The 143,636-nt window shown below is 43.6% G+C and overlaps 2 protein-coding genes, 2 long non-coding RNA genes and 1 pseudogene across 39 annotated transcripts; 4 read left to right on the top strand and 1 right to left on the bottom strand.

Moving 5' to 3' along the window:
• The first annotated feature begins 55,516 nt into the window (after nucleotides 1–55,516).
• Nucleotides 55,517–84,272, top strand: TPM1 (tropomyosin 1). 32 transcript variants are annotated; one of them, XM_074327615.1, is made up of 10 exons: nucleotides 55,517–55,776; nucleotides 56,862–56,987; nucleotides 68,720–68,853; nucleotides 70,892–71,009; nucleotides 72,250–72,320; nucleotides 73,096–73,171; nucleotides 73,622–73,684; nucleotides 73,986–74,055; nucleotides 75,509–75,587; nucleotides 77,053–77,328. In XM_074327615.1, the coding sequence occupies exons 1-10, from the start codon at nucleotides 55,663–55,665 to the stop codon at nucleotides 77,054–77,056; spliced, it is 855 nt and encodes a 284-aa protein (XP_074183716.1). In that variant the 5' UTR covers nucleotides 55,517–55,662; the 3' UTR covers nucleotides 77,057–77,328. The 32 variants fall into 32 exon arrangements, with proteins under 32 accessions (XP_074183716.1, XP_074183724.1, XP_074183728.1 ...); XM_074327629.1 differs by lacking the exons at nucleotides 73,096–73,171; nucleotides 77,053–77,328 and adding exons at nucleotides 56,548–56,673; nucleotides 72,577–72,652 and having other exon boundaries at nucleotides 55,535–55,776; nucleotides 75,509–75,591; XM_074327628.1 differs by lacking the exons at nucleotides 75,509–75,587; nucleotides 77,053–77,328 and adding exons at nucleotides 56,548–56,673; nucleotides 82,892–84,263 and having other exon boundaries at nucleotides 55,540–55,776.
• Nucleotides 84,273–87,705: 3,433 nt separating this feature from the next.
• Nucleotides 87,706–92,036, bottom strand: LOC141570578 (uncharacterized). The gene is made up of 3 exons (XR_012494731.1): nucleotides 91,933–92,036; nucleotides 88,438–88,479; nucleotides 87,706–87,812 (listed from the first exon to the last, which is right to left on the bottom strand). It is a non-coding gene; the product is annotated as an uncharacterized LOC141570578 (long non-coding RNA).
• A 6,560-nt stretch (nucleotides 92,037–98,596) lies between these two features.
• LOC141570576 (uncharacterized) lies at nucleotides 98,597–123,214 on the top strand. 2 transcript variants are annotated; one of them, XR_012494727.1, is made up of 4 exons: nucleotides 98,597–98,935; nucleotides 111,865–112,042; nucleotides 114,206–114,333; nucleotides 122,171–123,214. It is a non-coding gene; the product is annotated as an uncharacterized LOC141570576 (long non-coding RNA). The 2 variants fall into 2 exon arrangements; XR_012494728.1 differs by lacking the exon at nucleotides 111,865–112,042 and having other exon boundaries at nucleotides 98,620–98,935.
• LOC109460198 (ATP-dependent zinc metalloprotease YME1L1) lies at nucleotides 106,710–111,855 on the top strand (annotated as a pseudogene).
• A 2,112-nt stretch (nucleotides 123,215–125,326) lies between the features above and the next one.
• LACTB (lactamase beta) lies at nucleotides 125,327–138,909 on the top strand. 4 transcript variants are annotated; one of them, XR_012494726.1, is made up of 6 exons: nucleotides 125,327–125,845; nucleotides 126,275–126,341; nucleotides 127,798–127,988; nucleotides 128,726–129,077; nucleotides 130,303–130,464; nucleotides 135,801–135,933. XR_012494726.1 is itself a non-coding variant. In XM_074327611.1 (6 exons), the coding sequence occupies exons 1-6, from the start codon at nucleotides 125,483–125,485 to the stop codon at nucleotides 138,453–138,455; spliced, it is 1,587 nt and encodes a 528-aa protein (XP_074183712.1). In that variant the 5' UTR covers nucleotides 125,333–125,482; the 3' UTR covers nucleotides 138,456–138,909. The 4 variants fall into 4 exon arrangements, 2 of the variants coding, with proteins under 2 accessions (XP_074183712.1, XP_019610929.2); XR_012494725.1 differs by lacking the exon at nucleotides 135,801–135,933 and adding an exon at nucleotides 137,924–138,061 and having other exon boundaries at nucleotides 125,328–125,845; XM_074327611.1 differs by lacking the exon at nucleotides 135,801–135,933 and adding an exon at nucleotides 137,924–138,909 and having other exon boundaries at nucleotides 125,333–125,845; nucleotides 128,726–128,993; nucleotides 130,299–130,464.
• The last annotated feature ends 4,727 nt before the right edge of the window (nucleotides 138,910–143,636 follow it).

The following is a 143,636-nucleotide window of genomic DNA, read 5'->3' as shown; positions in this document are numbered from 1 at the left end:
TCTTCTCTGCAACATAAGGATAAAAATAATTATTCAGCTTACTTCCCAAATTTACAAGAAGGTTAAAAATTTAATTCAGGTACTTTGAAAGTTCTTTGAAGAAGTAAAAAGTATTTAACTTCTTTTTCCTGAAGTACCAAGACCAGAATTTCTTTGAATTAAGCAAGATTTGCACTGTGGCCTTTGATTAACCAAAGTAGACCATGAGACTAACTCATTAGAGCCAAGGCTTACTTCCATAGCTTTAATGCTCACTACACATACATGACTGAATCCGATCCTGTACTGACAGAAGATTTGATTAGAGCAGAGAAGAGAGTGACCACAGGAGTATCTGTGGGCTCAAAATGTGCTTCACAGACGGGCACCTGAGAACACCAGAAACACTTTGCCCGACTCATCCACTGCCTTTCAGCTGGTCTGGACACACACAGTTGTTCTAACCCCTGTGCTGTGTTGTCCTCTCTTAGGACCAGCTGCCTCCATCATTTATAAGTGGGGAGGCAAGGGCTGGTTATTCTAAGGTATCTCATTTCAGAAACAAGTGTTATTGCTACAGATACGCCAGCAACAGGCTGCCTGGGGCCTCCAGTCTACCCAAATCCAGGCGAGTATTCTGCCAATCTCCAGGCGTCTACCTCTCCACGCTGCTCTACAAACCCATGGTGAAAGTTCAAGAAGCTGCTGGTGGTCACAGCAGCGTGATCTGCACCCTCTGGGCCTGTCAGATCTCGCTGGCCCAGGAGACCCACAACAACAATTCCCACCTCGTGTCATCAGGTCCAGGTGAGGAGCTCAAAGAATGCCCCAGCGTGAGCCAGGAATGTCTTTGTCTGGCTTGGCAAGCGGCTTCCCTGCCCTACAGTGGCCAGGACGTGGGGGTGGAAAATTATTTTTGTTTCCTTCTGGAAATGATGACCATGGCACAAATCCTTTGACTGCCCTGAGGGAAATTTGCCTCCTTTCAGGGGATGGACGGAGACTTGGCCAACCTTGTTTGAGAAAACCAAGTGTCTCTTAGGAGCCACATTCGATCCTGAGCCAAAAATGAAGCCAAAGGGGCCTATTGGATGAGAATGGGTCTTACACTAGAACCTTCATGCGACCTGTCCTCAGATGTCCCAGGAGCCCCTGTTGTTGTCTCTGCCGCCATGTTGTTGTTGGCCTACTTTCCCACTGGTGCTCCTTCCATTCATTCAGGTGCTGCTGTGTACCTGGCCCACTGTGTGCCAGGCCCACTGTGTGCCAGGTGCTGCGTTCCCGGAGTGGGGGGGGTCTGTGGGAGGAGCCCATATCCTCCAGTTTCACTTCCCCTTGGTATGAGGAGGTGGGAGGGGGAAAGGGAGATTGCTACTGTCATTGGCTCCAGGGAAATAGTTCAACTCCCACTGGAAACACTTCTCAGTTTCCTCTGCAGAGATGAAACTGGTAGAAACCTAAAGGGTTTTTATTAAACTCTAAGAGTCCAGTGAGGGAGGGGAGGAGGAATAGAACTACTGTTTATTCAATGACTATTTGAACCAGTATTATGTGCCAGGTACTGTGATGGCAATGGGGAAACAGGTGTGAAAGAGCCAACCCCTGACTTTTGGGGGTTTTATAAGCGCAGGTGCTGAATTTGTGTTCGGCTGGTTCCCCTGGAGCAGCTCCCCCTCCCCACCCCACCAGTTCCTCCCACCACTAGTCATTTTATTAAAAAATGAAAGCCTAACATAATTTGCTCTCCCATGTGAGCTATGAGGACCTAAACTCCCACAGGCTTGAAGTCCACACTAAGAGGCATGATTAATTAGTAGTTATTATGGAAATAGAATGTCATTAATTATACAATTTGAAACCATTCAAGTCCACTTCCACCAAAATTACATCCTGGAACTGTGGCATCAGAAAGCCTCCATACTCATATCTGAGTCATACGTGACACGTACATACTAAATATTATCTACAAAACAACCAGTGTTATCAGAGTGTGTGTGTGTATGTGTGTGTGTGTATGTGTGTGTGTGAGTAATATGGGATAGGAGAGGTTGTGCTGCACACACTGTATGTCTAAGCATGTGTCCATCATTCATATTAAACACACTATTGGTCCATCCATCTTGAAGTGCTGTTGCTTCCAGACTGTTGTCTAGTGGATAAAGCCCCATAAAGTATACAAGGTGCTCGCACTAGTTGTCTATTGTTGCATGACACATGGCAGCTTAAAACAATAATAATCATTTACTATTTCTCACCATTTCTGTGGGTTGGGAATTTGGGAACAGCTCAGTTGAAGGTTCTGGCTCAGTCTCTCATGAAGTTTCAATCCAGTGTCAGCTGGGGCTGCGCCTGAAGGCTTGACTGGGGCTAAGAGGACCCATATCCAAAGTGGCTCACTCATATGACTGGCAAGTTGGTGCTGGTGATTGGCCAGGGGCCTGTTTCTCTCCAGGTGGGCCTTTCTATCAGGCCTTCTGAGTGTCTGGAAGATAGAGCAGCTCGCTTCCTCCAGGGTGAGCAAGACAAGAGACCGATGCTGAAGTGGCCACGCCATTTAAGACCTAGCCTTGGTCTCAATTGTCATCTTTACAATATTTTAATGGTCACACAGGCAGCCCTGATGCAATGTGGGAAGGGCTTATACCAAGAGATTTAGATTATTGGGGGCCATGTTGGATGCTGTCTACCACTCGTATTCTTCGTCCCTTCAGGCCAAGCGCTCTGCTCTGCAACGTACTGTGTTTCCCCATTAATAAGAAAGATGCATTAGAGCTGAGGGTCCGGCTAGGTCTTGTTTTTGGGGAAACACGGTAGTCAGGCAATAAGATATCCCCATTCATGAAATCTCTGCCTATTTGAGTGAAGCTATATGTAAATGGACACATTTTAGAGAATTTTGTAGCAATCAAATAGACAATACCAAAACTCCATCAAACATCCTCTGGGTTGTTTTTGAACATTCAGAGGCCTTTTGATTCCACTACCCACAGATAACCACTGTTAACATTTTGGCATATGTCCTTCCAGCTCTTTTCTATGTCTTTTCCACTGGCTACCCTCCTAACAGCATTTAAAGGTGTTTCTGTCTGCCCTGTCTTAACAACCTTCCCTTATCCTCTGTTTTCCTTCAGCTGTCATCTCGCTTAACTTCTTCACAGCCAAGCTTCTTAAACAACTTGGCTAGACTCCTCAATTCCCAGTTGTTCCTCAAACCACTTGATCTGGCTTCAGTCCCTACTATTCCATGGACACTGTCCCTGCCAAAATCATCAATGACCACCTTGTTGCTAAAGCCATTGGACTTAAGTTCTTTTCATACCTGACCTCTTCGACCCATCTAATGCTATTGACCACAAATTTCCCTTCCCTGGTTTTTCTCTAACTTCTCTAACCACGCCTTTTCAGTCTCCTTCTGGGATCCTAGTCTTCTATCTACCCCTTAAATGTTGGGGTTCCTCAAGCCTCTGTGTTAGATCCACTCTACACATCTTGCCAGGGCAATCTTGTCCATTTCCATGTCTTCGCACCAGGTATCAGCTAGTGCTTTTAAAATCCATGTCTCTAGGGCCAGCCTGGTGGCTCAGGCGATTAGAGCTCCACGCTCCTAACTCCGAAGGCTGCCGGTTCAATTCCCACAAGGGCCAGTGGGCTCTCAACCACAAGGTTGCCAGTTCAATTCCTCGAGTCCCGCAAGGGATGGTGGGCAGCGCCCACTGCAACTAAGATTGAACACGGCACCTTGAGCTGAGCTGCCGCTGGGCTCCCGGATGACTCAGTTGGTTGGAGCACATCCTCTCAACCACAAGGTTGCCAGTTCGACTCCCGCAAGGAATGGTGGGCTGCGCCCTCTGCAACTAGCAATGGCAACTGGACCTGGAGCTGAGCTGCGCCCTCCACGACTAAGACTGAAAGGACAACAACTTGAAGCTGAACAGCACCCTCCACAACTAAGATTGAAAGGACAACAACTTGACCTGGAAAAAAAAAAAGTCCTGGAAGTACACACTGTTCCCCTTCCCCAGTAAAATCTTAAAAAAAAAAAAAATCCATGTCTCTAGCTCAGATGTCTCTCCTGAGCTTCAGACCCATGTAACCAACTGTGTGATGAATATCTTGAGTCAGGTCTCTAACTCAACTTATTGAAAACCGGATTTATCATATCTCCACATCTTAGTAAATGGCAACTTTGTCCATTCAGTTGCCCAAGCCAGAAACCCAGGCATTAATCATCCTTGACATCACCCTGTCCTTCATTTCTCATCTCCATCAGTCACCATGTCCTAGGAATTCTCCAATATATCTCTAGAATCCATCCACTTTTCTCCATTCTGCTGTCAGCCTTCTAATACCATTCACTATCGTTACCTCAGCAGCTCTTAACTGATCTCCCTGCCCCTAGTCTTGCCCATAATTTATTTAATCACTCTTATCATGGGATGATTAGATTTTTATACATGATTATACTTTTAAAAAAGATTTTGTTTGTTTGTTTACTTCAGTTCTTTGTTAGATTAGATTTTTATTTCATGACGTTAATATATTTGACTCGAAGCTATGCTCTACAAATAAAGATTCAGGAATAATCATCTGAGCCCCTTCTATGCAGACCAAATCTACCTCCAAAGATCTGTGTGGTCTAGATTCCAGGGGAATGGATTCCAGTGTGTTCCTGTGAGTGCACACACCATCCCTCAGTCTGATAAAGCCCTCCATAACCGGGTCCTACCACATCCAGCCAGCCTCATTCCCACGCACACACCAGTACTTATCCACTCACTCTTTCGTTCTCTGATGCCTCTGGTTATTTCTCCATTGAGTATTTATTCAGTACTGACTACATATAAGGCATTATGCTAAGGAATAACCTCACTTTAACAGGTCTGTACCTTACGGCGTGCTCCATCCCACCTCCCAACTGGATTTCTGATTCTGGATCTTTGCTTACCACCACCCTGCCCCGCTGGAACGTCCTCTTTCATCCCCTTCAAAAGCCAAGTCTTCTCTACCCTTTGATGTAAGTGCACCTTCACTGACTGTCAGTCCATAATGACCCGTACACCTTTCTTATCTCTGCTCTCATTTCAAAATGTAATCACCCTACCTGGTCTTGCTATTTATTTCTCCCATCTATAGTTCTAACTTAGCTATCCTCAGTTATATCCGTATTGTCTCCCCATGTAGACTAAACCCCTGGAGAATTAGAATCATATTCTACATTTTCCCCTTTCTGAGGAATTACTTAAGTACATCATTAGCTTGTTAATAGCTGGTTTATTAACTAGTTAATTATTTTACTTCTGTAAGCCTCAAACTCTTCATATCTAGGACTGGATAATAATTCCAACACTATAGGGTGGTTGTGAAAATTTAAATATGATAACAGATGAAAAATTCATCATACTATGCCTGGCATATCGAAGGTGCCCATTAAATGTTAGCTCTTATCTCCCCAGTGTCTAATCCTAAACTGAAAACACAGTAACTGCGAAATAATTCTTTGCAAAATGAATGAATGAATGAATGAATGAATGAGTAAATGAATAACAAAAGACTGGAACAATGCATTCTGAACACTCCAGAGCGACCTTTTCAAAGAAATAAAGGGCCTTTCCTTGACTGGACTGGGGAGAGCATGCTGCCAGAGAGAAGTCTGTGGAGGGGATATTTTCTGCTCGGCTCCAAGTTCATGAAACATTAATTAATGGGAAATCAAGTCTCATTTGGGTATTTCTGCTGCAGCCAGTAGTTTGTAAGTTTGACTGAGTTTGTGATCTGTCAAGATTCCAAGAAGAAGGTAGCAGGCTCATGTTTCTTATAAACTGAAAAGAAATTCTTATGTAAATTAATTTGCATTGGCATAGGTCTGGCTTGGGGCTCTGTAAGAAATGAGAATATGTTGGTCTCAGAGCCCAGGTTATAAATATTTATTCCCACACTGTCACTGGTATTTATAGAAACTCCTTTTTACTAATGGGCATTCATTCCATTTGTTTAGAAAAAGACATAAAACTGTCCAAAAAGCACTGAAGGTCATGACATAAAAGGCCTTTGGGGAGGAGAGGACAAACAGGAGGGAGTGTCATTTCCAGACGCAGACGATTTAGTTTTCTAGTGTATACATTGCGTTCGTGGTATTCACTTTGCATTCTTTGTGGAGGGAATGACTTTGTGGTCGGCTGCGGTCATTAGTCACAATGAACCCCTCTCCTCCTGTGTTCACCACAGGAAGTGACAGAGGTGACAGAGATTTCTCCAGTATTCCTCTGATCCCCTTCTGCATTCTCCACTCCTCTCTCCTCTTCCCGTTCCTAAGAGACCTCGCCATCACCCCACACCATGTCTCCTCCACGACATGGGGTATTCTAGAAGAAGGGGGATCACCGTCAGGAGCTTCAGTCTTGGCACCCTGATACTTCATAAGTACATGAGGAAATTCGAGAAATTTATTTTACGTGGTCATAATATGGCAAACCTGGAAGAGACTTCACAGATCACCTAGTTCTGGGGTTCCTCACAGGGTCCATGGAACTCCAAGGAATCTGTCGATAGAATTCAAGGAGTCCATGAATTGGGATGGAAAAAGATTATGTCTTTATTTTCACTACTAACTGAAAACTAGCATTTCCTTCCATTATGAATGAAGGCAACAGACCACAGTAGTGTTGGCAGGATCTGTGGCTTTTTCACCAAAGAAATCATACTCATTTTTATATCATTATAGCTATTACAAAGTTTTCAAAATGTCATTTACTGTCAACACGACTCCAAAATTACGGTAAAATTATAACATTATAAGTAAAAAGTTACCTGCCACCAGATCTTGTTATTTGGTGTGTTAATAAGTCAGCATATCTATTATTATGTTGAACATGTATTCTTTTTTCAATTATGTTGAAAGGTATACAACATAATTGGTTTCTTTTCTAATCCTTGGTATTTTGTTGAGGGAAACCTATAGGTTTCAGCAGACTGCCCAAGGAGTCACAGCACGAAAAAGGTTAAGGACTCAGATCTGGTCCCTGGAAGAACGCGATTTATTTCACACATATTCCAGGATCTCTGAGATGGATAGTGACGACACCTCAGAGTGCAGTGGGAAAGAATGTGTGACGGACTGATTAGCAGTATCTGTCCAGGGTTCCATACGGAGAAGAACGGTAGAAGGGAATCATGTCCTTTCTGATCTAGGGCAGTGCAGCAATGGTGGAAATGTTCTATCTGCACTGTCCCATATGGTGACCACTAGCCAAGTGGCTTTTGAACACTTGAAATGTGGCTAGTGCAACTGAAAATGTGAAATTTCACTTACTCTTATTAATTTTAATTGGTTTACATTTAAATAATCACATGTGGTTAGTGGCTACCAGATTGGACAACAGAGCTCTACACTAATCCCACCCACACCCACCACAGTCACCTCCCGTCCCACCCCACCCCACCCCCCATCACGGAGCAGAACCTTGACCCAGAGAGAGATGGCCTTTGCCAAAGGTCATCGGACCCATTTGTGACAACCCAGACCAACATCCCAGATGTCTCTCCCTCCCAGTTCCAAGTTTTCTCACTGATGCAGCATTCCTAAATTATCATTTAGCAGAATGCTTGTTCCCTGAACAATACACGGGTATGACATGAGAACAGAAATAGTTCAAGGTTACATATGTGTTCTTAGTAAAGCAAGATAAGATGCTCTCTCTTCATTTTAGCAAGGTCTGATTTTACGATTTCCTTTTTGTTTGTGTTGGATATGTCAGTTTGAAGGGGAAGGGGTGGAAGTAGCAATTATTTTGCTTTTTTGTTCTGCTAATTTGTTGTAAGAAAATGTTCACAGGTGTGCAGGCTAAAAACATCGTTGCTCTTTTGCAGTCTCCAAACATTTAAAAAACCTGCTCTGAGCCAGTCTGCTTCTGGGGATGGTTCATGCCCCAAAGCGGGGTCCCCATTTTGACTCCGAGTTAGAGAACCCCGTCGGTAACAGGTCTACTCTCAGTTTGCCGGAGGGGCCTCTGTTAAGGAAGAATTTGTGGTGGAAAGTCCTGGCCTGAGGAGGGGATGTTTCTGATGAGGTCATGGCTGGGATGCCTGCCTCAGCAGAGGTGGAAGCCTGGACCGCTGCCAGGAATGCGGTCTGGGAAAGCGCAGGCTCTCAGATGGAGGGAAAGGAATCCTGCACTTGCCCTGCCATTAGAAATCTTTGGGGGTCTCAACCAGTTGCTTCATAGTTTCACCCTCCTGTAGGCTCAAGCCCCAGGAAAAAAACTAACAACGGGCTTTTATCCTCTCCTGGCTAGAAGAGCACTTAATCTTGAGTTAACTTTTTTAAATTGGGAATTAGAATCTTTTTTCGCTAAATGCTTCTAATTTGAATTATTGATTTGGAAAACATATCCTGCATCTAGCTATTATCTTATGTTCTCGGAATAATTCCAATACTTTTTCAATTGATTCTCTCCTTTTCCTGGAAAGATAATTATATCATCTGCAAATAATAATTTTATCTTTTACTTTGTATGTATAATATTACTTCATGAATCACTATACAACTTCAAGAGCCATGTTAAATAATATCAATAAAATCAATGATCTTGTGTTAATTTACCATGGATTATTTTTATCCCATTAAGGAGCTATTTTCCTAATGTTAGTTTTTAGACTTTAAAATCAGGAATCAATATTGAAACTTACCAGATAAATTTTCATTATCTGTTGAGATGATCATATTTTTTTCTTATTTTACCTGTTAATGTTAGAAATTATCTTCATCATTTCCTAATACTACATTGTCTTTACATTTATGGAGTCAAATCTATTTTTTCCTGGTGAAATTTTTAAATGTACTATTGAATTTGACTCATTAATGTTGTGTTTAGGATTTTCCCAACTGCTATATACACAAGTGAGATTAGTTTACAGCAGCATGTCCCAACATGTATGGAACACTATTGCTTCAAGTTATGCTACCAAAAAAGGGGAGGGAAAAGAAGGGGAAAGGAGCGGAGGGGACGGGAAGGAAGCTCTGTGTTGAAACTGGTTTGGGGAATACTACAGCTCCCTCTTGGAGATTCATAAGGTACGTTGCCATTTTAAAGATTCTGAGACAAGCTAGATTTTTAAAAAAGAAAAAGAAAAGAAAGAAAGAAATGGAGACATTTGTGCTGAAATTTGTATAATCCAGCATTTCCCAAAATGATCTCCTATAGAGCTGTATTGTACATAATTCCTGTTAGCATCCCGCAGACCTCACGTCTGAGGCATGCACTTTGGGAACACTGTCTTTGTCAGTGTGGGGATCAGAATTACACTGGTTTCACTAGAAAGCCTGACGTTTTAATAAAAAGGTTTATAATCAGTTGAACTCTGTTTCTGCTGCCTGACACAGTAAGATACTTAATTGTTTTCTGTAGCCATCTGCCAATCAAAGTTTATGCCTTTCAGTTTTATGATTCTAAGATATTGTCTCAGAGTCCACTGGGTTCCTTTGGGATCTCAAGAATGCAGAAAAACTCTGAACTTTCAAGTGGATCTAATGTAGGGTTGTCTTCATGTAACTTGTCCCCCATACTTGAGTGTATCTTCCCCAATCTTCTCCCCATTTCATGGGGCTGTATAACCTTGGCCCTCCACCTATGATGTCTTCATTCCAAAGCAGACTGACTCAACTCAAAGTGCACTTGTGGGGCCAGGTAACTTTTCCACTATCCCTTGCCCTGCATTCTAAAACCATCTGCTCCCCCTCCCCAGCCCCTTTGCTCACTTGTCTCCTCCCAATTCCAAAATCCCCCTTTTTCTATAAATAAATCCCCAATACATAGTCACTCAAGCTTCAGAAACACAGAAGTGACGTTCTCTTTGTTGCTGAAAAAGTTTCCAGAAGCAAAACCCTCTAAACATTGTGTGTGGGGGGTGGGGCGGGGGGCGGAGGGCGTATATTGATTTACCTTCCAGCCTCCGCTCTTACTAGGAAGCTATGATTCTCACGCACTAGACAAATAAGCATCAAATGGTTGCAGTAAATCTTTTGGCCCAGTGATTGGCAGATGAAGAGCTCAGTCGCCATTGACTAACGTCACACTGAATATGGAATGATAAGTGCTACAATAGGGTTGTGTGTACAGTGTGTGGTTCATCTTCTGAAGAATTCTAGAGGAGTGATATTTGAACGGGGTTTTAAAGGATGAATAGGAGCTCATTCCTCAGAGCAAAGGGGCAGTGCAATAATTCACAGCTGAATCAGACTTTACAAAACCCTTTCAGATACCAACCCCACTTGTTCTCTACAACAGTGAAAGACAGACTTCATTGTTGCTAAACCCATTTTACTATTGAGGAAGCTAAGGGTCACTTGCAGCAATGAGCTTTCTTGACTCAAAAGATTTTAGTGAGTAGCTGTCAGTACTCTGCCACCAAACAGTCATTCTTACTAGGTGCTGACGTCCCCAAAAACAAAACAGGTGTGGTCCTGCCCTCAGGGAGCTTACAGCTAGAATCACAGAATTTTAGGGTTGCAAATGCTCCCTGTGTAGAGGTCTTTACCAATTAGTGAGATAGCTAAAGAAATAGCTTTTTCCAGACTGAGGAAGGGCCCACATTTAGCACAGGAGTAAATGATGCACCAGCCAGAATGGGAGACATGCGCCCTCAAGGTGGTAGGACTCAACCCTGACTTACATCTGAACTACCTGGGGAGCCATAAAAAGTTCTGGTTCCAGGCCTGCACCAGACCACTGAAGGAAGAATATGGGTTTTGGTGCGAGGGAGCAGTCATGGGTACTTTTTTGTAAAATGTCCACCTGATTCTAATGTGCAACCGAAGTTGTACCCAGTATTCTGATGGAAAGATTGGGACACAGCTGTGACATTCTAATTCTGCTTCTTTACCTCTTCTTCCTCTGCTTCCCGTCCTCTATCCCTGAAACTCCCCTCTTCTGGTGCCATTCTGACCACATCTGTCCTGGGTTCATCACCACCAAGGGCTTACTTCTTACTGTCACATCCCAAAGCTGCGTTTAGAAAGGGCCTTCAAAGAAGGACTTAACAGTGACAAATAAGGCATAGTGAGAGCCAAGGGGCAATGGGCCTGTAGGGATTCTGTTCAGTCACAGAAGAGCAGCCGCCGCCTGCTGGGCTGAGTTGTAGGGCTGGGCGTGGTACACGGAGGCAGGCCAGCTCTCACTGGTGGGACCACCCCGCCTCTCTCCTCACTGCCTCAGAGCTCGCAGGAGAGTTAGGAGAGCTTCATATCTTGCTTCCTGCCTATGGCCACAGGGGTCCCAGGTGCACAGCCCAAGGGAGACCAGGGCCTGGCTCAGAGCAAGTGCCAACCCATCTGGGGAGCTCATTCAGCCATAACCAGCATTCCCACCTCTCACCCCATCCCACCCCCACGCAGGCATTTTCACAGTGACTCAGAGAAAAAACAGCAGTGCCTACAATCTTTTGAAACTCTGCTCAGACACATGGTGTTATAGGCCTTTGTGGAGGTCAGCCCCAAGTTCTTGATGCTTTCCTACAGAGGAGGCAATGCGTTCCAGCCAGCAGCAACTGGAACATGTTCTAGAATTCATCTAGATTCACCAGGAAACGTGAGAGGAAGTGGGCAGGGGCATGGACTGGAGGTCCCAGAGCAGTGCAGTCCAGCTAAGCTGATGCTGCCTGATCAAGCCATTGAGAGTGAGGTGTCATGGCAACGGAAGCCAGCTTTAGGCTGCCACCCTATTGGTTGGTTATGACTTCTGTTACCCGATTTACGTATTTCCGTAAGTGCTTTATCGCACTAGATCCCTGTAGCCCTAAGTCAATGGTGTAATGTGAAAAGGGACCCCAGATGAAACCCTGCTTGTGGGTGCACAGCAATAGACTGCAGGTTTCCCAGCCATCAGCCACGTGGAGGTGGGCACCCCAATGCTGTCTGACTATTGATCCTTCTTGGCCTCATGTCTTGAGCTGCAGAATGAAGAGAACTGCTGACCTCAGAGCTGCTCTCCCTGAGACGTTGTAAAAAGTGCATGAGTTATTGCTGGCAGAGAACTGGCAATCTCTGACTGAAGAGGCTAATGAGTCAAATAGTCCCCTCATGTCTGTTTCAGATTTCTCCTTTCAATGAATGTTTACTCACCACCTACAGCATGTAGCAGCATGCGCCTGCTCCAGTAATGCTAATCTTCTGAGTGTCAACAGGTTAAGAGCATAAACTCAGGACCCAGACTGGTTAGGTTTTAATCCCAGCTCTCTGCTTCCCAGCTGGGTAACTTTACATCTCTGTGCCTCAGTTTCCTCGTCTGTTAAGTGAAGGTAATAATAGTACCTACCTCACAGAGCAGTTACAGAGAACAAGTGAGTTAATATAAAAATGGCTTAAAATTGTGCAAAGCACATAGTAAGGGCTCCATAAATTTTCACTATAAGATAATAATAACTGCATAGCACTCTCCCATAATGAGCTCACAGAAGCTTATTTGATTGATTGATTTGGCACCTAAACTCTAACATAGTGTCTCTCTAACTTGCCAGATGATTTTTTTTTAACAGCCAAAGGCACTTGTTAAAAACACAGATTCTGGGCCCCAGCCCTGAAAATCCAGATTCAGTACAGGCAGACCTCAGAGATACTGCAGGTTCAGATCCAGACCCCCCACAATAAAGCAAGTCGTAATCTTTTTGCCGGTAGAGGGTTTTGCCTTCAATTTGTAAAAAATGCAACATTTGTGAAGCGCAGTAAAGCAAAGCACATTAAAATGAGTGGAGCCCAGGAGCTGTGTTTAACAAATGGCCCTGGTGGTCCTAATGAGGAGCATAGGAAAACGCTGCTCTAATGGGACTAAGAGGCATAAACCCTGACTCTGCAGTTAACTGGAAATGCCAGGGAGGGAAATGCTGTTTGATGGTGGAGCTTTGGAAAAGCTCACATTGTTTCCCCCATCCATTTAATCAAGAGAGGCTTCCTAGAAGTGGTGGGGAGGATTTCCATAAGGACTGGAAGAAAGACAGAGACCCAGACTCACACACAAGAATGTGGTGAGTTGTTGCAGGACTGGGGACAGTGGGAGAGGAAGTGGCCATGAAAGGGTGAGCCAGGGGTGCCCAGAAGTCACACATGGCCCAATACTGGCCCTTCCCTGAGAATCACACATGTTCAGAGTCCTGGGCTACATGGCATCTGGCCAGTCTGTCCAGGCATCTGACCTTTTCTATACTCAGGATAAAATCCGGAGCTGCCCATAAACTGCAGGCCCATTTCGCACAAATTCTGACCCAGTTATTGACTCATGTGTTCATTGATTCAACTGTGTCTCCTGATCACTCACCAGGCGTTGGGAACAAAACATTGAGTATAAGTCTATGACAGAGGTGCTCTCCAGGTGTGATACAGAGCCTATCTCTGTGGAGAAGCTCAGACGCCTGGTTTCATGTGAACAGATATTAGCAATGCAAAGTGACAAGTGTGTGCTCGTGGTATGCACAAAGGGCCATGGGAGCGCTCCTAGGGAGCGGAAGTGTTGCAAATCTTGACAGCTACCCAAAGGAGTTGAGTCTGCCCTTGAAGGATAAGAAAGTGCAATCAAACTGCCAGAGCAAGAAAAGTACAAAAAAATAATAATAATAACTCGTTGGAGGAAAGACACCAAGGAGTAAAAGGGCACAGGTGTGGCTGGAATACAGAGGGCTGGGCACGGGGCTGGGAAGATAGATGGACATGACTCCCCAAGATCCCTGGGTTCTGCGCCAGGAGCCTGGGCTTCACCCTGCAGGGGATGGAAGCCACCGAAGGACTTGGGACTTTGGTTAATGGTACCCATTAACCAGAAGAGCAAAAGACAGAAGGATTAGGGGTAAACAGTCTGAATTTGATTCAAGACAAGTTGAATTTGAGTCACCAGAAGGGCCTCCACATGAAGACAGATGTCCAGGAGGCTCTTGGATGTAACAGTCTGGGCTCCAGCGAGAGGCGCAGGCTGCGAGTAGAGACTGGGAATCCTTATCATGCAGGTGAGAGCTGATGCTGGGGCAGAAAAGGGAGCCTCCCTTCCTTCCTAAGGAGAATAGCAGAGATGAGAAAGCCATAGCATAGCTTCTGTCACCAGCAAAGCCCTTCACTTCCGTGGGACCTCCAGCCCCTCCCTCATCCAGTAACAGGAGGCACATACAGTGTAACTGAGCCTTCTGGGGGGCTTGCCTGACCCCCTATCAAGTCCAGGCCCAATCTCTGCTGGATGCCAAATTAGGCCCTGGTGTTATCTAGGGAGTGTGGCTTCATGGTCATTTTGTAACTTCCGGGATGTGTGTTTAAAGCTTTAGAACAACAAACAGGGACGATCTGCCTTCAGATTGCTATGAAGGAAAGAGTAAATTAGAGCTATTATCCTAGAATTTAATTAGGGGAGGCAGGCAGAGGCAGGGCACTCTGAAATGGACCTTTGCTCCCCCCCACCCCAAGATTCTTCCACCCACCTGTCATGATGCTTTAAATTACCCCGCCACACACACACACACACACACACACACACACACACACTGTGAGTCACACTTACAACCCTAGAGAAGTGGGCAGGGCTATGTTACCTTGGGTTGGTAATTCAGTAGCTATTTATTGGAGCTCCTGTTCTCTGCTCCTTCCTCATGTCTCTAGCTTTCCATCTGTCACCTCTTTAGATAACTGCAACAGTTGCCTGACCACCAAGCCTCTTAGCTGCTCCAGTATTTCCGATTGCCAGCAGGACATTTATGACTGAGATAATATCTTTGTTGTTAAGAGCTCTGGAGTCTGTCTGAGTTTGGAACCAATTTCCACCGCTTACTACCTGTGTGACCCTAAACTTTCTTTGCCTCGATTCTTTTATTTGTAAAATGGGAATAGGAAAGTGCTTACCTCATAGGGCTGTGGTGAAAAGAAAAGGAGCTCATACAAATAAATCTACAACAGTGCCTGGCACGCAGCAAGCGCACAATAAAAATTAGCGACAGTTATCTCCTTTTAGAAGTCCTGCTCTCACTTCAAACACATATGTCCAAAACGGAGACCGAGTTCTGGCCTAGTTCCTCCATTAAGAAGCTCTAGAGGCTTCTGTTTAACAGACAAGGAAATAGTGCCCAGGGCGGTGAGGTGACTTGCTCAAGGTCACACAGCAAGCCAAAGAGAAAGATGGGGCTCAGGACTTCCAGTCACTTCCTCACACCAGCCCTGTACCTTGCAGGAAGCTTTGAGCACCTGCAGAAAGCCCTTGAAGACATTTAGACTCAGCACCAAAATAATCTGGGCCGCTTATTGAAAACACAGATCTCTGGGGTCCCCTATTGGATTCTGATTCAGTAGGTTTAGAGTGGAACCCCAATTAGTCTTCCAACAAGCATGCTTGTTCCCCTTCCCACAGCCAGGTAATTCTGAGTCAGGTAGTCCACACCTTGAAAAATGCCTCTCAAGAGCCAGTGTCCCTCATGTGGCTCTACTGGAGATGAAATCCTGAGCAGGGCTCGGTAAGGCCCTTGTGCCAGCCCTGGGCTGCACGCTCCGGAAACTGCCAGAGCAGTGACTGGGCATGGCTGCAGACCCTGAGTGGTATTTCGGAAATCCGGTCACATTCTTTCATACTCTCATCCTGAAAAGGAACACCACCTTTTCAGACAAAGATACACCTGTACCCCTGCAAAATGAGTGGGACATTCAACACCAGGATTATCATTCCACTGGGCATTGTTTACTGCAATAGGAACTCTGGGAGCTAGAGGGCTTGTGGGTAATCTCATTCATTGCACCTGACTCCTCCATGGCTGACCTCATCAAAGGCTCACTGCATGTTAATACTGCCTCGGAAGCTTTTGTCCTTCCTTTCCTCCAACAGTGGCTGTGTGGCCCTACATCTCTGCCTCTCACTAATCTGGGTCCTCCGTCCCCTTCCAGAGGAAGGAAATCAAAGCAGAGCAACCTGTTTGAAGAAAGAACAAACATTTGGAGAGCAGTGTGTAGCAATAGTGGCAAGACCTACAGTTCTTTGTGTCTGGTTTTGAAGGGCCTCTGGCTGCTGGGAAAAAAGAAAGCACACCCCAAGATAGTAAGTGGTCAGCTCTGAAAAGTCATTTTAAAAAGTTGCCAAGAGTCATCCAGCTTGTGGAGGATTTCATTTTTAGAGGGTTTTAAGCTTTTGACTTTCTCTTGCTCGGAACTTTTACCCAGGCCTGTGTTCTTTCATTTCATTTCTGAGTTATCACTGGGACCCGGAGATAACAAGGTCTGCTGATCAGAATATGGCTGTGGGGACTATGAAACACCGTGATAACCGTCCTTCAGCAATTTGAGGTTGGGCTTTGTCAGCTGAGTGGCCTGCAATGGGAAGGATCTAGCTTTCAAGATCACCCCTGGGTTCTAATCCCAGACCTGCTGGTCACTGGCTGTGGGGACTTGAACAGGTTACCTCGCTCTGAGTCTTAATAATCCTATCTTTAAAATGGGGCTACTCATAGTGAATTTACGGAGCTTTTGTGCTGAGCAAAGGACATAGTGAATGACTAGCATGAGGCCCATCACAGGATGCTCAGTAAATAGTTTTTACTATTTTTTCCTCTATTTTCTTCTTGGTAACTCAGAGATAGGAAGTGACATGGAAAGAAATCACTTTCAAGCTAGTAGAAAGGGAAACGTAATAAAGCATATTTAAACCCGTCTAGTAGTAGGCCATAAAGCAGAAAAAAAAAAGAAAACAAAACAGGTAATAGTTAAAAAACAAAAAAGTGGTATAAGTCAGTGAAATATATCCGCAATCACAACAAATATAGAGATTAAACTCATCTGCTAATCCAATTTAATTTTTTCCTATTCATTCACTCCTTTAAGAAATAATTACTAAGCACCTACTGTGTTCTAGGCACTAGCCTAGGCGTTGGAATTTAGCTAAAAGCTATTCACAAAAGACATTTCTAAAACCAAAGACAGAAAAAGACTGAATGCAAAAGATTAGCAGCAAATATACTAGTTAAGTATTAACTAAAAGAAAGCTGATTTAGCAATATGAATATGAAACAAAATAGGACTGAAGGCAGAAACTTAGCAATATAGAAGATCTTGATAAAGGGAACAGTTTACCAAAAAATAAATAATAAAATAAATAAAATAAAAAAACATATATAGATATAAAACTATCCTGAATCTGTATGCATCTTACAACATAGCTTCAAAATATTATATATAAAGCAAAAACTGACAATATTATAAGGAGATACTGGCAATCCACAATCATAGTGGTGTATTTTAATCACTTCTCTTAGAAAGTGTTCAAACAGATGCACAAAAAACTGTGAAGGATATAGCAGATTTGAATCACAGTTATTTATGGACGCTTGCATCTCGTAAATACAAAACAAATAGTTCTTATTTGTGATTGACTCAGTTTACCCTTGGCTCCCAAAGCATCTCTTTTCTAGAGCACTTTTTGGTTACAAGTAATTATCAGTGTACGTGGTTCTCCTTTACTGGCTATAAGGCCATATCCTTGTCATTTTCACCTACATAGAGCTACACACAGTAGGCACTCAGTAAGTCTTTGTTGAAAGACCTTTGAATCTTCATCTCTACCTATGTCTTTGATTAGCTGGCACACCTCCTCCCTGGTTTGCAGCGGTGTTCCACAAAAGCTGCCACCATGTCTGTGCCAGTGAGAGCCAGAGAGCCACAATGCTACCAGGTAGGGGCCTCCCTGAAACCACAGCTAAACGCAATGCCGCCCTGAAAAAGGCTACTTTCAGCGCGAGCCCAGGATTTTTCACAGACTTCATTTCCAATCTGCCCCCCTGGATGTCTGCAAATTTTAACAGTTAGCCCAAATACTGCCTAGAAATTGCTGTTCACCTGCTTTTGCAGAAAGAAGTATGGTTTCACTCTGGGCAAGGAAAAAATAAAGACTCATTTATCTTCCTGGGGAGCCGTTTGCCTGACTGGAACTGAATCTTAAAATGTAAATTCTTTCTTGGGGAGTGAGCATGGCAGCTGATGTTGCAACGTCGCTCAGAATAATTTGAGAGCAATTCTTTTATTATCGTGATCATCATTATTATTTCAAACCTAGCAATTAGGTTACTATGATTAAATCAGCATTTCAGCAAATTGTTATAGCATGAAGTGCATGTGGGGTGGGGGGAAGAATTACAACTGTCATCATTTCTTTCCTGTTTTAGGGGTTAATAATTTAACCACAAATATGTGCTCTGGGCTGAATCTGAGTGAGAGGGAGCCAGAGAGAAAGGGGGCTCCTAATCACACCTTTTTTATTATTACTATGAATGTAATCACCATGAGGCTATACTTATAAAGTATAGCCTCATGAGTCCCCAGTAGTTCACATGTGTGCACATCAGCATCTCAGCATCTCCCGTGGATGGATCCTGGCTCTCTCCATGGCTCAGCATTGGCTGAGCAAGGCTAAGATGAACTTGACTTAAGCAAACGGAAGCAGCACTTGTTGTTTGTATCCCGGAAGCCACTGCTTGATTTATTAGCACATCCCCAATTACCCAGCACTTTAACAGACCTGGTAAAGCAGGGGAGGGAGTGAAGAGCATTCGATTCCTTCCATGGAGAGTCAGGGCAGCATCACTGAAAGAGGCGGAGTGTTGGAATTAGCCAGACATGAGTGTGAATCCTAGCTGTGTGACCTTGCACAAGTTACTTAACTTCTCTGAATCTGCTTCCTCAGCCACAAAATGAGGGCCATAATCCTCTCTCCTAGGGTGGTTATGAGCGTTAAATGGGATAAAATTCATATAATATATCACTGTATGCACAGGCATTGTAGGCACTCAGAAAAGAATAGGTATTTTGTTGTTATAGTTATTCTGTTCTTAATAATTCATGTCATCTCAATGCTTATTTTCTAGCTCCCACATTGCCCAGCTCAGTGCCTGTCTCAGGGCTCCCTTGGTACTTGCTGACCAGGGCCTTCAGAATCTTGATAGCCAAGGGGACTGTCCTGAAGACATTCAGCAGGAGGCACCCCACCCCTAGGGATTCTCTCCACTCTCTCCCCCTGGCCCTGGGCAGTAATTTGAGATGGTAGACTGGGCAGTTCTCTTAAAGGACAATGTGTTTCAAGCACTGCCAGGGCAGTGGGGTGCAGGCAGTCATGGAAGGCTCCGGGACTGTGATTGGGCCTGCCTTTCCTGGGGACTCCCTGTCGATCTGTAGTGTTCCTCCGTAGGCACTCATTTGACATGCTCTGACATGCGTGTGCCATGTGCACGCTCACACACAGACACACACAACTTAATGCGTCATCTTTTTTGAAGACTGGTTTGGACTGAATGACTTGAGGCAGTATCCCTGTCCAGAGAGTGGATATAAAAGATACATAAATAATCTTATCAATGGTTTAATCCCCTCACCCTTAAACTTACTTCTTAAAACTTGGAAGTAATGAAGAGGTACACAATAGAGGGGAAAATACTATCTGTAGTCCCACTCCCTGAAAGCCTTTGCTAACATTTAGCAATATCTCTTGCAAATCTTTGTTTTATGCACGTTATATTTTAAATAGTAATGTTCACCCATTCATATTTAATAGCCATTGTGAATGTCCTACTTTCACTTAATTTTATAGAATAAGCATCATTTTAGTGGCTGTGTAACATTTTATAAAGAAGGATACACCATGATTTATTTATCTCAATCACTAGAATCTTAGATTACTGCTAAAACATTTGCTATTGTACGTGGAATTATGAAATAAATCAGGGATTTTCTGCTTTGGGGGTTATTACCTCAGGACTTATTTTCTAGAAATATTCGGCTGGTGCAAAAGTAATTGTGGTTTTTGCAATTTTTTTTAACCTTTTAAACCACAATTACTTTTGTGCCAACATAATATAAGGTTACATGTTATAAGGCTCTTAATACATATTGCCAAACTGATTTCCAAAAGAGTTATATCAATGTATAAGCCCCCAAAATTTTGCCTCTGATCTTCACTGATATGACCATCCCCAAAATTTTCCAGCATCCTTCGAGGAAGCCTCAGGTGGGTGTCAGAACGTTGGCTACACACTAAGTCACTGCTCACCAAATGCAGCTCCCGTACCACTGAGGCCAGGGGAGGACATTAGGGTATCAATGAACAAACTTTACATACATATTAGAAAAACTATGGAACACAAAATCCATGTTTCTGTAAATATCATTGTTTAGAGCTTGGTTAAAGTATGTGTTTAAGTTTTGTTTTGTTTTCTTTTCTTTTTAAGTGTGTTGAGTAAAAGAAAAAACTACTGTGTAACTTCAGACTATACACTATTACGATAAAAGCTGTAATAGTGGAGCAGGAATCTCTGCCTGGTCAATTAGGTGGAGCTCAGCCGTGCCCTTAGAAGGAACTGGGGGCAAAGAAACTTAAACGGAGTGAGTGGAGAAAGTCATTCTCCACACACATAGAACCACATGCTAATAAAAATGCAGAGACCTTTGGAGGGTTGGGGCTGAAGTGAGGGCAGCATTTTCTGCTGTTATCAGACGTTGTTACCTAAACCACCAACCATCTCAGTTTACAGAGGCAGAAACCGAGTCCCGAGAGGGCAATCACTGTCCACCCACAGAAAGGGAGCAGCTCTAAGGGGCCGGAACCCAGGTCCCTGACCCCCATCCAGGGCTCCTCCCTCACTTTGGGGGATCCTCCAAGTCTTTGGTAAACGCCTTCACATCTAGGTTAGGGCCAGAGCAAGGCCCATTTAGACAGGGCCGCTTACCCCAATGTGGCTGTATCCTCCCCAGAGAGCACTCAGTGAGTGAAACCCCTTTTTCTGATAATGACTTTCTGCTCAGTTCTTGGTAAGAGCTCTGACTGGTTCCTCATCTTGAGACTGGTGAGTTTGCTTGTCAGTTGGCAGGAGAGGAAATGCCACCAAGCTCCCTCCCCCTGCTGAAACCAATAGGCAAGAAGTTAACCCCCAAGACCTTACTGACCAATAGAAACATGGTAGGTGCTTCATGAGAAATGAAAAATAAACTTTAAATAACATGTGATAAATAGCTGTTGAATTAATAAATGTTGTTGGATAAATCCGCCCAGGTATTCCTTTAGCAGGCACAGAGCTTTCTATTCTGCATGTAAATATTGCTTCCATTTGTTGAGCACCTACTATGGGCCAGGTTCTATGCTAAGTTTATTGGTCAGGCCCCGCAGGAAGCAGGTTGAACACTCAAATCACTCAAACAAGTTGTCTGAGGAGGGTTGACTAAAGGGGCGATCTACAAAACTGTGGGCAGAGTGTGGGGAATGCACACAGGAGGATGCAGAACGTCAGGGTGCAAAGCATGGAGCCATTACCACCTGGGGTGAAGGATCAGAGGTGGGAGACAGAGAGAGCTGTGTGCAAAGGGCAGCGTGACAGGAGCTGTGACATGGGGATGAGGGACACCACCTGCTGATGGTACCCAGAAGGGAGGGAACCAGCCCCAGCCTCCTTATTCTGTACTGGATCCAGAGGGCAAAGGAAGGTTTATGTCATTTAATTTTCACGATAACCCTATGAGGCAGGCACTCCTATTACCAGCCCATTTCAGAGAGGAGGAAATAAAAGTTCAAAGAAGAAACAAATTTGGGTCATTGGTGGGCAGGAGTTTGAAGTCAGATCTCTCTGACTCCACAGACCACAGAGTTCTTTGGTTCTCATGTGTTGTGCCATAATTTGCCATGAAATCAGAAAAATTTATTTTTTTAAAGGTAACTTCATAAAACTGGCTTATCTCTTCAGTTTAGGTTTTTAAATCAAATACATAATTTTCTTTGTTGTTTCGGGATAGGAAGACTAATTCCTAAGGTAGCGGGTGAGTAATATAAAAAGGTACTTAATCATTGAACTATGAGGATCTGACTGTTCTGTGTGGGTGTTCAGAGAGCGGAGAGCTGGAGAAAAGATGAAATAAAATGTGGGCTGTGGGCACCAGAAGGGATCTGCAAGGTTAGCAGGCCCATCCCCCTCACTGCCCAGGAAAGAACAGAGAGGGCAAGTGAGTCGGCCAGGGACGTTGGGTATGACGTGCAGTAGGTCTCCTTGGAGATGAGCCAGGAAAGGCCCCAGCCTCATCGTCCAGCTCTCCCCAGGTGCACACCATGCTCTCACCACATGGATCGGCCTGCCCGTTCTTGAACACGCCTGTCTCAGCTCTGGGCTTCACTCCTGCTATTCCCTCTGCTTGAAATACCTGGAAAGAACACATGCTAACATTGCTCCCAGCGCTGCACACACATCTAATTTCATCTTTAAAACAATCTGTTAGATAGGTCCTGTTATTATCCTCAGTTTATAGCTGTGGATAGAGGCACAGAGCAGTTAAGTAACCTATCCGAAATCACACAACTTCTACATAATATTTTCATGTGTGTTTTACTTTTAAAACAATGTTTCTAACTGCCATCAAGTGAACTGATGCTCTAGAGAGAAGCACCAGGCTTATCGTCTGGCTTCACTCACCGCATCACACAAGCCCCACATCCCCCAGAAATCTGAAGTCCCTCTTAGTTCAAGCACCACTTCCTCAGGAAAACCTTCCCTGACTCCACCCCACCAGGCTGAGTTAGAGCCTATGTTCGCCAAGCATTCAGCATGTACCTCTTATTTCCAGAACTGTCAACTCTCCCATCTTCTAAGATAGGGACACAGTCTTTCCTTGAGTAATTGAGGCACCTGCCTCTCATAAGGCCTGTTTGCTCTAACAGGCTCCCGGCAGAGCGGGCAAGAAACCCTACAAAATGACATGAGGATGTTGGACAAGTGCAGAGCCAACTGAAGAAACGGCCTTTTCTCAAGTGTAGGGCAGGTAACAGTTTATCAACCAGCTCTGGGTCGGGGGAGTGGAGCCCTGCCTTATGGTGTTTGCCAATTTCTATGGTGTAAATACTCTCATCATGGCTGACGTCAGGCTATCAACATGATGTCACTGAACGCAGAGTTGGATAGAGGCGTGCAGTAGTACACGTATGCTGTTCCACCGTATAGACATAATAAATGTAAATAACTTCAAGAATGCAAAGACCAATACAGTGTTGTAAAACAGAAAGTAATGAATTTTTAGTATTTATTAAATTTGTTTTAATGTAATATATTTAATTATAAGTTTATATAATTTCCTATTTAATAATGGTCATGTTTAACAACTGGCTTGCAAAGTTCCTGAAAGTGTTATCATTCACCTCTTGCAAACCAATATTGGCTAGCTCTAGCACACCACTGAACAGCTGAATTTCTCTTGTGTGGCTTAAATAGTACTATCGCCCCAAATTAATTACTGTTTGGGGAAGAAGAGTATATAATTTAATGGCACTATTGGATCATAGGACGCACATGCGTGCAGCTCACACGGATGGGACTATTGTGAAGAAATGCGTGCAGCTCACACGGATGGGACTATTGTGAAGAAATCCAGAGAGAAAGATTCATAGTCGCCATTGACCATGAAATGCAGGACTTAGAACTTACTCCTCCTTGGTTCCTGCTGGTCCCTAGGATTTGAGTGGCCATGAGAGAGATTGGAGAGGAGAGGGTGGTGGAGGTTTGGAAAACTAGACCCTTGCTAAAGTGTAGGAGAAGCTCAGGGTTGGTTGCACTTGGTTCAGAGAATGTCATTGGGACCCCTGTTGGTGATAGCTTTCATTTTAAGTGCTTTTCCTTTAAGATTCAGGGCAAAGTCCAAATTAACAAGAAAATCTGACTTTTCTTCTCCTATATGATAATTCCAAAGTGGCTGTGACCTCTTCAGTAGAGAACTCAGCTTGTGCCTATTCAGCCTGGCGTGGCTGTTTTAGGAAGCTCAACAAGATGGAGCAGCAAAGGAGCACTCATCTACTCACTGGCCTCTGAGAAGAGGGACCAGTAGCTTCTCAAGCGTCCAATGTGCCTGGGTTCCAGGAGGCAGACCCCCAATACTAGGGGAGGCCCTGAGAGGACAGGCAGATCACCCAACCTTCTGCTCACCCCTGTAGATTAGAAAACACTGCTCTGCAAGGAGGAGGGAGGGTCCCCTACATCTGGTGTCATCCCTGATTCCTGATTCTACTTAGCACTCAATGATGTCACTGTTGCTTCACTTATCTGCTTCCTCCTTTAGATCCAACACTCTTTGAAGAGAGAAGAAGATGTCCTCCCTAGCACAGGGCCTGGTATGCAGTAGATGCTCAATAAATGTTTGGGGCTGCGAATGCGATCCCAGAAGGAGTGCCTTCAGACTTCCCATGAGAAGAAAGCTCAGAGCGGCTCACCGGAATCAGCCCTGATACAGCAATGAGCAAGTGAGAGACCCTGGCCCAGGAGCATCCGACAAATTTCACTACTCGATGAACCAATGTCACGTGTGGTTCCTAATGAGCTCAAGGCACTGAATTGGGTACCGGGAGGAGATACAGAAGGAGAGAATTAACCCTGGCCTTCAAAGAGTTTCCTGAGGTCAGGAGCTATGTATTCCTGAGATCAAACAAGTCCAAGGTGAGTTCATGGGCTCCTCTGTGAGGGTGGGTGATTCGTCTAAGGTCCCTGTATCAAGATGAGGATGCTATGCTGTCCAGGTTTCGTGCTCCTTCGCCAATGCCAGCGGCTCCCCTCCTTCCTGGACCAGGCAGAAGTGCTGAGGAAAGGAAAATTGGCGGGATCACTTCCAACTGAGGAGACTTCAGACACATGGGATTGTCACAGGGCTTCCCAGGGGTGGTGGAGATGACCAGTGGGGAGAAATGGGGGAAGGGGATATGAGGCAGCCCAGGATAAAAGACAATTTATCCCTGGGAAAAAGCATCGCGGGTCTGGATGGTGCCGGGGGTTAGATGGGAGAGTCACGTGGGACAAAGGCAAGGCTTGGTAGTGCAGAACCTGAGTGTCCAGCTAAGAAAGTGGCCCTTTCACAAATCAGTTTCTTCTCCTGTGTTGGGGAAGGAGGGAGTTAACATTTATTTGTGTCGTTATTTAATTAATGTCTATCTCCCATACCAAAATGTAAGCTCCATGAGGGAGGGGGTGACTGTGCCTGGTTTTGCTCACCAATGCACCCCCTTCACATGGGGAAGTGCCTGGCATGGAGCAGGCTCTTAAAAAGTGTTCACTGAACAAAGTATCAGGGATTTTCAGCGTGTATTTTTGGTGTTAGATTCCAAGGCAGCTTCAGGAGCCAGAGAGGCCCAGCCAAGAGGCTCCAAACCTTGTAGCTCCTCTTCCTCCAGTCTTCTGCGTGCAGTGGGGTAGCTTTAGTAGCTTATTTGAAGCAAGAGTTCCTTAACTAAAATAATAAATAAGTTTGGGAATCACTGGAGCACATATCCTCTGAGACCCTCACTGATCAGTCATTCTGGGCATTGCCTAGTGGCCGTCACCCAGAGGTCTGTGCATGCATGAGCCAGGCCCTAGTTCTCTGGGTCAATCTGTCTGCACTGCTGCTGGTTGTACCAGGATGTTTGCCCACTTTGGAGGGCACCTTTGTCTAAGTTCAGGGCCTGATCACCAAACAAGGCCTTTCCTTTCCCGATACCTGTGTCCCCAGGAGAATGACTCGGCAGATAGGCCATCTCAGTCCCTGCTCTGCCCCTACAGGCCCAGTGTGCTCTCTGCCTGGAGCTAGCCGATGCCCTGATCTCGCTGAAGGGTCACCCCCAGCCATGCCAGCTCCCTCCAGCTCCCCGGGTTTTTCAGACCTAGACTCAGAGAGGCTAAGTCAGTTGAAAAGAAAAGAATGTGTATACCCTCACTCCACGCTGAGACTCCTCACACTTGAGCTGGGAAAGTGCCAACAAAAAAGCATGATGTCATCCCGGCCTGATCCTGTTAATCCCTTTTCTGCCGAATATTGGCTCTTGGTTTTTATTTAAAAGCGATTTTATTGTCAGGGGCGGGTTAAAAGCCTCTAGAGCTGTGCTGGGAAACCTGGTGGTGTCTTTGATGTGCAGAGTGATACAGGGCCCTCCGCTGCTGCCTGAGCCCCAACGAGGAAAGAAATGGGATTTGCAGAAGGCTGGGAAGCCGGAGGAATTCTGTTTTAGTGCGCTTTACCACGGCATCTGGTTTTGCGTTTTGTGGCCAGCGCACCTCTGCAAAAAGTCCCCTGAGAGGATTTCTCAGCCTCTATGGGGCCTGTGAGGGACACCCCAGTCCCAGTCTGTCTGAACCACTGCCTTTCCTGCCTCCATCATCACTAGGGAACACTCTCCCCTCTGCTGGGGTGCTCTGCCCCCACCACCCCATCACCAAGTATCCACATCCTAACCTAGTCTAGAAGGGCTGCCTTCAAGAGGGGAGGTAGAGTTGGAGCCAGGAGAATGGGTTTGAGGCTCCCCTTTGGATAACCTGGAAAAACCACTTAACCTCTTTGCCTTATCCATAAGACGGAAGCACGAATCCCTGCCCTGCTACCTGCCCTACATTCTCTGTGACCACCCAAGTGTTCAAAAGAAATCATGTATCTTCAGAAGCTCCACAAACACAAGGGCTCTGTGCTAGGCCTCAGCGTTGCTGCAAGGAGGGTCAAGCAGTAGGAGGAGTGGAGAAGCAAGGGAGCTGGAGGTACGTGCAAGGGAAGGCGTCCAATGCAGGACTATAGAACCTGAGACAGAATGGGGGGTGATGCCAGGAGGACAGCGATGGATAGTGAGGAAGAACTGGGCTCCATGGTCTGGGTTCCTGATGAGATCAAAGAGTTGCTGTAGGGAACCTGAGGAAGTAAAGCTGGGAGGACAGGAGACGATGGCCAGGGAGGGAGACGTTAGTGTGTGGGACTTGGGAGCTTATGCTTTTTGGTGATGGGGATGGAGGGGGTAGCTGGAGTACAAAAGTGTTCTTGGCAATGAGGTCAAGATTGGGATCCTGGAAAAGTTATCCTCACGGGTGATGAAGAGCCAGAAATGATTAGGAAGTTGCAGGAGAAGGGCCTTCCAGGAGCCAGCATCCAAGGTGGTCAGGGAGTGAGGGGCTTGACCAGAAGGCCTGGCAGAGCATCAAGGGTGCAGAGTGAGCGGCACAGGCTGAGTCTACAGGAGCAGGGGTTTTCACAAGATGAAGGGGAGTGTAGGGGTGGCCTGGGGGGCCAGGAAGATTGCAGACTCATCCCCTGACCCTGGGGCATGGGGGGTGGTGAGACTAGCAGCCCCCACCTGAGAACACAGGGAGCAGAGAGAAGGGAATGTTGAGGGTCCAGAGGCGTTTGCTGTCGTGGAGCAGTGACGGGATGAAGGCGAATGTGGGAGGTGGGGCTGACAGCAACAGAGCAGTGGGGTGGGGTGTGGGAGCCATGAGTACATACAGAGGCCAGGCTCCTGGTGAGACTGAGGAGAATGGGGTGCAGATGATGGATTTCTACCCTGTGGTCTCTAGCAGTGGGGTGAGGACGTGCAGCCGAAGGCTTCACGCAACGACTTGGCCACAGAGTAGATCTGGGCAGGCAGACCTCAAGCTGGTGGTCACCTAAGGGCTGCTTCCATAGACTTCAATTACTTCATGGTGGGTCTTCAGACAACTGCTCAAACAGGGCTCGTGAGGAGAGACGGTGGCTCCACAGGCGGGAGGGGAGGGCAGAGCTGGACCTAGATGAGGCCTGCGGTTTATCCTATTCCTTCCATTCTATGGTCACATACTTCAAAGTGGTCCCAAGCACTGGCCCCAGCTCTAAGCTTGAGACTATTCTGGTTGCTTAGTTTCTAAGGTCGGCCAGCTATAACAGGTATGCAAGGGCCTTGACCATCAGATGCTAAGAAAGGAATCAGGCATCCCCAGCCTACCCCAGAGCCTGAGCACAACCACCCAGTGCCCCCCTCAGAGGGAATCAGGAGGAGTCTGAGCTGATGGAGGAGGGGGGAGGGTGCAAAGCCCCTTGTTCTCAGGGCTCAGGGAAGATTGTGGAATCAGAGATCTCAAAGCTGGAGGTGAGATTGCTATTTCTGAGGTGATTGCTATTTCTGAGATTGCTGTTTGGAGGTGAGATTGCTGCTAATAATGGTAGCTAACATTTATTGTCCCTTTCTGTGTGTTAGGCATAGGACATGACCTAGCTCATTGATTCCTCATATCAGCCTTAAGAGGGAGGTGGTTGGTGCTCTTACCCTCACTTGCACAGGTGAGGGCACTGAAGTCCACAGAGCTGAAGGAACCGGCTGAATGGTAGGGACTGGACCCTCATGCCACACTGACCCGAGTTCAGAAGCCTTTCTTATCCATGGTGTCGTGCAGAGACTCATGCGGGGTCTCAGCTCCCGCTCCCCACATAAGAACGCAGGATATGGTCAGGCCAGAAAGGAACACCCACGGAGCCATAGGTAGGGAAGCCATACCACTATACTCTTGCTGGTGGCTGGGTTAGAGACACAGGAAGCAGGAGCCATACTACCCACAACCTGCCATCCACTTCTCTGCCAACCAACCTCACTTGCTAACTGCAATCCGCCTCTCTGCAATCCGTGCTTGCTAGCTCAGCCACCATCTTCTTGCTAGCCCCCCATTTTTCCTGCTAGCGTAGCCACAGCAGTTATATTAGTGGCCAATGGCTCACTGGTTACAGAAAACAGCCAACTAGCCACAGCTGATGGCCAGCCAATCACAGTTGATGACCATTTACTACCCGAGTGAGCATCTTTCCATGTGAGGGAGAGAGCCTGGAAACTGCACTCCTGGCTCTGTCCCCACACATAGTTAGGAAAACAGGAGCTCCAACAGAGCATGTGACTCATTCAAGGACTCAGGAGGTTCAGGCGCAGAGTCAGGACGGACACGCAGGTACACTAACTGCCAACCCACAGTTTTATCCATCCCACCATGCAGAGACCAGTAAGAACATCCCTCTCTTTCACTGTACAAAGGACATTTTCTAGCAATCACAAGAATGCTTATTTGGCATGAGATGCATGGTATCCAGCCTCTAAAGGAGCCCTCAATGATTCTTGCCTCTAGGTATTCACCCTGGGTGTAGTACCCACCCATCCCGCCCCCGCCCACTGGGTAGCCAATAGGTTGTTACAGAGATGATGGTGTTCTTTTTCTCAGGGAAGCCAGCTGCCATGTTGTAGCAACACTCAAGGAACCCATGGAAAGGCCCACCTGGGGTGGGACTGAAGCCACCTGTCAACAGCCAGGACTGACTTGGCGACCGTGTTAGAGACGATGAAAATGGAAAACAACTTCCCCCAGCTCAAAGAAGGGGTAGGAGAAAACAGAGCTCCTGCTGAGCAGAGCATCTCACAGTGTTGCTTTCCATCTAGCATCTCACAGTGTTGCTTTCCATCTAGTATGTGTCTCTAGCAGCTTCGAGGCTCCATCAGGCAGAGGGCCACGGTCAAAGGTCTGGCTGAAGTAGTCAAAGGTCAATGGGGCTTGAAGTAGCATGTCCGTCTTGGCTGCTCTAGGCCCTCAAGGCAGGTGACAAAGAGTTCCATTTGCAAACATTACAGATAGGAATGGGGGTGTCTCTTAATCAGGCTCCAGATCAGTCCCTGGGGGACTCGTAGCAAGTTCTTTATTGGAAGAGTCTGTTCTATGCCACAAGTAGGGCCAGCTTTGAGAACTCTAATGAGCAGTTATGGAGCATCCAGGCCATTCAGGGTAATCCAAAAGCCCTGTCATCAGATGGGAGTAATTGTGTCTCTTTAAGAAACCCTGAGAGGGATTCACATAAAGGGGAAACACAGCACAAGTCCATAATTGTCATCATCACCATTATCGCTTGTTATATAAGAGCAGCCATTAAGCACCTACTATGCGTCAGGCCTAGTGCCATGTACTAATCCTCACAGCAGTCTTGCAAGCTACATGTTACTTTCCTCCTTTTACAGGTGAAGCAACTTGTTGCATTAAAGTGGCAGGACTGGGATTCAAGGCTAGGTCTGTCTGACTCTGAAGTCTATGTTCTACTTTGGCAACTGTTTCCACAACAGCAGCCGAGATGTAGGTGGTTTTGGTACCAAGTGAGCTTCCTCTCAGTGTAACTGCTGGAGATGCAAGACCATCCAGGATTCCTGGTTGCAAGCAACAGAAACTAAATAGCTAATTTAAACAACAAAGGGGTTTATTGAAGAGACATCAGGCAAATCAAATACAGTGGTACCTCGGTTTTCGACGGCTCCGTTGACTAACATTTTGGTTTATGAATGCCGTAAACCCGGAAGTAAATGATTCGGTTTTCAAACACGACTCAGAAGTCGAACATGTCACACAGCTTCTCCTGAGTGCAAGACCCTGAGGCCTAGCTGTTGGCTGTTTTCGAATGTTTCAGAACTCGTGGATTACATTCGAAAACTGAGGTATCACTGTATTGACAGAAAGACTGAAGAATCAGGTAGGAACTTGGCCCCACCAAGCCTCACACAATGAGAAATTCCCTAGGAAGGTATTCAAATTCTGGGAAGCTAAAGCAGAATAACGAAATGTTTACTACAGACTGCTAGGAAGAGCAGATCATCAAAGACAGTGGGATAGGAACCCCATTAATGAGGATTTGTGGTCAAATGTAGCTAAAAATCACAACCATTGGTCCCTAAGCCTTGGTATCTTCAAGACTGAGGGCCTGGAAAAACAAATCACCTATACAGATTTGAGCAAACAAGTGCCCTTCCTCACACAACAGCCAAACGTAAGTGGTGGGCTTTCATAGTGACTATTCCCAGTGTGCCTCTAACCTCAGGACCCACTCATTTATGCAACTTCCAAGATGGCCCCCAGTGATCCTGTCTCTGGGTTTTCTTGCTCTTGTATAGTCTCTCCCACGTTGAATGGGAACTGACCTGTGTGAACAATAGAATACAGTGGATGTGATGACATGGGACTTCCAGAGCTAGGTCCTAGAAGCATTGCAGCTCCTCCCTTGGTGTCCTGGATAGATACCAGTCGCCGTGTTGTGAGAACACCCAAGGAGCCTCATGGAGAGATTCGTGTGGAGAGGAACAAACTTGCCAGCCATGTGAGTGAGCCTTTGAGTTTTAGAGTAATTTGCTACACAACAATAATTGGAGATGAGAAAAAAGGAGGTAATATGTGTGAAAGCAATAACCACTGGAGCAGTGCCTGGTACATACCCTTCTCAGGGCTGAAAGGGATCTTCTAGCAGGTGTGGCCATTTCCTCAGTAACGTGTTCTTTTTTTAAAATTAAAGTTTATTGGGGTGACAATTGTTAGTCAAGTTACATAGATTTCAGGTGGACAATTCTGTATTACATCATCTATAAATCACATTGTGTGTTCACCACCCAGAGTCAGTTCTCCTTCCATCACCATATATTTGATCCCCTTTACCCTCATCTGCTACCCCCTTCCCCCTTTCAGTAACATCTTCGACAGGTGCCCAGACTGTCAGCAAACCTGGAGCTCCCTCAGCTATTCTTTACATGTAGTTGTGTTTGCCGGAGATGCTGAATATCTTGGCCTCCTCAGGCCAGAGTGAGGCAATGGTGGGGCCCTGGGCAAGGCAGTTCAGGAATAACCTCCCCTCTATAGAAAGTGTCCTTCTGCCCTCTGAGCGTCTGGCCACAGACGACCTTCCTGTATTTGTTTTCCCTTTGTGTAAACCAAGGATTAACACATTATGGCCCATGAATCATTCCCTGCTTTTGTAAATAAAGCTTTATTAGAACTCAGCCATGCTCATTGATTTGTGCATTAGCTAATGATGTTTTTGTGCTACAAGGGCAGAGTGGAGGAGTTGTAACAGATACTGTATGTGGCCTGCAAAGCCTAACATACTTACTATGTGGCCTCCTAAGGAAAAGGGTGCTGACTCCTGGTAGAAACAGTGAAAGCATTGTTGGCTAGCACAACTGAGAGCCAAAGAGGCAGCATCAGTTGTCTACTCTCTGTTCCCAGCTCTACAGGGGACAGAGAGGCACGGTGGCTTCTCTCTTGCTCTTTCTCAAGATGAAGGACTTTCCAACAGGGCAGAAAGTAAAAATGTCCAGGGGAAGTTCATCAATCCTGACACATGAGCCAATAGCTGTCTACCTTCCAGCATTAGTTATCTATTGCTGTGAACCAAATTACTCCAAACTTTGGTGCCTTAAAACAATAAACAATCTCTCACAGTTTCTGTGGGTCAGGAATCTAGGAGTGACTGAGGTTGGTGTTTCTGGCTTGTTGTCTTTAATTAGGGTAAGATGTTGGCTGGGGCTACAGTTACCTAAAAACTTGACTGGGGCTGGACGATGTGATTTCAGTGTGGCTCACCCACGTGACTGCCAAGTCTGTGCTGGTTGTGGAGAGGTGTCTTCAGGCCCACCCCAGCAGGAGCTCTGTTTTCTCTCATCCCTTCTTTGAATTTGTTCCGTGGTGTTCCTTTTCTAAGGTTTACCCCTGAGCCGAGGGTGATGTGATTTGTAGATCTCATTCCAGGCTGCCGTAAGAATTGCACTCTCATCCCAGTCTGTGCAAGAGTCTGACACTCCTCCTCCACCCCCCACCCCCCACCCCACCCTCACCCCAATTCGTGGCTGTTGGGTGGTGGCACCTATGCTGGTTGTGTGAGCACTGCAGATAAACGGGAACTGCAAGGTCAGGGGACCATCCTAACAAGGCAACACACCTCACTTGTTCTGAGATGCCCTTTTTGAACATCCCAGTCAACTCTACGGGGCCTTCCTTTGCCCTGCAAAGCATTACTTTGACACTTAGTGCATACATTTATTACGTTCACAGCTGAGTAGCATCCATATTTTTTCCCAACTAGAATGTAAGCTGCAGAGTGAAGAACCTTCTTCCTCTCTTCCTGTCCCTGCACACCTGGCCCAGTGCCGAGAGAGGACTCAGAGCTTACGTGTTTGTCAAGTGGCTGCTGCATTGATGGTATAGAACACAGACTGCAGACCCTGCCTTCCAAGGCCCAAAGGAGCGAATATGGTGGCCAATGGGACAATGGAAAGCAGAGGAAGCTCTCGGCCAGGCTGAGTAAGAAAGTCTGCTGACAAACAGGAACACACGAGCCCATGGCAGCCTGTGCATTTTTTCAGGTTGCAGAAACAGGACATGTCCTGTACCTGATAAGCAGGGCATAGCCAGCCCAGAGGCAGAGCCAAGCCCCAGCAAGTCTGCTCCTCAGAAAGCTGGTGCTGTCGCAGCTGAGATTTTAGGCCTGCTGGGCGATGTCTCAGGTTACATCCCATCTCTGGCTCCTCAGCTTTTGAAGAGAGCTGCTTCTAAGACAGCCATCACCACCACCCCATTAGTACAGGAAATGTTTGCTGAGAGTGTCACCCTCCAGGGAATGACAACTGAAGATCAACATTTCATTTGTTCCGGGACTCGTTTAGTGTAGATGGATTCCTTAATTCTTCCTTCCTCCCAGTCGGCTCAAAGGTGTGCAGACCTTCTGCACACTCAGTGATCCTTTCAAGTTTAGGAATTGGCCTAACAATAATACCTCCTTGCAACATCCTTGCAAGTGCCCTCGTGTACACTGCCTAGTGTACCTGTGTGTCAACGCTGTGAGGCAGGAAAAAGAGAGGCTTTGGGTGGGATAGCTGATGAGTCATTAATAACAGAATAACTACAGCAGCTAACATTGTGCTAAATATTTTACAAATACTATCATAAGTAAGCCTCAGAACAACCACATGGGGGGGGATGTCATCATCCTTATTTTCGGAGAAGTAAACTGAGGCTTAGATGTTTTAAGAAACCTCCAAATTCACCCAGCTGGGAAGTGGTGAGACCAGGATACAAATTCAGGAGAAACTCCAAAGCACAGGCTCTTAACACTCTGTCTATTTCTGCCCACATGCCTGTGATGGATCAGTCGTTGTCCTAGAAACAGGACAGTAAAGATACCGACTTGACTCTCACGTTTTCAACCTCGCCAGGGAAATAAATATTAACATCGTTTTCAAATTATAGATTACCATGTGATATTTGTAATAATAAAAAATACGTATAGGAGTAGTTCCAAGCATGGTGATTAATTCTGTCTATAGGAAGGAAGAGACATTAGGAAAAATGCACAAAGGCACACTCAAAATGTAGAACTTTCTTTACCTATGGTTCAACTTCTTTTCTACTTTGAAATCTGTAGCCGTCATTCATCCAGACAGGCATCTACTGACTGAGTCATCCATCATCCAGGCAAGACCCAGGCAAAAGGGGCCCCTTCTCTGAGCCCTTGCTTTACGAGGTGTCACATATCACTAACACAAAATAAGTTAAGGTATTAAAGAACACGACAGTGCTTCTGTTGCTCAGGATCCAGAGCTCAGTGTCGTCACAGCACAGCCCATAACCCTAACCATCCACTCGCATGATAACACCATTTAAGCCCCCAGGAAACACTTCTCCACATCTCTTGCCCTGTATCTATAAATCAAAAGGAAACTGTCCAAATGCCATGAAGGTTTGTGGGTTATGCTGATGCCAATATTGGAGACGGACTCCTTCCTTCAGAGGGTGGGCAGGATTTCAGCAGCAGACGCACTTAGATAAGAGTAAAGGCAGAATAATTAACTTACTGTATTCTTCCTCTCACACTTGAATGCCACAGATTCATGCAAAGTGAAGTAGCCTTTCCTGGTAGTGCTGAATGTCTGTTTTTTGCTTCTATCTTCCAATGTCTGGTTCTAGAGGCACTCAAAAAGTAATGCAGTATTCACAACAGTTACACATGATGGCTAGGGGATATTTTACAATAGTACACAAATCACTGTACTTTGTAATGTGTATATTTGCCGGCCAATCCATAACCTACAGGAAGCACGATACTAATTCTTTAGGTTGACCACAGGCAGACATTGAAAGCTGGAATTGTACATAGGTTTGTCTCTGTAAAAATATTTGTAAAGACTTAGTGACATGTTCAAAGGATTAAATAATTTTTATCTAAGTCATGTTGATTTTTAAAGTTGATAGGAATTTGTGATTTCTATTTTGGCTTATTTCAATAGATTGTTTTGCTTATTTATTTGCTTAAGTATTCAGTCATACAAAAAACATTAAACGGATTAGCTCGTCGCTCCAGCCACACTCACTTATCTCCCATGACCCTTCCTGAGCAAACAGTGGGTCGGCCACGGTTTGGAGCCTGGCAGCGGCACCTAGCTCAGCAGGAGGCCTGGAAAAGGCTGCCTGGCTGGGGCAGGAGCGACCTCCGTGACAAGCTCCTTCAGCCGCTGTTACGTATGCTGCTCAGTGCCTCACTCTGTCTCACTTTGACCTTGGCTTTCTGACTGTCTCCTGGTACGTCATTATTCACCTGGCTTCCTCGTCTGCCTCAACTGATAACTTCAGCCACTATCCTCCTGGGCCTGGGCCTTGTCAACTTAGCTTCGATGGTCACAACTCCAGCTTCTTCCCCAATAAGGATCCCTTGACCCGCCATGATACAATCCATTCATACGAAAATATGCTTTAAAAAGAAAGCCTCTTTCCCCATGATCCCCCTGGAACATGCAGAGAATGGCCATCTTTATCACTTGCTTTATGCCAATTATTGTACAAACCACTCTGATCCTGGCCTCACCTTGCCGCCTTTCAGGGTGACTCATATAAATCATTAAACCTGGAAAGGAGATGATCCAGCTCATCACACTGTGTTTATAATTGAGGAATTTGAGGAACGAGGAGAGGAAATGACTTGCCCGTGATCACCTAGCGAGAAAACTGAGACTAGAGCCAACTCTCCAGGTTCCAAGTCTGGCATCCACTCACCACCCCACCGCCTATTTGGATAATTGTGTGGCGCTCAAGCAGGGCCCCCACCCCAATAACTCTCTCCATGACATCCCAAAGAACAGTTACTGTAAATTGTGGAGGCCAGAAATATGATGCTTGGCGTGCAAAGGAAAGGCAAGGGAGGTTAAATGACACAATGGCATCCTCCAAAATTGGGTGGCAGGGATTCTGCTGCCCTGACAGTCTGCACGTCTTTCTGGAGACTAAACAGTTTCACAGTTCCTTTGGCCCCAGGGTTATTTTTTTCCTGGAAAAATGGAAAATCCCCCTTACAGATGGTAAGAAAAATAACTTCAGCTAGGCTAATCCAGAGACAAAGATTCTTCTGAAACTGAAAAAACAATAGAGGAGTCAGGGGGAGAAAATGTTATTTTAAATAAATGCAGAATTTTTCTTCTGGGTTCCTTTATATTCGTTCATACCTAAGAATTCCCAACTGGCTCATTAGAGAGAGGCTGGGTCGCATGGGTCATAGGAGGAGCTGGATGGTCATGAGCCAAGCTTACTGGGGTCCCCTGCCTGGCCAAGGCAGTTAGGAACTGTACCCCACAAACCCTGGAATGAGAAGGAGACGTATTTCCTGGGGGCAGCCTCCCCCACTCAGATGAGCCCTTCCATAGAGATGGGATTATCAATATATATTTATGTTGATAATTATTACTTATCATCAAAATGTACCTCTTCCTAATGAATTACTGCTTTTGGCCCTGAAAATTTTCTCGGTGCAATTTGTTTCCTGATAACAGAATAATTTATGTGCATCTCATTGATTTCATAATCTATTAATTTTTTATCTGAATTATTTCAGTTGTTTAATTAAAGAAAAATGTAAGGAAAAAGCCAAGTTAGTATCTGTATTTAAAATATCCCCCCATGAGACAAATCTTAAAAGAAAAAATGTGACTGTTGAAAAACACTGAAAATGTCAACAACTTCAGGTAATATGAAAGTGAGATTCAGGAAATCAGCTGGACATGCCACCTGTTCTGAGAACCAACTGATGTTTTTACAGAATGCTTGCAGCTGCATTGTCATGAGTGATGGGAATGTTGTTGAACAGCAGGTTACCATCTTCTAGAATTTGTTTCAGTTTGTTGAATGAAGTCACAGATAAATGGTTTACACTTGCCAAAATATTTGGAATTGCCTTAGAAGGGCCCATGCAAGTGAGAGGCCTTACGTGTCACTAGCTTCACAGTAAATCTGCCCTGTAAACCATAAAAGGTAGTTGGCCCAGCCTCCCAAGGGTCATTTCACCTCCACTTCCAGATACCCAACTCAGAGCCAATGGGCATGGACAAAGCTTGGTGAAGTGGGGTCACAACATGATCGTGTTATGACTAGACCATGGGGGAAGGAGCATCAGATTCAGGGCTGAGTAACTTTGGGCAATGCTTTAAATACCTGAAATCAAGTCGTGTTAATAATACTATCAATACTTCTGTAAACTGGTGTTAATAATACTAGCCCTATCTACCTCACAGAGGTGAAAATGAAATTGTGTAAAGTCTGAAAAAGTACTTTACAAAGTACCTCCTGAGAGTAATGCATATTGTTCACTCCATCATGCATTTACTTCCATCATGCATTCAATGTTTATTGAGTACCTACTATATGCTAGGCACTGTTCCAACATTGGCAATAAAGCATTAAACAAATATTATCTTTCTAATATACAAAATTGATTTTCCTCCTGGCCTTTAAGCTGAATGGTTCTTTGGTGTGGTACTCAGTCTCCAATATAGTACCCAATAGTCCTCACCTCCTATTATCTGTACCCTTAAATTGTTCCTACCACATTGAATTTGACCTGTATGACCAACAGGATATGGTAGAAGTGATAGTCTGTGAGTTCCAAGGTTAGGTCATAAAAGATTGCTGCTTCTTCCTTGGTCTCATGGATTACTCGCTCTAGAGGAAGCCAGCCACCATGTCATGGGGACACTTACGAAGCCATGTAAAGGCTTGTAGGGAGAAATGTAGTGTTCTCTCAGCACCCAGCACGACATTGCCAGACATGCGTTACTTTGTAAGTTTACTTTGTAAGTAAATCCCTCGCTCAATCAAACCTTCAGATAACTATAGACATCTTGACTACAATCTCATGAGAAGGTCCAGTTTCCTAGCTAAACCTGACCCATAGAAAATGTGAGGTAATAAATATTTATTTTTGTTTTAAGCCACTTAATTTTTGAGGTAATTTGTTACGCAGTGCTAGATAACTAATACATTTGATCAAATAACTCTTCCAAAAGGGTAAATGAAGATAATTTCACATTTGGTCTCATGTTCCTACAAACTGATGTTCGTTGCTTCTCAATCATCACTTACTTGAGGAAAATTGCTCCCATAGCAGCAACCATAGAGTCTGTGCTCCATAAAGAATTACTTGTTGGTTGTTGGATTAACAATGTTGGAACCCCTGAGCACAGCTATGGCTTAGAGGGCAGGGGATCGGTCACGCAAGGTTGGCCAAGACACAGAGAGACCCACCAAGGTGGGGCAGGTGGTTGAGGACGTTCTCAGCAACAGGTGAGCCTAGAAGTGCAGAGAGGCGACTGACCTAAGAGAATTTAGAAGGTAACCAGTGGACACCCTAATGGTTACTGAAAGCATGACATTCAGGCAGATCCAGGCTGGAGGGTCTGGATTGGAGAGAAGGAAGCATTGGACAAGTATAATTTGAGAGAAGGGCAAAGGACAGGTACTGAGTCAAGGGCAAGACTTCAGACCAGGAGATGACTACAGCATGGAGCATGGAGGGGAGGGCAGGATAGAGGAACCTGGTCTCAGAGGTTTAGGGAATCAAGGCAGCAATGGTAAGCAAACTCAGGCCCAGGTGGAGCTGAGGAGTGCAGCATGGCCACAGAAGGACCAGCTGCCAGGGTGATTCAATGGGTGTCTGCAGAACTGCAGCTCCTAGTTCCTGCCATTTCTTCTAAGATCTAGCCTGATCTTGGAGCCCAGAACACATTGTAGGGTGCAGAGGAGACAGCTAAAGAGGCCACTTTCCAGTGAAGTAGAGGGAGCAATGGGCAGAACTCAGATCCATCTGTAACTTAGGAGAGGGCTCTGGCTGGTGTGTACTGTTGGATCTCTTTCCCCAGAGTAGAGATAGGCAAGGAGACATAAACCAAACCATGAATTGAAGTGCTTGCTGATTTCAACCTCTGATATTCCATCAAAACTGTTCTTCTGTTATTGTTCCTGGTTGGTGGCCAAATGGACTCTTGTTGTTTCTCTGTGTCTTTCTCCCTGGCCACGTTGGGGTGAAGGGTCAGGCAGGTAGGCCTGAGAGTCATAGCAGAGTCTAGACAGCAGACAGACAAGAAAGAAGGTAAGTCCCGCAGATTCTCAAGGGTGAGTGTTCAGCCCAGCTGGACCCTTAAGATCAGCACTCTTCTCTGCGGAGTGACCCAACCACAGGGAGTCAAGGATGCCCTCGCACCTGATTCCCTTCCCAGACCTGGTCTCGACTCCTCAGCCTAACCTCTTTCCCCAACTCCGCCCTTACTTTTCTGCTCCTCACCTCTTCTATCTTAGCCACCTTTTGCATTTGACTGCTGTGGGCCCTTGGTTGCAGTTTTGATCTCCTCCCCACTGTGAGTCTTCATCCTCAACCTGTCAAGGCCTCCTTGCACTGCTGCCCTAAGGAACACCCTTCCCCCTCACCCCACACTTGGACCGTCTTAGATAGGCACCCCATCCACCGATAAGCTCCGACCAGACTCATCTCAAAGATTTCTGATTCCATCCCCTTGGTTTGGGATGGGAGTGCTATCCCACAATCCTTCTTATCAAAATCTTAGGGGAAGCCGTCTCTCCTTAACCATACCTTCACAGTTTTCCCTTTTGTGGTCCCTGGACTTCTGGGAAAATAAACATCCCTAGAACAGCTGACAATGAAAATCTACCAATGACACCAAATTGTGAAATTCCAACAGGGAGTCAAGGCAGGACACTTCTTGAAAAAAGAACTTAGCACAGGAACTCTGGGGATAAGCAAATGGAAACAAAATACAGAATGACCAAAATAAGGCCCTCACTTCCCAAAATATCCTTGCCTTCTCCTAAAGCTGATGCCCTAACCATAAAAGTATGATACAGTGTGAAATAACCAGCTCAAATCCAAATTCCCTCTTAACACAACAGAGACTACCTATGGTTTTGTAGCATCTTCTAGTTTTTCAAATATATCAAAGACACAAATTTTCCAGGCATTCATCCCAAAAATTAATTCTCCAAAACAAGTTTGTCACCCAAAGATTATGGAAATTGGCACTGAGCTCTTCTTTCACGTCAACCTCTGCCCTCTCCACCCTCAACCCACAATGTTCACGTTCTGGGAGAGTTTTTCCACAGCAATTTCTCTACATAGCATTCACCATTGTTAGCCAAATTGGCATGAATCTTTGTGCCCCTCTTGAGCTGTAAGAATTGTTGCTATTGGAGATGTTTCCAAATTCAATCAAATCGGGCTCCAGTTCCTCGCAGAACAATCTCAGCATGTAGTCCCATGTTGGTCATTTTTTGTGGCTTTCTTGCCCTCTCCCTGGGGCTTTCATGAGCAATGAGAAAATAGAGGAGAGTCCTCTAGTTGTAATCCTCCATAGTCACTCTTGGGCTCCCTGGTCCAAACTTGTAGAGTCCATTCAAAGGCGAACTGCTCCACAAACATATCCATGACCACCATGCCAGGCTCAGCCGGGACAGCAGCCAAAGCTCCATCGCAATAGTGTTTGTGCCATGGTCCTTAAGCACATAGGCAGCCATCCCACCCTGGGTCCTGCCACCCTCAAGAGTGAAGGTCTCCTATCCTCTCCCCCTCCCAAGTCCCAAGCTCCTGATCCCTTCTCCTCTAGGGCAATCAAGCTTTCCTTCTAGCTGGGCCTGGACCTTCCAAAAAAAGCCCGAATGCTTTTTCTCTTACTACTGGAATCACAGACACAAACTAGATGTTCATTACCAGCCCTCCACCCCACCTCACCCCCCAGGGCAAGGCATGCAAGACTCAAGAACTGGAGGGCTGGCTGCCCTCTCCAGTGAGACTCAGGGGAGAATTAACCCTATTCTGCTGATGCACCTGCAACAGCAGGAAGAACAAGACCCTCATGTTTTGATAACTGGGTTGTTAAGCTCATCCATTTGTGATCACCTAAGCGCATTTCATGTTCTTGATTCTGAAATAATCTACTTCCTTAGAGCAGAAGGGCCAGTGCACCAGAACTCACTCGTGGCCAGGCATACGACCGGGATTGTATAAAACCCTCTCAGCTCTGCGAGATCTGGCTCATTACGATTTCAGGAACTGAGGCGAGGCTCAACAAAAACTACACCCAGGGCCATGCAAATATACCTTACTAAGAATTTGTCTATTTTGTTTGTTGAAACAATTGGTTACAACAATATGAAACAATTGGTTACAACAATAGGGTTTGTTTGGCATGATCAGAGATTTAAAGAAATGGATGGCATGGCCTCTATTCCTAAAGACTTTTATTTTCTAGTTGGGAAGGTATGTAGCCATGAGAAGGTTTAAGTTTAATAACAGTATAAAATAACAATGAAAGTAACATCGCAAGACACTTGGGCATATCTCATTGGATTTCTGCTGCAATCCTGAGTGGTAGATATTATGATCTCCCATTCTGTAGATGAGGAAACAGGATCAGTGAAGAGATGTTGTCCTCCCATAAGCCATGCCTCTGGAGGTAGAAACGAACATGGGGCCAGAGGAAGCCATACCCAGCTGTCACTCCCTGGCTGGCTTGCTCCCTACCTTCCCTGACCTGCAAACTTCCCAACACACAGACTACGGTCTGTCTCTACCTCATGGGGCAACTGACTCTGTAATAGTCTATAAAAGTTTTATTGTTCCTTCTTTTAGAAGGTTGTTAGATCGCTCCGGAACTTGTAAATAATAAGGCACTCCAACTCTTGCCCCCACCCTGGCCCTAACTACAGGCACGCAGTGAAGCTGAGGAAACTCAGGGGATTCTGAGGTCACAGGCTCTCCACCTGTGGGTTGTCGAACCACTGTCCCATCTGCCCCAACCTGTCAAGGAGACAATGACCGTGGCCCAGGTGACAGGCACCCTGGTTTTCCAGCCTCATCTCCTACTCTGCCCACCAATCTCCCCAATACATCAAAGACTTCCCAGTATTTCCTTAATTCTGCCTTCCCAGGGTTTGGCTCCTGTCGAGCCTTTCTGGAATTCCCTTTGCTCAAATTACGCTTGTCCAATATTGCCCACTTACAAGAACTAGGTCGAAATATCACCTCCTCCTTCAGTCCTTCCTCGATTTCTTCCATCTGTACATGAGCTCACCAGTCTCTGAAATAGCACAGGATTTCACCTACATCATCTAACGGCAGTCTTCACCAACGGCTGCTTATTACAGTTATTTGTGGGTTTGCCTTAGTGGATTGGAGTCAGAGTTCTGAGTCTATGTCCAGCCTCTGCAACTTATGACGGATGCAAAATCGGGAAACTGAGCTATAGAAGCTCATCTGTAAAAAGGGGTAAATGAGGTAAAAAGGAGGAACTTAGATAAGGAGACACTTTATAAACGATTGTGGGCTTTATTTGTGTTATACTTAACCACCTTCTGCCTCAGTTTGCACCTCCATTAAAAGGAGGAGGAGTAATAGTGTCTGCCTCTTGCCTTTGCAGTGAGGGTTAAATGGGCTCTCAGATGTAAAGCACACTAAGTAAGCACAGTCCCCTGCCTCCCTCTCTGCCCCATGGCGTATAAGGAGAGGTAGGACAGTAGATCCAGCATTATGCTCTTCACTCTGACCACGATTTTATGCAGGATTCAGGATGCCATTGCAAACACTCCTTCACGTGGGTGACTTTTGGACTCTGGGCAGGAATTCCAATGCTCTGCAATAATAATAACCATCATAAACAGTTGGTGGTCCCTGCATCCAGGAAATTAGTTTTCAAGGGCCAGGTCTGTGCTGTGGTGGAACACACCCCTCCCTCAGAGGGAGAAACTGCAGAGTATGTGTGTCTATAAAATCACAGCTGATTCTCAGAGCCAGATGAAGGAGCCGCCATTCAACCCGGCTGCATGAGAGTTGGAAATGCCCCTCAAATGGTAGTTTGGGGAACATTGGCCCTAGCCCTGCATGAGCCATGTTATCTAATGACCAGTTCAAATTTAGTGCAGAGGGTGAATAGATCAATTTATACTTTGGGTCAAGAATCTGAATCTGAGAAGAAAAAGAAATCATTGAGCTGGAAGGTGCCAGTGTGGACCATGGTCCTTGCTGAGAATCTCAAGCTAGGCCCCTCCCCCTTCATTCCTCCTTTTCCGGGTGGGAGTTGGGGGGTGCACAGCTTTCTAGCATTATGTGTCCTTAACCCTCCAGCCACAGTTGACACAACCAAGAGTGGACCAAGCCAGTCAAATACTCTCTCCTGGAATTCTGGAATCAGAAATCACATACACTGGTGGGTTTCTGATGGGATCTTTACCTAGAAGACTCACTTTTATGGATAAGATAGAGTGAAAACCAGATACAAAAGTATGAGAAACTTGGAGAGAAACAGCTAGAGGAGGTGGCTCCACATGAGGAAGATTGCAAAAACCACTCAAGACACTGAACTTATTTTGTGCCATTGCTTTAATTAATCAACACAATGCCTTGCATGTAGCTGCCGCTGAGCAAAAGTTTGTTGACACTTGAATGAATAATCAAAAACAGATGGAGACCTATCACGGTGTAGATTTGGGGGAGAAACAAATATGCAATGAGCTGCTCAAAATCAGGGACCAGATTTATAGAAAGTTCACAAACAGGAAGCAATCAGGGTAGTGGTTACCCTTAGGGAGATCATATGTGGAAGGGGGCACAAGGGGATTCTAGAATGTTCTGATTCCCAGTCTGGGTGCTGATTGCACGGGTATGTTGATTTTTCGTGAAAAGCCCTTGAGTCCTATACGTATGATATATGTACATCTCTGTATGTGTGGTACATGTCAATAAAACGTTTAAAAATAAAACAAACAGGGGTCAGGTTTTGACTTGCCCCCAGAGCCCATGTGATACAGTTCTGGCAGGGCTTCAAGGTCCCACCTCCCTAGCATTTTCAAACAAAAGATATCTGGCTAAAATAAATAACCAAAGTACCCGGAAGAGAATAGGAATCAGGGGGCCAAGTCACAGAAGAGCAGCCTTGTTCTGAGAAGAGTGTGGGGTGGAGAAGAGCTCATTGCCCAGCAGACAACCCCAAATGGTGCTACTGTTTTATACACAGTCCCACAAACACACACGTGCGTGTGTACCTATTCACATGCTTTGGACTTTTTGGTAAATTTGTAATAATTTAAAGGTAATATTTATTGAAACTTTCTACATGGCAGGCACTGTGGTTTACATTCATGAACTAGTTCGATTTTCACAACAACCTGATGAAGTGGGTACTACTATTTATTTATCCTCATTTTTTTAGATGAGGAAACTGAGGCACAGAGAGGTTTAGTGACTTGGATAATGTCACACAGCTAATAAATGACAAAATCAGGTTGGTCTAACTTCAAAGCCTGTGCTTTTAAAATAGCACTGTCCAGCTCCTCACAAAGGTACACACAGAAGTGTGTATCCTTGATTCCTGTGTGTGAAATCTGACAAGAAATGTTCAGTTTCATTCTTCAATGGATTATACTGAAGACATGGCCGGTAGCAAGACAAGTGAGCTTGTTTGTTTCAATGGGTAAATAAGAGATAATTAATTTGGTGATCATTTTCCCAACTGTGAAGTGTTGGAGGGGAAGTGACAGACACAGAGGTTCTGTTATCACACTTGATCCTCCTAACAATTTTATGAGGTGGGTATTCTTATCTCTAGTTTGCAGAAAGAGAAACTGAGGCAGGGAGAGATTAAGGGCCTTCATCCCTATTCAGACTCTAGCCTGGGTGACACCAAAACCCAAGAAGGCATTATTCTCCCCCAAACAAGGCAATCTGGTGTTGACTTCTGAAACGGGACTCACTCGCCTGTTGGCTTGGACAGGAGGGCTGGACTACGGCCTGGCTCTGCACTGGATCAGGTGTGCTCAGTGCCTGGGCTGTTCCTTCTCAGGGCTTCTGTTTGTCTCTGGCAATACCAAGGCACCCAGGGCCACCCACTTGGCAAGCGGCAAAACGAAATGATGACAGTGAGGAGCCAACCCACACTGGGGTCCCTATAATGGAGGAACCCGGGAACCCAGAGAGCAAATGCCTGCAATCGTGCCTTGGAGGAGTTTGGCTGATGCCTGAGAAGTCACCAGCTTCCCCAGGAGAGAGAAGGACATGAATAACAGCTTCACCGCTGACCTCATACTTGGGGGAAACACATCATTTCCAGCTGGGAGCTCAGATTTCAAGACTGACAGAGAGAGAGTGGAGGTAAAATTAGGCTAGAGTGACTTTTGCTTTCTCTCATATCTTAGCTGAGAAGATACTGGCTGCTAGCTTTTCTATTGCAATTAATGACGTGTAACTACAAGATATATAGTTTTTAAAATGTTAATGCACACGTGAAACATCTGTTTACTCAATAAACATGTGCTGTGGGTCTACTCCCATCAAGCACTGGGAAGGGTGATATGTCTAGTGGTTGAGAAGGTGAACTCTGGTGTCTGTCTTAATTGGGTCCAACTCCTAGCTTTGTTCCAGTCTAATGAGAGTCCACTGCTGTTGTTACTTGTGTTATTACTCAGTGGAAGTCCTAAGCTGGGTGCTGGCTGGGAGAGGGGTAGTTCGTGCTGGGAGAGGCATTAAGACAAGTACACAAATAACCCATGATTGTGAAATAGGAAACATGCAGACTATGACAAGTAACCTAACAGGTAATTCAGAGTCATCAGCCTGTCCCTTTCAAAATTGTCCCTTTAGGAGGCCTCATATTTACATTGTTGCTGTTAGTTAAAGGAGTTCTTGAACACTTATTGATTTATTATTATAAAAGTAAAACATTTTTGAAACTATGGAAAGTATAAAAAGTATTTCAAAAATTTCTCCTAATTCCATCATCTAAGAAACTGTAGTCAATATTTTGCTGTGTGTTCTTTTATTTGTATTTTTTCCAAAAGTATTTTTGAGCTCCACACTTGGCACCTCCCTTCCCTTAGACTCTGAAGCTCATTCTTTTGATTTTGTCTCGTGAGTTCAATCTTTATCCTTTGAAAGTAGGTTGGCATTTTGGAAATATCCATTAGTCGTTAGGAAACAGGTGCAGCAAATTTGATAAGTGATTGAGCTGGGGACATGTTGCTTTGGGTCCAAACACAGGATGGTAAAGTAATGAAACTAATTTTATTGGGTGGCTTGTAAAATAGCACTAATGGCAGTTCCAGTGGGTAACTTAAAATTCTGAGTTTGCCACAAACAGTGACTTAGAAATAAAGGATCTCATGGAAGGCCAAAATGCTGGGTTGCTTGTTTTTAAATGTCTGGTGCCCAGTGTTATGCCCGACAAATAATAGGTGCTTTAAAACCGTTAAGTGCCCTGGAGATCAACCACTTTATTTTTAATTGATTTTAATTGCAGTGTGGCTTTGGGTACTATACATGCCAAAGTGGATTTCCCTTCCTCTGAGAGACTCGGGCAATTATAAGCCCTCCAGAATTTTCTGTAAGATAGGAATCTAGTTTTCAATGACAGTAAAGAAAAATAAGAGATGGTTGACATTGTAATTATATAATTCATAAAATTCGACCTACACAAATTAAACCTTAATGATATGGCTATACTCCTTTTTGACCACCATATTCAATCCTATTCCGTCTCCTGCCTCCTCAGAGGAAGTAAATTCAATTATCAGATTGATGTGCAACTTTCCAAAATTTTTTGTTTGTGTGTATACATATATACACACAATTAATTTTGCGAACTCATCCCAGAAAAAAGTGCTACATACCTCATTGTTGAATATCACTACGGTCACCTTCAAAGTACTCCCCTTGGGAAGCTATGCACTGATGCCAGCGCCTAGTCCATCCTTCAAAGCAATTTTGGAACTCTTTTTCTGTAATGATCATCAGAGCTGTCATCGTATTACCCTGATGTCCAGAATGTCATCAAAATGTCTTCCTTTCAATATTTCCTTTATCTTCGAGTAAAGAACAAAGACATTGGGGGCCAGATCAGGTGAGTAGGGAGGGGTTCCAATGCAGTTGTTTGTTTACTGGCTAAACATTCCCTCACAGACAGCGCCGTGTGAGCTGGTGCATTGTCGTGATGCAAGAGCCATGAGTTGTTGGCGAAAAATTCAGGTCGTTTTCGTCTAACTTTTTCACGCAGGCTTTCCAGCACTTCCAAATAGTAAACTTGGTTAACTGTTTATCCAGTTGGTACAAATTCATAATGAATAATCCCTCTGATATCAAAAAAGGATAACAACATCATTGCTACCAGTTTGGAAACTTAATTGTCAGACCTGCGCAGGTGCGTGTGTGTGTCTGATACATATTATATATCATACATATAATTTTTTTATTATATCACTGTATGTATGATTCCCTGCTTGTATTTTTCACTCAACTAAATGAAAATTGACCACTTTAAAGGGGATAAAACTCATTTTAATATTTAAGTTCTGGTTTACTTCCTTTTGAAATAAACTCTTGACTTTATAACCAGGCCTTCCATGGCATTTTCGAGAATGTACAGTAGCCAGAGAAACCAGCAGAGGCCCATAAGACCTTTCACACTGGGCGAGCCCTAGAATTTATCAGCCCAGTCTTGTACATCTGACAGTGGCACCAAGGAATGCGGTGGATAGTATGGGCTGATGTCAAACTCCAAGATTAGAGACATCGGAAGACATTCTCATTATCCTTCATGACCCATGATGCATCTGTCCTCCACAAATGTATCAGGCTTCTTGAGAACATATTTCTATTTCCAGCTTGTCCCATCTTTAGGGGATAAGAGTTCAATGAGTTTTATCAATGAGAAAGATGTTTGCATCCCCATTACGATTATCTGATCCAGAACAGTCACTGGACTTTGTCTCTCCTCTTCACATGTTTTCATGTATATCAAACGAGAAGTTTTTTTCTCCAGGAAAATATGTATAGACATTCCCTCTTTTTTTTTTAATTTTTAAAAATGTATTTTTCAATTACCGTTGACATACAATAGTATACTCGTTTCAGGCATATAGAACAACATAGTGATTAGACATTGATATACCTCACAATGTGATCACCCCAATAAGTGTGTAATACTTTCTTGTCCCTTCCATCTGGCAGGAGCAGCAGAGGGAAAGATTGAAGTTGGGGGCCAAGAGAAGAATCATTATAACGAAACTGTCTGGCATCGAGAGACAGAGATCCCGTGGTTTTCTCCAACCTCTTCCCAAGGCAGGTGTCACACATCTCACTCAGGATCTGTAACAGGTCCCCGGTTTGGGGAGGAACAAGGGACAGAGCTAGTAATGAAATGGCTCCTGCAAGAAAAGCCTCCCTTGGGTGGTATTTTAGGACATTAGCTCAGGCTGCCTTCTCCTTAGTCATGTCACTGGCATTTAAGTAGCCCCTTGGGTTACAGATCATGGCAGGTGCTGGTAAGTGAAGAAGGCCATGCTAAAAATACCCAGCCTCTTCTGGCACTCTGCCGGCAGCCTGGAGCTCCCTCCTTCAGCAGCAGGACCTCAGGAAAAGAAAGTTTCCTCTGCCTCGAGCGGCTAGAAAGGTCTGGCTCCCTTCTTCATTGAATTTACTGAGGTAGAAATAGTCCTCTGAAAAAAACATACCCAAAGAAGCATTTCTATTGAGAAAGAGCAATTTCTCCTAAATCAAGAAAATAGTAGATACAGACAAGAGAATGGTGGTTACCGGAGGGGAAAGCGGGTGGGTGAGAGCAAAGTGGGTAAAGTGGGTACAAATATATGGTGACGGAAGAAAAGTAGACTCTGGGTGGTGAGCACGCAGTAGAGTACACAGATGTCAAATTATAATGTTACACACCTGAAAATTACATGTTATTAACCAATGTTACCCCAGTAAATTTAATCATTAAGAAAAAGAAAACAGGCTCTCTTAAGTAGAAGCAAGGGTCCCAGGAGAACATAATTGGGGTTCTGCTAGTCAGCCAAAACAGGGTCTTTACAAAAACAAGGAAGCCCACCGCCTATTTTCAGTAACCTGGACCCACCCATAGTCCTCCAAACCAAATAATATGAACTAAAGATGAAGCTTTGGGCAGTGGGTGTGGCATAGGCACAGGAACAACATTTCAGAAATCCCAATTTTGAATTTCCCTCACATAGCGGCCCTCCTAGAGACTGGATGCATGGTAGGCAGACGTCAGTTAGAACAGGAAACACCAGGGTCGTCCACATCCATAGGCGTTTTTGCATCAGGTTTCAGAGTCTGCGGAGTAAGAGTGGAACTCTGCTTGCCACTCAGGAGGCTGCAAACGTCACGTTCACATATGTTCCTGTTAAGGACATCAGTGGAAACTTGAGAACCAAGTATAAAAATATAAAAATGAACAGGTGGCATCCAATATAAAAAGAATGCGAGATTTGCAGGGAAGTAATGATTAAAACCATTCCAAAGTTCCGATGTGGCCCCTGAGGCTGGCTCGGGTCTCTGGACTGCCGAGCCTAGGGAAGCTTTCTTTTCTGCACAAGATGAGGCTTGAGGAGGCACTAGGTGCTCTCCTGACCACCTCATTTGTCTTCATTTCCCCCAAAATGTACTACGGCCTAGATGGATTGGTGGCTCATTCCTTTACTGACCCAAGGATTTTTAGAGAAGCAGGTGTGGGTGTCTAACGATTACAGTGGTGCCTCGGTTTTCGAACATAATCCACAAGCTCTGAAACATTCAAAAACAGCCGACAGCTAGGCCTCAGGATCTTGCACTCAGGGGAAGCTGTGTGACATATTCGACTTCTGAGTCGTGTTTGAAAACCGAAGCATATACTTCCGGTTTACGGCGTTCATAAACCAAAATGTCCGTCAACAGAGATGTTCGAAAACAGAGGTACTACTGTACCTCAAACTCTCCCACGGAAACTACTAAGAACAAAATTAACACACCTGCCTTTCTGTCTTTGTGAAGATGTCCTTTTTGTCCCACCTTGGGCCGTAAACACAAGAGTTGGAAAGGTTTCCTTGGCCTAATACACTTTCTCACCAGGTTCTCCCATTAGCCGAGTATAGGGGTGGGTCGAGGAGCCTGGGATGCAGTACCCAGCTGGCCCACACAGGACAACACAAACTTTTAGTCCCAACCTCATTATTATCACCTTTTAACCATGTTCATGGAAAAGACCTCTGGCAGCCCCCTCTCTATGTTACGCGTTGCTTTTAAATATGAACTCAAACAGGCTGGGGAATGGTTAATGGAAAGAGGACCATTGCTGGGAGCTGGGACATCCACATTCTGGTCCCTGCACTGCCACCTCCCTGCTGGGTGATTGTGAGCCGGTCGCTACCCGTGATTTTCTAATCTATAGAGTGGAAATAAGAGCCCTCCTCCTGATGCTGTCATAAGAAGTTGTGAGGAGATAATGAACTTGAAAATGATTTTTAAACTTTACATGCATAGGGAACATTGCCATTCTTGAGACAGCTAAATACTACTGCAAGTCAGCTCGATTAAATCTCTATGTAGTTGCTGCTGTTGAAAGACAAAAGATGTACGGCAGGAAAATGCAGTGCCTCTGTTTGAACTGGGAGAACCATTTTGCCTGTGCAAACCCCCCCTCCCTCCCCAGGTAGCAAACATACTCAGGGACCTCACCGCAGAATTAGGCCAGTGTATGTCACTAAGCAATGAAGAAAGGGATCCACAATGACCTAAAGACCTTCCTCAGAGCGCCAAGCCCTCCCTGGAGCATATTTTCCTTGGTTCCTTGATGGTAGCCTCACAAATCCTGGAGAAAGAAAACTCCTTTGTGTCTGAAGAGAACATGCTGTATCTTGCTCCATGGGACAGTGAGCCACGAGCATAACAGGCTGCATTCCAGAACCCAGTGGAAGAAGCAATTGTCTCTGGGTTTAATTATAGATTCTTCACTTTCCCTTAATTGCCTGAGTCAGCACGGTTGACTCTGGGGTAGTCACGGAACACAGGTAGAGCTCTTGCTGTTAAACAAGGTGTGACTATCAGGTAATGAGGTTTTGTTTTGTTTAAACAAACAACCTCTGATGTACATACTCAAGGGAGGGCTCCTGTTAAAGGTGTCACAATATGGCAATAAGCTGTGCTCATGTTGACTCTCTCTTCTAACCAAATATTGGGAAAGGTAGTATAGCAAGTATTGGTGCTCTTCTGGGGGAAAAGGGATGGTCTATTTAATATTAAAGCTCTCCTAGGAAAACTGAGCTACGAGATCCTCACAGTTATCGTGGCCCAGGCAGCATTTAGGACAATGGTAACGTGGTTGGAAATACACGTTAAATGACCCACAGGGAGAGAGTTTTACCCCCCCACATATGCAGATACTTTTCCTGGAGGAAAAGATTCATGTCTCTCATCCATCTTTCTAGATCCCCTAAACTCAAGTTTTTGCCTTGCAATCAAAAGGTGTTCAATAAATATTTGTGGCACATTTGTCCTATCCTATCACAATGCTTGTAGTCATTCTTGAGAAAATAAAACAGAGTCCACATTTTGAATACAAATACATCTTTTGAGCTTTGTTTTGTTATCTTTCCTTCCCAGATACTGTTTCTCCTACTTATCTGGATGGCTACTAGCCAATAAACAATCAGTCATTCAACAAACGTTTATTGGGAAATGACTAAATCCCAAGCACTGGAAAAATCTCCTGGAAATCCCACGAACATTCTTGGTATACACAGAACCTGTGGGCCAAAGATGTTGTACAGGCTACACGGAACACAGACTCACTCACGTAACTTCAGGGGAAAAAGGGGGTTATTATAAGGACCCCTAGAACTGAAATTTGGTCGTAGTCTCCTATTCTCTTTCTCTCGGTGGTGCTTCTGTTTATCTTGCTGTGTCTGCTCCATTCTCCTTCCTCTATAACCAGACTTCACTGCTTCCTTATAATTTAGTTGATACATTGCCTATTGTGGTTGTGTTGTCAGGATAAGCTAGTTAAGCTTCAGTAAAAACAACAACCCCCAAATCTCAGTGACCTAAAATAGCACAGGTTTATATCTTGCTCTTGCTAGATATAACAATTATCCACTAAGGGTTAATTGAAGGGAGAGAACGAGCTCTGCTTATCATAGCTACTTGGGAACCCAGAATGACATAGCAGCAACAATCTGAAAAATGAACATGGTGAGGCATGTGCTAACTCTAAGTGTCCAGCATAAGTCACTTCTGCTCACATTTCCTTAGCCAAAGTAAGTCAAATGACCACACCTAACAATTGGGGGTGGGGGACAGAAAATATGCAAGCCTGTCAAGACCTTCATTGGGGGAAAAGCCCAAATATTTATGATTAGCCTTAAACACCTCATACATTCATACAAACCCTTTTTGTTTCAACAACCTCAGGTAACGATTCATCCTTTCCAAGTTCCTTGGTTCAAACTGTGGTGAGAGAGAAGCTGAGTGTTCCAGTCCATCTCTGCCTGCCTGACAGGCCACAACAGTAGGTCCCTAGTTAGCTTATGGATCTGTCTTTCGGTCACGGCCAATCGGTTGGGGAGCAGGGATACACTCTATAGCACCTGGCTGTCAGGCCCACCTCTCTTGATCCTATCCAGGGACCAAGAGACCTCTCCAGTACAGAAGAAGTTGTCGTTTAAGTTAAGTTAATGTTTTGCTCATCCTAGCCCTTGGCGACAGAAAGGTCATGGGTGGTGCAGTCCATGAAGCTGGGTTGGGTCTGGCTGGCTGTCAGGCTACTCATGGGGCAGAATCTCAACAGTGATGAACTGGAAATGATTAAGTCCAGGGACCTGCCATGTTAACCTATCATTCTAGGGATCAATGTTGTTGTATAAAAGGATTTTAAATTTTGGCTCTGTGCAGCTCTAGTTCCACAACTGGACACCACAGTCTTTGACCTCTGAACATAGCCCTAGGTGAGAGGGTCAGGGAGAAGAGATCCCACACAATAAGACCTGCACATCTGAACCCAGAACTCAGGTTTCTTACCTTGTACCTCCAATCTACCTGTCCAGGCTCATGTTCCAGCTCATCCCCAAATAAACCTACTGTCTGACCACCATCAAACATTCCCTTTCCTTCCCTTGGTTCAGACAGTACCCTCCTTTCTATCTAACTGCTACCCTTCCTATAAAATCAGTTTGAAAACCATCACTTTTTAGAAAAGTCTTTTTTTTTTTTTTTTTTTTAAAGATTTTATTGGGGAAGGAGAACAGGACTTTTTTGGGGAACAGTGTGTACTTCCAGGACTTTATTTTCCCCAACTCAAGTTGTCCTTTCAATCTTAGTTCAGCTTCAAGTTGTTGTCCTTTCAGTCTTAGTTGTAGAGGGCACAGCTCAACTCCAGGTGCAGTTGCCATTGCTAGTTGCAGGGGGCGTAGCCCACCATCCCTTGCGGGAGTCAAACTGGCAACCTTGTGGTTGAGAGCCCACTGGCCCATGTGGGAATCGAACCGACAGCCTTCGGAGTTAGGAGCACGGACCTCTAACCGCCTGAGCTACAGGGCCGGCCCTAGAAAAGTCTTTTTCTGTCTGCTCCGACCTGGTCATTTCTGTTTCTTCCTTATATACCTGCGCATGCTGAACACCTGGAGGACATGGATGCATCTTATTCATTTGGGATCCCTGAGCCTGCCTGTTATGTAGGTGCTCACTAATGGTGTGTTTGATGAACTAGCTGTAGCATCAGGAAACTTTTAATGAGTTCCTCTGCTACATTAGGCACAGTGGAGAAAAGTCAGTTATATACTGTGTTTCCCTGAAAATAAGACCTAACCAGAAAATAAGCCCTAGCATGATTTTTCAGGATGACATCCCCTGAACATAAGCCCTACTGCATCTTTTGGAGCAAACCTTAATATAAGACCCGGCCTTATTTTGGGGGAAACATGGTATGGTCCCTCCAGAAATTTCTCTAGTTTGGCTCCCTTATTTCATAGATGAGAAAACTGGGGCCCTCTGCCACCCAAGCAGCCACAATTTACTGAGCACTTTACTATGTGCTAAATGCTTTTCATTCTTTATCTCATTTTCACCCTTGTAACAACCCTAAGAGGAAAGAATTTTTTACATCTACTTTACAGAAGAGAAAACTGAGGCTTCAAGAGTTAGTAACATGGCTAAGGCCATATTGCAAGGAGGAGATCAGGCCAGATTCAGATCCCACGATCTAACTCCTAAGTCCCTACTCTTGGCCCCTATGCTGAGCTCCAAGCTGGGGAGTCAGCTCCTTGTGGTCCACACAACTGTATATTGCCCATTGGCCTTGAACTTTGTCAGTGCTCCAGTGGCTGGTTTGACGTAAGGTGATTAAACAATTCTGGTGAATGTCTGTGCCATGCAGCCCCTATGCACACAGGTCTACTGTTATGACCATTAGGTCAGGGCATGTTTTCCCTCTTGGGTAGTTGGGTTAGTGGAAGAAACCTGATAAAATCCTGGAAAGGAACTTGATCTCTCTCTGAAGGACTTACAAGTTGTTTGGCCTGCCTAATCTGCTCAGAAACTGTCCAGGGAATATTCAGTATCCTTGTAGTACAGGTTGTGAATTATTCTGTGGGGATTGTTAACAAGACCCTCAACCAGCTCTGCCTCAGCCAGTCTCAGACAGGGCCTTGGGGCAGCCCCCATTCTTTCCCTCCCACCAAAGCTCTGGAAAGAGCAGGCTTTCCAACATTGGGAGCTGGAAGAAGTGAGAGACATAAGGAAAATTCTCCCGCCTCCAACTCAAACTGATTAAAACTGGGCCTTTTCCCTCCTCAGAGTTGTGGCTGGGGATACAGTGATTTAGCTGGGATAACATTTATCCCTCGTTTTTGGCAGTCTGGTACCTGAGTGCCTAACATAGAAAGAGGCCAAGTCCCCAAAATCAGTTCAAGAAAAATGATAAACAGTTACATCTGGAGACATCTCAGGGATCATCTACCCCCAGATGTAAAGATGGGGAATCCACACCACTCTGCTAAGGTACTTGTCAAGATCACACAGCGGCTAGTGATAGAGACCAAAGACCAAGTTGCCTAAGTCTAAACTCAATGTTCTTTCCCTTTCAACTCCCACCCACCCACTTACACACCAACACAGACACCCTACCCTTTGTGGAAGCACCACACAGGCACACAGGGAACTAAGCCAACTGGGTCCTAGGTCTCTGAAGTATTTGACTGGCCCTTCCCTGGGAAGAAGGGCATGCAGAAGACAGATTCCCAGACATTCTGATCCGCACCAGCAGAAAAAGTCTCAGGGGCGCCCCCAGGTCTTCCTCCCAACTCCCCTTTTCTGGGATATAGTTGAGTTTCCGGAAAGTGAGCTCTCAGGATGACACCTGGCAAGCTAAGAGCTGCGGGAGATGCGCTGGCCCGGTGCTACGGCTGCTGGGGACCCCGGGAGCTTGATGCTGAGCCCGCCGGGGTCCCGGGCGCGGCTCAGGGGGACGAGGCGCACCAATTGCCTGCCCTGCTCCCCGGGCTCCTGTGACTCAAGGAGGGCTCAGCTGGGGATCCCAACGGCGGGGCATCGGCCCCGGGAGGAAGGGGCGCGGAGGGCCGAGGTCAGTGCCTTGCCCGGGTTCGGCCCCGGCGCCCTTTCCCTGGCGTGCAGGTTTGGAAACAGGGTGGCCTCGGCCGGCCGCCGCCTTGGCGGCTCCGGTCCCCATATATAGTCATATCTACCGTCAACTGGGAGGCCGGCAGGCGGCAGCGAATGGGCGAGCAGCCCCCGCGGGAGGCGCGGGGAGGGCGCAGGGGGCGGAGGGAGGAGAAGGGAAAGGGGGCAGGAGAAAAAAGCTTTTCCAAAAAAGTATTGGCTGTCTTGAGGAATGCGGTCGTCCCCTTGGGAAAGTACATATCTGGGAGCGGTAGGCGGCTCCGCGCTCGCACTCCGGCTCGGCCGTCCCACCTCGCGCTCGCCTCGCCGCTCCCGCCGCAGCCCCCGGGCCACTCGCCGCCGCCACCATGGACGCCATCAAGAAAAAGATGCAGATGCTGAAGCTCGACAAGGAGAATGCCTTGGATCGAGCGGAGCAGGCGGAGGCCGATAAGAAAGCGGCGGAGGACAGGAGCAAACAGGTTTGCACCTCCCTGCCCTGCGCGCGCTGCGCCCGCCCTCCCAGGTGCCCCCAAGCCCAGACACCCGGCAAGGCACCTCTTCCCGGCCCCTCACCTGGAGAACTTGGGGAGCCACCCCCTCCCCGGGGCGGCCAGGGACACGCGTCTGAGAGGGGGAGGGGAAGAGCAAGACTCAGGCTTATTCTAACTTCTCAGTCTCGTCTGAGGACTCTTATTTCCCTTCACTGGTTCCCAGAGCCTGCAAACTCAATTAAAGTCCCGGAGGCACTTGATTCTCAGAATCGGGAATCAATTCTGGACCCGTGGGGGTGGGGAGTGCGGGGAGAGTGGGGTTGGAAGGAATCAAGTCCAGAAAGTGAAGTTCTTCTCGACATTTGCCTGGGGAGAATAAGCCCTTCAACTAGGACAGTGACCGGAGGAGGGGGGCGGGGAGGGGTGTCATGGAGTTTTTCCCTAAGAACAAAGATGGGACAGAATAGAGTACGCCCGAAGGCCCGGGAGACAGGGGAGTTTTTCTGCACCCCTAAGTGGACTTGAGCCCGCTGGGACCTCCGCAGGAGTTTCGCCCTGGAGGATGTGGGGTGTAGGGTGGGCCACAATGTGCCTCCGGCTCTGGCGAGAGGTTACCTAGGGACCCTTGAAACGCAACTCAGCAGCGCCCAAGTCGGAGGGGCCCCAGCCAACCCAGCACCCGTGTGTTGTGTGTGTGTGTCTAACACCCGGTCCGTGCCGGTCGCCCGCGCCCGCCCGCCGCTGCCCCCCCACCCCCAGCTAGAGGAGGACATCGCGGCGAAGGAGAAGCTACTGCGGGTGTCGGAGGACGAGCGGGACCGGGTGCTGGAGGAGCTGCACAAGGCGGAGGACAGTCTCCTGGCCGCCAATGAGACCGCCGCCAAGGTACCCGGGGCGCGCGGCTCGGCGCACGAATGGCTAACTCTGTCTCTCTCTCTCTCTCCCTCCCTGTCTTTCCCTCTCTCTGTCCCGCTGTCCCTGTCCTTCTGGTTCTGTGCACCCACACCCCTCCCCTGCGGGATCACGCTGCCTGCTGCACCCCCCCCTCCCCGTCCCCCACGGCCAACTCCCAGCTGGAAGATGAGCTGTTGGCGCTGCAAAAGAAACTCAAGGGCACTGAAGATGAACTGGACAAATACTCCGAGGCTCTCAAAGATGCCCAGGAGAAGCTGGAGCTGGCAGAGAAAAAGGCCACCGACGTAAGTGCACGCACACACTGCCTCCCTCACCTCCTGCCCGCGTGGCCACTCTGGGGTCACCACAGGGGCCAGAGCAGTGGAGGAGGGTCACCTCCCCCTGCTGGACACCTGCGCATAGCTCTGCCATGGCCCAGAGCACTGGATGCTGCCTCAGGCTGCTACTGCACACTGTTCATTTATATTTCATCCACTCCTCTCTCTCTTTTTCTCCTTCTTTGCCCCCACTTATGGGGGTGGAGGTGGGTGGGTGAGAAGCTGGGAGAATAGAGCAGCTGAAATTGGATGCTGGTGCCTCCCTGGTGGCAGAAAACCTCTGAAGTGTCATCACCAAGGTTTGTACAAGCACAATGCCTAGTTTTTTCACTTTCTTTCCTTTTTCCATCTCTGGTGAGTGGAAAGGCCTGGTTTTCCACCGTAGGTCTAGTTAGGGTACAGAGGGCCTGGCCTCTGGACTGAAGGAATGGCAGGGAACTACTTAGAAGGCTGAGCAGAGACACTGAGGCCTGCTTTCTCACTAGGGAAGCCGTAATCCAGCCCTTAAGATCTGCCTGGGAAGATGATACTTGCTTGGGTCTGCAGTCTGAGGGCACTAGATACAGAAAGTAAGCTGTGAGTTATATATAGCTCAGTGCTTTATATGGTATAGTGAGCTAGCTGCCCCCTGCCCCTCCTGCTCACCCCACCCCCACCTGTCAGCCTTCTGACAACCACCACATAGTTTCAGGGGTGATGCACACACAGGCAAAAGCTCTACCAGCACTCAGACCACTTCCCTTTGGAGGAATCTTTTCAGCTGAAGAGCCTGCTTCCGCTGTAAAAGTAAAGCTAAACATTAGATTTCCAAAGGATTTCTTTTCACACCATTGGATTGCATTTGAGAAGCTAATTAAGCCTAGAGACCCAATTAGGAAAGAATTCCTTGGGAACTCGGGAACAATTCCAAGAATGTATGAGCACCAGGAAAAGCTATGTCCAGAAGTTGAACTACCAATATGGCAGAATATTTTGTCTGAGAGTAAAATGTAAATTGCTGGAGGATCTTGGGTCTTGAATCAGTAAAGGCTTGTTGTGGTATGAAAGGCTTGAAATGTTGTAAATGAGAAATCCAGACATAGGACATTTAGAATCTGACCCAAAAAAATTTTCAGTGAAAATAGAGATTCCTGGAAAGGGGGCTTAGGGAAGCACTGATTTAGCTAAAATATTTAAGTTACAAACTACCTGGCTTTAGAAAAACCGCCAAAGAACACATATAACTCTGCCTATTTTGTATAATGTAGATCAGATGTCTGTTCCGTATATGGCTAAATGGAGGATGTCTGTCTCCCCCAAATTCTCCAGCAGGACATTTATTTAGCTTTTTCAAAAGAGCCGCTGATAGATCAAGGAGAGATATTCCTTATAAGGAAAAGAATGCAGAGAATTTGAAAATAGCCCAGTAAGGCTGAAGGCAAGAGAAGGAGAAAAAAGCTACTACAATTCTTAAGGAAAAAAGATCATAATTATTGTGACTATGTAGTGCTACAGGTCTTTATTGAAAAGTCTTGTTTAAGGGAGCCTGGGAATGAGGTGGAGCAGAAGTGGAAAAGAGGATTTTTAAGGCCAGCTTGGGGTGGCAGGGGCAGGGCAAGCAGGGGAAGGAGAATTTTGAAACGTGTTTTGATTCTGTTTTGTTTTCCACTGGAAAACTGTCCCTAATATGGTACATTTTGGGGGGTAGTATGTATTATTCATCTTCCCCTTTAAGACATTTTAGGTTGTTTGGAACCTGTAGGGATGCTGAAGAAGTTTGTGAAGAAATGCTCTATTTAGAGTGATTCCTAAGTAGTAAAAATAGTCAAGGCTTGAACAGGAGAGACAGATGTCACTATAGAAAGGGGGAGATGGGACAGAGGTCAGCTTCCTGAAGTAGTATCATACTACATTTGTGATTAGGATATTTCACTGTCATGACTCACCACTGTAAAACATTTTTACATTTTTCTTCTTCTACTACCACTACTAAAAACATTTTCTAATCTACCAACATACTTTACAAGTCCTATTCCAGAAGTGGGCTCTTCCTAGCTTAAAAGGTTGTAATTCAGGGCCTACGTGAGGCTAAAGGGGATGGAGGGTTCCATTTTCTCTCTGGTCTCCAACCCCTTCCCCAATAACTGTATGGACCTGATATTTGCAGTACATGAGTTTTTCTTCTCTCTAGGTCTTTACTTCCTAAATCAGTGATTCTCAACCTTATCTAAACAGAATCACCTAGGGAGGTTGAAAAACCCCAAATCCAGGCTGCACCCCTGGCCAATTAAATAAGACTCTCTGGGAGTGGAACCCAGGCATTATTTTTTAAATACCCAGGTGATACCAACGTGCAGCCAAGGCTGAGAACCGGCCTAAAATCTTCTATAAAGACATCAGCCTGAAAATGAACTCACCTGAAACTGACTTTCCCAAGTGTTTGAAAAGCAGGACGTTAAGTCACTAGTTGGCTGCTTAGAGCACTTGCAAGTGTCCAGCAATTTCCCTGACTCCTCTTGGAGGCTCCCATATGTCCCCTACGCCCACCTTCAAAGTCAGAGGCCCAAGGTCTGTACTCCTTTTGGGGTGGAGTTGTAACCTCCAGCCTGACCCGATAAACTGTGTGGAAACAAAGCGAGAGGCTCCACCTACAGGATGATGATGGCCTCTGCTGGGGTTTCGGAGAGGATCCGCAGAGGCTGGGAGCAAGTCCACAGAAAATGAATCAGGAGGGCAAAGGAAGTTCGTTGTTAGGACTCTGAAGGAGAGGGTTGTCAAATCCTGTTTTCTTTTTCTTCATTATTCCCACATTTAACACATCAGGAACTGACTTAAAGGGCTCCTGTGGGAAAGGTGAGGGAAAAAAGGCATGAGACTTAACAGGCATTTAAAAACGCACCCCAAGAGGTGAGGACGGTTCCCAGAGATTGTGTCCACGTTGGTTTTCATCCGGTTGTAGCCAGAGGCTCTCATGGTGTTCTGTAGCCTTCCTTGGTGTGCCTTTTAAAGGCAGACCAGTCCAGCCCCAACTTGGTCAGATTCCAGAAGAACTGAGAGGCTGGACTAAAACCAGAGAAGTTGTTACCAGAAGGGACCCTTGAGATGATTGTATTTATGGAAAGTGAGCCCCAGAGAGGCTGGTGGGCCTGAGATCAAGCAGCTGGTTATGGGCCCAAGCCTGATTCTTAAGACTGTGCATGCCTGTTCATTAACTAAAACTATCATTTGAGTTCTTAACTATGTATGCACAAGATATTGTGCTAAGCGCTTTATGTTATTTCATAATCCTCACATCAGCCCCATGAGAAAAGTGCTATTAAACCCACTTTTACGGATGAAGCCCAGGGAAGTCATTTGTCCAAAGTCACACAGCCAGGAAAGAACTAGGATCCAGATTTTAACCTAGGAAGACTGCCTTTAGAATAGGTTTAACCACTGCAGTATGTTAGTGGTTTTTCACGCCGTGAGTTTTTGAAGGGGGAGGAGGGCTGTTGTGGTTAGGACCTTGTGTTCTGGGGTTCTTTACAACGAGGAACAGTCCCTGTGGGGGCACATTGACGTCCCAAACACCTCGCTCCGCTTCTCTCCCTCCTGGGCCTGGGAACGGAGCACTCCCACTGCCAGTAGGCGGCACCATCGCCCTTAGCAGCCAGGCCCGTTACTCTGGGACAACTCTGAGCCGGGAAGAGCGCTGAGAATCGAAGGGAAATCCCTCGCGCAATGGCCTCCTTTCCTGCAGGGCTCAGTCCGCCAAGTGCCCCGCAGCGAGCCCCCAACGCCTGCCAGCCCCTCTGCAGAGGGCATGCGCAGCACCTCCCGCGGTTTGCAAATTCCCGGAGTCGGTGGCGCGCGCCCCGCCCCGGCGTTGTGCCCGCCCCCCGCTCCTCGCACTCGCGCACCCGCCTGCGGTTTGCCTGCGCCGCCTAGGAGACCACGACTTCCGGGCTGGTCCTGGGCCGCAGGGGGCGCCGCCGTCTGGCGGCGAGGCCTGGGCGGGGTGGCCGGGCGTTCCGGAGTGCGGCAGCGGCAGCCTGAGCGCAGCAGCGGGCCTCTCCCACCGCAGCCCGCCCGCCGCCACCCCGCACAATGGCGGGGAGCAGCTCGCTGGAGGCGGTGCGGAGGAAGATCCGAAGCCTGCAGGAGCAGGCGGACGCGGCGGAGGAGCGCGCGGGCAGCCTGCAGCGCGAGCTGGACTACGAGAGGAAGCTGAGGGAGACCGTAAGGGACCCACCCATCACCCCCCCCACACCCGGAGGCGCCTCCTCCCCAGGGGGTCCCACCGCGCGCCCCAGGACCCTCGGGAGCCCACCTACCCCTGCCCCCACGCTCCGCGGCGCACCTGGCACACCTGGGCAGACGGCGTCGGGCTCTAGGGTGGGGCCCTGCCCGTTCTTCTCTGCCCTTTTCATCTCCCTGGTTAAAGTAAAAGGTCCGAGGGGAAGCAGGAGTGGTGTTGAGAAGGTTCTGGAAGCAGTACTTTCCCAGGAGATCCATTTCTGGAGTGTTTGCGTTCAGCCCTGGTGTCTCAGATCCTCCTGGATGTGCACTTTGCGCTGCTGGCATTATTTACTCGGAGGGTGGGGAGGAAAAAGGGAAATCCGTTCCTTTGGTTAGGGGCGCCGACAGGTCAAGTCTGGGGCCCTGCCAGACTTTGGGACCCAGGGATGCTAAACACTATCCCCGGTGACCCTTGGTTTTTTGGAAGTCTGTTTCTCTGGTAGTGGAGACATTGACAGCGCCCAGGGATAGTTTGCGGCCCGTTGAACCATCCCTTTCTTAACCATCCCTCCTCCAAAGTTTTCTTATACAGATAAATATTCCTTTGTTACCGAGTCTTGAAAAAAGTTGGCTAAATGTCAACGATTATAGGGTGCATTCTCTTGCCGGCTTCCCCCTCCCCCATGTTGAATGTAATACCTGGCTTCCTTCCTTTCTCCTAAGGCAAATGTGTCCAGCAAACAGGAACAGGATTTCAGAGGTAGTTTAGACGTTTGCTATTTGTTTTTTGGGTTGTTTTTTTTTTTTTTTTTTGAGAGAGAGAGAGAGAGAGGTGTTTTAAATCAGGATACGCAAACATCTTGGGAATTTTATGACAAGCAATTCTATGGTGTCCACCTGCGCTTAATATGGGCCTATTCTCCGTCGACTAAATTGTATTGGTTAAGTGCACAGCTGGCTGCAGACACCACAAGACCTGTTTTGCATAAAATACACAGAAGCAAATCGCTCCTCTTAAGAGGAAGGCCTACTGAGGACATTTCAGATAAAATACAGACAGGAATAAAAAAATAAGCAAAAGATCGTTTTCTTTAGAAGACGAGTCAGCAACAGTCCCATGGAGTCTCTGAATTTGGCTGGGCCATAAATTGATTCCGACTCCCTCTCTGATTGGCTAGCAGCTGTCCTTGAACCATTAGAGCTTATGGAACATGATGGATAAGAACAAGAACTCTGGACCCAGACTGCCAGGGTTTGAAAATTCCACTACTTTATTACCTGTGAGACCTAGGGCAAATTAACTTCTCAGTCTCCGGGTTCTCTAATTGTAAATGTTCATAATAATGGCCCCTATGTATGGTGAGGATAAAAAGAGTTAGTGTGTATAAAGAAATTACAGTGGTGCTAGACACAACAGAGTAGGTGCCCTGTGTCAACTGGTATAAAACTGCACAGCACTTAGCATAGCTCCTTCACCTTCACTTCCCCACTTATCGAAGGGTCTTGAAAATGGCCTGCTCATTGCATTACATCTTAAAAGATTTAAATGTTTCATATATATACATATTTTTTTGTTGTTTTTCTTGTTCTTTTTGGAACTTGAAGAGAGGACATGGGCAGATTGGAAGGAATGTTTGGTAGGTCGAAGTGGCATTAGTGGTGGAAGTCAGTAGAACTCCCCTCACCCTGCTAAGAAAGGAAATATATGGTCCTGTATGGCTCTCCTTGTATTGAGTCCTGGCGTAGTGATTGATGTTAGACACAGAAGATAAATTGTAGAAGGGCACGTTGTTACATTTATACTCACCTTCTCTTTTGCGCGTTTTTATAACAGTGATCTTCCTGTGCCAGTTGGCCTAAAGAGGATACTTTCATTCTTTTCAAAGCTTTATAGTAAAAGGAGCTTAGATGACTTTCAGGTTTTTTAAAGTAATTTTTGAAAAGTCTGTCCCAGTGATTGGATACAGAACCTTTTAAGACAGCAACTTGAGGACTGGGTCAGACCGCTGAGAGAATTTCAGATTGAGAGTTGTTCCTCACTTGTGAAACTGCAATTTAAAAGATTATATTATAGCTAATTTAAGGTGGCTTCTTGGTAGTTGTCAGACCCAGCCATGAGTTAAGCTAATGGTTACAGTTTCTCTTGGCAGCCAGAGATGAAGGTTTAGTGACAAAGTCATGAGCCACTGCAAAAAGTATTTGAATGGGGAGTTGGCCCTAAATTCAGATTCTCTAAAGTTCAGAGAGGCTGTAGTAGTAAACTGGCCCTACCGTGTTTCCCTGAAAATAAGATCTAGCTGAACAATCAGCGCTAATGCGTCTTTGGGAGCAAAAATTAATGTAAGACCCGGTGGTGTTTTACTGTATAAGACCGGGTCTTATGTAATATAATATAATATATAATACCTGGTCTTATTTTACTATAATATAAGACCAGGTCTTATATTAATTTTTGCTCCCAAAGACGCATTAGAGCTGATTGTTCTGGTAGGTTTTATTTTCAAGGAAACATGGTAATATACCAGCACTTACCTTGGAAAAGTCAGCCATCCTTTATTTCCTACTAGTTTGCTTTTCCAGGGTGTGTAGGCCCTTCAAATTTTTGGAATGAGACTGCTTTGCTTGATGTAATGGTTGACTCTCGATCTTGTGACCCAAGAGGGTTTTTGTGGGTTTTTTTGTTTTTTTTGTCATTATCAAAGGAAAAAGTAGCCAAAGGGAACCAGTTCTTTATCCTTTCTGGATAGTACCCAGCAAACAAGACTTAAAGGTGCAGCCTGTGGGTACTTAACCAATTTACAAAATTTCCAGCCCTTTCCCTCTTTAGAGTTGGTAGATATTTCTGAGATCAGGAAACTGAGGGTGCATTTTGTGCTCACATTGGCACCCCCAGGGTGGCAGTAACTGGAATATATACATACTCGGAATTTCTGCTTTCATATGTAGGCAAGGCCAAGGTCCAACAATGCCCTGTTCATGTCCGTTCTCCCTCATTATACAAACATGCCTCATAAATTACAGGCTTTGGCACACATAGAGGAGGTTGTGTTTATCTGTTATCCATGGGAGTGCCCCTTAATGTCATCGGTGGTTTTTTTCCCCCTTTCCTCACCATATAAGGGCAGGAGTTTAACTTGGCTGCAGTCACTTGGTCTTACACAGCAAGTTGGGTGAAACCTTCTTTGTATAACTACAGTTCGCGTGGAATAAAAAGGCCTGACCTTTGACCATCCCACTCTGGTTCAGGCAGGACTTTGAAAAGATATTCCAGAGGATTAATTGTTAGGATATAATATTGTTCTCCTACAATTGTTTCTTCTTAATAGTCTTAACTGGAATACTATCTTAAGTAAAAAATTACTGCTATTTTTACATTATTCTTTTTCAGTTGTGTTGTCTAAAACAGCTGGATGTCCTGAAAATCTAGGCCTTGAAAAAGTTTTCTTTCAAATCTGATTTGGAGTAATGCTTTCCTCTTTGAGGAGGCATGCCCTGATTTCTGGGTAGGGCCTTGCTGGGTGTCCAGGGGAGGGAAGCAGTGTGCCTGCCCTTGTTTTCTGTATAGGTAGGTAGTACCTTTGCCCCGGAGGAGACAGAGCTGTCTGCCGCAACGCTAAGGCACCTCACAAATGTTTAGTGCCTGGTGGTGGTTTATCAACAGATCTGCAGGAGACAGTTGGTAGCCTTTACTAATATAGCAGTCTCTTTTCTGAGTAGCTCATTACTTGTTGGAACACAATGGCACTTTTGAAATAAAAGAAACCAGCATCCCAAACTGAAAGACTTCGCTGTCCCTGTTGTTTGAAGAAGCTAACCCAGCATACTAAGGGTGATTTCCATGCCTGGAAATCATTTGCCTCTGGGATCTTGACTCTTCCTAAATGTCTCCTTATTTATATCTGCTTTTTAAACAGCAGATGGTCCTGTGGCTGTGGGCTTGTACTGGCAGAGGCAACAGCAGGTTAAGTCTTAAGTAGACTGACTGCCCAGGTATTCTGATGAAAGGAACCTTAGAAAATGTCTAAGTAAGCCCCAGAACTTAGAAAACACACACCGGAAATAAAAGTTAGTGAAGGTAAGATATGTGGGCGTTTTGAACACAGAACATAAAAAAATAAAAAATAAGCAAAGGAAGGAAGTGCCTTTAATTAATTTATGGAATTCAACATATCTTGAATTCCAGGGTACCAAACAAAATTTCGAGCAGACCAGTATGGTCGGGCCTGAGAAGCCAGTGGGAGTCCAGGTTTTCCCCAGGGGAAGCTTCCGTAGAGGTAGATGTACCCCAGACGGCTCTCAAGTCCCGGCTGTAACCTGTAAGCACCTTTGTCCTGTTCTGAAACCTTGGAGGCAGCAGGCATTGGCTTCTGGGATTGAGAGCAAGTGCTCTGTGTCCTTCTGTGAGCTGTTACCCACTGATGTTACTTAATGAAGTTTTCGATCTTATACCACAGCTTATTTCAAAAAAGGAGCGAGGGGACTTGTTTAGTGGATGATATTTAATACAGTAACGGTTCTCCTAGTCCTGGTTATGCTCTGTCGCTGAAGGCCGTTGTCTGGGTTCAAGAGTTGGGGTTGGAGTGGCTGCAGGGAACTTCTCCCTCTGACACACAAAGAGAGAAGACTCCAGGAGTGAGAACTACCAACTCCAGGGCTTCCGTGAGGCTCCCAGAGGCAGTGAGGAGAAGGGACAGAGGCAGCTCCTAAGGAGCCAGACGACTTGGATTTTAGCCTTGTCTCCCACTGACAGCTGGTGACGTGAACGTGTTTCAGCATTCTGGGTCAGAGGCCCCAGCATCCTATTTTCTTTTGAATGAAGAGCTAGGAGAGCGGTTCCCAGCTTTTTGGGGTGGTGGGGTGTGGAGGGTAGAAGTGGAACTGGTGGCTTATTTATAGTGCAGATTCCTCCCCACCAACCTCCTGAATCCGAATCTCTAGGGATGAAGGCTGGAAGTTTGTATTTTTGATACACATCTCCTACTGGATTCTGACACTCAGCCAATTTGGGGAACTACTCGATGATGCCTGGCTAGATGTTTAGCTAGCCCTTCCAGCTAAATAACTGAGACCCCCCCACACACACTCCACTGCTTTGCGGACCACCCGTGGGTCTGCTCTCTGTGTGCACTAGCCCAGGCTCCTAGGACAGGTCTCCATTCCCGGTCATATGAGTGTCAAGAAGTGTAAGGCCCTACAAACTATTCCTGGGGGAAGAAAGAGTGAATGCCATTTATAAAACAGTGTCCAGAGCTAAAGGAAAGAATGTGGGGGGCGGGGGAGCAGTAAGAGAGAAGACACAGGTTGATGAGGGGCCCTCTCAGGTATGGAGATCTTGTGTGCAGAGGCGAAAGTGAACATGGGGTGCTGTCTCCTTACTCTCTCATGTCCCGGCTGTGTGGGAAGCTGGAGACCTAGACTGGCCTATCACCCGGAAGTTTCTTTCCCGGGATCATAAACAGTCCCTGCGAGTACAAAGTCCTGAAGGCTGGGGCCCAGATCGAAAGCAGAGCAGGGAACTTCAAATGTGGTGGCTACAAAAAGGGTCTTTGAAAATTGTGTTGACATTTCTCTGGCCACACCACCTGTAACAAGGATACTTGTCTTTATATTAAAAATAATTATAAGGAAAGAAAGGCGGGGGGGCGGGGAGGGGAATACGTTTGAGTATATAACCTAGACACTCGACTGAGGTTTTTTGTTTTGCTTTTGCTCTTCATTTTTGTTTTTAATTTTCAGAGTTGCTTGCTTGTTTCCTACCATGTGTAAAAAGAATAGAATTTTACTGGAAATGGCAAATACAGAAAAGTGAAAAAAGCCAACTTGACCCAAAAGTATACCTTTAATGTATACTCCTTCCAATTTTTAATAAATAGGGCTAAAGACTTTAAAAAGACAGTTCTCTATACTTAAGTATGTTATCCTTATTTCCCTCACCCTTCCTCCAAAAAATCCAGCAGTCAGACTTAGCAGGGCCCATTACTAGCTGCACCAATAATGATTTCTTTCGTGGGCCAGTACTGTTGTAAACCATCCTCAGACTCGTTTCCCATTCCCCACCCCCCGCTCCCTGCCTTCATCAACCAATCATTACTACGTAGCTAAATTTTGAAAAGATAAAAGTGGATTTGAATATTTTTATAAAGATCCTTCACCATGGTTGGAAATACCCCAATCACCTGTTTCCCAGACAAAATTTAGCTCTGAAAATCTTACAAGTCTAGATCAGCAAAGAGCTGAATGCTTTTGTATTCCTTTGATTTGGGGCCGTAATCACAGCCTCTCTGTAACTACATGTGCATTTCAAACTGTGTATGTATCATGGGTCCATGAGCTAAAAAAGTTGCTTTTGTTTAAATTAGGTTTATATTACTTGTTTCATTCAGTAGACATTTACTGAGCTTGTACTCTGTGCGGTGATTCCTTGCACGGAAGAAACTTACAGTTGAGTAAAGGGAAGAATGTAGGTAGAGAACTAGCATAGGTCCCTAAGTGTGTGTTGTTAAGTTTCAGAAAACTGTGTGTGTCCTGAAAACCCCATCAGGCCATGATAAGCAGACATTCAAAGTGGATGAGGATGAAGAAATGGTACCTGATTAGTAAATTCCATCTCTCACTCCCATGCATAATATTTAAACAGCCACCAATGCAAGTGTACGTGATGGACCATCACAGTCTTGGAAGTGTTCTGAAGCTCATAGTAACACATGCTTATAACAGTGGGTAATCATCCCCAAGAAAGAAACATCTTATTTCAGAGAGGGATACAAATAAAAACAGTATCTGTACTGCTTTTATCCTAAGGAGTTTGGAAGTTTTCTTGTGGCAACCTTGACCGGTTAGAAATTCCAATAGGCTTGTGTAGGAAACACTTGGGAAATTTGTCTTGGCCCTGTTCCAGTGTGACCAGTTACTCTAGAAGGAGTACTGAAAGGGGGTGGGGAGGGAGAGTGCTGGATTTAGTTGTGTCTGTATGGCGTATATTTTAGAACCACTGAATTTTGAAGTATTTTAACTCCTTGATAAGGCCCCTTTAAGAAAATGGTCTAGAGAAAGAATTGAGACTCCGCCGTCTGATTTCTGGCTGTATTGCTCTTGTCTTACGTGGCTGAGCCTCGATAAGTCATGTCATCTCTGTCCACAGTGCGTGAGGTGGCTGTAATGAAGCTCTCCTTTCATAGTCGGTAAAGCCGGTGTGTTGGAATCTATGGAAGACAGGAAGCAAGTGAGAGAGCATTTGCTAATGGTCCATCTTTCCAATGAGAATGGTGTGTATGGATTTGTATATACACAAATGCGCACACTCACTGTGTCAATCAGTCTATGAACGTATCTGAGAACTCCAAAGCTGACCAGGGCTTGTAATGCACTTAGAGGCAGCAAGCTCAGCACAAGGCCCAGGCTTCCTCCTGTCTGAAATCAGTATTTCATTCTCAGCCACTTCCTGAAGGCGCTACCCTCACTTTCTCCCCGACGCTGAAATGCCTTTCACTCTCTCTGCCTAGGCTGAAGCTGATGTAGCTTCTCTGAACAGACGCATCCAGCTGGTTGAGGAAGAGTTGGATCGTGCCCAAGAGCGTCTGGCAACAGCTTTGCAGAAACTGGAGGAGGCCGAGAAGGCAGCAGACGAGAGTGAGAGGTGAGGGTGCCTCACCCAGCCCAGCCTTTGGCTTCCGTCTTTCCTCCTGGTGGAATGGAAGGGCTTCTCTGATCTTTGGGGTGTACGAAATTTGCAGTCCCTTGAGATTTCCTCATTTGATCCCTGGTATCACTTTATTGGTTTTGTTCATTTAACATAGATGCTTTTAGGCAAAGCACATAGGGGCTTAGACCCCAAGGTTACTATGAAGAAAAGGATCTCTTCCTGTCCTCATAGAGCTCACCGTCCAACAAGGGAGGTAGACATGGAAACAGGAAATTATAGGGATGCGTGATGGTTCTTTCATTCCTGCTGACTCCCCCAGCAATTATGCGTTTTTTAAAAGATACCTTTGTTTTTAAAACACTGGCTTAGACCTAGTGAAATGAACTGTGCACTATCAGTTGTCGAATAGCCCAACACACAGGTGAAAGAGAAAACACAGATAAAACAGAAATATGATCTGCAAAAGTAAATTGCTTCGGACCTAATCGTGCTGATAAGGCACACACACGTACATAAATACACTCAGACACTCGTCTCCTGAGCCCGCGCCACTTACCCTGGCTCTACCTGACTTGCTGCTCCAAGAGTCAGCGTCATGGGTAGTGAAGGAGAACCAAGGCCATACAGACCAGCACCTTCGTGTATTCTAGAAGGTGTTTCCCTTACACTCACCTGTTGAAGTTAACGTCTTCATAGGGCATAGAAACACCCCTAGAAAGACTGCATGAGAACAGAGAGTTGTGCTGCTTGAGGGGTGACAGCCGTGTGAGCTGCAAACAGTGGAGGTGTAGATCTGTCCCGTGGCCTGGGCAGGTGACGGCACTCGTTCATTTTGTCCGTTGCTCCACCTTTCAAGTGACTTGCTGCCACATGGATACAGAGTGACTTCAGACTTTAGGAGTAAAGAAGATTTTTAGCTAAAGTTTTCAGCTCATTAGTCACTACTGCATATTGTTCTTCTCTAACCAAGAGTTTTGGAATTCTTTAAGATGACTCATCTCCTCTAACAGTGTACCCACATACCAGTGGTTTTGTGGCTGATTTCTTCCTGAAATACACTTGTTAGTGAACCTAAAAAGCAATCTGGCGATGTTAGATTTTGGAGTAAAAAGAAATTCAGAGATCACTGATTGCAGCCCCCTGGTTTCACAAATGAGAAAAGGGGGGCATAAGAGACCGATCGGTGTGGCCTGCCCAGTCTCGCAGCCAACTTATGGCTGAGCCAAACTAGAATTCAGGTCTCCTCAATTATATGGTAGTGCTTCGTCAAAAAATAGTGGCTTACTTATCTTAATTGCCTACTTAAGTTTTGGTCAGTAAATCCCGTTTTAACATGATTTGTCATTCCATAAATCTGCAGTATACATCAGTTAACAACTACCAGGACTTCACATCGTGCCATAGGATCCAAACGTACCTACCAGCATAGAAGATGGGGTCAATCCCATCTCTCACCACTGATATGGAAGAGTTCTAGAAAAGGCAAAATTCATAGTTTCTTATCTAAAGTATTAGATTGACCAACGTGAACTGCTGTTTTTACAGGTCTGACATGGTCCGATATCAGCAATTTTGTAAAGTTCAATCTAACATTTACATTCGTGGCAGATGAGGTAAGGACAGTTACCTTGTTTATAGGAGGAAGATAAGTTTGCTTTTATTCTGACTTTGGTCCGTTTTCAAGTTGAGGCTTCCCACCAGGAAAGGGAAGAAATCCATGATTTATATAGCAAGTAAAGCATGTCGGCCTCCTGTTTCCCTGCCTCCCGGTTTCAAACAGGATCCTGACATGGTAGCTTTCGTTTAACACTAGATTCCTGCACAGTTTCACCAGTACCAGACATGACATGTGAGGTTTCAGTCACAGTAAACCGAAGTGTGTATCTTTCTGCCTTCAGCTCTGGAAACTCTTGCTTCATGGCTTGGAAAATAAAAGCTCTGTGCTCTATTTTTGTCTACAAGGAATCCCATTTTTGTGGGTTTGTGGAGGTCACCTCTAAACCTTGGGTCTTGGTACTTGCTTCCTTTTCAGAGGCATGAAAGTCATTGAGAGTCGAGCCCAAAAGGATGAGGAGAAGATGGAAATTCAGGAGATCCAACTGAAAGAGGCCAAGCACATTGCTGAAGATGCTGACCGCAAGTATGAAGAGGTCAGATTCTGGGGCCCAGAGCCTCACCGACCCCCAGCAGTGGCCTGGGGCTGGGGAGGGGGCAGTAGATACAGCCTTGCGTTCTTCAGTGAAATGACCTGCTTCCTTGGCAGACAGGAGTGGTTCTGAGAAGCGGAGTTCCTTTGTCTCCAGAAAATGGTTCTTAGTTGATCCCGCTAGGGGATCCCAGGCTTCATCACGAAGCCTAGCACTGGGAAAGACCAGAGCTTCACCTGCCCGCTCCCTCTCCGCCCCCACACCCAAAGACTAGGACAAAAGAGCTTTGGCCAGGAGAGGGGAGAATCGGGGCCTGTGTCTGGAAGGAGCCTCTCATACTGTCCCCATGCACAGCCAGTTCAGGTGGGGGAGAGGTACGGACCAAACAGTTGTTCAGTCAGTTCATGGAAGACGTTTTCAATCTGTCGTCCTCTCTCCTCAAGGTGGTAGAATCCCATTACCAACATAGGCTCACGGGTGAATTTCATGGTCATGGCCCCATGCAAACAACCTCCTATGATAACAGAACCAATATGACCGTTAAGGTTTTAGTTTTGCCCTTACTGTACCATGGCTATCTTGAAATGGCATCGACTCATTATTATTATTATTATTATTATTACTTCCATATTATACTATGCCCACTAATTTTGAAATGCTTCAGAGGATCCCTTCTTCTCTCAGGTTCTTTGTTCCACTGAATACAGACTTGACTTCCTGAGTCATCTCACCAGCTCATGTCATGTTAGCTTCCCTTGCTATTCTGTTGGCATTTTTAACCTCCTCCACCAAACGGAGATTGAGGTACAGAGCTCTAAACTGATGAAATTCTCAGGCTCATTTTCAGTGTTTTCTTGGCAGCCCCTACCTTTTCAGCATAGAATGCATCACATCTCATCATACTGCTATTTTTGAGACGGTGACTCTCATATTTCTCCCTCCTTCCACATTTTGGTCTGGCTGCTATGTAATTATACTGACTGCACCTGGGTCAGACTTAAAATGAGACTGCCCACTCATAGCTAACCATTCTGCGTCTTTGTGAGCAGAAGCCTCTGGTCTCCTCTCCATTGGCTCTCCTGATGGAGACTTACTTCTCTCCAGTCCGGGAAAGAGGATCATCTTATTTGTAGACAATACAGTATCTTTTAGGGGCTCAGGGATCCAATCCCCGTCCCCACACCCCCTTACTCAATGCGTACAAGCCCCATGGTATGTGTGTATTATGTTTGCCCTGCTACAGGTGGCCCGTAAACTGGTCATCATTGAGAGTGACCTGGAGCGTGCAGAGGAGCGGGCTGAGCTCTCAGAAGGGTAAGCGGGCCTGGCGCCAGGAGGCTGTGTGTGGGGTGCTGCAGAGCAGTGACTAAACAGCATGACCTTCTGGCAGCTGCACATTTACCTGTTTCAGTTCCGGGCTCCTTATGTGCTCATTTGATGTGGATGAGCCACGAGTCTGGAACACAGAGGACTTGTGTGGGGTGTCTGTATGAATGCGTGTATCACTGCATGCCTTACCTGCACACTGATTTTGAGAATGGCCTTGTGCATTTCCTGTGTCCACTAACAGCCAAGTTCGACAGCTGGAAGAACAATTAAGAATAATGGATCAGACCTTGAAAGCATTAATGGCTGCAGAGGATAAGGTACTGATGGCTCATGTGTGGTTTTTAGGTTTCACTGCAACCCAGACGTCTTTCAGCTTCCAATACCTACTGGTCCGTTCGGTATAACGACTGCACCTTCACTACACCCTCTGCTATCTTATATCTTGCTTTAAGTGCTTTCTTGGGTCCTTTACACTCCTTTGTTTTCCTTCATAAATGCTCTTTGGTGCAGCCAAAAAAGAAGCCAAATTATCACACTTCAAAGTTGTTGGATTTTGTCACCCGGCCTTTCTGCTGCTGCAAGGTCAGGGGACAGTGTCCATGGTGAAACTGAGTGTTTTACTACCTGATGATTTGGCTCCTTGAAGGCAGCCCTTTGTTCTCTAGGACTCGGTTTTCATTTTTTCCCATCCTTCTCCCTTTTCTCTCCTCCTTCCTCTGGCTTGTCTCCCACCCTTTCTGCCTCTGATCGAAAACATTAGCAAATGTGCCGAGCTTGAAGAAGAGCTGAAAACTGTGACGAACAACTTGAAGTCCCTGGAGGCTCAGGCCGAGAAGGTAGGCGAGGAGCACGGCGTGGGGAGGAGGCGTCCTTTAGGAGATACTCAGAAGACACCCACTTTCTCTCTTCCGAGGCCCTCCCAAGGAAAGCAGTCATCCAGTAGGCATTTTAATAAATGGCATCGTTTTGAGGAGCTTTCCTGATGGTTATTGGATAACAGAGTCTTTTTTCTTTTTTAATAGAGAATATATTTTGAGTATGTGAGTCATCTGTAAAAATTTAATTTAAGCCAAGTGCCAAATGGATGTTATCTTGTTCTTACCCCATGTAAAACAATAGGCAGGAAAACAGAGACTATATTGTAGTGTGCCATTTGATCGCCGAGGCTCCATTACCTCCTGAGAGCTTCAACATCTGGTGGCTGGGCTGGAGCTCTCTGTGTATTAGAAGACATGAGTATAGAGTGAGCTTTGGTCTGACATCTGGAATGTTCTTTCTAATTACAGTACTCTCAGAAGGAAGACAAATATGAGGAAGAGATCAAGGTCCTTTCTGACAAGCTGAAGGAGGTAATGTTATGAGTGTTTTGGGTGAAGCCAGCAGGATTTTAAATGAGTGTGTTTTTATGGAGCAGGTCAGGGCTTTTTCATTTTAAAGATGTGCTCCACATCAGGAATATTCAGATGTGGTCTCGGAGTTAATGTGTTGCGCTAGCTGCCCCCTCTCACTGCAGTGACTGACTGACGAGTAGTTTCTGGCCCGTTGTATGGGTGCTGTGCTTGAGTCCCATTCTCTAGTTTTCCCTGTATTTATAGCTACGGGAAATCTAAAACTCCCCAATTTTGATTGAAATAAATTGAATCATTACAGGCTGAGACTCGAGCTGAGTTTGCGGAGAGGTCAGTAACTAAATTGGAGAAAAGCATTGATGACTTAGAAGGTAAGATCTTCAGTTTTGTTTTTAATTTTATCATTATGGTTGAATATTGACCTGGCCAAACAATTTTCTAATCCAAGTGCATTCACCTTGATATACGCCTTTGCTCTTGCACTTTCCTCCTGTCTGTCCTTGGGGTTTTCATTCTGCGGCTCTTAAACTCTTGGACCTGAGTCCTCTGCTCATCAGATGACTGTTAGCCACGCACGAGGCGGGGGCACGTCTCTTTTTGTAATGGCAGCTGCCGTCCTGTTTTACCTCACACTCCTCAAAAGTGTGGCAGGGTTATTTTTCACTGTGGGTGAGGTGGTTGTAGGTGAGAATAACTGTGGTATATTTTCTATCATTAGTGATACCTCCTAACTGTCAGAATGGTGTGGATTTGTTCTTAGCCACAATCCATCTTCTTCCAAGTATGAATTCAGTGTAAGGGTTTGGGGTTTTGTGTCATTAGTTATCTTGGCAAATGCTCTGTATTCTGAAAGTGGAGTAGGAGATAACAGAGCATTATATTTTGAGATTAGATTAAACTTAAGCATTTCTCCCATAAGATATTTAGGTTTTATTGTGGTCACACTGACTCTGTCTCACAGAAATTCTAAATGTTGAGCTTGGAGGCTTGTGAAGGGTCAGCCATGAAAAAAAAAAAAGTACATAAAATCTATGCATCCAAGGCGGAAGGCGCTAGAGAAGGGACTAGAGTTTGGTGCAGATGATAACCAAGCTAGCAGAGGAGAGAGAATGGCAAATCGTTGCAATACAAACCTGCCGGAGTACAGCAAAGTATGGAACCATCAATACGAAAGCTAACTTGCAGAGTTGGCACAGCACCGCCATAAAAAGTGCGGCTGTCCTCACTTGTCAGACCCCCTGGACCACAACAGGGCAGCTTGAGCGGGAAGACCACGAGGAGTAGTTTACGCAGCACTAAGAAATGCATATCTCAGTGGTCTCGTTTGGTCAGGAAGTCAGTGGTTTGAAGGGGGAGCCAGATGAAGGATTACAGACTATAGTCACAAACTGTGCTTCCAAAACACTGCCCTTGGATATTTTTTCCATTGTTTATAGTTGCAGGTGGCTGACTACTCCAATGTAATTAAAGTATAGCTCTAGAAAAGAAAGGCATTCTATTATTAGCCAGGAGACAGCCTTCTGTGGTTTTGTTTAGGGCTTAACGTGGTTACTGATATACCTACCATATTTGTTATGATTTTCATATTGCATCTTTCTTGTTTTATTTTCTAATGGGTTTTGTTCTTTTTGTTTTTGTTCCGATTCATTTAAAAACAAAACGCACGCCTCCTGCATTGGCCACCTGCTGCGGCACCAATTCCTTCATGCATTGCCCTTTTCTTGCTGCTGTGTCGGGATGGCGCCCATGCCACCCTCACTCACCCTTCATCTCTTGATCACTCTCCATGTCCTTGCACCTCTGCCTTCCACTTCCTGGTCATAGACGAGCTGTATGCTCAGAAACTGAAGTACAAAGCCATCAGCGAGGAGCTGGACCACGCTCTCAACGATATGACCTCCATGTAAATGTTCATCCACCCTGCCTGCTCACATCCGTGCCCTCATGCTAATGTGATAAACTCACCACCGCTCCCTTCTGTGCTTCCAGAATCTCTGTCTTTACACCTTTCTGCTTAACTCTGCATAATCTAGGGTAGTCGTTTTTTTCACATCCTACTAATACCAAGGCCAAGTAGATTAAGTCTGTATGTATAAATCATTTTCCTTTCAGAATCCATTCATTGCCCAATCTCTTAAGCTAGACGGTTCCCACCAAGCAGTGGAGCTGGAATGTGACTGACTTGAGCACTGTCCTTTTAGGAAACTAAACTAGGCTCAAGGAAAATTAGAAGGCCATGCAATTGTGCAGGCACTTCCCAAAGAACTATCAAAAATTGGTTTCCTGAGATTCAGTGAAATACAATGTGATCATTTTCAAAAAAGAAATATAAATTTAAGAACCCTAAAGTGTCAGGTTATTGCGGGTCTCAGGGACAGGAAATTGATGCAGTACAGCCCAAAGTGTGGTGCTGTAAAAGAGCGTCTCTCCTAGAATTCTCTAGTGAAGAATTCTAGATAGAAGTGAACCCTCTGCTGAGTAACCGAGGCTTTCATTTTCTGTGTTTATATAAAAAATTAAAATACCCCCAGTAAACACCGCAACTTGTGTCAAGGAAATGGGACATAAAACACAGATTGTCCAGTATGAGTTTGGGAGTTAGTGGTCCAGCTTTTACTACTGAGGCAGTAAGAGTTGGAGTAAATAGTCCTGTTCTCATGAGACCCTTGAGCATACACAACTAATTTACATGTTACTAACCAAACTTAAATATTCAGCTTATTCTGCCTCTTTAAATTCTAACCTGGAATGTTTCACAGAGGGCTCTCTTATTCTGATAATCTAGCACTGAATTCCAGATAAGCTGGGAATTTCATTTTCCAGTCCCACCTGTCCTTCCTTTACCCAGGCAGAAAAACGGCAGCTTGAAGAGCATGGCATGTGCCCGCTGCCTTACAGCTTAGAGAATCTCCACACTCCCCTTAGAGACGGGACGTCACCACAAAAACTAGAGAGAATTTCATCCCCCCGTCCCTCATTTGTAAATGAGGGGGTAGGTCAGATCATCTGTCTACAAGGCTTTTTTCCATACGACCATAAACATGGTGATTCTATGGGGAAAACTTGTAACATCGAGTATGATTAAATATTCTGAAAAGTGGTGTTAGCACGAAATTTGTTTTTAAATTCGGTTCATGGGTCTTCTTAAAATGGACCCTTACCCAGAGGGGCCTGTGGTGCCTCGGGCCCAGAGCCCGGATGCCAGGGGATGAGGACCGACCTCCTCCCACAGGTGTGGCTGGCTGGCTGCGCGTTTTGCATGTGGCGTCTTGCCTGTGTTTCAAGTGCTGCTGTTCTCTGTTAGCCTGATTTTCCCTTTTTTCATTGTGCCACTCTTCTTTTTTCTTCCACCTTTTCTCTTCATGCAGATAAGTTTCTTTGCTTCACTTCTCCCAAGACCCCTTCATCAAGCTGGATGTTCCACCTCTCTGAGCGCTGCAGTTTGTCTCTTCCCCAGCTGACTCTGGTTCTTGCTTTTAGCATCCTGCTCTAGGGCCACACACACACTGCTTTCTATTGTACAGGAGCTCTTCATTCAGTGTAAAATAAACACTGTGTAAGCTATTTCTGTTTGCTATTCTTTTTACTTATTTATTGACCTTTTAGTTTCAACACTGAATAAAACTACAAATCTGCTTCACGCATTTGAGGGTTAATTTTTGGCTACCTTTTTTTTTTTTTTCCTCATTCTGAACATTATACATTATATACCAACAGTTTCGAAGGCAGTAGTTTCTTGTGGGATGTTTAAAAAAATTACTCAATCCCTGGGTCCCTCTCAGAGTTTTAGTTTGCAAAGGTTAGAGTCAGACCCTGGGCATTTGTGGGGGTTTTTTGGTTTGTTTGTTTTTGTTTGTTTTTAGGGGTTGTGATGTAGTCCAGATTGAGAAGCACTGCTTGTTGGAGTCGGAAAATCCACCTTGAGCAGTCTACCTCTGCCAGAGGTTTAGTTTGGGAAGTAGTGAGCCCTCTGTGTTGATTTTGAGATGGCCCTGCTTTGCAGGATGTGGCTAACCATTGAAACGCTCCAGTGAAGGCCCCGAGCCTTCCCACCCTGCTAGGAAGTCACATATTGGGAAAGGTGAAAAAGAACTTGGATTCAGACTGCGTAAGCTGGGGTTATTGTTGATCCTGCTTTTACAGCGCAAAGAACAGTTCTAAATTTTTGAAAGTGTATTCATTACTTAGTCACCTTCGTTTTGATCATGAAATGACATCGTAGGTTTTCTAAATATGATTATGTTCAAGTTGAGATTCATTTTTGTGCTCCTAAACCCATCACGTCTTCTTTAGGAGGGGTTGTGCATACATAATTTTTGCAGGAATAGCTATTTAAAAAAGAAAATTGTGGACACATTGATTCTTTTTTCCCCCCCTAAAAAAGTAGGTAGTGGAAATTGTTCAGAATATAGTTATATTTTATTTGGGCTTCACTATTTCAGTTCAAAAACAGCAATTAAGTGATTTTTTAAAAAACACGTTGCAAAATTAGAACTTTAAACTAGTGTGGGCTTTTGTCTCCTAATTTCCAGTATTTCTTCATCCTCAATAATCTGGCTGTATTTCTCCTGTGTTTTAAATGTGGGTGATCTTCATTTGTGTGCAGTTTTTGTTAGCCTAAGTGATGTACCACTATTTATACTCGGTGTATACTCAGATGATTTGAACAAGCTAAAAATAATGTCAATCACTCCACAAAGACTTCAGCGTAGATAATAAATACTAAGAGGGCTATAAATTGAAGTATTTTAGTGGTGGTATGGTAGACCTTTTAAAATTTAGATTCTGGATAATGTCTTTCCCTTGACAGCATAATAAAGACTTCTGTAATTTCATGTTCTTCTTTTCCTTAAGGCTCCTTGGGCCTGCTTATGACTAAAATTCTTGCCTTGTTCTTTTTTAAATTCAAAGTAATAGAAGTGGGCCCTTCTCTGAGCAACCCTGTTATCTGCAATAGACAAAATGACAAGTCTCAAAGTTCTGCTGAGCATATGTATAGTTAATTCTGGAGGCACATCTATTGTTTTGAAACCTTCCCAGAGACTGTCACACTTTCTATAAGTGTGTTCTACAAGAGGAAATGGGCAATTGATGGATTGGGAAGGCAAATCTGGAAAAGCCCGAGAAGATATGGTTATACAAGAGGATAAATAGCAAATTGATTTTACCAAGAAATTGTCAGAGCAGGCTTCGAGGTTAGAGGCCATACATAGCTACAGCTGCTGCAGGAGAAACCTTGGTTGGGCCAAACCAAAGCATTGGTCAATCTGGATAGGCACTAGAGGCCCAGATATCTGGGAGATAGAGCAGGAGGGGAAAATACTTCCAAGTGTATAACCAGTTCTGGTCCCTGCCCTCAGACCTCCCACGCATGCCAGCTCTATGTCCACTGAAGTGGAACAGGTCCAAAGGAGGATGTGATAGCAACAGCTGTCATTTAAGTTGAATTCACATTGATCCTCTGGATTCTCTAGGGTTTCTCCAAAGTTCTTCTAGCTTGGCCAAACATTGGCTCAGCAGACAGACATCCTGCCTGCCTGTGGCAATATTCCCCCATGTGATAGAATGAATGTACTGGTGAGACTTAGGTTTTGCAAGCATATGCCAAATGCAAGGCACTGTCGATGGTAGTGGGGACGTGGTAAAGAGATGAACCAGAAATGTTCTTTGCCCTCGATGAGCTGGCCATCTTGTGGGAAGATAGATGAGTGAAGTGAGTCTGAACTAATAGATGGTGTGCATTTATAGTCAGGAAGAGACTAATTCTGACTGGGAACTACCTGGAGGAGGTGACATTTGACCAGGGTTTTGAATATTCAGAAAATTTGGATAAGCAAAAAAGGTCAAGGCAGGAGATAGTCCAACCTGGAAGGCATAATGAATATAGCATCCTCCACATCACCTACCATTTATAAGAGAAAGGTAAAATAAGAATTGATCAAGTTCCCAGCAGACCTTGGGCCAGACACCACATTTTCATTTTTCCCAGGGGTAAGACTCTCAGCTTTTCAAGATCATTAAGTAGAATTTCTGGGCCCAGGTTGTCAGCGTCATTCCAAACAATCATGTGTCCTCCAACTTTCCATGGTAGGTGCCAGGCTTTTGTCATTGTATGGGTGTCCCCGGACCATCAGACAAGACTGACTCTTGCGGTTGGCTTCCTTGCCATGGGAGCAGATTACTTGCCAATGTGTCAAATTTACATCACACTGGTCTCTGTGTAGACATTCAAGATTTTGTTAATTTTATAGACGTCCATCTAGCACCAAACATGAGTGCCATCTTCAAGAAGTACGTGGTGTGATCAAAACATACGGTGAATGTTTAAATTTTAAAAAAATTTTTATTACAGTAAAAGACACATTGCCATTAATCCCCCTCAAAATACTCCCACTCACTTCAAACACACTTATCCCGTCGTTCTTGCCACTTTCTGAAGCAGTTCTGAAAGTCCGCTTTCGTGAGTGTCTTTAATAGCACTGTCATGGCTGCATTCATGTGCTGAATCAACGCAAAACGTTTTCCTGTCATGGTTATTTTGACTTTGGGGAAGAGCCAGAAGTCGCCCGGTGCCAGATCCAGTGAATAAGGTGGATGAGAACACACCGTGATGTGGGACACAGAGCCTTTCTGTTGTGATCACAAAATACGGTGAATGCTGCTGCCGAGTGCCATCCAATGAAAAGTCAGGGATCTTCAATACGGGAAGTGGCGTGTCGAGCCTTAGTAACAGTATGTGACAACTTTCAACTTGTTCAGTGCAGTCAGTCTAGTGTGAGCTACGGTTGAGAGAAGGTGTGTTTTAAAGTGTGCCGTAAATCATCCTCCATCATGACAACGCTCCAGGTCACACATCACTTCTGGTGTGTTTTTTCTGTCAAATAAAAACATTGCTGTGTGTCCTCATCCACCTTATTCACCAGATCTGGCACAGTGAGACTTCTGGCTCTTCCCCAAAGTCAAAATGACCATGAAAGGTAAACATTTTGTATCGATTCAGAACATCAAGGCAGCCATGACAATGCCACTAAAAACACTCCTGAAAGACGACTTTCAGAACTGCTTCAGAAAGTGGCAAAAACAATGGGATAAATGTGTTCAAAGTGAGGATGAGTATTTTGAGGGGAATTAATGGCAATGTGTCTCTTACTGTGGTAAATTTTTTTAAATTAAACATTCACTGTATTGTTTGATCATACCTTGTAAGTTATGTCAATTTTGAGTGGAGATAAGTGTTCTTTTGCTGTTTAGGGTATAAAAGCTGTACAGAGAGTTCAGAATTTGCACCCTGTATCATGGTAATTGGGAGGCAGGGAGAGGGAGCTTAGTTCTACATTTCAAAGTGTTAATGCAATAGTGGTAGTATCTCTTGGTACTACCTGAAAGGAAAGCCAGCCCTGGAAATGGAGATGAAAAGGATTCTGGGAAGAGGTGAGCAGAAATTAGCAAGTTGAATCTTCACAGTAAGATCTCCCTCCACTGAGCCCTACTAAGGAGTAGATGATACGCTGGGCTCTCCTCCAGCCGTGCCTCAGTTCCTCGGTTCCTCGGATGCCAGAAACTGCGTTCTGCTCAGTTCACACAGCGGTTGTCCTGAGGTACAATAGGAACATCCACTCTCTCCTCAAACCCTGCTGCTCCCCTCCCCTCCCTCCCCTCTCCCCCTCCCCCCTTTCTCCCCTCTCCCTCCGTCTCCCCTCTCCTCCCTTTCCCACAAGTGTGAGATCCTAGCTCTTCCTGAGTTTCCCAGGCCTTTACCATCTACCTACCTGAGCACAGGACAGATGACCGTAGGGTAAAGGCATCCTGCTCAGCACGTGACCGGTGTCTGAGGTATCTCTGTGTTCTGTCTGTTAACTCCTTCTCTCCAAGTCTAGCTAACCTCTCTTCTTCTGCCTCTTCTTTCTCTTCTGCTAACCTGCTTGCTGACCTGTACAGATCAACTCTACCAGCAACTTGAGCAAAACCGCCGCCTAACTAACCAACTAAAGCTGGCCCTGAATGAGGACTAAACTTAAGTGGGAAAGAAATTGGGCTGAATTCTAGGAATGGAGCCCATGGGCAGGAAATCTAAGACTGTCTGTCATACCTTCATCTATAGGGTTGGAAACAGTTGCTTTTGGCCAAAATGTACATGAAAGGATTCAGCTGAAAGGCTGGCCTTACCTACATTTTCCTCATATATCGAATAATTCAGTTCTCTTTAATCCCAGAAAAGCTTTATGGTAAAATGTATACATTGTGTTTATGAATAAATATAACAATTAATTCAACACTCCTCTTTGCAACAGTAGGTCCTCTTGTTTGAATTAATACGTAATGAAGACACCCCCCAAAAAAAATGTTTTATCTTTCCTATAGAGAACCGAGTCCTGCTTTAAGTTAGAAAGCCAAAGCAGAGGGGTGTGTATGTGTATAACTATATATATATATTATATATGGGTGTAATATATATAATATATATATATATAGTCCTATTACATATTCATATTCCTAATTTCTTAATACCTGGTATAGTGTTTGAAATATGATTAAATGTACCTATGCTTGGGCAAAATAGCTTTTGAAAACAGGAGCTCATGTCAGAAGTCCCTGATTGTCTAAAAGGTATGCTTTTATTCAGTCTGTGTTGTTGGGATCTGGTGAGACTGTCATGCTGATAATAAATAGAACACTGAGGAGTAAGAGAATGTCCTACTGAAGTGTGCATGAAACATGTTGATAATTTTTTTTTAATGAGCAACAGAAATAAATCATTTCAAAAGTTGTCAGAAAACCTGTTTACGTCATCTTTGTTTTCTGTGAGATTGTGTTGCAGCACAACTCCCAGACCCTTAACTGCCTGTAACTCAGAAATGTCCTCTGTGATTAACTTCAGTGCTGCAAGCACCTCTCTCCCTGTTCCCATAGCACATGACCAATGAACCTTCACCAAACCCCACCTGTGCTTTATTCTCAGCGTGGCTTGTTGGTGAAGGTTCACCTGACCACTCTGTGAGAACCTGCTGTGCCTGTAGTTCCTTTGGGTCAAAGCCGGCTTCCGTCTCTGTAGGTCCTTGTCTGGAAATGAGTCATGTCTTACAAGCATGCCTGGTTCTAATCGTCTTCTCCTGTGTTTGTGATTGATGTTTGCCTGCCTCAATGTACAAACCACCGTTGTGTCCAAAGTGCAGCTATTCATGACCTAATTTTCTAATCCCACCGCAGAGAAAGTGGCTCACGCCAAAGAAGAAAACCTTAGCATGCATCAGATGCTGGATCAGACTTTACTGGAGTTAAACAACATGTGAAACCTCCTTAGCTGCGACCACATTCTTTCATGTTTTTGTTGTTTATTTTGTTTTGTTTTTAAACACCATGCTTACCATGAAACCCCTTAAATGCATTTTTTATTTACTTCTACCGCTGTCACGGAAACATCCACAAAATACCAGCTAGATGGGGAGGGGAGGGGAGAACACACACGGAAAGGCAAGCCCATGTCAGAGCAGTAGTGATTTAAATGTGCCATTTCCCAAGTTGATGTTGCCACACTTTGTAGAGAGTTTAGCAACACAGTATGCTTAGTCAGTCTAGGAATCCTCACTAAAGCAGAAAGATTTCAACTCCAAGTGCCAACGCTATGTTCAACAGGAAGGTTACTGTTGGAAACAATCAGGTGTAGATTGGTGCTACTTTAAACAAAAAGTCCCACTGTGGTCTTTCATTCAATATTGTACAATTTTGAGTTCTATCCAACAATAATTTATTTTGTCTTGAGTTTTACTATGAGATGAGACTATGGATTCTGTATGCCTGAATTCACTAAAGCCAAGGGTGTGTAAGCCACGCTGCTCTTTTTAAGACTTCCGTTTCCTTCTAATTGGTACACTTGCAGCTCTTTACAACTTATAGGATAGCATTTGATGTAGATTTCCACTCTTTTCATTTCTCCATGTTAAAGTGAGAGATTTAGGCACTTCATACAAATGGTAAAGAAAAAAACATTTTCTTAAGAGTTATAACTACAGTAGTCCCCCCTTACCCACTGGAGATATGTTCCAAGACCCCTCGTGGATGCCTGAAACCGCGGATAGTACTGAACCCTATACATACTATGTTTTTTCCTCTACATACACACCTTGTCACTTAAAGGAAGCACTTATGGTTTCTCTTTGGCATGTCCAAATTGCCAGCATCACTACTCTTGTACTTTGGGGCCATTATTAAGTAAAATAAGGGTTACTTGAACTCACGCATTGCAATACCATGACAGTTGATATGATAACCAAGTGCTTCTTCTTAAGCGACTGATGGGCAGGTAGCGTATCAGGTAGCATGGAGACGCTGGACAAAGGGATGATTCAATCCCTAGTGGGACTGAGCGGGACAGTGCGAGATTTCATCACACTACTCAGAATGGCACGCAATTTAAACCTTAGAAATTGTTTTATTTCTGAACTTTTCCATTTCATTATTTTGCAACCACAGTTGACCACAGTTAACTGGAACCGAGGAAAGGGAAACCGCGGATAAGGGGGGACTACTGTATATGTAAACATTGTATAATGGTATGGAATAAAATGCACATTGTAGGACATTTTCTAAACTTAGTGGTCCTGTCGTTTGTATATTTTCACTTTGTGAACTTGAGGTCATGTGATCGACCTACCTTGCCTCACGAATGGTTTCTTAAAGCAAAACAATACCCCAAAGTCCAGGGGAAAACCGAGTTTCATGGTTTGTCCTTCCAGAAGTACTCAAGGCAGCCAGCATCCCATTGATCTGTTAACGTTACCACCAGATGGGAAAGACCTTTTCCAAAAGCCTTTCTCCATCTCATTGGTATATATCTCCACATACTTAGAGGACTTTTGCAGTAGTTTTACTGGTTTGGAAATTTTTCCTCAAATATTAACTAAGTCTTCAGCAGTGGCATGCACACATATCAGCAAATTATGGGTTAATGCACTAAATCTGCTCCTGTCCCCAGCAGTGTGAATCTACTTAAAGGTATCACTTTAAGGAGTCTTTGTGGTTTTTCTGCTTTCTGTCTCATGTTGAATTCTAAATTCCAGTACATCTTCATGTTCTCGGACTTGGAAACTAAAAATATCGTAGGTCGCTGTTGAAGACTTTTAAGCAAACAAAAATAGATTACAACAATTAATATTAGTTGGCCAAACTTGGGCTGTGGGGGGGAAGGACGAGCTCATGAAAAGCAAACATGGTAGAATGGAAGTAAAAGAAGACTCACTTGGATGCACGGATAATATTTTCATTGAAAAGTATTAAATACTTCTGTAGCTGTTCTTCCAAGCCCTTCAGTCAGGTTTTTTCCCTCCACAGAAAGAAAGGGTGGGCAGAGAAACCACACAGAAGCCTGGAGCCTGGGTTTCCAGTTTCCATTTGTAAAAAGGCAAATTAACACTCTGGTTCTTGACCTTCCCACATCTTCACACCCATAGGCTCACCTCTGTCCATCCTCCCTAGATAGGAAATGCCTCTGTGCGTCACTCTAGTCGTAGAGGCCTTTCCTAAACCCCGTACTCTTTCACTTTGGGAGCCAGATCTGGCCTCCTCTTTACTAGCTGCCTCGCCTGTCCCTAAATCTGAGATTCTTCGTCTCTGAGATGGGGATGAGATTAGCACCTAGCTCTTAGGCAATTATCATGGAACTCAAATGTATAACCCACGTAACACAGTACATAGCACAGCCCCCAGGGCATTCTTGATGACCATTACCTGCTGCTATGCTCCACCTGCCACGTGTGCTCCAGAGACCACAGAGGATATTTAATGTCTGACTTGGTGAAGCTAGGACCACACTGACTTTGCCCCAGTTTATGATGGTCGTTAATGCTATTGTCATACCATATGCCAGAGCGTATAGTAAGCACCTGACCAGTGTTATTTAAGCTTCACATCCGTCCCCATTGTACTAACAGGGAGGCGGAGCAAATGTGCTCACAGTTCCTCGCTCACAAAGCAGTAGCGTGAGGTTCAAAACATAGCCCTGCGCAACTCCAAAGCCCTGTTTGCATTCTTCCTCTGCTTGTTCCAGACGTTTTGCAGCAGAAGAAAAGCAACTACTAGACAGAAACAGAAACAGTTGCCGCAGAAGGTACAGTTGGGAGGAGGAAACTGGGAAGATGTAAGTTAAGTCAGCGTGCAGTTATGATCACAAGTGGGTGGTTTAGCCTCTTTGGGTCCCAGGGATCAGATAAAATCCATTAATGAAGCATCATGCCAATTCGAAGAATTACTACCTGATCTCTGATACGTAGAAAAGGGAGGACACCCTGTCTCCAGTGGCACATACCTTAGGTCTGACCCAGTGTGATAAACAACATGCCGCCGTGAGAGATTAGGGCTCTTCAGTGTGGCAACGTCGAGGCTGGGAGCTGGAAACAGTCATCATGAAGTATTGAAAACCATGAAGTACAGAGAAAGAATTCAAGATTCATACTCTCAGTTCCTCTGCTGCAACTCAGAAGGCCCATAGTTCAGAATGAACTGCTGGAAAAGTTTCCCTGTTCAGAATAAAACGCTAGAACTCTGCAGAGAAAGGCTAAGTGGAAGAATATACGCATCTCCAAAAATCTTTAAATTTGTGATGAGCGTTCTACAGTCTGTTATTAGGGATAAAAGAAAAGCACCTGTGGATACATTCTGAATTTTTCGAGACTGGCATGGAAGACGAGTTCCCTTATTGCTCCTAGAGATTCCATTAGCAGAAACAAAATCTAAGTTTTGTATATGCTGGCATGTATCCTCTGGAGTTTAATACTTTTGGCCTGATTTTTTTCTCCAGGAAAAAAATGTCTTTTTTACTTGAACAAATATTTGAGTATATGTTAACCATTTTTTCAACCTGTCAACACGATTTGTAGACGTAACTTTTTTTTCAATCTGCACGTAGATGTACATTTAGGGAAAAAAATCTGAATTCTCCAATTAAAAAAAAAAAAAACCCACTGGGGTGCTCAGGGAGCCATCATTTCCAGAATTGGAGACAGGGGTTTGGAAAGAAATTAGAAATGTCAGGCAGTGCAAGAAATGTTCCTTCCATTATATATACTTTTTGACATTGAGGGTTTTCAGAGCTACATTCCTCCAACAGATGTCATAAATTTTATGTGTCAAACAGTGAATGAAGCTATGTTGAGGGTTCACTAATGTGAATGCAACTTTTGCCAAGTTTTTGACAAATGGGCATCGACCTCGAGGGTAAGACTGGTTCCTGCTGCCTGTGAAAGTTTTATTTCCATCTGTTACCAAGGCCACAGAGAACAAAGAGTCGAGTCACGGCCTTATCAGGGCCTGCCAGGGCTGATGGCCTAACTGAAATGCCGATTCAGAGCAGGAAGACAGCTTATGCTCATCGAGGCCTAGAGAAGTTCCGTGGCTTGCTCAGAGTCATTCAGCTAGTTGAGTCCAACGCCATGGAGTTTAGCTCTCCTGTGGGGCAGGCAGCCCCAGTGCAGGTCTTGGAAACCAGAAGGGCCAGCTTTGCATCCTCCACACTCACAGTGTGCTCCGGGTTTATTTTGCCATTGGAGGAGCAATTTCTTCACCTTTAAAGGAGATAGGTGGTTTGCCTCTTCACATGCTTGTGTGCTTCCTCACAAGGCTGAGAACTAAGCGAGGTGATGTGTGTAAAGTGCTCCCGTCTTACTCCTCCTCCAGCCCCTTTTCTGCTCCTCAGCCCTGAGCCTTTTCCCCCCCTCGGATTGGGTCCTTAGGGAAACTAAAAGTAACGCCCCTCCCCATGCCTCTCATTGCATTGCAGTGGTTCCCCATACATAACAGATATTCAGCATACATTTGTTGATTGGACAAATGGCCTGGACACAAATGCTGAAGTAACAGTTCTGGAATCGTTAGTCACCTATGCACAGGAGGTGAAGAATATCCCAAAGTAATTGATTCACATTTTATTTTTAAGCAAAACACTGGCCTTTGAAGATAAGTTTCTGTTGCTCCATTCTCAAACTGCATTTGAATGTTGCTGTGAGGAAGCAGACAGGATGTGGAATCCTGCTCATAGACCTTGCCGTAGATGTAAATGAAGGCGGCTCAGCCCTTGTTCTTTCTTGAGGAACCACTTGGCAGGACCGCTTCAGTATCCACTGCCCCCAGAGGAAAGCTAGTGACAGGAAAGGTAAAGAGTCCTTTGTGTGTGTGCAACCGAGGGGTGATTCTCCATTCTGTCTCCCAAGGGGCCGACTGGGCATGGCTGGGCCTGAGGCCCGGTAGAGTCGGCTCTGGGTGGATGCTGCGTGGAGATGGGAGTGAGAAGGTCGTGAGTCCCGATCTGTTTTCAACCGAGGACATACTCGGGATTTTGAATAATGTCTTTTCAGTGGAAGTCTTGTTGATTAGACTCACAAATTGAATATTAAATTCTCAGGTACATGCAGTGGAATGATATAGGCCCGTGGCCTTCCCATGAGCCAAGGTTTGATGCTGACCACAGTCCACATCAGCACCCCATCCCAAGCCCGCTTCCTCTGTGAAAACCATGTTTCACAGTAAAACAAATTACCAAGTAACTGCGTGAATTGCTGTGGTCAAGAACACGGCTGGGGAGGAAGAAATGTCACCCTCCAAGGTTATTTTAGCTAATTTAATACTTAAATCTACACAAGACAGATGAACAAGAGAAAAATAACCAAGTTCAATTACACATGTATGGAAACCCCACAAGCATGAGAGAGTCAGAGCCCCCCCCCCCAGGACAGGTTCAAGGACAGATGGTTAACATGAGGTACCTGTGACATGTTGAGCTAACGATGAGGAAAGGCACCTTGGGACTTCAGAGGGGAGGGACATCATTTGCAGGATGGTAAGAAAAGCAGATGTTTAGTAGTTAGATATTTGCCCTGCCCTGTAGATAGATTAAAAACTATTATATCTCTAGTAATAACTCTTCTTAGGGGAAAGGCCCAAATTTAAATTATTTAAGGGAGAAGTAAAAGTTTCTTATGAGCCTGCAGGGTCTCGATTGCCTTCAGTTCAGAATAATTCACATGCCAAAGGGGCACCTCTTGGGTTGTTCTGGACCCCTTCAGGGCCATTATCTGAAGTGAGCCCTGTCACTGTCCCCAAACAGTCCAATATTATTGCTGAACGCCCCATAATCAGCATATTAGACATGAACCAGCACCCATGCAGTAGGGTTTTCCGTTTTTTCTTTTTAAGGTAGGTGATGGCTTCATAGGGAAGGCTAGCATATCTGCATCTCGGAACCCAGCCAGGATGTGATTAATTGTTGGCTTACTCAGCTTGGAGATTGTCATTCCATGGTGTGTCTTCCTGTTCTCAGAAAGTACTCCTTTCTAGAACATTCTGGGATTGTCTGCATTAGCACCTTCCCAGGAAATTAAAAAGGAACAAGGCAGAATAATTTGCCTAGGAATAGGAATGTACTGCATGTAAAGAAAATGTGCCTCAATGGAGTGTTTCTAGTCTCATATCCTGGCAAAACTGCTCACATCTTTTCGGTCGCTAACTCTCTACTTGAAAACTATCTGGAATGTCTACTGTTTCTGGCTTGTATTCTTTCTTCCCCCTTTGTGATTTTTTATTACTCTAACCTCTTGTTCTGTTCACTTTCTCTTAAACACAGAAAGAGCTTTCATATTGTCTTCTAGTAACTAGAGAATATATGGAAATTAAGATTATACATGATTTGGCCTATGGGACTACATTAAATTCCATTTCCACTTAAGAAGCACACACATTATTTTAGGGACTATAGGTTGGGGGTTGTAGCATAATATAGAAAAAGCATAAAATAGATTTCCTGCCCTCAAGTCTATAATCTAGAGGAAGCAATACACACACATTAAAAAATAACAGGATGTGATGGCATGGCAAATTGAAAGTAAATGATGCAGGCATGCTTTGAAAACAGACATCATGCCCCCTTCCTGGAAGATTTTTAACCACCTGAAATCAATGGGAAAGGCTCTCTTGGGCATGCTGTATAATTTTCTTAGTACTCCAGCCACAGGCATTTCACAATGGACCTTTACCTTTCAAACCTTAGAAACAAGATCTCTGCCAGTTTATAAATGCTTTGGTTTTGCTATTTACTCTGGCCACCAAGTTTTTTGTTCTTTATTGTAGGTTTCTTCTGCTGGACCTAATTTTAAAATTCTCCCCTCTTGCCAACCCCCACTTCTTGTTTTGTGCTGTTTAAATTGTTTTTTAATTTTGGCCTAATTATACCTTTGCTTTTACCATGGAGCATCTCTCTCTCTTTTTTTTTTTTTTTTTAAATGAGGGAATATTGGGGAACAGTGTGTTTCTCCAGGACCCATCAGCTCTATGTCAAGTTGCTATCCCCAATCTAGTTGTGGAGGGTGCAGCTCACTGGCGTATGCGGGAATCGAACCGGTGACCTTGGTATTGAGAGCACTGCGCTCTAACCACTGAGCTAACCAGCTGCCCCCCTCTCAATCTTTAGAGCAAAGAGCAGGATATGAATAAATAATTACATAGACCCTTAGAGACTATAAAACCTGCTTTCTGCTACACTAGGGAGGTCTGAAGGGAGCCTTTGATTTCCGCAAGTGGACGAGAGTGGCCACTAACACTTCTTCCATGGGAAGCCGCCCCAGTGCTATTTCTTATGGACCTTGGAGGAGATAGTGCATGATCTGATCTGTAGGAGTTGCCAGACTTCAGCCTTCTTAATGGGCTAGGAGCCCTGAGGATCTCCAGATAATCCGTTCTCCAGCCTTCTAGGGAAGATGAAAAGTGAAGTGGTGTGCCAGGGAGAATTGGGTTTCACTACTGTTGATAGGCACTGCTGGCGGCTGTGAGCTCGCTTTTTGCTTTTCTAGTGTGGGATCCCACCCAGGATGATCAAGTATTACAGATAAACGTGGCATGAGGAAGTTTGGGTGAAAAAGACTAGCCTGAAGGGTTAATTCTCATCTCTATAACAGCAATAGATAATGTGTTATGTATTTAAAGGAATATGTAAATTACATGCAGCAATTTGCAAATTCAAATGAAAAGCTCTTTGGATACAGGGTTGCAAGGTAAATAAGCCAAAATGTACACATGAGGTACAAGCCATCATATAATTGAATACATTTAGAGTTTTTCCTTTGTCACAAAACATGAAAACAATAGGGGAAATCTATAAAGGAAAAGATCACTCATAATCTCGCCACCACTTAAAATATTTTCCATGTGTTTTGCCTGTATGTGTGTGTGTGCAGAGCTTTTTATTCAAACGATGTTTTATTCAAAAACTTTTACATAAGTACCTTCCTATGTTGCTAAGCTAGTCCTCATGGTATTGTATGATATTCCATCTGGTTAATGTGCCATAATTTGTTATTCTCCTATTTTTGATCATTTTGGATGGTTTTTGAGTTGTTGCTCTATAATTAGAACTGATATGTTTTAATTTGGGTATTTTTCTGAATCATAGGAAATGAAAACATACACTTAAAAAAAAAAAGGTATTTCTTTTAAGTGCAGGCATACCGTAAACATCGTGGTAAACTATTTAACTATGTAGAGATTCCTGCTCTAGCCTGGACTAGACAGCCCATTTGATTTCCAGGCTTTGGGTTCTTAAACAAAACACTTTCTCCAAACTGGATGAAACAGAGGCCTTTAAGACATCTCTCTCCACATGTTATCTCTGTTTCTCCCCCTTCTTCCTCCCACCACCAAAAACACACCAACTGGAACTTTAAGAGATGATCTCACAGCAGTCACCCTTCTCTTTCCTGTACCCCATGTCTAGACCCAGAGCTGATCAAAGTGAATAATGGGTGTGGGCTCAGAGGTACTGCCCAGGGCCATTCTTGCCTCAATTTTGAGAAGACCCTTAATTACTGGTAATGAACAGTGATAGAGGGAAGAAGAGATAAACGAAGCTTAAACTGTGCTACGAAGGACAATCTAGGATAGTGGTTACAATCCCATGCTTTGCAGTAAGACCAGACTTTGAAAGCCACCTCTGCCACTTATTGGTCATGTGGCTTTGACTAAGCTATTTGACTTCCTTACTCTGTCTGCAAACTGGGGATGATAATAACAGTACCTGCATTCAGGGCACGATTGAGATATTGTATGCAGAGTTCTTAGTATAGTGCCTGACACAGCAAACTCTCAATGATGGACAACTTCTTTGGTTGTGTTATTAAACACACCTCAGTCTTGTGTCCTTGCAATAGCCCTTCTAGCCCCCTTCCCCAGGCTTCAAAGAAAAGGCTGCCCCTTGTCTCATCCATACTCACCTGTGAGGCTGCCCTATGGTGCTGTCTTTTCTCCTTCAAGGCTCCTCTGATGTTCAGTTCATTAAGATGGTTCAGGGCCAGGTAGCCCAGTTGGATCTTACCCCTGAAATCACAAGAAGGCAAGAGTATTCATGGCCCTTCAGGACTAAACTCCAGTGTTGGTGAACAGTAAGAACAGCCCTTCTTCAGGGGGGAGGGGCCTGAGTAGAGTGAATGACTGAGGGAATGACCAACCCTCACCAGCTATCTGGGAGCTGCCTCTCTGTGGCATGCAGTCAAGAGCGCCCAGGTCTGTGTCTTCACCAGGGCATGATGGGCGTTTGCCTCCCAGGTTTCCTGGAGACTTCTCAATGACGCTATGAAAATCCAGCTCATCTGGTGGTTGATCCTATTCTCAGACACCAGAAGGTTACCTGGGGCACTGGAAAGTTTTCTTCAGACAATAACGATATCCCATCCTCCTCTGGTGAAATCCTTAGTATCTGAGGTCCTGCTTCTTGGTTTCCTCTGTTGGGATGTGGCTTCCGCTTCTGAATCTTGAGCCTTGTAAGAAGGGCTCTGCAGTAGTTGTCAGTGGGAGCAGGTTCTGGATAGGCCAGAGGAGGCAGGAGCCTAAGCTTTGTAGCGGTGGCTTTTGTCTGAAGAGGTTTGGGGTGTGGGGCCAGGCATAGGGACCCAGCCAGCACCAGGAACAAAAGCCAAGCACCTGCTCTGTGCTTTCGGGTCTGGTTGGCCAGGGTATCTGACACCAGAGAACATCTTTCCTTTCACACTCTATTGTCCTGGGGCTTCAATTACATTCTTGACTCAGAGCCCAGGAATGGGGATAGTGAGTAGTCCAGAAATCCTTAGAGCAATGACTCACTTGCATTTTCAGCCTCCACACCTCCCTAACCGTGCTGCACCCTGCTGGTCTTCCAGATCGAGGGTCTCACCACCACCTCCACACAGCTGGGTGGGCATCCCTCGGCCTCAGAGCTGCCATCAAGATGGGTCCCTGCTGTGTAGTGACTGCATCAGCAAAAGCAGGGCACCCAAAAGAATAAGAAAAAGATGACAGAATTTAATATTTTATGTTTCCCAAAAAAAAAAACTCATTGAAGAAGTCATCACTGGACAAATCTAAATATTCTTGGTCTCCCACTACTTTATTGTGAATTTTTAAGTTTTATTTTGAATTACAAATGTGTGGAGGGTGTCTTAAGCAGACTGCATCGCTCAGCAATGTCGTGGCCGACCACCATGAAGTGCTGGGCAACTCCAAGCTTCTCACTGTGCCCTCAACCGTCCCGAGGACCCCACCCCACGTTCCCCAACACATTGACACAGTCCACGCTCAGAGCCACCATCACCACCACCACGACGCTCATGGGGCAAACACCGACCACAGCTGTACCTTTCGTGTTGTGTTGCACGGGTGTTTGTGAGTCTGCAGCCCTGAACAAACCACCTGAGTTCAGTCCCTGCTTCTTCCCGGAGAACAACTGGGGGATCTGAGGCAAGTTACTTGGCGTCTCTGGATTTCAGTTTCCTTCTCTGGAAAAGCCTGTCCTTTACAGTTGTTATAAAGAATAAAAGATAAAATGTGCCCAGGACCTGGCACCTGGCAGGCCCTTAGTGAATACTAGGATGGTTAATGCCCTCTCTTCACTCTTCTCAAAGGAAGACCGAGCAGCTCCCTCGCCTGTAACAGAACCAGCACCATCTGCCACACCCCATAGTAGCCTGAGGGACTTTATAGGGAGACTTTAGCCTTTGAAATAGCCTCCCTCCCGAGTCTCCTGCCTCCGCTGCCCCAAACTTTTAAAGAGGAGGGGGCCGCAAAAGGGTGGTGCTGTCATCAGTCCTTTTCTGAAATCGGTGCCTAATTTTTTCTTTTTTAGCGTCAGCCATCAGCTAGGGACCAGACAAGTGTGTCTGAGAAGCCCTGGACTGAGGAGTCATCCGGGAGCGAAGCCCACCTGGGAAGGGCAGGGTCAGCCCTGAGCCTCCTTGAGTGTCAGCAGGTCATGAATTTCCAGGAAGGGATCCCTTCCCAGGACCCTGTGGTTGTGAAGCTCAAGGACAGCAGTAACGGAGATGCAGTGGTGGGAGGGTGGGGAAATTCGTTGATTAGCGCTTCCCACACTTAAGTGAGCACAGGAATTACCTGGGCATCTTGTCGAAATGCAGGTGCTGACTGGGGTCTGGGCAGGCTTGTGGTCTTGCATTTCTTTCCAGCTCTGGGGATGCCGACACTGCTTGTCTGAGGGCCCCCCTTTAAGTATGTAGCAGGGCTCTGGCTCAGAGGTGTGAGCTGGCGGTTAACGTTGGCATTACTCAAAGAGACTGGCTGTCACCTGGGTGGTGGGAAGAACAGAAACCAACTCATTCAGCTCCGGAGTCACAATGTGGAAGGGAGCATGCGATGCCTACACCAGCCTAGGCTCTGGTGGGGGGAGGCCTGAATATAAGACTTAGCTGGACTGTCAGCTCTAATGCATCTTTTGGAGCAAAAATTAATATAAGACCTGGTCTTATTTTACTGTAAGACCAGGTATGATTATAATATAATATAATGCTGGGTCTTATGTTAATTTTTGCTCCAAAAGATGCTTTAGAGCTGATTGTCTGGCTAGGTCTTATTTTTGGGGAAACACGGTAGTTCCACAAGCCTGTGCAGTGAGAAAGAAGTAATTCCTCACCAGGAAATAGGGGCATCTTAGGAAGGGGTCATGAGCATGAGGTAGCCCAAACCCACAAAGGCGCACTCCAGCCGTCCCAGGACCACAGCAGGCCTTAGGAGGAGTCCAGGCACCGGCCAGGACGAGGGGGAGGCAAGTGAAGCACTAGGCTGCAAAATGTAAGGAGGTACTTGCTCTCAAGGTCACACAAGTACTTGCACCTGAACGCCTCCTTAACTCGTGCACCTAGAGGCCTCATTCACCTCACCCTCGTCCCCGCCCTGCTAAGGCAGATAGTAGTCACACTTTGGCTTCCCTCTTTGGTATTTCATCTGGGACAGCCAGCTTAACCCTCTGTACCTCCATTTTTTTCCCTCAAGAAAATAAGTTGAAAGTGAGAAAGAAAGTCACTTACCAGAAATACCTTCAGAATGTATTTATCTCTGAATGTCTGGCACCTAACCCAGGACCTGGCATGTAGTAGGTGCTCACAAATGTTTTGTTCAGTGAATGATTGAATCCTATTAATAAATGGGGAGGACCTTTTATTATTTAATAGCAGTTACCTCCTATCCAGAGGACAGGGGCTATTGTCATCAGCTCTGCACTTAGTGCATTCCTAGAATATAACAGAGGTCAATAAAAGTCTGTTGAATTTGACAGAGGTGAAACTCATTCAGTCTGAAGTCAGTATCTGTTCACAAGGTGGCAGCGAGGGACCTTCTGCACAATATTTTCCCTTCCTCTTCTTGAAATTCCTGTCTTAATAATTTATTCCTTTGACTTTCATTTTCCTTACCCCCTTGCCTTACTTTAAAATAGCAGAGCCATAGGGAAAGGATTACATTAACCAGAAACAAACCTTTACCTTTATTGAGTTTTTGTGTTGGGAATTTTCTAAACCAGGCGAACGATTGCCTATGGGCCAAATTAACCCACCATCTGTTATTGTACAACCTGGGAGCTAAGCATGGCTTTTACATTTTTTTAATGGTTGGAGAAAACTCAAGAGATGAATAATAGTTCATGATATGTGAACATTGTATGAAATTCAAATTTGAGCGATTATAAATAAAGTTTTATTGGAACACAGCCACATTCATTCACTTATGTGCTGTTCGTGGCTGCTTTTGTACTACAATGATGGAGTTAAGTAGCAGGGACAGAGATTTATGGTCCACAGAGTCTAAAATATTTACTATCTGTCCCTTTACAGAAAAAGCCTGTTGACTCCCTACTGTCTACTTATCCCATCAACTTCTTCCCAATGTTTTTTACAAAACGACTAGATATAATCTAATTTTAGTGAGGAAGTGACACTCCCTGTAGGAAAGTTATGTGTGAGTAGAAATCTTGTGAATAAAATCGTGTTTTAAATATTTTTTATATTTCTACTTAAATAATTATTTAGATTTAGAGAAATGCAAATGTTTTCTCTCTGGTTTTGGAGGTCAGGTTTGTCTGAAGCAGGCACTTCATTCCCCCAGAATTACCTCCTCTTTATCTTGTCCTTTCACTGCTCATAATTCTTGGGGCTCAGGCTGTCAGCACTGGTGCGCTCCATACTTAATCTCCGTCTCACCTCCCTGGAGGCAGACTGAATTATGATCCAAGCAAGAGAGAGACTTTTCCCAGGGGTGGAAAAGGAAGTGATTTACTCTGGGTGCTCCCACCAATATGACGGGGAAATCATCTGTCTGCAGCTAAGAGGTTTCCATACTCTAAGAAGTAGGGGGTGGTCCTAAGCAAGGATAGGGATTCCTTCCAGAATTGATATTTCCTCCATTGTCCCCCCTACTCAAGCTTATCAGTAAATGTGGGATTGTCATTTTGACCCCCATTCAGTCCCCATCACGGACTCTCCGCAAACTTCTGGGTCTGCAGCTGGTCAACTTTAAGGAAAGTGAACTTGGGCTAAATTGGCAGCACAGAGATCTTAAGTTAGACGTCACCTCCCAATAGGGAAAGTTGAGGTCTGATCTCAGTCTGAGAGTTGCGATTTCCCCAGGCTTTCTCGATTCTAGATTCTACTGTATTTGCCGGAGGGATTGATTTTGTGGGTCTCACCAGTGTGAGCCTTGAAGCTCCATTTCCCCTCTCGCCTCAGTGTCAGAGCAGGGCACTGCCAATAGCAGATGGGAGCCTTGCAGCCGCCCTCTGGGTTGCTGGTGAGAAATTGAAAAGTCACCTCCACCTTCAAGATGTGAACTGAGGGGAGTTATTGCAAGGCAGCCGGCTTCCATCTCCCCATTTTCATAGTGTAATGTGGTGTCTGTCATGAAATACCTTTAAGGAAACAATCCCCGATCTTTTTCTGACATGAAGAAACTTTGAATATGCCCAGAATCATAAAATCAAGGTACTGCCACACTCACAACACTTCTGACACCAGGGTTGTCCACATATTAAGCAATTCTCTGACACCAGCTGGGTGTTCTACAATTCGTATCAGTTTTGACACCATCTACCTGAAGTTAGCATCAGATCCCACAGATTAAGGGCTCAGTCCCACAAGACTGCCCCACTTCAGGCAGCTGTACTTCTGACCGACCAGCTATAAATCAGGGTTCCCGTGACACCCTCCTCGGATTCCATAATTTGCTCTAATGCCTCATAGAACTCACGGAAACACATTTACCAGTTTATTATAAAGGATATAATAAAGATAATGAACAGCCAGGTGAAGAGATAAGGCAAGACCCAGAAGGGTCCCAAGTGCAGGAGCTTCTGTGCCCGTGGAGTTGAGCTGTGCCACCCTCCCAGCAGCGAGTTGTGTTCACCAACCCAGAAGCTCCCCAAGGCCCGTACTATTGGGATTCGGATGGAGATTTCGTCATGTAGGAATGGTCGATTATGAATTCCCAGCCCCTCCAGAGAATGGGGAGGGGCAGGGTGTGATGCTGAAAGTTCCAAGCTTCTGATTGTGGCTCGGTCTTTCTAGTGATCCCACCCAAGATTCAAGGTTATCTTAGTCAATACTCACAATATGAGTAGGTAATGTATTCCAGGATTCAAGAGGCACCTCAAATTCATGCACACACAGAAAAAGGAGTCACTTCATCAGAACGTAAGATACACTTAACACTTAGGAAATTAAAAAGGCCTTGGGAGATCTGTGGAGCTCAGTGTGAAGACTCCTCCCACCAGGGCTGCACAATGACTGTTGTAGACCCTGGGTTCTCTTGCCTTTGTGTTCTCCTTTCCTCCACAAAACAATATTAAAAGTATATTTTAAGTCTGCGTTGGTATGAAGGCAAATAGATTAATATTATATACTAAAACATTTTCTTCGACCTCAAAGTATTTTTTCTTCGATTTTAAAAGAAATTAAACCATTTTTGTGGGCATCTGAGAGCCTCGTGCCTCCTGTGCCTGATGGAGAAGTTGGCCCTGCTGCGCAACCCTGCAGCCTCGACTTCATTCCACCCTCCACACCCTGTTTGCTGAAATAAGCAGAGAGTCTGTATCGGCTGAAGGAAATTCACAGAGCAGTGCATGTCTTCCCTGAAGAAAGCCAAGTGACAAACGACAATGGTGGGGTGGCGGGGGGGCAACAGGGGGAAGACCCTGAGAAAGCCCAGGACTGGCAGTAGAGAAGCCTGGGTCTCAGGACTTAACCACTTGACTCCTCAGTTGTCCCAGGGAGAGACAACTCTGTCTCTCAGTGGTACGTTGAAGGTCAAGGAGACAGAGGCAGGACCAGGAGTGGGAGTGAAGGTTCAATTAGGCCAGAATTGAGATTGATCTTACTACTTTTTAATGGCGAAAACAAACCAAAGGCTAGCCAAAGCCTTGACTGAGAGATTGTGAGGTCCCCATCCTGTGTCCACTGGGGGCTCCTACCCAGGGGGCCTTCAGGGCATGGCTGCATTAAGTAGTAATGTTGTGTAAGGAAATGGAGAAAATTCGGTAGTGGTGTGTATGGGGGGTGGGGGGTAGTGGAGGACGGGCGGTGGGGTAGAGAGTACAGGCATTCCTGGCATGTCTTCTGTTTGGAGAGAAGCAGCCAGAAAAGGGAAGGGGACAATGTGACAAAGACTCGCTGGAGAGCTGCCCAGGACAGGGTGGCCACACTGCTGGCACAGCCAGTTTGGAGGATGTGCAGTGAGGAAGGGTGGGCACAGAGTGGAGCCAACCAGATGGCCAAAGGTCGCAAGGTACATGAGTGTCCTCTCTCCATGGCCCTCAGAATCCGTCAAGCTATCAACTTGTCCAGTGTAATTGGATATTTTGTAGGAGGCAGAGAAGGCCCTGAGCTTTGTGACTGTTCTGATACCAGCTGAAACCAAAACATGAGCAGCAATGCAGGAGCAAGGAATCAGCAAGATGCTGCAAGTGAGGTGAGACCGGGCCAAAACCTTGGGAAGGGCTTTGAACAACCACAAGCAGGGCCATCTGGTCAGCAGGCCCCACTGGCACAGCGCCTCTGGCACATGAGCTTTTCCCAAAGGTCTATAAAAACACATGTGATGAGAAAAGAATGTAGTGGATCCAAAACACAAAGAGAAAAGTATAAAATTAAAAGTAGTGCATTTTAGTTAAATGTCTATAAAACATATAATTATGTCAGCTTCGTTTTAAAATTTAGTATTATAAATTCTCTTCTATTTGAAAATAATGCTATGGTTTGATTTTCTCACTCTATAAAATTTCCTGTGAATGTATGATGACAACCCAGAAATCATAGCCAATCATATAATGAATGAATGACTGGTAGTTAAATAATTTCAAAAGCAAAATTAATAAAACCCTTTTGATTATTAAATATAACGGCAAACATGTTATATTTAATGTTAAATATAGATATATTCTAGTGTCTTTGATGTGATGTGGAATGTGGACTCCATAATTAAAAGGCCCTGGGACCCAAAAGGGTCTGAAACCAGTGCTGTTCACAGTCCCTGGAATTGGGGTTTAGGCCAAGTTGAACCAGGTCTCTGAGGGGTGACATGGGAGCCCCAGTTGATATCAGATAATAACTTAATTAGGTGAACTTGGACCCTTCCATTTCAGAGTCCATTTGTACTCAGGTGCTTTCAACCCTGAAGGGTTGTTCAGGTGTGTGAGCTTTTAAATGAAGGTTTTGATGGTCTCTGGAAGGAGGAAGCACCTTTCAAATGTAGTAAACTGCTACGTTAAGTCTCCACTAGGGCTAATATAATTAATGAAAGAGAAAGTGAACCAGTATGAATGGGTGATAAATTACGGCTCGGCTTGTGACAGTGACCTGCCCAGGTCAGGTGGCCTGGGTGTGAGGCAAGGAGGCACTGGGTGTCCCTCTGGCCTAGACCAGCAGCCCGCAGCGTCACTTAGCAGCGGCAGGTCTCCTGATGGCAGCTGGGATGTGCTGTCGTCCACTCAATCACTAAAAGCTGACACTGATTGCTATTTTCTCTTTGAAGGATGTCTTTTTTTTCCCCTTGATGATTTCACTCTAACACTTGAGAAAAGGGTGAGAGGAAAAAACAGTGCTCTCCAGTCATCTCTCTCTTCCCTCATTTTCTGTCCTTGGTCCTGTTCTCAGGCTTGTAGCATTCCATGCCTGTTCCTGACACCCCCAGCTGTGTTCTTCCCTTTCCCCAGCCGCCCTCCCCAGGCAGGTTTCCTTGACTTTGGGTTTGGTTCTGTGAGGCAGCAAAGGTGGCTGGTAGACGCCCCCTCAGAACCCACTCAGGCTGGCTTCAGAGCTGTAGAGATGGAAGAGGCCAGACTGAGCAGGACATCACCAGCCTGGCCTTGTAGAGCCAGAGGTGGCTGTGGGAGAATCCAGGCTCTTCTCCGCACCCTTAGCTCATGACCTCAGCCCTGAAGTGACCAGGAAGGAGGTGTGGTAAGGCCACTGGTGTTTGACTGCTCCCATTGCCATTGACCTGGTCTGTGTGTCTCTCTGTCAATGGATGTCAGTGACCAGACAGGCAGAGACCAAAGAGCAAAGGGAAGAGTGACCTTCCTGGCCCTCCGTCCCCAAGGAGATCCCACCCCCTCCCAGTGCTCCCTCTACCACACTAGCACACGATCACTGGGGACCCTGAAGTCTAATAGTTTTAACAATAATGAGCTCACCTTCATCTAGGCCTTCCCTGCTCCCAGAGAACATCTACATGTTTTATTTGATCTTGACAGTGATGCTGGGAACAAGGTGAGGCAGACACCAGAATTATGCCCAATTTATAGATGAGGAAACAAACAGTTCAACAGTGAACTGACTGGCATGCGATCTGCAGCTAGTAAGTGTGGGAGCCAAGTGAGATTGGAACCTGGTTCTTCTGACTCCAAGCGCATGGAACGTGGGCTTCAACCTTGAACCCACAGGGAAGCACTGGGTCTCACTTAGCAGCCACCTGGTCACGAGCATGGATTTGAAGTAAGGGTTCACACACAGTGAGTATGAGTGACCCTAGAACCAGAATTTCTGTCAAGGCTCTTAAAATGCTGACATCACGTAAAGTCATTGATCTTTAGAGGGAAAGATCATTTCGTTTACGGCAAGATTCAGTGCACTCATTTAGTCATTAATTCACTCATGTATTAATATATTCACTCACGTTTATATATTGAGCACTACTACACGTCCCATAGATGTAAGCCAACTTGCCAAACATCAGTGCACTCCAAAACCCAATTGCTGAGTAATCGGTTCACTCCATTTGTCAATTTAGTCAATTTGTCAAATGAGCAGTTTACTGGTTTTACCCATTGTAAATGAAATTTACAAATTTACCCATTGTAATGATCACAGCTTGAACACTAATGTTTTAACAATTAAAATGTTAGCCAAACAAATATGTAGAAATTAAAATTTTTTCCACATGAAGCATTACTTTTCCAGGCAAAATTCCAGCCTTGAACACTGTGATAGGATTGTTTTGGCTACATCTGGTTTCTTTACGTGCTTTTGAGTGTGTGTATTTCCAAACTTGAAACATTTAAATATTTTTTCATCAGTTTCTCAAAAGGGCTTTAAGCCTGAGCTTTATAGAAGCAATGTGAGAAGTGGTTACACAGAAGAGTCCCAATCTGGAGCCAGGCTGCCTGGTGTGCAGGCCCAGCTCTGCCACCTTCTTTAGAGGCAGCACCTTGGTTCAGTTACTTGTACATATGTGATATGATCTCAGTCATATTACATACAAACTGAGGGAAAACATCACAATAATAACAGGGTTATTTCTGATGGTGTGATTGTGAGTAACTTTACTTCCCTTTCTTATAATTTTTCTGTATGTCTCATTTTAAGACATCGTTTTAGGAATTTTAAGTGTTCACTATGTAGGATGAACTATACCAGATGGCTTCATATATGCGTTTTATTTAATCCTCATAATAAATGCACCACGTAGGTAATATTATCATCGTTTTATAGCCAAAGAAACTGAAGCTCCAAAGCATGAAGTAACACGTCCCACAGCTCAGAGGAATCTGACTCCCAGTCTGACTTCAAAGCTCATGCAGATTTGTATTCCCTCTGGCTCAACCTAAGAGTCCTCTTTTAAATGGGTGTGATATCTACATCTCAAAAATGGAGAGAGAATGGAATGAGATGATAGGTCTGAAAGCTCACTGCAAATGATAAAGCAGTCTGCAAAGACAAATACTAACCAGTAGCATGTGCTGTTTTCACTGGGCTGTTCCAAGGCTTTGTGCGTATCATGTTCCTTCAATCATCTCAATGACTCTGTGAGGCAGGTAGCCATTATTATCTCTGTTTTACAGAAAAGGCTATCGAAGAACACGGGGTAATATGCCAAGGTCACATAGCTAAACCTGACATTTATATCTAGATGGGAGCCTTTCTATTGTAAGTGGTTTTGGGGTCATCTTTCCCAAATTTCTCCTCCACACATTCCTCAGGGATACAACCTTCTAGAACACAGTTGTCTGCCTGGCTCAGCAGGAGGTGCATGAAGGGTAGGAAACAGGTCAGAGCTCAGAAGTCAGGCATTAGACACCCCTTTGCTGGTGGGTATTGTTGGCCTAGCTTTCCAGGGACTGGAGGTGACTCGAGCTCCAAGGACACTGCTGCCACCTGCTGTTCACACATTCTCCATCCAAGGGCTTCTTCCGAAAGCCTGGTGTCGTGTAGGGTGTCATGCGGGGTCTCTGCTCCCGCTCCCCGCATAAGAATGCAGGATATGGTGAGGCCAAAAAGGAACACCCACGGAGCCATAGGTAGGGGAGTCACACCACTATATTCTCGCTGGCGGCTGGGTTGGCGACACAGGAAGCAGGAGCCACACGATCTGCAAACCTCCGCCGCTTGCTGGCTCAGCCACCATCTTCTTGCTAGCCCCCATTTTCTGCTAGCATAGCCACAGCAGTTATATTAGTGGCCAATGGCTCACTGGTTACAGCTGATGGCCAACTAGCCACAGCTGATGGCCATCCAATCACAGTTGATGGCCATTTACTACCTGAGCCAGCACCTTTCCATGTGAGGCCGAGAGCCTGGAAACTGCTCTCTGGGGCTCTGTCCCCACACCTGGCCACCGTGAAGCAAGGCCTTTTGCTTCTTTGAGTCTGCATCAGTAAAATGAAGACAATAATAATATCTGCTTCATACAATTGTTTTTATGATGAAATGAGATTCAGTTTCCCTCTACCATCTACTGTCCTACCAGAAAAAAGTTAGATATGTAAAAGGCTAACTAGGATGGGGAACAAACGTCCCTAAATACCTAAAATCACCTCTAATTACATTAACATTTTTAACAACTACAAATTTTTTTTCGTAGTAAAGCATTTCCCTTTATATTTCGCTACTGATTTTGAATTTTTCAAAATTAAGTCTCAAGTCGTTTTCTGGGCATTTTATTAAGAGTATTTGAGCCAGAATATGAAATAGTGAAAAAGGTATTTGATTTTTTTTTTTTAATGGGAAAAGCTTTCATGACTCAAATTGTCCCTTCCATCAAGACTGTCAGAGTTATTTCCAAGATTCTGGTTCACAAGTTTCACATCACTTCTTTCAGGCAAGTTGTCTAGCAAATGGGCAACATAAAACTGAGAAAACTGGAGTGGGCTTTTTCCACTCCCGTTCCCTTGGGAACTGATGTAACTAGCAAAGCGAAGAGGCCTGGCTCCCTCTCAGCAGCTATAAACATCACACCAGATTCTATTTGCCTGAAAATTCCTTCTGACTGGGCCTAGATGCCAGGAGTTGGATGATAATCAACTTTCCTGTTGCCAATCTAATATTCCTGCCTGGAACATTTGCAACTTGTACTGCTGGTAGAGAAGTCCTGCAAAACTGAAACTCTGTTGGTGAGTTCTGGCAAGTATATGTAAACTGCTTCAGGATTATCCACTCTACTGCGTACTATAGGCCTGGATGTGATGGGGACTCAAGGGGCAGGCCTGGCTGTTCCCATCCAAACAGGGAGGTTGGGTACCAACTCACTCTCTCACTTTTTTTGGCGTGGACCTAGTGCTAAATGAAGATACTGTGTGCTGCCTGGATTTCTTTTGGTGCCAAGACTTTACTCCTCTAAACAGTAGCTTTTGAAAATCTCTTCTTTCCTTTATGGAAATAAAAATAAAGCAACTCTGAGATAGCATTTTACACCTATTCAATTAGTAAAATTTATAATAAATTGCTCAATGCTGGTATGTTTGTAATGAAGTCAGATATGCCTAATGGTATTATAATTTGTGGATTCCTTTTAGAAAGCAATAGAAATATATTTGCAAGAACCCTAAAGATTTTTCATACCCTTTGAGCTAATAATTCTACCTTGAGAATTTATCTGTCGACAAAGGCAAAAAGCTATAGTATTTAAGAATCTGTCCGTTGCAGCGTTAACAGAAGTAACAAAAGAAAGACCTGGAGGCAACCTAAACCCTGCCCTAAAGGGGATTACGATGAATTAAGTTCATAGAAAATTATTTGTCCATTAAAATGATAAACACAGAGGCTATATATGTGGAATTGTGGAGAAATATTTGCTATGTTAAGTCAAAAAAGGCATTATAATGTACATAATGGTGGGTACATGATAACTAACTACAGCCATCTTAAGCTACCTGTGCTTAGGACAACAGGACTGTAAGGGGCAAGTATACAAAGAGTTGTACTCGGATAGCAGGATTCTGGATTATTTTTATTTCTTTATTTCCAAATTGTCTTTAATATGGTTACATTATAAAAAGAAAACTGGCTGCAGATATTCCATCTCTAAGTTGAATCTAGTTACTCTGTAGAGCACCTCTTTTTGGAACAGGGAGGCAGTTGTGATCTATTTGGAAAGGATAATGATTTCTCATTTCCATCAGTTGCAAAAAATTTCATCAAGCACCACAAGGTTCAAATATGATGTATTGCAATTCGAAGAAGGAAATGACATGCTGAAAAAAAGTCCTCTATTTAATAATCTCGTGTTCCTATATCTTCAGTGTGTTGATCTGTGCTGAGATGACACTCTTGTCTAGCCTCAATGGTAAGAATCATAAAGTGACAAATATGTTAGTGTCTGTCTTACTACCAACTTGCCTTTCACTAGCACTTTACAGTTTTCAAAACACTTTCACATCCTTGATCAAATTTGAGCTTCCCAGCAACTCCACATGACAGATAGTGCATGTAGGATTATGACCATCTTATAGATGGGGACATTGAGGCTCAGAAGGCTAAGTGATGTGCCCTAGTTCCTCCAGATAGTAAGTGAAAGAGCTGGAACTAAATATTTGACAATTGTTTGATGTAAGAGGACATGACCAGACTCTCAGTAAGTGTCTACATATCAACTCTGAGGTACAGGGATTATGGAGAAAATCCTATTCACTTTTTATAATTGACTTTGTAAGGGAAGAAAGGAATGTTTAGCGTACCTGAGGAGAAGCACACAATGAATGGCCCATTGGTGGTGAAGGGAGAGTGTGGGACAGTGGAGGGAAGATGACTCAGGACCTCGTACCCAGAACAAGGACATCTGCTGGAGGGAGACAAGGCTTAGGAAGTGCCTGATGGAGACTTTGGGAGGAAGAAGTAGGGGTGGACCTGGACTTAGCGCTTTGATTCATTAGTAATCAAGGAAGCGGAGAGGGAAACATTTCAAACTGAGACCTGGGACATAGAAATAAGAATAACTCTTAAGATGTATTGAGGTATGTACAGCTATTCAGAAACTATGAAGTAACCACGTAATGGGTGGTAAGAACAGCAGCACCGCCTGTATCTCTGAGGTTCATTCAACACATGGCTCCAGGCCACTGTGCTTCAGCCAGCTAGCTCGGGCTTCCTCACCGGGGATCTGCAGACTCCCCCTCAGGGCTCTGTGAGGGTTCCATAAGGACTTTCATATTTCATCTCTTCATTGGAAGCCGATTTAAAACAAGATTAATGTTTGCAGATTCTGGGTCATGTGGACAGCCACTGAATACGATCACATGATTTCAATGTCTACATTGGCACTGCGTTTAGGTAGTAGTAGGGTCAAATAATGCTGTTTGAATCGTCACACTAGAGGAAAAAAGAACAGAGATGTATTTGATAGGTAAACAGGGAGAGGCCAAAGGACATCACAAACATTGTATGACGAAAACTTCCCCAGTTGTTCAACCAGAAACAAAACTGGTGGGTAAACAGAATTATCACACAGCCCATGAGGTATAGGCATGTCAAAGCAGAATTCTTTAAAGCAAAAATATCCGAGAAAGGTGGGCAGCATGTCCCTTCCCTGTCACACAGAGGGATAAAGTCCTGCCCAAGGATCATCGTTTTGCTTTCAGGATCCATTCATACTCTTAAAAGTTATTGAGAATCCCAAAGAGCTTTTGTTTGTGTGGGTTAAGTATGCAAACAAAAAGTCAGCAAGATAGTTATTTCTCCAGCAAAAAAAAAAAAGGGCCTTTTCAGGAACAACAAGGAATTGCAATCCGGTACGTGCAACCATGGCAAACCCCATACAAGTCCAATAAAACAAAGGGGAGGGGAGATTGCCCTTGTGGCCCCTGTAGGAAGGGGAGGCCGTTTTTTTTTCTTTCTAGGAAGAATGAAGGTAAAATGAGGGAGAAAAAGGGGGTGAGGGATCAGCACCTCCCCCCTGAGTGGTGGACAGAAGGGCAGTTTCAGCAGGCGGTGAGGTGGCTCAGGGCCTGGAGGAGATGTTTTCCCTATGGAGCATGGTGCAGCCCCTGGTGACTGTTTCCCTGAAGCATCTCATCCATGCCTTCCGTTCACCAAAAAGCACATCTGTATCTGTCAGTGCATCAGTTTCTCAAAACCAGCATCGAGATGTAGTTCCTGAGCATGAGGCTCCCAGCAATGAGCCTGTGCTTAACTTAAGGGGCCTTGGATTATCTGAATTAAAAATCGGACAGATTGATCAATTGGTAGACAGTCGACTTCCTGGACTTTGTAAAGGCAAAAACATTTTTTCCCATTGGCATACTTGTGTATCTCATTTCTCTGCACAGTCCTTCTTTGAAAATAAATATGGTTGCAGAGATGTCTTTAGTACTTTATGTTCCTCTTGCTTGTACAGACAACATTCAAGAACTCTTAAAAGGATTTGTTCAGATCTTCAGGACTGGCCAGTTTTCATACAGTCTCAGGGCTTTAAAACTTTGAAATCAAGGACACGACGTCTACAGTCCACCTCTGAAAGATCGGCAGAAACACAGCAGATAGCACCATCGTTTGTGAAGGGATTTCTTTTGTGAGACAGAGGAGCAGATGTTGAGACTTTGGACAAACTCATGAAAACCAAAAACAGACTTGAAGCTCACCAACATGCACTTAAAACTGGTTTTCCAGAGGGTTTTCTGAATGCTCAAACACTGTCACAAAAAAACAAACGAAAAAAAAAACACAATAATTCTCTAAGATGACCTCATCTGATTCTCTGTTTTGCTACTCTTTGGCATTTATGGACTCTTAAAAAAACCATTTTTATCTCTCCACTTCTGGACAACAATGGGGCTTGATTCTGTAGTAGATCCTATCCTGATGAAAAATGTCACCTTTGAGCGTGTTAAAGGATTGGAGGAAGCTAAACAAGAATTATAGGAAGTTGTTGAATTCTTGGAAAATTTACTGTGCAAATTTACTGGAGGCAAACTTCCAAAAGGAACTATTTTATTTGGACCAACAAGAACAGGAAAGACACTTCTTGCCCGAGCTGCGGCTGGAGAAGCTGATGTTCCTTTTTATTATGTTTCTGGATCAGAATTTGATGAGATGTTTGTGGGTATGGGAGCCAGCTGTATGAAAAATCCTTTTATTTTATTTTGTTTTTTTCATGTAGCCCCTAAGAGGCAAAAAATCCTTTTAGGGAAGCAAAAGCAAATGCTCCCTGTGTTATATTTATTGTTGGTGGAAAGCAAATCGAATCTCCAATGCATCCATATTCAAGGCAGACTATAAATCAACTTCTTGCTGAAATGGATGATTTTAAACCCAATGAAGGAGTTATCATCATAGGAGCCACAAACTTCCCGGAGGCATTAGATAATGCCATAATATGTCCTGGTCATTTTGACCTGCAGACTACATACAGTTCCAAGGCCAGATGTACAAGGTCGAACAGAAATTTTGAAATGGTGTCTCAATAAAATAATATTTGATTTCTGTTGATCCAGAAATCATACCGTGAGGCACTGTTGGCTTTTCTGGAGCAGAGTTGGCGAATCTTGTGAACCAAGCTGCATTAAAGGCAGCTGTTGATGGAAAAGAAATGGTTTTTCAGAGATAAAATTCTAATGGGGCCTGAACATAGAAGTGTGACCGATAACAAAAATAAAACCATCACAGCATATTATGAATCTGGTGATGCTCTTATTGCATATTACACTAAAGATGCAATGCCTGTCAGAAAAAGCTACAGTCATGCCTTGAGGGTCAGCACTTGGACATGTGTCCCTGTTGCTTGAGACTTATAGATGGAATGAAACCAGAGCTCAGCTGCTTGCACAAATGGGTGATAATACGGGAGGAAGTTTGGCAGAGGAGCTTATATTTGGAAATGACCGTATTACAACAGGTGCTTCCACTGATTTTGATAATGCAACTGAAATAGCAAAGCAGATGGTTACCAAATTGGGAAGGAGTGGCAAGCTAGGAGTTATGACCTACACCGATACAGGGAAACTGAGTCCAGAAACACAATCTGCTATTGAACAGGAAATCAGAATCCTTCTCAGGGACTCATATGAATCAGCAAAACATATCTTGAAGATTCATGCAAAATGGCATAAGAATCTAGCAGGAGCTTTATGAGACTTTGGATGCCAAACCTATGAGACTTTGGATGCCAAAGAGATTAAAATTGTTCTTGAGGGGAAGCAATTGAAATTGAGATGATGATTCTCTTGATGCATTGCTGGTTTTACTACAAGAATATAAGTAGCATTGCCTTAGTCTCCTTCTGCCAACGCTTTTCTCCCATTCTTGACTTAGTATCGAATAATGGATTCTTCGGATCACAGAATCATAAAGCAGGAAAACCCAGAGCTGGGTGATCTTGTATGAATCACTTAATCTTTCTGGGCATTAATTTCCCCACCTACAGAATAGGAATTGTATTAGTTCCTACTTCACAAATAGCTTATGAGGATCTAAGTAGCTGCCTCAAACCCCCAATGGGAGGTGTAGGCACTGACCAAACAGGTCAGAGCCATGATCTGGTTCCTGGAAGCCAGAATTAGGGGAGGCCAGAAAGGACAGAGCCAGAGGGGTGAATGAGTGTCCATGTTCTTAAACAGTATAAGGTTCCAGCGCTAAGACAGGGCGTGGGAACTGGGCTCAAACAGGAAACACGGGTGAGTGCCTTATTGGTGTAAGGAGTAGAACAGATCACAGAACAGAAGTGAAATGGCCACAGCTTGCCTTGTAGACCATCAGGTAAGATACAAATGGAGTGAGTCGGGGTGATTCACATATCATGTGGTAACGAATGAAATAATTACCAAAGGCATTGTTTGTTTTTTAACATCCCCGCCGCCCGTCCCCTTACTCCCCATGATTCAAAGTGCAGGTTGAGAATCACAGATGTTAATGAGGAAGAATGGGATGTGGTAATGGTCTCAGGTCAGATGTGAATAGATCTCAGCCATGAGATGCTGGAGCTTTAGATGTGCGTTGGTTGCAACAGTTATTAAGCATTAATTTGCTTTCCTCGTTCCTTCCCCTTTTCATAATGTGGAGTTGAACGAAAGTAATGGCCTAGGTCAGAGCCCACTGGCCATGCTTCCTGTTTGGGAGCCTTGAGGGCTCATCCCAGGGTTCCCACTCCTTTCCCCACTGCCCCTCTACTGAGCTGGGAGGCCAGGTCTCTGATCTTGGGAGCAGAATCGGACAAGACGTTCCAAAGACTCACTCACTTCGACAAGTGACTTTAATTAGGACATCCAAGTGGTGCCACCAGGAAACTTAGGACCAGAGACTCAAGTTTAAAATCTTGGGAATTCACTCCCAATGAAGCAACAAAATGCCTTGTTATAGAAAAAGCATGTTGGGGGGGGAAATGTTTATGCATTATGCCGAAGTCTGTTCTAAGGGAAAAAGACAAGAATTCTGAGACATACCCGTTAAAGACATTTAATTTGAAACAATGAGGCAGAAAGTGTTCTGGACTCAGTTGGCTTTTGCACCCCAGAGTTATTTGGTTTGAATGATTGCCAAATCCTAAAGTTCAAAAGACAGTCACAAGTGGGGAAAGGGACCAGCATTCTTGGGTTTGGATTCCCAGAATTTTCTAATTTACTGTAAACCTCTCACTCTAAGGTCACCCCCCTCTGGCTCATGGTTTGGTTTTAAAGACAGCTCCTCCCCCTACCGTGAAGAATGTTCCCTGTCCATCCATCTCTGCCTGTAGCCACATTAACCTCCCAGCTTCCCACCTCTCCCCTCCACCCACCCAGGGATCACAGTTTAGATGGCACTTCCTAAGGAAGCTTCCCTTGAGGACCCCCAATCTAGGACAGATCTCTTTGTTTTAAGTTTTCATTAACCATGTTTCTTTCCTTAAGAGCAATTACCTCCATTTTTAATTACACGTTCATGAGTGTGATTATTTGATAAAGATCCATCGTTCCTCCTGGTCTCCAGGCTCCATGAGAGCAGGGGCAAGTCTGTTCACCATTGTATCCCCAGGCCCTTACCCGCTGCCTAGCACATCACGGAACATTCTTAAAATGAATTTTAGAGAGGTAGACAGTGGGAAAAACAGACAACTGTGAGTTACAGGTTTTGTTTTTTTTAAAGGTCAGCACATAAGAGGCTAAGGTAAGTTATTCTCCAAACTTTAAGACTAGGTTACTCAAAATCAACATGTAATGGATGAGATTATCTGAGCACAGAATGCAGAGGAAAAAGTCCTAATATCTTGCCAAAGCCACAGAGAAAGGGCAGAACAGATTTTGGAACTTGGAGTATATAGTCAAAAATCAGAGCAATTGGGAGAGGGGGCAGGGGTCAGAGAGGTCCTGGGTCAAATGCTATCTCCAGAGACTAGTTTGTATTATACATGGTCTGTCAGACCATGTTAACGGGCACAGTTAAAGGGGATCCAGAGTGAGACAGGTCCCATCAAGCAACCATAAAAGATGATTCGCAAATGTGCCAGGGATGGGGCATTGGAAGCCACCCAAATGTGTAAGAAAAGAGCAGTAGTTGATAGTCTGCCTGATGAAAATGCAAGACATCTACAAGAAGGGAGGCCCGAGTGTCAGAATTCCCCATTCCCTGTTTGTTGGATGGAGGATTGGTGTCCAGCTGGCTCACAGCACCTGATGACACTGTCCATGAAGATCGTCCCCGCCCGGTGCTCTTGTCTCAGGTCCCCCGAAGATATTCACTGGAAACTGCAGCTACATTACCTTACATGGCAAAAGGGACTTTGCAGATATGATTAATAAGGACCTTGAGATGATTACCCTGGATTAATTAGATAAACCAAATGTAACCACAAGGGGGAGGCAGGAGCACAGAGTTAGAGAGAGACAGGAAGACGCAATGCTGCTGGCTTTACGAATGAGGGAGGTCTCCAGAAGCTGGAAAAGGGAAGAAAACAAATTCTCCTCTAGGGCCTCCAGAAAGGACGCCACCCCGCGCCCACCCTGATTTTAGACCAGTGAAGCTGATTTCAGTTTTCTGACCTCCAGACCTGTAAGATAAATATGTGTTGTCTGAAGACACTCAGTTTGTGGTAGTTTTGTCGCAACAGCTATAGGAAAGTAATATACCAACTGACACGAATATCTGTCAACAGATTAGTGCCTGGATCTTACATGATTCTCCGGAGAGTTGAGGTATTTTCATTCAGTTCCCTTGGGCCAGATCACTGCTGGGTTGTAGACCAATCAAATTTCTGGATCTGCTGAGAACCAATGTGGCTGACCTCAACTTCCTTAAGGTCCTTCCACCCTGGGAAGCCTGGCCTGGCCTGAGGAACTGCTGCCTCTTCGTAAACACCACGCTGCTCACTGATAATGACTCATAATGTGTGGGCTATTAGGTGAGTTCTTCGGAATAGAGTGTAGGCTTTGGCACCAAGAGAGGCCTTCAGATCCCTTCTCTGTGCCACTCAGTAGTCACATGATCATAAAGAAGCTACTTAACTTCCTCCAACATGGCTTCCTAAACTGAAAAGTGGAGATGACACCTTCCTAGTTTATAGTGTTGTTGTATGGACTGATAATGTGTCTTAACACGACATGCAGGGGCAGAGCCAGAGCTGGCATCTCATCGCGGTCGCCTCCTCTCTCCTCTCTGCCCTCCACCCCCATGAGTTGTCCCTGTGCTCATCTCTTTTTATGACCTATTCTCCAGCTCCTCCCTCTATCGCTTTGTAAGTCTCATGCTGGCCCTGTCTTTTGTTAGACCCCTGGCTTCAAATCAGTGACCTCAGTGATCACACTCCCAGTGGCCCGATGTCTTAGTTGGGGTCCCCCCAGAGGTAGCACCTGAGACATGGATTCCAGTATAGACGGTTTGTCTGGTAGATGGTCCCAGGAAACACCAGCAGAGAGGTGACACAGGAAGGAGAGATGTGTGTTCATGCAAGCTACCACTGTGACCACATGGAGCTTAACCCCCACCCCGGGAACTCTGGGAGACAGTTATCCCACCAGGGACAGGGGAGCTGAGGCATACACCTAGTCCCATCAATCTTTTTTTCTTTTGGAGGGAAGGTGGCAATGATTCCCGACAACTCCTGCCTGTAGCACTCATGGTCCAGACAGGCTCCAGCACCAGAGAATCCTTGGCACAGGGATACAGGTGCTGGCAGCTGGACGGGGCAGCATGGGGATGTGGACAGGATACCGATAGCATCTGCCTTAGGAGCATCTTGTAAATGCACGGCCTTCCAGCTCTGGTCCGGCCCTTTCCTTAACCAATAGTGAGCTCCACATGCCTACTGCATTGTTCAGGACTAACTAACCCTAGTTGCAGTCTCTTTCAATTTGCAAACTGATAAACGAAGAAACTTTATACCTGTCTTTTGATTTCGAATGGGAGGGAACACACTTTCCCAGGCAAGCCACAGGCTGCCTTCTCTGCTATACACTTCCTATTATACTTTCAAATAACCCACCTAACTATCTCCATTTGGCAAATTTTAAAGCTACAGTCTGTATATGTTAAAGGGTGTTTAAGTCCAAGAAAAACATTTCATTACCTTGAAAATCTCTAATTCTTTCCCCCACCCAATCACATATAGGTTACAGCCACCTGGGGGTTATCATTATGTCGTTATCATTACCCGAGGATATTTTAAAACATCCAGATAATTAAGAACCCTAATTAATAAAAGTCTGGATAATAGGTGGGTCACCATATGAAATGCCTGCTGATCGTAGGCTGCCTACGGCAGGGGAGGAGTTTCCGCTGTGCCCAGCGCTCAGACCCTAAATGCTGTTCATTACTGAGCAGCATGTGTTGAGTGCCTACGAGGTGCAGAGTACTGCGCTGGGTGCTATGAGGCACAGAGAGGCTTGAGAAGGTTTCAGAAAGAATTTCGCTTCCCCCACACAACTCTGAGCCTATTCCAACTTCCACCCTTCAAATTTTTGTTTTGTTGTGTTTTCTTTTGTTTTAAGCCTTACCCAGCATCCTCTTATGTAATGCATTGAACTTCTCACTGGGAGGGATGGGAGTCTTGTACCGTGTGACTGAGGCCTGAGGACCTGAGTTCCTGTCGGGGTACATAGAGACTTGGAGGGGAAATGATTAGCCTGAAGTGACCCAACCCACAGGAGGTAGAGCTGGGCCTGAAATCCTTGCCTCTTGTCCCTTCTGCCTTCTTTCTTCACATTTTAGCCTATTACCCGGCCTTCACACTTGAAGGTGGATTAATTAAGGGCTGGGCCCTGTGGTAGTTCCTAAGAACATGCACTGGCACGTGCTGCCCCCAGCTGCCTCCACCCCCACCCCCGACTTTGCATCTGGTGATCTGTGTTCCAGCAAACCTACCAGATGTTCTGCTGCCTAAACCCCTCGAGCACACTTCTAGCTCAGCACTGTTTCCCCTCTGACCACTGTAGCAAAACCCTCGGCGAAAATCATTTAAAATGTTTGTTTTGGGGACCCTCCCGAGACGTGGTAAATCAGAACCTGTCTCTGGGGCGTGGGCCAAGGAAATCACATACACTTGTAACAAGCCTTCCATGCGTTTCAGATCACACTGAAGTCTGAGGACCGCCAGCCTAGGAGCCGAAGCCCAGGATCCTCAGCGTGGCTTCCAAGGCCTGAACCATCTGACCCTGCCTCCCTCTGGCCTCACCTCTACCAGCCAGGTGGAAACAGGTCAGCCTCTGTATCTCTGCTCACTCTGTTTCTTCTGCTTTGTTTGCCTTTCTTTCATCAATTCTACAAGGCAAATTCCTGTTCCTCTTCCAGGACCCTCCTGAAATGTCCCTCACTCTCTGTCACTCTCCTTAACTTTAGACTCACCTGCTCTCCCCTCCCTTCCCATAGCTATTGATACCTGCCTCTAATATAGCCCTCTATTAATGAGTTCTAAGCTTATACCTCCGTCCTGGGCTGCTGGGAGCACACATTGCTCCTTTGTGCATATTAGGGAAAGGCACCACTTCCTCCAGAGCCAGACACACAGCTTGAGAATAGCAGCACAGGCTGAATCTAAGCCCACTGCCCCCACTCCCAGGCACCCTCGTGCAGGGCAGAGCCTGCTCTGCCATGTGTGTGGCCTCTCCACATGTCTTCTCTCCTGTGAGCTCCTGAGGATTCACTGGCACTTGCTCATCTTTGTATGTCCCCAGCATATAAGCCTGTCCCCATAGTGGCTCTCTGTAAAAGGTTTTATAAGCTGAAGTGAACTGAATGCAGCGTGTGAACACAGGCAGAGTTGCTCCACACACGAGTCTCAAATGCTGTGAATTGCAGAAAACCTTCAGAGCAGCAAACGCAGGATGAATAATGTCATTTCTTCTGTTCTCCATGGATTCTGGATATTTTAACATCTGCAGCTGGAAATTGTTTAGATCCGTGAGACTAAAATAGATGCCTACAGCAGTCTGTTACTTCATTCTTTGCCTTTTCGAACAAAAATAAAAACAAACCAAAAAAATTATTTTCCACTTCCCCAGGAGGCAAATCTGTCTGGGGCTAGTTGTTATTAAGGCCACAGGAGAAATCACCAGACTTAAAGACCCTTCCTTGGATCCCTTGTGCTGCACAATTTGCTCATCAGTGAGGTGGGGACGCCCACCACACCCTCACGGCTGTCATTCAGGAGACACAGTCGGCTGCAGCAACAGAGTTACAGAGTGGCGTTTTAGACTCCACGCTCATCAGCAGAGATGAGACATGGAACGGCTGCAGTGTTTGGTCCCAGTTTAAAATTCCCATAACTACAGTGAGAATGCACTCATGTATGACGATGGCTTTCTTTTAAAAAGGTCATTCTGACATTTCAAAACAGGGATATTTATTAACTTTCCATTGGTCCCAATTCAGGGGAGGCGTAGGTTGGCTCTTCAGATGATGGGAGTTGAATTCCTATTTTGTTTTTAACCACTGAGGCAGTGACCAAACAAGTTGACAAGTTGAAGGAAAGAGATGTGAGGAGGAAGACAAACTATATAAACTGGAAGATTAGTTCAGGAAAAGAACTAGGGACTTTAGTAGTTGACATCTGGTTTTTTTAACTGAAAATATTGTTAGAGGGGAATAAACAGTTCTAATCTCTACTCCTAATCATCCAATCTATTCACTAAAGTTTACATTTTATCTTTTTTTTAAATTTATTGGGGGACAATTGTTAGTAAAGTTACATAGATTTCAGGTGTACAATTCTGTATTACATCATCTATAAATACCATTGTGAGTTCACCCAGAGTCAGTTCTCCTTCCATCACCATATATTTGATCCCCCTTACCCTCATCTCCCACCCCCCACCCCCTTACGCTCTGGTAACCACTAAACTATTGTCTGTGTCTATGAGTTTGTTTGTCTTGTTCTTTTGTTGTTTTTGATTTATATACCACATATCAGTGAAATCATATGGTTCTCTGTTTTTTCTGTCTGACTTATTTCGCTTAGCATTATACTCTCAAGATCCATCCATGTTGTCACAAATGTTCCTATATCATCTTTTCTTACCGCCGAATAGTATTCCATGGTGTATATATACCACAACTTCTTTATCCATTCATCTATCGAAGGACATTTTGGTTGTTTCCATGTCTTGGCCACCGTAAACAAAGCTGTAATGAACATTGGAGCACACGTGTCTTTATATATAAATGTTTTCAGATTTTTTGGGTAGATACCCAGGAGAGGGATTGCTGAGTCATATGGCAATTCTATTCGTAATTTTTTGAGGAACCTCCACACGGCCTTCCATAACGGCTGCACCAGTCTGCATTCCCACCAACAGTGTATGAGGGTTCCTTTTTCTCCACAGCCTCTCCAACACTTGTTACTATTTGTCTTGTTGATGATAGCCATTCTGACTGGGGTGAGGTGATATCTCATTGTGGTTTTATTTGCATTTCTCTGATGATTAGTGATGTTGAGCATTTTTCATATGTCTATTTGCCATTTGTATGTCCTCTTTGGAGAAATGTCTCTTCAGGTCCTCTGCCCATTTTTCAATTGGGTTGTTTGTTTTTTGTTGTTGAGTTGCATGACTTCCTTGTATATTTTGGATATTAGCCTCTTATCGGAGGCACTGTTTGCAAACATCTTCTCCCATTCAGTTGGTTGCCTCTTTATTTTGTCGATGGTTTCTTTCGCTGTGCAGAAGCTTTTAAGTTTCATATAGTCCCATTCGTTTATTTTAGCTTTTACTTCCCTTGCCTTTGGAGTCAAATTCATAAAATGCTCTTTGAACCCAAGGTCCATAAGTTTAGTACCTATGTTTTCTTCTATGCAGTTTATTGTGTCAGGTCTTATGCTTAAGTCTTTGATCCATTTTGAATTAATTTTGGTACATGGTGACAGATAGCAGTCCAGTTTCATTCTTTTGCACGTGGCTATCCAATTCTCCCAGCACCATTTTTCGAAGAGGCTGTCTTTCCTCCATTGTATGTTTTTAGCTTCTTTGTCAAAAATTATCTGTCCATATTTATGTGGTTTTATTTCTGCGTTCCAAATCTATTCCATTGGTCTACGTGTCTGTTTTTCTGCCAATACCATGCTGTTTTGATTATTGCAGCCCTGTAGTATAAGCTAAAGTCTAGGAGTGTGATACCTCCAGTATTGTTCTTTTTCCTTAAGATTGCTTTGGCTATTAGGGTCTTTTCTGGTTGCAAACAAATCTGACGATTTTTTGTTCTATTTCTTTAAAAAATGCCATTGGAATTTTGATGGGGATTGCATTGAATCTGTATATTGCTTTGGGTAATATGGAAATTTTAACTATGTTGATTCTTCCAATCCATGAGCACGGAATGTCTTTCCATTTCTTTGTGTCTTCTTCAATTTCTTTCAAAAATGTCTTATAGTTTTCAGCATATAGGTCCTTCACATCCTTGGTTAAGTTTATTCCTAGGTATTTTATTCTTTTTGCTGCAATTGCAAAAGGAATTGTGTTTTGTATTTCTTTTTCTGAGATTTCATTGTTAGTATATAGGAATGCAATGGACTTGTGTACGTTGATTTTGTAGCTGGCAATTTTACTGTATTCGTTGATTGTTTCTAATAGCTTTTTGGTGGAGTCTTTAGGGTTTTCTATATATAGCATCATGTCATCTGCAAAGAGTGATAATTTAACTTCTTCATTCCCAATTTGGATGCCTTTTATTTCTTTCTCTTGCCTGATTGCTCTGGCAAGGACTTGCAACACTATGTTGAAAAGCAGAGGTGATAGGGGACAGCCCTGTCATGTTCCTGAACGTAAAGCAAAGGGCTTCAGTTTTTCACCATTAATTATGAGATTAGCTGAGGTTATATCATATATGGCCTTTATTATGTTAAGGTATTTTCCTTCTATACCTATTTTATTAAGTGTTTTAATCATAAATGGATGTTGTATCTTGTCAAATGCTTTTTCTGCATCAATTGATATAATCATATGATTTTTGTCCTTTATTTTGTTTATGTGATGTATCACATTGATGGATTCTTGGATGTTGAACCATCCTTGTGCCCTGGGATGAACCCCACTTGGTCATGATGAATAATCTTTTTAATGCATTGTTGTATTCGATTTGCTAGAATTTTGTTTAGGATTTTTGCATCTGTATTCATCAGAGATATTGGTCTGTAGTTTTCTTTTTTGTGTTGTCCTTACCAGGTTTTGGTATCAGGGTAATGTTGGCCTCATAAAATGAGTTAGGGAGTACTGTCTCTTCTTCAATTTTTTGGAAGAGTTTGAGCAGGATTGGTATTAGATCCTCTTTGAAGGTTTGGTAGAATTCACTAGTGAAGCCATCTGGTCCCGGACTTTTGCTTTTGGGAAGGTTTTGGATGACTGATTCAATTTCGTTACTGGTGATCGGTCTGTTTAGATTTTCCAGTTCTTCATGGTTCAGCCTTGGAAGGCTATATGTTTCTAAGAACTTGTCCATTTCTTCTAGGTTATTGAATTTGGTGGCATATAGTCCTTCATAGTATTCTTGGATGATCCTTTGTATTTCTGTGGTGTCCGTGATAACTTCCCCTTTTTCATTTCTGATTTTGTTAATTAGTGTCTTCTCTCTTTTTATCTTAGTGAGTCTAGCCAAGGGTTTGTCAATTTTGTTAATCTTTTCAAAGAACCAGCTCTTTGTCACATTAATTTTTTCTATTGTCTTTTTGTTCTCTATTTCATTTATTTGTGCTCTGATTTTTGTTATTTCCTTTCTTCTGTTGACCTTGTGTTTCACTTGTTCTTTTTTTAGTTCTTTAAGGTAAAACATGAGGTTATCTATTTGGGATTTATTTTGTTTCTTGAGATAGGCCTGTAGTGATATAAATTTCCCTCTTAAAACTGCTTTCGCTGCATCCCAAAAATTTTGGTAGGATGTATTTTCATTGTCATTTGTTTCTATGTATCTTTTGATCACTCCTCTAATTTCTTCTTTGACCTGGTCATTCTTTAAAAGTATGTTGTTTAATCTCCATGTATTTGTGTTTTTTCCTGCTTTCTTTTTGCAGTTGATATCCAATTTCAAAGCCTTGTGATCAGAGAATATGCTTGGTATGATTTCAATCTTCTTAAATTTGCTGAGGCTGATTTTATGTCCCAATATATGGTCTATCCTTGAGAATGTTCCATGTACACTAGAAAAGAATGTATAGTCTGATGTTTTAGGATGAAGTGCTCTATATATGTCAATTATGTCCATTTCATCTAATGTGTCATTTAGGGCTGCTATTTCGTTATTTATTTTCTGTTTGGATGATCTATCCATAGCTGTCAATGATGTATTTAAGTCCCCTAGTATAATTGTGTTTTGGTCAATTTCTCCCTTTAGTTCTGTTAGTAGTTGCTTCGTATATTTCGGTGCTCCCTGATTGGGGGCATAAATATTGATGACTGTTATGTCTTCTTGTTGTATAGTCCCCTTTACCATTATGAAATGTCCATCTTTGTCTCTTGTTATCTTTTTCGCCCTGAAGTCTGTTTCATCTGATATCAATATGGCTACACCTGATTTTCTCTGGGTACCATTTGCTTGGAGTGTCAATTTCCACCCTTTCACTTTGAGTCTATGCTTGTCCTTGTAGCTGAGATGTGTCTCTTGGAGACAGCATATGGTTGGGTTTAGTTTTTTGATCCAATCTGCTACTCTGTGCCTTTTTATTGGTGAGTTCAGTCCATTTACATTTAGGGTGATTATTGATATGTGAGGATTTCCTATCATTCTGTCTTTAGTTTTCCGGTAAGGCTGTGACTCCATTGTTTCTTTGCCTTTTTGTTGTTGTCTGTTATTTCTGTGTGGTGGTATTCTATGATGTTTCCCTCTGTTTCTTCTTTTATTATAGTATATATTTCAGTTCTGGATTTTTTTTGAGTGGTTACCCTTAAGTTTATGTAAAAGAAAGTTTGATATTTAGAGTATTCCATTTTCTTCAGCACGCTTACTTTCACCATTCCCATATTTCAGTTCACACCTTTACTCTCCCCCTTTTTATGTTTTCGATTGCCACAAACTGTCCCTGTTGATGGTAGTCGAATAGCCTCCTTTAGTATTTCTTGTAGTGCAGGTCGTGTATTAGAAAATTCCCTCAGCTTCTGTATGTCTGGAAAGGTCTTTATTCCTCCTTCATATCTAAAGGATATCTTTGCTGGATATATTATTCTTGGCTCACAATTTCTCTCTTTCAATAGTTTGAATATTTGGTTCCACTCCCTCCTGGCTTGTAGAGTTTCTGCTGAAAAATCTGATGATAATCTAATGGGCTTTCCTTTGTAGGTTACCGTCTTCTTTTCCCTGGCTGCCTTGAGGATTCTTTCTTTGTTGTTGATTTTAGACAGCTTGAATACAATGTGCCTTGGAGAAGGCCTGTTGGGATTGAGGTAATTAGGCGTTCTATTTGCTTCTTGGATTCGAGGATGCAGTTCTGTCCACAAGTTTGGGAAGTGCTCATCGACAATTTGTTTGAATATATTCTCTGTTCCTTCTCTTTCTGGTATGCCCATTGTTCTTATATTGCACTTTCTGATGGAGTCAGAAAGTTCTTGTAGAGTTCTTTCATTTCTTTTAAGTCTCAAGTCTCTTTCTTCTTCCATCTTTGTCATTTCCAAGTTTCTATCTTCGATGTCACTGATTCTTTCCTCCATCTGGTCATCTCTACTACCTAAGCTGGCTATTTCATTCTTAATTTCTTCTATTGAGTTCTTAATCTCCAGAAATTCTATTTGGTTCTTTTTTAAAATTTCAATCTCTTTCGTAAAATGCTCATATTGTTCTTTGATTGTGTTTCTGAGTTCATTAAACTGCCTTTCTGTGTTTTCTTGCATCTCATTGAGATTTTTCAGAACTGCAATCTTGAATTCTCTGTCATTTAAGTCACATATTTCCATGTCTTTAAGTTCCTTTTCTGCAGACTTTTCACTTTCTTTCTGAGCTGTCTTGTTGCCTTGGTTATTCATGGCAATTACTGATTTATTATTTCTCTTCCTAGACATCTACAGGAGTGGCTTCTGCAACAGGTTGATAGGAAGAGGGCTTTCTTTTGTTTTCCAGTACTTGTTGGTAGAATGTTTCATTTTCTCTCCAATTGCAGCCTTTTTTTCTCTCTCACATGGTAGTGCTATGTTTTCTCTGCACTATTATGGCTTCTCACACAATGGGGGGATTCCCTGGGATACGGGTTTCTACTCTGTTAATAGTTTGCCTGGGTCACAGGGCGCAGTGTCCTGGTGGGTACGCGGAGAGCTTTTGAAGTTCCAAAGCTCTTCCTGCACCAGATTCAGAGCCCATATGTTTCAACAGTTCTGTTTATTCCTGCAGGGATCTGCCCAGATAGGTGGGGCCAGGGGCGGGGTGAGTTGTGAGAGGAGGCCCAGAGCAATGGCCTCGACCACCACCACAGCCGGTCCTGCTTCCACAGCTCCCTCCCCTTTGCTGGAACTAGTTGGGCTGTGAATCTGTGTCTGCGGTCCACAGTTCTCAGAAAAGCAAATATTCTGTTGTTTTGATCTGACACTGCTACTGTTCCACTTCTAGCACCGGGCAGGTGGGGGCGAGGCGAGCTCTGGGAGGGTAGGGAGGGGGCGGCTAGTCTCAGTGCCTAAGGCTTCCATTCTCTGCTTGGCAGTGAGGGCTTAAACCACCGTTTTCAGCCTTCTTTCCTCAGTCTTTGCCGTGAGCGTTGGGTTCAGCCGTGTTATATGCTGCCCCCTCAGCCCTGTGGGCCATAAGCGGAGCCCTAGCAGTCCGAGTTCTTCCCTCTCCTGCAGCTGCGGTAGTTCCGGAAAGCAGCGAGCTCAGAACACTGAGCTAGGTCTGCATCCTGCACCCACGCGGCTCCGTCTCTGTGCTTCTCCCTTTCCTCCTCCCCCACTTCTGCGATTCACCCACCTTTAGGTGAATTCAGTAGTGGGCCTCTTCATCTTGCCTGTCTGCTGTGCAAGAAGTCCTTTGTGGAGTTGTTGTTGTTCGATTAGTTGTAAATTCCAGGGAAGATTTACAGAGGCTCACCTCACGCCACCATTTTGATGACGTCTCATATTTTATCTTTTTACAGGTTGAAGCACATTTAATCGTTATTATTAGCCCTGACTTGCAGATGAAGAAACTGAGGTTCAGAACTCATCACCCAAATTCAGACCCACCCGACAACGAAATAAGTCCTGAGCTTCATAGATGAGGGACACGTGTAAGACAACGTTATGCCTTCAATGGTTTGCAATCAAAATCAGAATAAACAACATGGACAGTAATTAGAAAACAAAAGATCGAGGGAGAGGAGAGAACAGTTAGGACTGATACTGATAAAAGAAGTTTCCTTGCAGGAGACAGGACTTGAGTTGGGCTCTGGAAGCTGTACAATAATTACATTCAGGGAAACACATGAAAACATTCTAAGTGTGACAAGGTTTATTTGTTGTTTTTTTACACAGTTCCAGAGCAATAATTTGAACTCACTTCAGTATTCATCACTATTTCATTTGCATCCTACATTTTAGAAAATAGGCTATTTTAAGAGCAGTGTTAGGTTTACAGCAATACTGAGCAGAAGGAACCGAGATTTCCCGTATACTCCCTGCCCACACACATGCACAGCTTTCCCATTATAACATCCCCCACCAGAGCGGGACATTTGTTACAACTAAAGAATTTATATACACACATCATTATCATCCAAAGTCCGTGGGTGATAAATAATGGACAAATAAATAATGACATGTATCCATGTATTATGGTGTCATACAGAGTAGTTTTGCTGCCCTAAAAAAATCCTCTGTGCTCCACCTATTCATCCCTCCCTCCTCCCCTCTAATCCCTGGCAACCACTGATCTTTTTACTATCTCTGTCATTTGCCTTTTCCAGAAAGTCATAAAGTAGGAATCATACAGTAGTACCCTTTTCAAATCGGTTTAACTTAATAATATACATTTAAGTTTCCTCCATGTCTTTTCACGGCTTGATATCTCATTTCTTTTTACTGTTGAATAACATTCCATTATCTGAATGTATCATAGTTTATGGTATCAGTTCACCTTCTAAAGAACCTTTTGCTTGCTTCCAAGTTTTGGCAATTATGAATAAAGGTTCTGTAAATATCCATGTGCAGGTTTTTGTATGGACATAAGTTTTCAACTCCTTTGGGTAAATAAATACCAAGCAGCATGATTGCTGGATCAATGATAAGACTATGTTTAGTTTTGTAAGAAATCACTAAACTGTCTTCCCAAGTGGCTATACCATTTTATATTCCCACCAACAATCGATGAGATTTCCTGTTGCTCCATATCCTCACCAACATTTGGTGGTGGTGGTGTCAGTATTCTGGATTTTGACCATTCTAATAGGTGTGCTGTGTATCTCATTGTTGTTTTATAAAAACATACTTATTTTGTTTTCTATCAACATATTATTTTTTAGCCAGGGAATGGCTTGTTTTTTTTCTCTTTTCCTGTAGATTGTTCTACTGTTTTCATTTGTCTAAGGTGATTTCACTTTTTGATTATTGATTCTGTTGCCAGGTGTTCTTAGAAATATTTTCTTTCATATGTTTTGGAAATTTGGTTTGTGTGTTCATTTTTAGTGGAAAATTATTTTCCTCTTCCATTTCCTTCCTCTCCTTTTCCTTTCTCTTTCTGTCTTCCTACTCCTCTCCTGTCTGGTGACTTAATTTTCTGCTTAGCTGGCTTCCCAGAGCCAACTAAAATATAGGCGCTCTGGGCTCCTTCCTCACAGTGGCAGTCAAGATCCCACCAACATGTCTGCTAGCTGCTTATTCAGGTGGCCTCTTAGGCTCTCAGTTTGCATGGAGAACATTTATTCTGTTACTTTCACAGAAACTATACTTTGGGTGGCCTCTACCTGCTTCTAAACTGGTGGAAGTCCACCCAGACCTTGGCTTTTGCTCTCTATATGGGTCTGTTTTTCTATTCCATTTCTGATCCGAGGAGAGGTACAGAAGAATAGTTGTTAAAAAAAAATAAAGTGAGCACTTATTGTAATTACCACTGGCTGTCTTTCACATTTTTCTCTTTATATTGTTTTCTCTCACTGTCATGTGCTTAGAATAGTGGGGTCCCTATGATAGGAACCTCCAATACCATCTTGACAGAGTGCACCTGTCCACTCTAACTGCAGGTGGTGCTCCAGAAACCTCTGAGTTCCATTACCAAACACTGAGTCTTAGGATACCCTGATCTCCTGAGGGTTGAGGGCTTTGAGAGCAGCTCCAGCACCTTATAATTATTTAGCCCCAGTATTTCCTGACTAGATGTGGTTACCATTATTGCCTTTTCCTCCAGTTAAACATTTATTAGCTCAAGATGTTTACAGTTTTTTTCTCCTGACAATAGACTGTCAATTCAAGCCTATGAATTCTATATATATTCCACCTGTAAGAAAAGACAGGCTTTTATACAGTGGGTATATTGCCCCAGCTCCTGAAGGCCTACAAGCTTTCAAAAATCTTTCAGAAATGTTTGTGTGTGTGTGTGTGTGTGTGTGTGTGTGTGTGTGTGTATCCCAAAGTATTTTTAAAAATTGAAAAATTGGAGTGGATGTTCAAAATTAACATTGTCACTAATTGTTCAATTAGGATAACACGTTTTACATTTTGCAGCAACTTGAGGTTAGATTCTTATTTCACAAGAATATCTGATCATCTACAGATGTCAGAAATCATAACTAAATTATATGAGTTTTTCTATTAAAATTTTTCAAGTGCAAATTAAAAAAAAAATTTTTTTACAGTACAAAAAAAATTAATATAAGGCCTGGATGTAACTTAATATGTTTGATGTAGTGTGGAGCTAGGCCTCTGGAAGAGATTTTAGAAGGCCCTATGAGCTGAAATGAGATAAAGAATAGAGATAACAAGAGAGAGAAAAGTGAGTTCTGAGGGAAAAGGAGATGCCTGTTAAGGCAATGTGCCAGGCGCTGTTCCAAGAGCTGAGGATCCAAAAGTAAAAGTCACTGCTCTCCAGAGAGGTCACTATCTAGTAAGGAATCAGATGAGTTCAATGAAACGAAGTGTTAAGTGTTACTAAGGAAGTGTGCGCACTGGCGGTCAAGCTGTGGCGAAAACTCCCAAGGGGACAGGGACTAGGATGACTTCTCTAAGGAGGTGACCCTTGATCTGGGGGGAGTTACATGGGGAGAAGGGGGTGGGGGAGAAAGATAAGAAACATCAAGAGACAAGGAAAGGAGAAAAAGAGGAAAGGAGGAAGGGCTCGATGTGATCGGCGCTCCGGCTATCGGGCCTCGACTGCTAGGGTCTGAGCGCCGTCACCGCCCCCTCTTCTCCTTCCTCAGCGCATCTGTAACCACCCGGGCCAGTGCGAGCTCGGTGGCTGCCGGCTCGCCAGAGACGCCATGTACCGGCTCCTGTCAGCCGTAACGGCCCGGGCTGCGACACGCGGGGCCTGGACGTGGGGCTGCGGGCGGCGCGGGGCTCACCAGCGCGCCAGGTTGCCGCAGCTCGGTCCCGGCTGGGTCGGGGGCCTCGGGCTGGGGCTGGGGCTGGCGCTCGGGGTGAAGCTGGCGGGCGGGCTTAGGGGTGCAGCCCCCGCGCCGCCCCCCGCGGCCCCCGACCCTGAGGCGTCGCCTCTGGCCGAGCGGCCGCCCCCGCAAGAGGAGTCCCTCGCCGGATGGTCTCCGCAAAAACCGGCGCCGCCCACCTCCAGGCGTTTCGCCAGAGCCATCGACAGCAGCCGTGACCTGCTTCACAGAATCAAGGTGCGGCGTCAACGGGGCGGAGGCAGCCGGGAACCAGGCTCCCCATCCTGGGCGTCACCCTGGCATAGGGCCCCTCGGTGGTCATCTCCCCGGGCCAAGCAGACCCCACCCCGGGCAGTGGGATTCCCGCGGTCAGCTGCGGAGAAAGACTTCCCGTTTTCTGACCTCCTGGCCTCGGTCAGGCGCTGTCGGGTGGTTGCCCAAGTCCGGGCAGAGGTCACCGCCCTCCTCGGGGACCGCCTCTTTCCAGTCTGGGTGCCAACCCGGCACACCCCTCACCGTTAGCGCCCAGCCCGGCCAGAGCCCATGTGGGCGGGGCCCAGGTGGAGGGGGCGGGGCGGAGCCTGGAGCTTGGTCCAGGTGAGATCGCTGGTGTGCGAGGTATTTCGACCTGTCTTTGAACTGTCTTCCTTTCCACTTCGCTTTTAGGATGAGGTGGGCGCACCTGGTATAGTGGTTGGAGTCTCTGTAGATGGAAAAGAAGTCTGGTCAGAAGGTAGGCTCAGAACAGTGTTATTTAGTGGCTTGTTTTGTGCCAATCGGTGAATGAAATCTTGCTGTTTTACTGCTTGGAGTGAATCCCTTGAAAAACCACCCATGTTGTAGAGAATGTGTCTAACAATAAAGTATCGGGTTTTCTGTAAACAAGAATTAAAATGTGACTAATGAATAAGTTGCAGTCTTAAAAATGGCTTGTTTCTATGGCCCCTTTTCTGTAAGGACTGGATTAATGTTCTGACAGTTGTATATAAAACAATCTATTAACTGCATGTTTGTAGGTAACCCTTGTAAGTAGATAGAATGTCAGGATTTTTTTCTTTTTTAATTCAGTCAGTAATGTATTGAATCACCTGTTCTGTAAAAAGCACTGTACTAAGAACTGGGTGTATGCATGATTCCTGTCTTAATGAGTTTACGAACTTTATTACTTTCTTTGATTATGCAGAGGTGTCAGCTATTTTTTGAAACAACAAGCTAGAAGCATTGGGAGAGGGATTTCCGATTATTTTATTATACTTTTATCAAATCACATTTTATAACTTGATATACTTCTCCATTTCACACAAATTGGTTCAACTTGTCATCCCAGGTTTTGAGGAACCATACTTTTAGGAAATGTTGTTTCAGACATCACTGAAACAAAGTAGTACTTCTTTACTACTTACAATGGGGGCAGTAGGGTCTTGAATTTAAAGAAAAATGATTCTTCCCCCAAGTACAAGTATAGACTAATCAATATATCTAATTTATGAAAAATATTATAGTCAAAAATTATATAAATTTCAGCTTTATGGGTGAAGACTGTTTTTAGTGCAAATACTTTTCAGCATAACCCACATTTACAGTTTAAAAACAATCATTGTATACCTTTTCTTTCTTTGCAGATCTCAGTTCTTTGTAGCTCTTAGATTTCCACACTTTCAGCCTGTGCAAAAGATGAACTTACAATTTTTTCTAGAAGGAGCTTTAAATTAGCACTACATTGTTTTTCTACTGGTTTGCAGCTGAATTGAATTGGTAGCTAGATTGGGTTTGCGGGACCCCTTTTCATATTTATTTTTATTGGATGGCTATTTTAAGGAATTCAGTGGAAACTCAAAAATCAAGAATAAATATAATCTGAAGAACAATGATGTAATTTATTTAAAATGTAGAATAACCAAAAGATAAGCTAAAAAAAATTAGTATTTGAACCAGTTGGAAAATTGCTATTGTGCACAAGGTACAATTCCATTTAGTTATAAGGTTAAATTGGTGGACTTAACTATTGTCGGTGTTCTTAAGACTGTCATCCCTTACATGTTAAGTTTTCATTAACTTATAAAGGTAGAATACCTTTTCCTTTTGATAAATACACAGGATGTTTTAAGATAGTATTGTTTCAGTTTTTCAAGACCCTTTTGACCATGAAGCTTATTAATAGTGATTTTTTGCTCTTTTTTCCCCAAAAGGTTTAGGTTATTCCGATATTGAGAACCGTGTACCATGCAAGCCAGAGACGGTTATGAGAATTGCCAGTATCAGCAAAAGCCTCACCATGGTTGCTCTTGCCAAGTTGTGGGAAGCAGGGAAACTGGATCTTGATATTCCAGTACAACATTATGTTCCTGAATTCCCAGAAAAAGAATATGAGGGTGAAAAGGTAATGAAACCCACAGTTCATTTGACAAATGACATGTTAAATGATTTAACAGGTTGCATAGAATTCTTTGGTTTGTTTTTAATTATTTTTAATTTTTTTTTTTTTAGATTTTATTGGGGAAGGGGAACAGGACTTTATTGGAGAACAGTGTGTACTTCCAGGACTTTTTTCAAGTCAAGTTGTTGTTCTTTCAATCTTAGTTGTGAGGGCGCAGCTCAACTCCAGGTCCAGTTGCCGTTGTTAGTTGCAGGCGGCACAGCCCACCATCCCTTGCGGGAGTCGAACTGGCAACCTTTGTGGTTGAGAGGATGCGCTCCAACCAACTGAACCATCTGGGAGCTCAGCGGCAGCTTAGCTCAAGGTGCTGTGTTCAATCTTAGTTGCAAGGGGCACAGCCCACCATCCTCTGTGGGAGTCGAGGAATCGAACCGGCAACCTTGTGGTTGAGAGCCCACTGGCCCTTGTGGGAATCGAACCAGCAGCCTTCGATGTTAGGAGCAAGGAGCTCCAACTGCCTGAGCCACCAGGCCGGCCCCCTGTTAATTTTTTTTTTTTTTTTTATCCAGATGACAATCAAGTGGGTACTTTTCTGAAATTTGAGGCTAAAGATCTGTACGTGACATATTTTTCCAGCAGCAGTTTAAAATGGAGAATATTACTGAGGTATTATTCCAAGGCTATGAACTTTTTAATTATAATTTAATAATGTAATTGAATGTTCATGTTTTTACAATTAGGTTTCTGTCACAACAAGATTATTGATTTCCCATTTAAGTGGAATTCGTCATTATGAAAAGGACATGAAAAAGGTGAAAGAAGAGAAAGCTTATAAAGCCTTGAAGATGATGAAAGAGACGATGGACTCTGACCAAGAAAAAGAGTTAAAAGAAAAAGGAGGCAAAAGTAATGAAAAGAATGATTTTGCTAAAGCTAAGATAGAGCAGGATAATGAAGCCAAAGGCCGGAATTCAAAACCTGTCAAGAAAAAAAATGATTTTGAACAAGGTGAATTATATTTGAGAGAAAAGTTCGAAAATTCAATTGAATCCCTAAGATTATTTAAAAATGATCCTTTATTCTTTAAACCTGGTGAGTGTTAATTCCTTCTCTTAACAAAGTCATCATTACTGGAGTGTTAATTGTTAGGAAATCCAAAATGATACCATCCTGAGGGCATTTGATGTGGCTGAAGATTGTGGCATGGATTTTGCTGTCAGTCCAGTGCCTGCCTTTTGTCTGTGTTTCTGAATAGTTAAGAACTTAACATGTAGTTCCTGCCTAGCATCCAGGTAGTTATTTAAATTTAGCCTCACAGAGGCTTCCAATTTAGTGGATTCTCAATATCAGGATATTTGTGGAAAAATTATGGAGAAATGTTGGAATAATAGTTCTCCAAATAAAATTTGGACCAAAGTTGACGTGATAAAGTATTGCTAGTATTTTACTATTTAGTTAGAATTTAAATTGTTCAACTTATTTTGTGCCTTCATTCCTTAAAGAATTATTGTTACTCAATTTTATTTCCCAAAGAGTTAATCTATAAAAATAAATATCTTTGTTTTTGTATATTTTTTGGTATGATACCTATTGAAACCACTTAATATCTTTAAATGTACCATAGGTTTATTTACTTTTATTCCATTTCATTTTAAAAGTTGTCTTTACCATGAATAGATATTATGTAGGTATAACTAATAAGGACAAAGAAATATAATTATGGATTTTGTCTTAAAAAATAAGATTCTCACCCATATTTAGTATAAATGATACAATGTACATTTCCAGAATCCAAAATGAGATAAAGGTATATATTTGAAACAGTACATATGCTTGAATATGTATTTGTATTTTAATGTGTATTTGAAAGGGTTTTATAGCTACATATATTTTGTTAAAGTAACTCATACAGCTATTTATGCCTTAAACAATGGGTGTTAGGTTTATTAAGAACAGACAATTGACACAAGAATCCAAATTTGCTTTTCTTTCCCTTCCTATTTTGTTGCCAGTTTGAAGGATTTTTGTGATGTTTAAGGTAGGATTTATTTATTTCATTTTCATAGAAAGGAGTCGATTTATGTGAAATTTTAAGTATATTGATCATCATTTCATTCATTCGTTAGGTACATGGAATAAGCAGGGCCATTGCAAAGCTGACTAAATTTAATATAACATCCATGCTTTATAAATGCCGAAGTAAAATATTCCAGTTTTAAGGTATACCAGTTTTCAGTGGGAAAATATTTTACATGTTTTTAAATAATAATGAATCATTTTCTTTTTTTTTCCTCCATGCAATGATGCCTCAAGGTAGTCAGTTTTTGTATTCAACTTTTGGCTATACCCTACTGGCAGCCATAGTTGAAAGAGCTTCAGGATATAAGTATCTGGACTATATGCAGAAAATATTCCATGACTTGGATATGCTGACAACTGTGCAGGAAGAAAATGAACCAGTGATTTACAATAGAGCAAGGTAAATAAATACTTTTGGTGTGTCTAGCTATATTGCATCTTAATAATATGTTATCTATTGAAAGTCAAATTTTCCTTGTCTCCTTTCCAAAATCAACTTGCCCCATTTTGGGAGGTTTTCTACATGTCTGTTTTTCCATCCATAAAGTGAGGGGAAACAAAACATATTTGTAAAGTACCCCCAAGATCCTTAGATGAAAAGCATCAATAATAATTTAAACACATGAATAATTAAACCAAAATTGTACCTGTCGGGCATCTATAATTTGTTCTTCATTCATCCCTTTTCTTAAATGTTTTATAAGCTAATGCTTTCTTTGTTTACTTTTTTATTTTTAATTGTTTTAACTTTTATTTCAAAATGATTGCATATTTATAGAAAAGTTAAAAGAATAGTGTAAAGAATTTCCATATACCCTTCCATATACCCAGAGTCCACAAATGTTATCATTTTACCACATTTACTTTAACTGTCTTATCTATTAATATATTTTTTTCTTGAACCATTTGGAAATAAGTTACAGACATGGTATTCCTTTACTTGTCAATGCTTCAATGTGTATGTTCTAAAAACAAGGGCATTCAGGGTATTAATACTAACACAATGCTTTTATCAAATCTACAGACCTTATTCAAATTTTGTCAGTTGTCCCAATAATGTCCTTTATAGCAGAAGTCTCATGATGCCAATTTGTCCCATTATTGGTGATGGTAATTTTAATCACCTTGTTGAGGTGGTACCTGCCAGGTTTCTCCACTGTAAAAGTGTGAACGTCATTTCATTGAAATATATCAAATGAAAAATTTACCATAATTTTTACCAGTAATTTGTAAAAGGGCATTGGGAGGGAATTTTGAAGCTAATGACTAATAAGAGTTTTATGGTTACAGTGTTTTCCATTTTACTCAAATTATTTGGTTTGTTAGAAAGGTAACATTTAACAAATCAACTGTTGCATATTTCCATTAGTACATGCTTTAAATGGCTTAATGGTACTGGAAAGAGATGAAATAGTGGAATTTTTTTTAGCTTTATCTTCCTATCTCCACACTAATTTTGTTTAATCTTCTGTTGTATTTAGTTAAATTACCATTTTGAAATTACCAGCTTATTTAAAGGAATTAAATATGCATTGTTAGTCAGGCCTGAAAGAGACTTTTTTTTTTTTCTGGACCATAAGGAAATTGGGTTAGCTGCAAGCAATGAATTTTAATTTTTTAAATTGCCTGTAGTTCTCAACTAGTTCAGACTATTAGGGTTCATTATTTTTAGGTCCAACATTATATTCTGCTGGAACATAAGAAAAATTGACAACTACCAGAGGTTGTCAATTGAATCTAAAAAAGATTCTCTAATAAACATGGCATAGATGTATGACCTTATTTTGATTTAGATCTAGGCATTTGATAATGAATGCCTAGACTTGCATGTAAGGGAGAAAAGAACATTATGTATCCTTGAGCCTCTTTTCTAAGCTGAAAACTAAGGCTATAAATGTACAGACTGCAGAATAGTTGTCATTTATTTTCTATTTTCTTAATGATTGATTAATTTGACTTGCACAAAAATCAAAATACAGAATATGATGAAGAGTTCATTTTATTTTATCTCCCATTCTTTGGAAAAAGGCAGAGTTTCCATTTATATTGTAAAAGGTTCCTATCTGCCCTGGGTTTTTTCTTTAGATTTTGGTAGTACCCAATGGTGCTAAAGGGATATTTGGTTCATTTTAGTTAGATTAAATGGGCTGCTGAAATAAAATTAGGTGCAGAAAAAAAGGAAATATTGTTACCTAGGAAAATGTTCTGTCCATTTGCTTTGTTTTTATTTTACTTAATACAATATCTATGTGAGCCTCTAAAAGTCAACTCTGGTTCTTTTTTTTTTTCTTTGGTAATTATTTGAAAAGAGCTTACAGGGACCACCTTTTTTGGAGAGTTCAGGGAGTAAAAGGAATCATTTCAAACATATTTTTTTTAAAAAACCCTTAAAGTAAACTTAGTAAATGCATATTTCTAGTCATTTGTTTTATAAAATTTCCAGCAAAAAATTTTCAGCTTTGTTATTTAGCCTTTTGAGTCCTTGGTCATAATCATAAATTAAATATGCTATCCTGACCATAAATTAAATATGCTATGTGTTTTAGAGTTATTGTACCCCAGGAGTAAATATTTATTGTCTTCATCACGTCTGTGTGTGTATATGTATGTGTTTAAGATAGTGCCTCTCAGTGTCTGTCACCTATTCAAGGTATTTCCCCAGAACCCCTCTCCAAAATACTACTTAGATTACTTTGGCCAGAATTCTAGCCACAGGCCACACTTAGCTGTAAAGAATGCACAGATGTAGATTTCTGTGGTTATATAATGTTATGGTGCAGAATCTGGAGATTCTTAAATAAGTAGGAAGAGGCTGTTTGTCATCTGGCATCATTCCATCAGTTTAGTTACGAAGATGTCCTAGTAACTTACTCAAGAATTTGTGTCTATATCCCATTCTTTTTAGAGCAGAAATTCCTTAAGAATTTGAAATAAAGTTATGATCCAGCTGAAAAAACTTATTTTCATGAAAAACCATTAATTTGCCCTCTGTGAAAAAGAATCAAGGGATTACAGTCTAGAATTTGGCTATTTAAAGTTTAGAACTCTAGACTAAAGTCTGGAAATTCTCCATAGTTTCCTATTTTAAAGGAGGAATGACTGAGGAGTCCTAATTTCCAGCCTTGATGTAAGTGGTTTAAAATGCTTTACTGTTAAAAGGAAGTTACACAAAGCTGATTATTAGCCAAAATATACCGGTAGTTCTCTCCTAGTTCACAAACTTGGGGTTCACTCTAAGAAGTATGTGTCTCAATGACAAAATGTATTTCTATTATTTGGCTTCTCTCAGATTTGATTGGCTTAGAATTACAAGTGTAATCATTGTTTAGGCAGAAAGTAATGAGGACCTAAAATATGATAATGGCTACAGGAATGGAAGGAAGAAGAACAAAACACAAAGCAGAGATTGAAGAATAGGAGTTAGCGTCCTAATGGATATGAGAGTTGAGGGCAAGAGAGTCAGCCAAGGTTTTAATGGAGAGGAGAAATATGACAAAAAGGTTGGGAAGAGATTAGTTTAGTTTTAATTTTAGTCATGTTCATTTTGAGACATGAGAAGTCCACATATCAAGTCATTGGTTCTCCAGAGAGCATATTAAGATTCTCTGTAGACTTTTTTAAAATCTTTAAAGCACATGCCTATGGCCACCCCTGCTTCACCCAATATTATGACTTGGGCTTACAGGGGACATATAAGAATCTTGAAGGAAGAAAGAGGAGTCATTTTTCAAACTATATATGCCCACAGGCTCTCCAAAGTTACGAATTTTGAAGGGAGGGTATAATTTTGGGAGGGAGGAAACCCAGAGGTCATTCTGATAAACAACTCTCCTGCCCGTCTCCAAAACCAAGTTTGAGAATGACTAATGCTAGTAGAAAATCTGATTGTAAATATGGAACAGAGGTTGTGGCACAGATGCAGATTTATAGTTATCTGTATAGAAGAGGCCTGGGAAACTGGAGCCACTGGTGACTGGAGGGGCACGGGAGTTATAGGACTGAGAGCTGGAGAGAGCTCGGAGCGCAGGGCGGTGGGAATGTCAGCAAAGTGCTGTAGGGGGCACACAGCATGCGGTCTGAAAGGGGGATTAGAAGATCCCACAAGAGAGTAACCCACAGAATGTGGTTTGGTAGTGATGGGGGCACGGAAGCCAGATTTTAAGGAATTGAATGAACGCAGAGGGTGAGTACATAGGAAAAACAGCATGTGTGGACTGTGTTATGTAGGTAGGTAGTAAATGAGGAGAAAAAAAGGACTGGTAACTGGAAGATGTAACAAGGGTAAAAAAGATAACAGTTCCCCTTCCCCCGCTTAGGATCTAGGAAACTAGAGCATTTTGTGAATTAAGGTGAAGGAGTCCAAGTTCCTAGCATGGCACAGAAAGTCCTTTGTGACCTGTCCTATGTCTGCCCCTCCGGCATCAACTCTTGTGACTTTTCCCCTCAAGCTCTCTGCTTCAGCCAAACTGAACTGCTTTGATCCGCAGGCTGGCCTCTGTGAACAGCCGTTGTAATAAGGCTCTTTCACTGAGCTCAGGATTCCTCGAATCCATCTCTGCTAGTCATTCCACAACCTGCTACTCAAAGTGTGGCCCAGGGGCCAGCAGTATTGGCATCTGCTGGGAGCTTGTTAGAATTGCAGAGTCTCAGGTCCCTTTCTAGACCCACTGAAACAGAATCTGCATTTTAACAAAATCCCCAGGTGACTCATATGGTGCTTGGAAATTTAAGAACTGTCCAACAAGACTGTTGCCCCCTGAGAGCAACCACAGCATGTGGTTTTACTGATCTCTCCAGTGTCTCTCCATTAAAGATTTGGCCAACAAATGATTTCATTCAGCTTTCATTTACTGAGCACTTCTGTTCTGGATCGCGGACTCATCAATGCATAACGTAGATGAGGTTCCTGCACTTGTGAAACTTATATTCTACGGGAAGAGACAGACAGACATTTAAGCAAACAATTTAATTAAGATTTTCAGATATTGATATGAAGAAAATAAAACAAGGCAATGGGATATAGCGTAACAAGGAGAGGACGAGGAGTGGAATTTATTTACCATACATTGTTTTCAGGCCATGTTAGTTGAGCTGAGACATGAATGACGAAAGCGAGTTTGCTTTGGTGCAAATACAGAAATAAGTCTCACGTGTGAAAGAAGCAAGTCAAGGTGTTACGAGTGATGAGATCAAAGTAGTAAGCGGGGGTAAATCATTTTGGACAGTGAGTTTCAATGCTGTTAGACCCACTGCTCCTTAATTTAACAAATATTTTATAACACCTCCTTTAATGCCCTGAAATGAAAGTCATAGATCATATAACTGACACTTAGTACTCTAACTAGAATGTAAGAAGAAATAAAATGAGTATCATTTATAATAGTAGATATTTCAATGTTAAAGTTTACTCATGACAACATCAGAAGACAATCACATGCAACTTAATACATAAAAGCATTGTAAAGGTGACAAGTGTCGGTGCAGACCAACACAGGGATATTGTATTGGTTCTTTAACTCATGCCCTTGGTGGCCAACTCTGGCTAAAGTTTGAACAAAATAAAATAGTCTTTCTTCAATTTTTATGGTGGTTACATTTTTTTAAAAAAACTCACTGTGGAGTAAAAATGCGCAATCAGTACTTTGTGTTTATACTATATAACACAGAGAGGGTTCTAAGCTCACCTGGTTATAAACAGATTTTTATTTACATGAATATCTGGTGTGATGGTTGCAGGTCTCGCAGCATATGGGAGGATGCACCATTGTGTGGGACTTTTCCATACATCGCAGGACATCCAGGCCCCTTGGGCCCCTCTCTGTGTCACTCAGGGCCCTCTAGGACTTGTAACAACTGAAAACATTCCTCCACAATTTTTGCTTATGGGGTTGGTACTGCCTCTTTTGAGGTCCACTGATTGTATTGTAGGCCGTGGTAAGAAATTTGGGTTTTATTATCATTGCAGTGGTAACCATTAGAGGGTTTTAAATGGTTGGGAGAAGCGGGAGACATAATCTCTGGCTTCTGCATAGAGAATGGACTGCAAAGAGGTAAAATAATCTAGAAGTATAACTGGTGAAGCAAAGTTGTAGAGGCAAAGATGTAGGTAGTGGAATTAGTCTTCAAAACAACAGGAAAATTTCTTAAGTGACTCTAGAGAGAAGGCAAAAAGAATGGATGATGATGTAAATACATTTTGAGATAAAGATGGGAGTTTCCAGCTCACTTTGGAGGAGTTTCCAGCTCCCTTTGATGACCTCAATCTTCTCAGTATAACAGAGGATATAGTTGTCTGCTGATTGGGCATGAGGTAGAGTAGAAGGCTGAGGGCGGAAGAGCTAGGGAATAGCTAATATGAATATACCAGGGAATGACCAGGGAAAGATCTGTTAACAGCAGTGAAGACCCTTAGCAAGAGTATGGATTGATATCGCATCTTTGTTATATGAATTTCCACAGCCTTTCTTGACAGATAAGGAAACAAGGAGAGCGGTACCGAGATGTATTCAGGACTGGTGGATTGGTATAGAATAAGGTCAAAAGAGTGAGGAACCTAAAGGTGCTAGTGAGACCACCGCTGAAACAGTTGCAATGGCTGATGGTACAGTTCAGGCTAGAACAGAAAAGCAGGTGAAATCATTAGGATCTAACAGAACTGGAGAAACTGGAAAGAGTCCAGGAGGAATAGGTGGAGGTCACAGTGAGGGCCGAGAGCATGTTCAGTTGGAGCGCTGGGACAATTGGAAGTGATAGGAAGAAATTTTTCAGTTTGAGACCTTAGAGAGAAAGCAGTTTAAAGTAATGGTGGATTCCAGTCTGACAGTGCTTATAAATATCCAAAGTAGAATGAAGATCATTAGAGGTGAGACGGTCAGCAAACTGAAAACCTCAGAGCATCGTTTTATTCTGAACCTTGAAAGAAAGGATCCTCATGAGCCAAGTTTCAGTTTTTTTGTTAATTATTTTCCGATTTCATTATATTTACCTAATATTTGTGGTACAGTCTCCTCACATTAGAATAGAAACTTGGTGATGTCATGCACCTTGTCTCTTGTTTAACACTTTATCCCAGCATCCAAGCAGTGCCGGGCACATGGTGAGTGCTCCACAGTAACTGCTGAGAGCATGAGTAAATCACAGCTATCACTTATTAAGTACCTGCCAGAAATATGCAAGGTACTTTGTGCATATATTCCTAACTCTGCAAAGTAGATATTTTTGTCTTCATTGTACAAGGTAGGATGCTGAAGCAGAGAGGCAACATAGAATAGAGATGCCAGTCTTCCTGGGTGTGAATCCAACTCTACCACATACAAGCTGTGTGAATGTGGACAAGCTATTTATACTCGATGCCTCAGTTTCCTCATCTGTAAAATAGGGATTATAATAGTACCTGTCTCCTTACAAATATTAGCCTTATTCCTGCTGTATACACTTTTAGTTATGTGTCCCATGATTTGTTAAGCCCAAGGAATATCTACCAAACCATAGGAGGTTCTATATATGCATGGGGAAAATATGTCGTGTGTAATAGCGTTAAATTTTTGCAGTTATTAAAAGTTTGATAACACTTTTTTGCAGTTATTGAAAGTTTTGATAACAGCATGGGTAAGCCATGCCAATAGAAAAACAACCCACTTCCTATGCTTTAATTCACATGTAATTAGACTAGTTTACTCAGTTATCAGTGTTTCATTAGGATCTGAATCATACTAAAAATTAGTGGTTGGTTTCTGACAATGTATGATCACTACATTGAAATATAATCTGTCTGATGTATACATTTTCCTATTCATTTTCATGTGTAAAGTCAATAATAGACTATTAAATTTTTAATGACCATTCTTATTTCATTTTAGATTTTATGTTTACAATAAAAAGAGACGTCTTGTCAACACACCTTACGTGGATAACTCCTATAAATGGGCTGGTGGTGGATTTCTGTCGACAGTGGGTGACCTTATCAAATTTGGGAATGCAATGCTGTATGGTTACCAGGTCGGGCTGTTTAAGAACTCAAATGAAAATCTTTTACCTGGGTATCTCAAACCAGAAACAATGGTTATGATTTGGACACCAGTCCCTAACACGGAGATGTCATGGGATAAAGAGGGTAAATACGCCATGGCATGGGGTGTCGTGGAAAAGAAGCAAACATATGGTTCTTGTAGGAAGCAGCGGCATTATGCCTCCCATACTGGAGGTGCAGTGGGTGCCAGTAGTGTCCTGCTGATCCTTCCTGAAGAACTGGATGCAGAATCTATAAATAACAAGGTTCCCCCAAGAGGAGTGGTTGTTTCTATTATATGTAACATGCAATCTGTTGGCCTTAATAGCACTGCTTTAAAGATCGCTCTGGAATTTGATAAAGACAGATCAGACATACCTTAACATCACAGGTGTAAAATGAACTGTTTTGTTTTCTAAAACGTTAACTAAAGTTCCAAAACACATGAGATTTTTAAGAATAAATTTGTACTAGAGTATAATTGAATGCAGAGAGTTATATACCTCTAATTGCTTAATTTTGTAATTGTCTTTTATTGTAGGATTAGTGCTTTATACTCAGGGAAGTATAACTATTGTGTTTACTTTTTGAAAAAAATGTTAACTCTCGAAATAAAACATTCTGATAAAAATATGTACTTTTTGAACATGCAATATAGAGAAATCTCATTTAATAAGAACCTGTAAATATTGTTCTTTTTTTTGCTTTTTTTTTCATTCATCCCCTTACCCCCTCCCTTTTGGTAACTATCAACTTGTTCTCTATATCTATGGATCTGTTTTGCTTATTCATTTGTTTTGTTTTTTAGATTCCACATATAAATGAAATCATATGGTATTTGTCTTTCTCTGTCTGACTTATTTCATTTAGCATAATACCCTCTAGGTCCGTCCATGTTGTTGCAAATAGCAAGATTTTATTCTTTTTAATTGCTGCGTAAGATTCCTCTGTGTGTGTGTGTGTGTGTGTGTGTGTGTGTGTGTGTGTGTGTGTGTATACCACATCTTCTTTATCCATTCATCTATCAATAGACACCTAGGTTGCTTCCATATCTTGGCCATTGTAAGTAATGCTGCAGTGAACACAGCGGTGTATATATCTTTTAAAATTAGTATTTTTATTTTATTTGGATAAATACCCAGAAGTGGAATTTCTGGGTCATATGGCAGCTCGATTTTTAATTTTTTGAAGAATCTCCATACTGTTTCCATAGTAGTTGCACAAATTTACAATCCCACCAACAGTGTATGAGGGTTCCCTTTTCTCCACATCCTCACCAGCACTTAGTTGATTTTTGGATGATAGTCATTCTGACAGGTGTGAAGTGATATTTTACTGTGGTTCTGATTTGCATTTCCTTGATAGTTAGTGATGTGGAGCATTTTTTCATATGCCTGTTGGCCATCTGTATGTCCTTTTTGGAGAGATGTCTGTTTGGTCCTCTGCCCATTTTTAATTGGATTGTTTGTTTATTTGGTGTTAAGTTGTATGAATTTCTTACATATTTTGGATATTAACCCTTTATTGGATGTATCATTTGTGAATATCTTCTCCCATTCAGTAGGTTGTCTTTTCATTTTGTTGATGGTTTCCTTCACTGCGCAAAAGCTTTCTTATTTTGATGTATTCCCATTTGTTTGTTTTCTTTTTACCTTGCTTGAGGAGACATATCTCAAAAGATATTGCTATGACAATTGTTTACTGCCTATGTTTTCTTCTAGGAGTTTTATGGTTAGGGGTCTTACATTTACGTCTTTTATCCATTTTCAATTTATTTTTGTATAAGGTATAAGAAAGTGGTTAAATTTCATTTATTTTTGCATTATCTGCCCAGTTTTCCCATCACCACTTATTGAAGATACTATCTTTACCCCATAATATATCCTTTCCTTCTTTGTTATAGATTAGTTGCCATATAAGTGAGGATTTATTTCTGGGCTCTCTATTCTATTCCATTGATCTATATATCTGCTTTTATGCCAGTGCCACACTGTTTTAATTGTATCTTTGTAGTATAGTTAGTTTAACATTGGGGAGTATGATACCTCCCACTTTGTTTTTTCCAAGGTTTCTATGACTACTCAGGGTCTTTTGTGGTACCATATAAAGTTTAGGATTAGTTGTTCTGGTTCTGAGGAGAAAGCCATTGGTATTTTAATAGGGATTGCATTGAATCTGTATATTGCTGTAGGTAGTAAGGACATTTTAAGAATATTAATCCTTCTAATCCATGAGTTTGGTATACATATCCTTCCATTTATGTGTGTCTTCTTCAATGTCTTTCTTCAGTATCTTATAATTTCCGGAGTACAGGTCTTTCACCTCTGGTTAAATTTATTCCTAGGTATTTTATGCTTTTTGATGCAATTGTAAATGGGATTGTTCTCTTACTTTCTCCTCCTGGTCATTCATTATTGGTGTATAGAAATGCAACAGATTTCTGTATATTGATTCTGTATCCTACAACTTTACTGAATTAATTTATTAGTTCTAATTGTTTTTTGGTGACATCTTTAGGATTTTCTAGACATAGTATCATGTCATCTACAAATTGTGAGTGTTTTACTTCTTTATTCCCAATTCGATGCCTTTTACTTTGTTCTTGATTGCTGTGGCTAGGACTTCCAATACTATGTTTAATAGAAGTGGTGATAGTTGGCTCCCTTGTCTTATTCCTGGTCTTAGAGGAAAAGCTTTCAGTTTTTCACCATTGAGTATGATTTTAGCTGTGGGTTTGTCATATATGGCCTTTATTATGTTGAAGTATGTTCCTTCTATACCCATTTATTGGGTGTTTTAATCATAAGTAGCTATTGTATCTTGTCAGATGCTTTTTCTGCATCTATTGATATGATCATATAATTTTTATCCTTTATTTTGGTAATGTGGTGTATCACATTAATCAATTTGCATATGTTGAACCATCCTTGTGCACCTGGAATGAACCTCACTTGATTGTGATATATTATTTTTTTAATGTATTGCTGAATCCAGTTTGCTAATATTTAATTGAGAATTTTTGCATCTATGTTAATCAGAGATACTGGTCTGTAATTTTCTCTTTTGTGTTGTCCTTTTTAGGTTTTGGTATCAGGGTAATACTGGCTTCATAGGATGAGTTAGGAAGTATTGCCTCTTCAAGTTTTTGGAAGAATTTGAGAAGGATAGAAATTAAATCTTTAAATGTTTGGGGTATTTAGGTCCCCTACTATCATTGTGTTTTTGTCAGTTTCTCCATTTAGTTTTGTTTTGGTTTTCTTAACTTTTATTTATTTGTGTTTTTCCAGGACCCGTCAGCTACAAGTCAAGTAGTTGTTTCAATCTAGTTGTGGAGGGCGCAGCTTACAGTGGCCCATGTGGGGATCGACCGGCAACCTTGCTGTTAAGAGCACTGAGTTCTAACCAACTGAGCTAACTGGCTGCCCCTCTCCATTTAGTTTTGTTGGTAGTTGCTTTATGTATTTTGGTGCTCCCAGGTTGGGTGCATATATATTCATTGTTTGCATATATATTCATTGTTTGTCTTCTTGATGTATTATCCCCTTTATCCATCATTGTCTCTTGTTACTTTTTTTAATCCATTTTGTTAGATATAAGTATGACTACACCCACTTTTCTCTGAATTCTATCTTCTTGGAGTGTCATTTTTCATTCCTTCACTTTGAGTCTATGTTTGTCCTTGCAGCTGGGATATGTGTCCTGAAGGCAGCATATAGTTGGGTTTTGGTTTTTGATTCAACAAGCTACTCTGTACCTTTTAATTGGTAAGTTCAGTCCATTTACATTTAGTGTGATTATTGATATATGAAAATTTCCTGTAGTCATTTTATATTTTGTCTTCTGGTAGCTCCGTGTCTCCATTGTTTCTTTTCCCTTGTGTCTCTGTGTGTTATTTTAGTGTGGTGGTATTCTGTGATTTTTTCCCCTCTATTTCCTCTTTTTTATGTTATGTGTTTCAGTTCTAGATTTATTTTTTGTGGATACCATTAGGTTTATGCAAAATAAAGTTTTATATGTACAGTAGTCCTTTTTCTTCTATTGCATCTTATCTCCATTCACCTGTGTAAGTTAAAAGTCTTTTGCCTCCTCCCCTTTTATGTTTTTGTTGTCACAAATTATCCTTTTTTATTCTGTGAATTCATTTCCAAATTGCAGTATTCTTCTTTTTTTAATGTTTTTACCTCCTTTAACCTTTATGTTATATTTAAGTGTTTGATACCATATTTTGAACAAGCGTTGCTTCTGTCTGTCATCTTATTCATAGTTTTGTATCCTTTTGTCTTTTTTGTTTCAGGTAGAACACCCTTCATTATTCCTTGTAATGCAGATCTTGTAGTGGTAAATTCCCTCAGCTTCTGGATGTCTTGAAAAGCCTTTATTTCTCCTTCATATCTAAAGGATAACTTTACTGGATATATTATTCTTAGCTAGTGGTTTCTCTTTTTCAATAATTTGAATATTTGAATGCACTCTTTCCTAGCTTATAGGGTTTCTGCTGAAAAATCCAATGATAATCTAAAGGGATTTCCTTTATAGGTTATCATCTTTTTCCCTAGCTGCCTTGAGAATTCTGTCTTTGTCATTAATTTTTGACAGTTTTAATATAATGTGCCTTAGAGAAGGCCTTTTGGATTGAGGTAATTAAGTGTTCTATTAGCTTCTTTGATTCAAGGACCCAGTTCTTTCCATAGGTTTGGGAAGTCCTTGTTGAGTACTTCTTTGAATAGGCTCTCTCCTTCTGGTATATCCATCGTTCTTACATTGCTCTGTCTAATAGAGTCATAGTTCTCATAGACTTCTTTTATGTATGTATGTATGTATGTATGTATGTATTTCATATAAATGGAATCATGCAATGTGTGGTCTTTGTGTCTGGCTTTTTCATTTAGTATAATGTGTGTTAGTTATCTACTTGTATTGCTACATAACAGATTACTCCATCTCACAATTCCTGTTTCATAAGTTTGGAAGCAGCTTAGCTGAGGGGTTCTAGCTCAGGGTCTTATGTGGTTGCAGGAAACATGTCAACAGGGGCTTCAGTCATTTGAAGGCTTGACTGGGGCAGAGGATCTGATTCCCTGATGGCTCACCCACCCATGTAGCTATGGGCAAGAGGGCTTTGTTACTTACTGGATTTAGGCAAGCGGTCTTGGTTTCTCCTCACATGGGCCTCTCCGTAGGTATGCTTGACTATCCTAGGGCTTCCCTCAGATTAAGTGAAGAGAGAAAAGGCAAAGGCCACAGTGTCATCTGTGTTTTCTTCAATTGTCTCAGCAAAACCCCAAGTTAGAGGGGACTGATTTTGAAGAGATTTTGGGGTATGGCTCTTGTTTAATAGCATGAATCCCAATGAGATTTGTAGGAGACGCACAAAATTTTTAAAAATTATATTGGCAGAGACATTGCTAACTTAGGCTGAGAGGACAGGGGATCCAAAAAGAGGACTTTGGACCCCCGTTTTTACAAGGAAAAAGCAGGCTGATAAAAAACATTCAGCTGCATAGCCATGCTACATTTTATGGTGCTCACTAGCACCTCAAACCCCAGAGAATTCCCACAGCTCC

This window comes from Rhinolophus sinicus, linkage group LG03, assembly GCF_036562045.2.
Source record: "Rhinolophus sinicus isolate RSC01 linkage group LG03, ASM3656204v1, whole genome shotgun sequence".
NCBI classification, from domain to species: Eukaryota; Metazoa; Chordata; class Mammalia; order Chiroptera; family Rhinolophidae; genus Rhinolophus; species Rhinolophus sinicus.
This window is presented reverse-complemented; position numbering and strand designations above follow the sequence as displayed.

What these genes read in the sequence shown, in the direction of transcription:
- TPM1 (XM_074327628.1), top strand. Translation starts at nt 55,663, where the DNA reads ATGGACGCCATCAAGAAAAAGATGCAGATGCTGAAGCTCGACAAGGAG. An exon ending in CAGAGAAAAAGGCCACCGAC is followed by an intron (nt 56,988 to 68,719) that starts GTAAGTGCACGC and finishes CTCTCTGCCTAG; the next exon opens with GCTGAAGCTGATGTAGCTTC. An exon ending in GCAGCAGACGAGAGTGAGAG is followed by an intron (nt 68,854 to 70,891) that starts GTGAGGGTGCCT and finishes CTTCCTTTTCAG; the next exon opens with AGGCATGAAAGTCATTGAGA.
- LACTB (XM_019755370.2), top strand. Translation starts at nt 125,483, where the DNA reads ATGTACCGGCTCCTGTCAGCCGTAACGGCCCGGGCTGCGACACGCGGG. An exon ending in ACCTGCTTCACAGAATCAAG is followed by an intron (nt 125,846 to 126,274) that starts GTGCGGCGTCAA and finishes CTTCGCTTTTAG; the next exon opens with GATGAGGTGGGCGCACCTGG. An exon ending in AAAAGAAGTCTGGTCAGAAG is followed by an intron (nt 126,342 to 127,797) that starts GTAGGCTCAGAA and finishes TTTCCCCAAAAG; the next exon opens with GTTTAGGTTATTCCGATATT.